Genomic DNA, 140501 nt, shown 5'->3' on the forward strand with positions numbered 1-140501 from the left:
TTGTGGGTTGATGGTCTGAGCTCAAGTTCTCAGGAGCCTGGCGGACTCGTTTGTTGGGCCCTGGCCAGGGTCATTGGCCAGAGGCGCTGAACAGGACCCAATGAATGGCTGCGGGACGGCTGAGAGGCTCCACATCCGCGTGCAGTGCCGCCCGAGAATTTGAAACCAAGAGTTTGAAACCAGGGCTACGAGTGTGGAGGCCAGAAAACCGTGCAGTGCTTCCCGCGTGGTCGAGGGGCGCCACCGCCGCAGGGCGCCTCATCCCTTCTCCCCCGCCCACGGTGACTCGGGGGCGCGCCCCACCCCACTCACCCAGCCCCGCGTGTCCCCGGGTGCGCTCCCCAGCCCCTCCCTCCGCCCCGCAGTGCCGGGGGCCGGGGGTGGGAGCCCGGCCCCCTCAGTTCCATCGCTCAGGGCCCGCCGGGGCTCAGGAAAGGGCCCGAGGCCTCGGCCCTCGCCCCGCCCCCTCCCTCCCTCCCGCGCTTATCACCTGCCGGCCAGGCGCGAGGGGAGCGCGCGCGCGTGCGCGCGCGGCCGGGCTCCGGGTCCCGGGAGGTGAAGCGCGGCGAGGATGGCGGCGCGGGACCGGCGGCTGTGGCCGCTGCTGCTCGCGCTCTCGGGGTTGCTGGCGCTGCCCGCGCCGGCGGCCAAGCTCAACATCCCCAAGGTGCTGCTGCCCTTCACGCGGGCCACGCGCGTGAACTTTACGCTGGAGGCCTCGGAGGGCTGCTACCGCTGGTGAGGCGCGGGGCCGGGGCGGGAGGCAGGCCTCGGGAGCGGGCGGCCGGGCGGGCGCGCTGCAGGTGCGCGGGCGCGGGGAGGAGGCCGCGGCCCCGGGCGGGTCCGGCGGGGCCTGCGGCGCGCGGCCTTCGGGCCCGGCCGGCGCCAGGAGGCCGGGAGCCGCGCGCCCCCAGCAGGCCCGCGCAGCAGGTGCGCCGGCGCGCGCTCGCCGGCGCCGGCTTGCCGGCCGGGCGGCCACTGGCCTGACGGCTGGTCGCGCGTGATCCGGCGGCGTGCGCCTGGGTCGCCCCTACTGCGCATGGCGGCGCCCAGGCCTCCGCGCGCTCTGGCGGGAAGGGGGCCCTCTGGGGAGGTGGTGCGGGCGGGAGACCTGCTGTCGGCGGGACTCACGGAGGGCGTGCGGCGGGCGCGGCGGAGGGCCCGCGAAGGCCTGCCCGGCCCGGGGCTGCCGGAGGGACCTCCTGCCGGAGGGAGAGGGTCGCACCGGCGCTGCTGGTCCCGGGATGCGCGTCCACGTGGTCGCACGCCTTTCTCGTCCAGGCTCCGGGAGAGGTGGTCAGGGCCCTATAGAGCCCTGGGCTGGGGACGCCGCTTTCCGTAGTTTGGTGACCGGGTCTCATGCCTGGCGCTGGACTGGTGTGGGAATTGGGCTTGTGGAGAAGTGGGGAAGGTGTGTGTGGGAGTGGAATCAGTCGTTCCGCGTCTTTGGGAGGAACGTAAACTTTTGATGAAAGGTCTTTCGGAGGAAACCCTAGGTGTTTAACAGATGATGCACCTGTTTTACAGATGAGAGAGGCAAGGGAATGGTTGGTTCACCCCAGGTTGCCCACAGAGCAGGGTTGCCTTGATCCCTAGCTTCCTGGGGGGACTCAGGAGTTCTGCACCTTTTGTGGGGGATGTGATCTGGGAACCGCAGGAACTAATGAAACTAGAGGTCCGCCCCACCTCACGGTAGCTGGGTGATGTGGTCCAGCCCTTCCATCCTTCAGATGGAGAAGCAGCAGCTTGAAGCGGCCTCGGGGCTCCACCCCGAGCAGGTTCATTCCTAGCAGGGTGAAGGCGGTGCTGGGTATGACCAAGGCCCTACCACACCTCCCCGCCACCTTGCTGGCGATGAAAAGGAGGGGGTGATCCCCACGCGCCACACCCTTGTTCCTCCCTTTGGTTCCCTGTTTCAAGGCTAGACAGTGTAACAGGGTGTGATCACAGTACAGAGTCCAACGTGTGTTAAGTCTGTTGGGATAGTCAATCATCCGTGCACATCCGCGAGCCTGGTGCCGGAGCTCAGGCTACCTTCTAGCTTATGTGCTTTACTAGTACCTATTTGTGTTCTGAAATTCACCTCCTGAAATAAGGACACGCCACGTCAGACAAATGCATTTTGGGTTTAGTGCCTGCCTCCTCTGGAGGGTCGTATTTCTGGCTTGATATCACATCTTCTCTTTAACTTTTCTTCATCCCTGTCCAGAGCCGTCTGGTGTGGGGAAATCACCTGTTAGTGCACACTTTGCAGGTGATCGTGCTCATTCTCTGGTAGAAGTTGTTCTCTTGATATGGGGACAAGAAAGGGGAAGCTGGCTATTAAAAACAGCTGGCTTCAAATGAATCCGTTTGGGTGTATTTGTATGCTACTTCCTCTGAGATTCTAGAGCTGTGTTTTTTGTTTCTGAAGTAACAACTTTTTTTTTTTTTCTAACTGCATTTTCTTTTCTGAGAAGAGCTGGTGGATTTTAATTTACTTGTATAGTTTCTGAGGAGGAAGGGAAAAAACCATTCCTAATCACTGATGCATCAGAGGGATGCTAAGTATCTTATAACTTGTTTTGAATCTGATCCATAGCTTTTATTGCAAATGTGTAACTGCTTACCTTAAGTGTCTTGGAGGTGTTTGGTGGTTGTGATTTTCCCCTTAACTTCACAGAAGCTTCTGTCAATCAAGCATTGGAAATGTTTTCCTTATTTTTAGTATGCGCTTCCTAGTTCAGTCAGGTATTGCTTTAGGTTTTGAAGAGTCCCCTCTGGAATTTTAAGAGTGGGCCTGAAGGCAAGCTTCCTATCTGCATTCATCTATACCTGGGAGGAAAATAGCCTCTTCACTCAAGGAGTTCATTGTGAAGTGTGTGAGGTGAAAAACAGAGAAAATGAAAACCTTCCTGGACCTTGGGGGAATTTTTGTTCATCCTTTGACTTTTCGGCCAAGCTCCCACTTTACTGGAATCACTGCGTGCCTGAGCCCCAGGGGCTTTAAGTCTACTTTTCCTGTTTCTTGATTTTATAGCATCAAATAATCAGGCAATTTTAAGGTCAGGGGAACTGTAGAGAGCATCAGGTTAAAACTGTTCACATTTCAGTCGGAGCCTCAGGGCAGTGCTCTGGGGGACGCGTGTAAGTGGTGACGGTCTTGAGTTTGGGACCGTGCCCCCGTTCCACCTCTTTCAGGGGTTTGCAGCCTCTGGCGAATTGGCCAGACCTGATTGAACCCCTCCAGTCACACCGAGGGATTGCTGGTTATGTGGCAAACTCCTGATTCTTTTTTGATATTTCATGTTATTGAAAGGGCTCCAAAGCATCTTTCACTAGCTTCTTTTTAAGGCATCCTTTATATAAATGACACGAGAGAGAAAGTTGGGAAAAGGGAGAAAAAGAGAAGTATCCCATAATCCTTTTTTTTTCTTTTTTCTTTTTTCTTTTTTTTTTTGTGGCCGAGTGGCATGTGGGATCTTAGTTCCCCGACCAGGGATCACACCCACGCCCCCTGCATTGGAAGCGCAGAATCTTGACCACTGGACCACCACGGAAGTCTCCCATAATCCTTTGACTGTAACACAGTCAGTCACCATTTTGTTTTCCTTTTGATCACTTATTTCCCCCCCACCCCGCCCCACGAAGCTCAAACCTGGTATTCAGGTCACTTGGGAAGTTTCTTCTCTACCAACCACCAGCAAATGTTAAAGCCCAGCTGTTTTTCAATGTTGCTTCATGATCTTAAGTTTTCAGTGTCTGAGCACCATGCCGCCGGGTAGATGTTCCATCATCCATTGATTCTTTTCCCTGCGGTTGAAGTTGGAAGTCCAGGGTGTTCTGGATTCTCCAGGGGGCTGCCCTGTCTTGGAGGAAGTCAGTGTCTTAGGTGGGCTTCCCAGAAGTAAAGCCTGAGACAGGGTTTGGTTTACTGAGAGAGCACTCTGCTGGGGAGCGAGGTCGGGGAGGGGAGAGAGCGAGGGTGTGGTCACAGGGAAAGTCCAGCCTTGTGCTGATCCTCGACCCTCTGGAGTTGAATTGCGCTGCAGGTTGTCCTCCCTTGAGGCCAGCCGGAGACCAAGCTTTTGCATTTTTTCACCCACTATAAGTCAGCCACTGGCTGCCCCGGGGAAGGGGGTATATGCAGCCTCCCAGGCCTCTGGGCAAAGCACCTATTGGCCAAGGGTGTTGGACTGAATAAGGTCGCAGGTGTAAACTGTGAGCTGCCCAGCCCGCCTCCAGCTGGGGCCGGGGTGGGTGGACCTGCCTGGTAAAGAGCATCTGGCAGGGTGTCCACAGCGCCCACTGTACTGAGCTGGGCCCGGATGCCTCGTCCTTTCCTGAGCACCTGGGAGCTGCCTGATGTGTTGGCCAGGCTTGGTCCGAGCCAAGGTGCACGCTATCACCACGGTCCACGGCCCAGGAACCTCTCAGACGAGGGCGGAAGTATTCTCTGGGAGGCCAGAGGGAGCCCTCTCTGCTGCCTGGGCCCTGTAGAGTGGGGCTCATCCGTGGAGCGTGCCGTGTGCCAGGCGGGTCAGGTGACCCTCGGAGAGGCGGTGGGCAGAAGGAGCCCCCAGCCTCTCTGTCCTTGCCCGCCCGTGACTGCGGGAGGCCTGAGGCCGTGCACGTCCCAGGGCCCCTCTGCTCACCCCCAGCAGGAGGCAGCCGTGGGTCACCCTGCAGCCCTTTGCCGGGGCAGTCGGGGAGGGGCGGGGGTGGCCTCCGGAAACCCCCCTGCCCGCCCAGGGAGCCAGGTTGGAACAGCATCCAGCCCCGCTGCCTTCTGCGCAGAGCCTGCGGGGCAGAGGCGGGCAGGTGCAGGAGGCTGGGCGGGTGGGGCTGTAGCACCCGAGGGAGAGTGCAGCGGCTCAGAAATGGACGTAAACAGTTTGCGGTGTGGAAGCCCTACCGAAAAAGTGGCTTTAATGTCACCAGAGGCCCATCATTTGGCCCTCCCTGACCCCGAAGCTGTCCTCTGTTCCTCTGGGTGTAGAGCGTTCGCCCTTTACAGCCTGTCTGCGGGCGCTGTGTCCCCTCACACCCCAGGATCACACCTCCTTCCTCTTTCCTCTGCGGGGGCCTTGGGACTGGAGACCTCTCAGCTGGGGCTCATATTTCTGGCGGTTTGAGGTTTGGGCAGAGATGCCAGAGCCACTGCAGTGCCCAGGACAGTGCTCACTGTGAAGGGCTGTCCCGCTGATGCCCGGGGACGAGCCCTGTTCAGCAGGGGTGGCTCACAGGTAAGGGCTGGGGACTCACCAGCTAAGTGATGGATATCTGTGACTTTTGCAATGAGCCGGGTCCTGGGGCTTGGATGGTGAACAAGCAGGTGAGGCCCTCCTTTCATGGCGTTTGTAGTTGATTGTGGGAGTTAAATAGTAAACCAAGATGAAGTCAGTGGCTGTGTTTCATATGATAGTAAGTCTGGGAGAATGGCCTGCTGCGGTGACCGCAGGGGTGGAGTGCCTTTCTGGACAGGGTGGACCGGAGACGGAAAGGGGGTTGTAGGGTCAGGAGTTGGGCAGGGTGGCCTGGGCCTGACTCTCCCTGCTGCACCAGGCCCACGGGCTGTTGCAGCCGTGGTTCCCCCAGGGCTGGTCACGTCCCCCCACCCAGACCCACAGAAGGAGGTGACAGCAAGTGTGTTTACTCAGTGGACCTGCTTCCGTGGGTGGTTTTCTTCGTGCTTCCCTTGTGGGTCCCCCCCCCAACCCAAGCCTGCTCGGCCCCTTGAGGTGGCTTCCGCCCTGCAGGCCCTGCCACTGTCATGGGGGCAGGGAAGGGTGGACCTGCAGGTGGGTGGAGGGAGGGCTGTGTCTTCCCCTGCTCCCACTCACTGCTTCTTGGCACAACCGTCACTTCTCCTTTTTCCACCGTGGCTTTCTGGCCTGACCCTCCCTGTCCTCGGGTTCCCCTGTCCCATTAGACACCCTCAAGATAAAAAATTCATTTCTGGTGCCAACATGTTGTTTCCATTTTTTCTTTTTAAAAAAAATTTGGTAAAATATACATACCGTAAAATTAACCATTTTTAAGTGTCCAGTTCAGTGGCATCAAGACATTCACACTGTTATATAACCATCACCACCATCATCTCCAGAGCTTTTTCAGCTTCCCAAACTGAAACTCTGTCCCCATTAAATGCTAACCCCTCCCCATCCCCCGGCCCCTACAACCACCTTCTGCTTTTCCTAATACCCTGTGATATCTGCCTGTTTCTTTTTTGGGGGTGACAGTGTCCCCCACCCCACCCCCAAATGCAGTAACATTGTTTCGATTCTTGTTTGTTTTTATGTTTACCTCAGATGGATGGCAAATGGTGTAGGCTTTCTATTTATACTAGTGATATGAAGTTTCCTTTTAAAGTATTGTTTCAGGACTTCCCTGGCGGTTCAGTGGTTAAGATGGGGCACTTCCACTGCAGGGGGCGCAGGTTCAATCCCGGGAACCAAGATCCCACATGCCGCGGGGCACAGCCAATAAATAAATAAATAAGTACGTTTTCAATAAGGAAGAATCAATTTAAAAGAAAAATGTAAGGGACTTCCCTGGTGGTCCAGTGGTTAAGACTTCACCCTTCCAATGCAGGGGGTGCGGGTTTGATCCCTGGTTGGGGAGCTAGGATCCCACATGCCTCGCAGCCAAAAAACCCAAACATAAAACAGAAGCAGTATTGTAACAGATTCAATAAAGACTTTAAAAAGGTCCACATAAAAAAAAATCTTAAAAAAATTAAAAAAACAAATAAAAGAAAATAAGAAAAAGATACGAAGGTTACTTGGATGTAACTGGATGGGGGGCCGGGAAGGGCGGAATGTGCAGGTGTCCAGGCAGCTGCCCCGGTGGGTGGCCAGAGACCCAAGTCCAGAGGCAGGGACTTTGAATGTTGCAGGTGAGGGTGGCAGAGGGAACCAAATAGCAGAACCAGTTTTTCTGCTAATTCCTTTGCATACTTGGCATGTTTTTCCCCACTTACAGGCAGAACCACATTCAAAACCAGGTCACAGACTCAGCTCAGTCCTGGGATACACAGGAAGTGTGCCAGACCTTCTCATCAATGGCTGTTTTACCCAGGTTCAGTAGCATTTTAGGGAAGTTGATGACACATTAAGAAGCAGTATTTAGGATGCATGTGGGGTAGGGGGTGATTGAGGAGGAGATGGAGCCATTTTTCACTGAGGTCTGGCAGCCTGGGCCCTCCCATGGGCAGCCCCAGGTAGGTGGAGGCCATTAGCTCTGTTTTGATCAATCTGGGTGCATTCACCACAAGGGGGAAGGTGGTGTCTGGACCAGGGGTCTAGAGCCAGGCCCGACTGAGGTGTTTTCCAGGAATGTAACCCTGGGCAGGTTACTCCACATCCATGCAGAGGTTTCCTTGTGTATCAAATGGGGGCTTTCAGAAGGACTGTTGGGAGGCAAATAAAACATTTGTGATATGTTTTATTCCGAGCCTGACACATAGTAAGCACATAATAAATGACAATTTGTTTTCTTTTTTTAAAAATATAGTACCAGTAGTTTGAATGTAATAAGGCAACAAGTCTTGAAGAATTCAGTCAGGGGATTTCATTTGTCTCAACTCTCCTGACTTTCCTGCATGTGACAGGAAACTCAAACCAAAATAGTTTAAATAAAGCAGGGACGTTGTTTTGGCAGAGTTTGTTTCAGGCTGCACACAGGGCTCAGTGATGTCAGCAGGGCCTGGTCTCGGGCCTCAGCTGGGTGCCCCCTGGGGTAGCAAGAGGACGGGTCCAGCCCTGCAGCCCTTGTTAAGCCTTGCACGCTGGGTCTGAACACCTCCATCCAGGGGGATGCACAGCCGATCAGCCAGGCCCCAGCCACCTGCCTCCCAGGGTCCAAGGAGCATGGGTGCCCTGGAGCCTCATGGTCTGAGGGTGGAGGAGAGCAGCACCCCCAGAAAAGCTGGGTGCTGTTACTGAGGAGGGGGAATGGAGTCTGGGCAGCCAAAACCCAACACGGGTCCCCTGCAGGAATGACACCCATGTGTGCACGTTTGCCTTGCTTCCTGTTTGCCCAGCTGTGTGTGTGTGTGCGCGCGTGCGCGCACACGCGCGCACTTGGGGGGGCAGTATATATACCCTGGGTTTGCTCACCTGGGGCCCTTGTCGGGAGCTGCTGTGATCTGGGAAGGGGTCTCTCTGGGATGTGGGTGAGCAATTCGAGGGGAGAGGAAGCGACATGCCCACCAACACTGAACCGCAGGCTCCGCACCTCCTGTGCAGGACTTGGGGACGGGTTCTCGGGCATAGAGCCCTTGGTGCCTCTCGGTCCACTTAGGACATTTGGTAAAATTAAGTTTATAATTACAGACCTTCTCATAAAGAAAACTCCAGGGCTACCCTGGTGGCGCAGTGGTTGAGAGTCCACCTGCTGATTCAGGGGACGCGGGTTCGTGCCCCGGTCCGGGAGGATCCCACATGCCGCGGAGCGGCTGGGCCCGTGAGCCGTGTTTGCTGAGCCTGCGCGTCCAGAGCCTGTGCTCCGCCACGGGAGAGGCCACAACAGTGAGAGGCCCGCGTACCGCAAGGAAAAAAGAAAAGAAAAGAAAACTCCAAGCCCAGGTGGCCTCACTTGTAAATTCTAGGAAACGTTTAAGGAGGAAATAGTACAAATCCTTCATAAACTCTTTCGGGAAAGGCAGGAAGAACAATCATTTCCTAGCTCCTTTTTATGAGGCCAACATTACACGGATTGCAAACCAGGCTCAAACGTTATAAGAAAAAGAAACTCACAGACGCAGAGTACAAAATTCCTGAACAAAATAGCAGCACATCAAATCCAGAAAAATATAAAAAGCGTATTGTAGTATGACCAACTGGGGTGGATCTCAGGAATGCAATGTTGGTTTAACGTGAACCAATCAATGTAATTGCTTGATCAACAATGAATAATTAATTCTTCTATCAACAAAATGAAGAAGAAAAGCCATATAATGGTCTCAATAGGTGCAGAGCATTCAGCAGTCATTCATGATAGAAATTTGCAGCAAGTTTGGCGTAGAAGAGAATCCGTAACCTGATAAGGGGCATCTACAAAAACTTGCACCACAGTCTTATGCTGGGTGCACTGAGGGCAAGAAATGAGCCCGCCACGGGCGCTGTCCTCACACTCAGTCTCCGAGGGGTCGGACAGGGAGAAGGATCATGCCAGCTGTGGTCTCGGGGCCTTCGCACTCGCCGATGCTTTTGCCCGAATGCCCTTCTCCCAGGTATTCAGGGATCCTGTGTCTGCCCCTCCTCCTCACGTGTCCCCTCTGAGGGAGGCTCCCTTCACCACCCAGTTGGAAACTGTAGCCTTTCCCTCCCCTGCCTTCTATTTGTCCGTAGCACTGTTGTCTGAGATCCCACGTTCACTGAGTCATTTTGTCTATTCTTGTTCTCCTCCCACTAAAACGTAAACTCTGTGAAGGTGGGAATTAATGTGTATTTTGTACTTCGTTGTGTCCCCAGCACCTAGAATGGTACCTGGAATATTGCACATCACCCAGTGAATATGGATTCAATGAATGAATGAATGAATGGGTGCATTAGGGACCCCAAGCTGTGGGAGCTGAGTGGAGGTTGAGGAGGATCAGGGATGGGTCCGTGGAAGAGGTACCATTTCCCATGAGCCCTCAAGGCCGGGCCGCACAAGAGCGGTGGGAGGGACACGAGGAGTGGAGGGCTCAGCAGCAGTGGAGGGTTGGGGGGGAAGCTGGGGGAGGGAGAACTTTGGAGCGGAGGTTAGGCTTGAAATCAGAGGCTTCAGGCTCTTGCCAGTGGTGGACCCTGCTTTGGGCCTGAATCTTTGCCTGTGGCTCTGAGGATGTCTGCGGTTGGGGTTGGGGCCCCACCAGCAGGGATCAGGGTTAGGCTTCATTCAGGGAAGGGGATGGACAGGTCACATGTGAATGATCACAATCTAGAAGGGCCCATGTTTTCTTACTTTTTTAAAAAGCAAAGTTCTATGGTCAGAATCTCGCTGACTATGTGTGACGCCCTGCAGTCAGAGCTTTACATCCGTCATCCTATCTAATCCGCCCCAACCCTTTGCAGCAGGTACCACTTTTATTGCCCTGTACAGCTGAGGAAACAGAGGCACAGAGAACTGAGGTGGAATTGTTTGCTCAGTGTCACATGTCACACAGCTGGCGGGTGGCAGCAACCTGCTGCCCTGGGCCTTAACCTTCTCAGCAGAGGGTGAGGCCATGTCACCCTCACTGCCTGCGCCAGGGGCCCGGGGAGGCCCCTGAAGCTCCTCCCGTGGGTCTCAAGGCGAGTGCATGAGTGGGGAGGGTGGGCAGGCGTGCTAACCACCAGCTGAGATGCACAGAATGACCAGGTGGGCGAGCTGGAGCAGCTTTCATCCTTTCTGAGCAGCGGCCGTTCGTTTAAACTGGAGACAGAGGAAGGCTGTTTCGGCAGAAAAGCCGTTGAGCCTGGACCTGCTTCCTTGGCAGAACGTGATGCTGTGTCCAAGTGACTCGGCCTTCGGAGCTGGTTTCTGGGTGGGCCTCTCAGCTGTCAGCTCTGTGCAGACCCCGCCTTCTCTGAGCCCTGCTCCCTGGAGCCGTCCTGCCGCCTGGGCCATGAGCCCAGAGCCCGCGAGGGTTAGGCTGAGGCAGCTGATGCGGCCCACGTGCTTTCTACCCCCTTCCCTCCGTTCCTCATGTGGGTCCTCCCCAACCAGTGTGGGGACAGGCTGGTCCTGAGAGCTCCAGCTCTCAGTGCGAGGGGCTGCTCTGTCCTTGTTTTATAGAAACACTGGAAAATGGCAGCTGATGGACAGACCCTGCGCCTCACAGCTGTCCTGGGGATGCTGTGTTTCCTTCCCAAATGCAGCCGCTTCATGACACTGTCAGACTGCTGCCATTTCAGTGTACCACGTACACAAAAACTTACTATTTTCTTCAAAATGACTCCATTTTTGAACATCGGACATCCTCTTCAGTATTAACATTTAGGAGCTCGTAAGTTTGATACATTTGTTTTTCCTGAAACAATTAAAAATGAATGTGTAGTAATTAAATGACCTATAGAGTCAATGTAAAGATACATCATCGGTGCCTCACTGCTGTCTGGTGTTGTGTGCTCCGTACCCTGGGGAAAGCACTCGGGTAGTGGGAGGATTGTCTGATCTGGAGTCACACAGACCTGGCTGTGATCACTGGCCCTGCCACGTACAGCTGTGTGGCTTTGGGGAATTACTCAACCTCTCTGAGCCTCGGTTTGGTTTTCCCATATAGGCCTACTGGAGGATTAAGTAATCTGATGGACAGAAGTATTTAGCTCTGGGCTTAACACGTGGTAGATAGTTTCTTTCGTTATCTTCTTTGCCCTCCCCGTATTGGTCAGGGTTCTCCAGAGAAACAATATGTGTGTATGTGTGTGTATACACACCTCTGTAGGCTGTCAGGCAGGAGGAACTCCCTCTCATTTGCAGATGGGTCCGCCTTTTTGTTCTATTCAGGCCTCAACTGATTGGGTGAGGCCCACCGACACTGGGGAAGGCAATCTCCTTTACCCAGTCTACTGGTTTAAATGTTAATCTCATCCCAAAACACCTTCAGACACACCCAGAATAATGTCTGACCAAGTAGCTGGGCACCTCATGGCCTGGCCAGGTTGACACGTAAAATTAACCACCACACTCCCCCGGCACATTTCTGTATTTTAATAACAGTCTGGGTGTCTCTGCGTTTGCCAGACGGGACCTGCCTCTGCCTGTCGTCCCCTCTCATGTCCGGCGCTCTCTGCCTGGCTCGGGGTGCAGGGTGATGAACCATTGTTTCTGTGAAGAATGACCCATCCTCCCTCCGGGGCGAAGGTGTTTAACCTGCCCTTCCACCCACCTTCCCTGTAACCTCGGCCCCGTGCGCTGGGCCTTGTGCCTGTTGCCAAGGTTCCCGTCGGTGAGCTCTGGGTTTGTAGGGCCTGTTGGGGATGGAGGTGACCGTCTGGGAGGCTGCCGTGTGCCAGGTCCTGCCTAGAGGTCAGCAGGTACCTGGCCTCTCCTCCTCCCCAGGGACCGTAGGCACTTTTCCCACCAATAGTTATTTCCAGTTCCTTGGAATAGTCCTGTCAGGTGACTGTTGACCATGGAGGTATTTTCCAGTGTCCCGAGCAGTGACTCTCTGCCTGTGTGATATGTTCAGGGCTGGGGTGGGGGTGAGGTGGGAGGGGAGGTCCATGCCCTCAGGATGTCCTACTCCTACTAGAGGGGCCTCGGCTGCCTGTCTCCTCTGGGTTTGAAGCTGGTGGAGCCTGGCCCCTCTATCCTGCGAGTCTGGGACAGATTGGGGGGGGGGGCTGCGGCTCTGGCTTCTGGTCCCAGCCTTGCCTCTCCAGTGGCTCCCGAGGGTGACTTCTCTGCTTCTTGCCCCAGGTCATCGACCCGGCCAGAGGTGGCCAGCATTGAGCCGCTGGGCCTGGACGAGCAGCAGTGCTCCCGGAAGGCAGTGGTGCAGGCCCGCCTGTCCCAGCCCGCCCGCCTGACGAGCATCATCTTCGCGGAGGACATCAGTAAGGCCCTCCAGTGCCCCGCGTGGCCCCCAGTGGGGATAGGGGCTCAGGGGCTGGAAACACCCTGCTGAGACCTTGGGCCACAGGGACTGAAGAGCCCATGGCCACGCTTTCCCTTCTCTTGTTGGGCCTGAGGACGCCCATGGAGCTGGGGGGACACTGCACAAGCAGCGTGAACCCTGGTACCTCCTGCCAGCACCTTGTCCTGCCTTCCCTCCCGTGGAGGCTGGCTTTCATTTCTAAGTTATTAGTTGTTACCAAAATAACTCTTAATGGGCGTTGATTCAAAATGAAGCAAGTTGTGCAATGTTTCACTTCCCCATATTTAATTTGCCACATTATGGTCATAAGATGCTTAGAAAACAATGAATTTTCTGTCATGCTTTTCCCCCACCTAACATGGTATGAAAAGTTTCCCACTTTATTATAGAACTGTTTTTAATGGCCGAATAATATTCTTAACCAGAGGTTGTGCTATAAGCATTCCCTTATATGAGGCATTCAGATTGTTTTCAGATGTTTGTTTCAGTGTTAAATAGGAAAATAAATAGTTTCATTCAGGGAACAATTTTGGGTTCTTTCAGGTTATTTCCTGCCAAGGATAGATTCCCAGCTTTGCTGGGTCACAGCCTATGAATATTTTTAAGGTTTTTGATAAATGGGGCTGAATGGCTTTCTCACAAAGTTAAGGGTGTACAAGTAGTTATATGGTGCCCGGAGAATGGTCAGAATGATTTTGTGTCACAGGCTGTTATTTTTTACATTAGAGGATTCTCCAGGTAATGCCATTTATGTGTCTTATTGATGGAGCAAGTAAAAAATCCGTGCAGATGGGCACGCTCTTTTTTTATACTATAGTGTAGTTGATAGTCTTATGCAAAAACTGCAGTGTAAACACAGACACACACAAATGCACAAATTCCGGGTGTAATTGCTAATCTCAGAGTAGGGACAGGCATTCAGAACAGCATCGTCCTTTTGGATGCTAACTTATCATACCAGAACCCTTGTCGTTCAACTCAGTGGTTACACTCCGAACAAAACTAGGAATTCTAGGAAGTGTTTTGCACACAGCTTTAAACGCTGGCGCTCGCGGTGGAAAAGTACAAGATGGGCAATGAAAATGTCTGGAAGGCCCTTACTTCCTGGATGTCCATGCTGACTCTCGGGCCTCGTGGGTCTCCTGAGCGTTGACTCGGTTCTTCCAGCCCCGTTTTTTTGGGGGTATTGTTGGTTTTCCTTGTGTTTGCCAAAGAATAAGACCACCCAACCTATGAGGCGCTGGAGGTGGGGTGGCTGCCCTCCGGCTGACCCTGTGTTCCCGCCCCTGCAGCCACCGGCCAGGTCCTGCGCTGCGACGCCATCGTGGACCTCATCCATGGCATTCAGATCGTCTCCACCACCCGCGAGCTCTACCTGGAGGACTCCCCGCTGGAGCTTAAGATCCAGGCCCTGGACTCGGAAGGTGAGGCCACTGGCCTGGCGGGCTCTGTTTCTTTCTCTCCTTGTGTGCGGCCCGCTCTCCCCCAAGGCGGGCTGCTCCGGCCAGGGGGGCAACGTGGAAGAGGTCAGGACCATCTCAAAGTGGACGCCAGGCCCACGGTGGCAGCGAGGCCACGGCCACTTCTCCGCAGGGCCTGGAGGCCAGCTCCGTGCCTGTGTACAGCTGGGAGGGGCTCACGGGGTCACTGCTGTGAACAGCAGAGGCTGTGGGGTCTGGGGCCGGCTTCCTGATCCAGACTGCAGCCTATGCATGCGCGCGCGTGTGCTTGTGGGTGTGGAAGAGAGCACGTCTATGCTGCCGGCCCCACGTACCATCCTTCACTTCGTAGCAGAACATTGGCTTGTTCTGGGCTGGGATTCTTTGTAGAAGGTCTGTTCTGCTGGTTGGCAGACTGTGTTGGCTGTAGCCTGACCTCTTGGTCAAGGAGCGAAGGGAAAATTTGTAGGTTAAGGTTCTTGTTGAAGAAAGTAGGTCAGGCAAAAGGCATCTTCCAGACGAAAGATCTTCTAAAACTTCAAGTCCAGGCCAGGACTCACCTTGTCTTTGAAATCTCCCCTGACCACTCTAGCCCCCCCTGCCCCGGCTTTTTAAAAACATTGTTATAGATCAGGGTTTCTCAGTCTAGGCAGGATTGACATTTGGGGTAGATAATTCTTTGTGGTGGGGACTGTCCAGTACATTTCAGGGTGTCTGGCAGCATCCCTGGCCTCTATGCACTGGATGCCAGTAGCACCCACTGAGTTGTGACAACCAAAAATCTCTCCAGCCATCGCCAAATGTCCCTTGGGGGCAGAATCAGTGTTCCGAAGCATCTGTCCGAGCCTTCCTTCCGCTCTGTATTCATTCATCGGATAAGCTGCCCAGCTTCTCTGAACCCCCCTCTGATTGGTGAAACTGACATAATGATGCTTACCTGGTCACGAGGACCTGGTGAGTGAGTGTGAAGGGTCAGCCCCGCCTGGTGTGTGGTGGGTGCTCAGTGCGCTGGGTGGCCATGGAGTGTGTTCTGCCTTCCGGGTCTGTCAGGTCCTGGGGTACTGCTGTGGTGGGGCGGGCGCACTGGGCCTCTGCCCCTAGCATCTCAGGCCAGGGGATCCACATGTAGATCAGGCCCCACATGCATCCTGGCAGCTGAGGTTTGTAATCATGTTGGGTGCAAAGTGTGAAGGGACCACTGGGTAGGGGAGCAACTCCAGGGGGCTTGGAGGTGGGGCGTGGAGGTCAGGGGTCAGAACAGTTTCTTAGAAGGCAGGATGTTTGACTGAGCCTCGAGGGATGTGGGGTCTGCCAGGCGGGGACCCCGTTTCATCCTTGAGACTGAAATTGGAGAGGCCAAGGGACGCAGGATATAAAGGGGCCTTGTGTCAGGTGTGGGATTTGCGCCTGGTCTTGAGGCAGAGGGCACCGAGGAGGGGTTTGTGCAGCGAGCTGACGGGAGCTCACCTGCCCGACGCGGTGGCGGGGGTCCTGTGCTGCTCACTGGAGCCAGGTGTCTCTGGGCGCCTCACCTGTCCTGACTCGTTTCACTTCCAGGAGCGGAGACTGAGAGAGAACACACGTGCACACACAGACCAGGCACACACACATGCTAGTCCTTCGTACGCAGCAGAGCCAGAATCTGAGCTCCGGCCTGGTTGGGTCCCGAGTTCACTCTCAGCCAGGAGTCAGCACATGTTTTCCGTGACGGGCTGGTTAGGAATTGTTTTAGGCTTTGCCGGCCAGACCGTCTCTGCAGCAACTACTCAGTTGTGTCAGCGTGGCTCTAAAACAGTCACAGACTGTGGAATGAATGAGCGTAGCTGTTCTAATAAAATTTTATTCACAAACACTGGTGGGCGCTAGATCTGGCCCAAGGGCCGTAGTGTGGCAACCCCTGCTCTTAACCTCTCTGGTCTACTTCCTGTCTTGTCACTTAAAAAAGAAAGTTTTGTTTATTTAAAAAAATTTTATTTTATATTGGAGTATAGTTGATTTACAATGCTGTGTTAGGTTCAGGTGTACAGCAAAGTGGTTCCGTTACACATGTATCTATTCTTTTTCAAATTCTTGCCCCATATAGGTTATTAGAGAGTATTGAGCAGAATTCCCTGTGCTATACAGTAGGTCCTTGTTGATTATCTATTTTATATATAGAAGTGTGTACATGTCACACTATCCCAAATCCCAAATATCCACACAAATCCCAAACTCCCAATCTATCCCTCCCCACGACCCAAGTTTTGTTTATTTTTATCGAGATTTATATACCATGAAATTTACCCAACTACAGTGTACAGTTCAGTGGTTTATTTTAAAAGTGTATTCACAAAGTTGTACAGCCATCACCACTGTCATATTTCAGAACATTTTCATCACTACACAATGGAACCCCACACCCATTAGCAGTCAGTTCTCGTGCTTTCCTCTTTCCGGCCCCTGGCAGCCACTCATCTACTCTGTGTGTATAGATTTCCCTATTCTGGACATTTCATATGAATGAATCATACAGTATGTGGTCTTTGGTGTCTGCCATCTTTCGCTGAGCATATTGTCAGGGTTCACCCATGTTGTAGCCCGTGGCGGCGCTTCATTCCTTTTCACGGCTGAGTGATGTTCCATTGTATGGATGGACCACATTTGTTTATCCATCCGTCAGTTGATGGACAGTTGGGTTGCTGACACCTTTGGGCTGTTGTGAGTAGTGCTGCTGTGAACATGGGTTCGAGTCTTTGTGTGGACATAGGCTTTCATTTCCCCTGGGTCTACACCCAGGAGTGGAATTGCTGAGTCAAAGGGCAACTCTATATGTACCTTCTGAGGAACAGCCAGAGAGTGTTTCCACAGTGGCTGTGCCGTTTCACATCCCTACCAGCAATGCATGAGTGTTCCAGTTTCTCCAAATCCTCACCAACACTTGTTATTCTCTGTCTTTTTTTTTTTTTTTTAATAGTTTATTCGTTTTTAAGTCACTTTGGTTTTTCCCCTTGGGCAGCTGGTGGATGTGTCAAGAATGGAAGGTGGCTGCCCAGCCTTCCTGTGTGGGACAGGTGCCCCGTGGCCCTGGGGGATCACGTTTCACAGTCCTCCCACTCCTAAGGTTTTGGTGGTGCATGTGGCCACTTCCGGGGGGAACCCTGGCTCACCCAGGCCTGCATACACTGGCCTTTCAGGAAGAGCCCAGATCAAGGCCCACCTTTGTGGCACCAGGTGGTTCACTCCCTGCCTCCCTGTTCACTAGGAGGGTGTCCCCACCCAGAAGCACTTGGACTAGTTCCTTAGAAATCCCCTCATCCTTCGTCCTGAGCCTGTATCCTCCCTCCTGGTCAGTCTCCTTTGTAAGGACGAACTTGAGCTTCATAACCTCAGAGGGCCCCACGGTCTCAGAAGGGATGAACCTTATCTAGGTCGGTGCCTGTTTGGTTTTTACCCTGCCTGTGGCTCAGCAGACATTGTTAGGAGCCCAGCCCTAAGTGTAGTCTCTTACCCCACGAGGGTGGGTGGTAATCATACATTAGTCCATTGTACAGACAAGGAAGCTGCGGCCTAGAGAGCTTCAGTGACTCACCCAGGGTCATGCAGCTCATGGGCGGCAGAGCAGGGGCTGGAACTCTTGGCCACTAGGCCACGCTGCCTGTCTCCAACTGCTGCGTGTTTCCTGGGCACCGTGGTCTGCACCAGGGGCTGGGGTCTACTTTATTGGCCTGAGGCCATCTGCAGGGTTCCTGCCTCGAGTTAATGTTTTCAGAGTTCTCTCCCAGCCCGCATGTACCTGGTGTCTGGGCAGTGCTGGGCGGCTCCAGTCCCCCAAATGCCCCGCCTCCCCTCCCACTCAGAGCACCTTCCACTCCCACTTCCGGATCTCTGCTTTCCGAAGCCCAGGCCCTCTGGGCATCCCCTCTAATATTTTCTCCTCCAGGGCTCTCCCAAGGTGGAGTTTGTCCCTCCTTGAAATCCCTCAGTGATTCGCAGGCCCAGCCTTGGGGCACGGGGCACTTTTTACTCGTTGTCAGGCTTCGCACTTGGGCAGAATTTAGATCACTTCATTCTTTGTTTGACACTGGACTTTGGGCCCAGCGGGCATCCAGCAAATGTTTGTTAAGTTGAATTGCTTAGTGTTTTCCGGCTGCCCTCCTGGGACCAGGACAGGGGGTGCAGCCTCCGGAGAGTGGGCCCTGGGATTTCCTTGTTAATATGAGCACTTGGCACACAGTCGGTCTAATAGCTGCTTTAAAAAACTTTTTTATTTTATATTGGAATATAGTTGATTAACAATGTTGTGTTAGTTTCAGGAGTACATAATAGCTGCTTTTCAAACAGACAAGGCAAAACTCTAGGCAGAAGCTTCTTGAACCGCCCCTACCTCCAAGCCTGCAAATTCCTGCTGAATGTGTGGGTCTTGGAGCCTGTTTTGCTGGAAGGTGCCCTTGCTCACTGTCCACTCTGGGAAGTTGTAGTCAGGTCACATGCCATCTCCTGTGGTTTTATTTTGTCACCCAGGCGTCAGGGCCAGCTTCACACAGGGTCTCGTGCTACGAAGGTCCCCAGGCTTGGCTTAATGCTCCACTGTTGCCGTCTTGAAATTTTAATAAATTTATTTTTGTACTCGTGTTTTGTGAGTGGGGTCTGATGGGACTTGGAGCCTCAGTGATTTGAGATCCTGCTTCCCTGCCACCTCCGTGCCTCCTGGGCTGGGTTCCTGGCCACCTGTGCCCTGTCCCCTGGTGTCCTGGGTCCTGCCTGTCCTCTCCCTCCCCAGCCTTGTCCTGTGACTACGGCCACCTTCCATCCCCAGCGGGGGCCTGGGATAGGCGCGTGTCTCCAGGGTATGTCGGGGTGGAGCGTGGCAGAGGCCATCCCTGTCCCAGGGCACGTCCATTCTAGAGGCTGCATTTTGGCCAGAGTGAGCCTCTCACCCACCCTCATCTGGTTTCCTAGCATATCCATGCACAGGCTACAGAGGCTTAGTTAGCGTGGGCATCAGCAGGGAGGGAAGGAGAGATGCCTGACTCAGTTTCCACAGAGCCTGCTCAGCTAGGACACAGTGTGTTGGTCCAGTGGCTGGCAGGAGGGGACCCCTGTAACTGCCACATCCATGTGTACCCCAAATTGCAGGGCAGGGCCTCTGGGTACCTCTAAGGGTCTGCACTCACCTTGAGTGTCCCTACTCGCCCAAGGGAGCACCCCCTCGGCCAGCCCTATGCCTGGGGCTTTCTCTGTCTCCTTCCAACTCTCCCAAGTCTGACCTGCCTCCTTCTGGTGCTTTCCCTGCCTTTGGAATGAGGAGCCCCAAGTTTTCATTGGCATAGAGCCCTGCAAATTAGGCAGCTGGTCCTGCATGTGCACCTGCCCATGTGGGTGAAACTTCTGGAAGCCCAAGGATGCTTTCTGCTCCAGGAATGATCCCACATTCATCCCTCCCCTCACATCCGAAGATGACAGAGATGCGGGGATTCTGAGTCTGAAAAACAGAGCTCCAAGCGTAACCACTGAAATGGATGAGCACAGGGTTTCCTGTCTCCATTTTCCAGGTTAAGAGACCCAAGGAGGCCTCCCCCAGCCTCGGTCTCCGCGTCCTCAGGAGGCCGTGGTGAACTGTACTTGCCCCTGAGCTGGCAGGCACCCCCCAGGCACCTCGCTGGGGGCACTTTCTCCTTTCGATCTTCTCAACAGCCCTGAGACCTCAGAGGTGGGGTGGGGCCTGACTCTAAATGCTCTGCGCTTTGCAGTGAAGGAAGAGCTTTCCTAGGCCCCAGATGCTCTGTATTGGGGGCTGGCCAGGCAGGAATGTAGATGATGGAGGTGGAGTGGGCGTGGGCGATAGGGTGTGGCGGGGAGTGGGGCAAACCAGCTGGAGAGGCTGAGCCAGCCTCTCATCACCAGAGGGAGCAGGGCCCAGGCAGCGGGGTCTTCAGACTTTTGAACTTGGAAGTTGGATATATAGTATACTGCATTTCTTAATTTGAAATGATGGGAGCCAATTAAAAAATGTAAAATCAACATCACCTGGGGAAAAAGCAAACCATAGTTCCCAGCAGATCAGGCCTTTGAGCCCCCAGTTTTCATCTCCCACCCTGTTCCCAGGTGTCTGCGTAGAACCAGGTGTTGCAGTTACCCTGAGAAGGTGTTTACAGAGGGTTTCAGACCCACCCTGAGTCCTGCTCCTCCGGGAACGGTCGCCCAGTCACGGGCCAGGCTCCACGTGTTCTGCCGTCTGGTCCAAGGCACGTGGACGGCAGCCAGGGCTTCAGAGCCGAGGCCGGCTGTGCGAGCGTCCACCTCCTCCACCCGGGACTTGGGGTCTCAGCATCTCGGCCGAGGGGCAAGGATGGGCACATGAAACCAGACGGCCTGGGTTCCTTTCCCAGCACAGGGAGGTGGTGAGGGGGGAGTGAGTGACAGTGTCGGGAGCCACCATCTAAACTGTAAAGCACTTAGCCACGTGAGGGGTGGTGGGTGCGCATAGGCAGGAGGTACAGCAGGAAGGACATGGCTCCCCCTGAGAGGCCAGGGCCTACTCACGCGGCTCAGCCCTCACGGTCACGTGACCCTGATCCTTTCAGCCTCGTTTCCCCTCCCTCCCTCCCTGCTGAATGGAGGCTGGAGGCTGCAGGCAGTACCGCCTGCTCTGCAGGGGCTGGTGCACCTCCCCTGCCCCTGGCCCCGGGGGGGTAACTCGGGTGCGCCCCTCTGCTCCTGCTCCTACAGGAAACACGTTCAGCACCCTGGCCGGGCTGGTCTTTGACTGGATGATTGTGAAGGACACAGAGGCCGACGGGTACTCAGACACCCACAACGCACTCCGGTAAGAGGCGCCTGCCTTGGAGGGGAGGCGGGAAGGGGGTTGTCGCCCGGCTCCGTGTGGGCTGGGGGCTTCCATCATCATCATCCCCGTCGGCTCACACGGTTGTGCAGGAACCTTGCTGCTTGTGCAGCCCACGGGGGTGTGTTCTGTGCGACATCGTCGAGGCAGCTGGGCTGTCCAGCTGTGGGGTGCGGCCCCACTGGGGGTGAGCTAACAGGGAGCCAGTCCCGGCTGGGGTGACCTTCCTGCAAAGACCTCTTCCAGGCGCAGGAGGCTGCCTTCCCCAGCACGGGGGTGGAGGTGGGCCTGCAGGCAGACTCCTTGTGAGACGGACTCGTTACCCATCTTGACTCAGCCAGTCCTCCCAACAGCCATGTGGCTTCCGTACCACTGTCCACGTGCCTTAGGTTGCTAAGGGGCGGAGCTAGAGCTTGAACCCAGATGTGTATAGATTCTCACAGTGCAGTGTGGTGGCCATGAACCCTATCCTGGCTGTTTAAATTTAAACTAGGTACAGTGGAAAATTCAGATCCTTGGTGCACTGGCCACATGTCAAGGGCTCGTTAGCTGTGTGGCTGGTGTTACCATACACTGGACAGGGCAGACGTGGAGCGTTTCGATCACAGAAGGTTCTGCTGGCCAGTGCTGGTGCAGACCCAAGGTCTGGGCTAATATCCCCTGCTATGCTGCATTGCCTCATGCTGTATTATAAAAATGTTAAAGAGTATAGTCCCTTTTGGGGGAGGAGGACTTATTTTAAAAAAAATTTTGCAGCACATTTTAGCCTACAGAAAAGTTGCAAGTGTAGTACAGAGAGTGGATTCCCCGAACCATCTGAGAGCAAGCTGCCACCCTGGGGCCCGTGACCCCCAGTTATTTTAATGTGCATTTACTACCTCTGAGGACGTTTTCCTGCACATCAACAAGACAGTCATCACAATTAGGGAATTAACACTGATGCCCGCAGTCACAAGACCTTGTTCAAGTTTTGCCAGTTTATCCCAGTTGTATCCTTTGTAGCAGAACATGCCCCCTAGGGTCACCTGCCGCGTGTTGTCCTGTCTCTCCTAGTCTCCGTCAGCGTGGAAGGGTTTCTCAGTCCTTCTTCGACTTTTGGGACGTTGCACTCATGAAGACTGTAGTCCAGTTATCTTACAGAGCCTCCCCCATTTCGGGTTTACCTGACGTTCCTCCTGATCAGACCCAGAGTTCTGCACCTTTGCAGGAACGTCACAGAGGCGAGATGCCGTATTGTCCTTGTGTCGTGTCGTGATTTTGTTGGTCCATCAGTGATTTTGTTCGCTGTCATCACTTGGGTAGGGTGGGGTCTGCCAGGTGCCCTGCTCTGATGTCACTTTCTTACTCCCTTGCAATTGATAAGTATTTTGTGGGGAGTCACAAGTCTGGCCTTTTGTTTACACCTTCAGAAGTCCAGCTCAGGGTTCCAGGACACATCCAGGCTCAGCTCACGGCCATTTCCACGGCAGGCACCCTCATGCCCTGACGCTGTGCAAGCCACGTTGCCCTCTTGGGTCAGAGCTCTTTGGGTGCTGGGCTGTCAGCCTCTGTCTCTGGTTGAGCACTGGAATTTCTGGGGTCTCCGTAAGCCAGGAATGTGGGCTTTAGGTCCAAGAGACCTGCATTCCGGTCCTGGCCTCGTGATGTCCTGCCTGTGGCCGTCATCAAGGACTGACCACCTGAGCACCATCTTCCTCCTGCAGCAGTTGGAGGTGTCACTGTGCCCACCTCGGAGGGTGGCAGGGTGGGCGAGCACATTGACGGGGGTGAGAGCCCCTCTCTGGGCCCGGCACATACTAGATGTTCAGGGGACGCTGGTTGCCTGCCCCGCTTCGCGCCACCAGGCTTGTTTCCTGCCCTGACGGCCCCCGGAGCTTCCAAGCACCCGGTATGTAAGTCGAATGCTGACCAAAGTCCAAGGTGCTAAGGGGTGCTAGAACCAGAGTGTCCTGGATTTTCATTAAATTCAGTGTGTGACACCTCGTAAAACTGGGCCAGGAAATAAATCACTGCATACTATAGCGCCCGGCAGATCTTGGGGAGAATGAAAGTGTGTCCGACTGACTGCTCTCATTCGGGTGGAACTGGGGGGCTTATCTGTAAATCGGGAGAGACTCAGGCTGGCCCTGCTTACCAGCCTGTGCTCTGAGGGTTCCACCCCATCCCGAATTCTCCCTCCCTTCTCCCCACAGCCTAACCCCAGGGAAGGTAGGATTCGATGTGATTCCCTATTCCTAACACTGGAGGGCGTGGTCGTTGAACCGTTTCCCAGATGGAGGAGCTGGCCAAGGAGGGAGGCTGGGACGCGTGGGGAGCCCTGAAGGACCCTGGCTGGGCCTGTGGTCCTGGGCCTGCTCTCAGCTTCCGTGAGCCTCACCTTTCATGTCTGTGAGACCAAAACATTTCAACTAAGCGGGCGGTCTTCAAATTTCAGTGCCTGCCTTTTATCACAATCACATTGGGATTTTTATAAAATGCAGATCCCCAGGCTTCGTGCAGACCAAGGGCCGGGCCGGGGCCGAGAATCTGCATGTTTCACAGGGACGTTGGCAGTTCTGATGTAGGACATTTCAGGGACAGGTTTCTAGGCAGCACCGACTAGGTCAGCAGCACTTACACGGGGTCTGGCACCCTGCAGAGGTGCTTCGGAGAGTGAGTGTGTGAGGTTCCTGGGTTCCACGCATCAGGTCTGACCGCACGTTCCTTTTCCAGCATCCTGACTTTTTTGGAGTCCACGTACATCCCTCCCTCCTACATCTCAGAGATGGAGAAGGCGGCCAAGCAGGGAGACACAATCTTGGTGTCCGGGATGAAGACGGGGAGCTCCAAGCTGAAGGCACGCATCCAGGAGGCCGTGTACAAGGTGGGTGCAGGGGGGCACCTGCTCTCCGGGGCGAGATCTGGACGACTGGTTCCCTCACATATTTAGTAGCAGAGAGGAGATGCCCTACCGGGAACCGTGTCTGGTGTGAGCCACGGCTTAGGAACAGGTGGCCGGGGCACCAGAGCCGCCACCTCTGCAGTCACAAGGCATCTTTTCTCCTCAATTTCCAGGGAGGTCCGGGAGCAGTGGGGTTGGCATCAACTAGCTTATCTTCAGTGAGCTCTCCTGTCCTGCTGTAGAGACACATCCGAGGCTTTGGAACTCCCAGGGTCCACCAGCCATTTCACCCTGTGCCCCACCTTGAGCCCTGACACTGGTTGCCTGGTCCCACGTGTGGAGGGCTCGGACTCCGACTCCCCCCTCCCCCTGTCGTCTGGCCTCACCAGCACCTGCTTCTCCATCAAGGCCCCATTTTGAGAGTGGAGGTGGGGCAGGGGCAGAAAGGACAGCGAGAAGTGGGTTTAACCAAGGCCTGGTTCCTCCCTGGTTCTTGTGGGCTCAGGTCTGCCCTGCCTGGGCCTCCTTTTGAGCTGCAGACCTGGGGTCTTCCTCTTTGTTTGCCTGGTTCCTGGAGCCCAAGCAGGAAGTTTGTGGTACATCTGCTGATTAATTTCTAAAGTGACAGATGAGAATTCACTCTCTTCAGCGGTTTAGCCGTAGTTTGGGAATCCTGGAGGGTTTTGGAAACATGAGGCAGCCACGTCCGGTGCAGTCCTGCAACATGCCTGGGATTGCAGTTAGTATTTGGGGAGTTTGTCTCCTTGTGTCCTGGGCCCCATGGGGGCACAGGGCTGGGCCGGGACCGGGCCCCCGCTGAGCTGCAAAGGCGGCCTTGTCCCGCCTGTGGAAAGCACCCATCTCAGAGCCCGGCCCAAGGTGGGTACTCTGTGTGGTTGTTTTTTCTTTTTAATGTATCAAAGATATTATTTAACTTATTGGGTTTTTTCTATTGAGGTGTAGTTGACATACAACATTATAGTAGTTTCAGGTGTACAACATGATTCGATATTTGTGTATATTGCAAAATGATCATAATAAGTTTAGTTAACATTTGTCACTATATGTAGTTACAGAGTGTATTTTTCTTGTGCTAGCAACTTTTAAGATCTATGCTGTGAGCAACTTTCAGATATGCAATACAGTATTGTTAATTATAGTCCCCATGCTATACAGGACATCCCAGGGCTTATTTATTTTATAACTGGAAGTTGGTACTTTTTGACCCTCTTCACCCATTTTGCCCACCCCCGTTTTGCCAACCACTAATCTGTTCTCTGTGTCTGTGAGCTTGGGTGTTTTGTTGTGTTTTTTAGATTCCACATGTAAGTGAGACCATATGTTATTTGTCTTTCTCTGTCCCTAAGGGGAGGACCTCAGTCAGTACCTAGATCCAGATCCAGACTGGTTAGAAGCCAAGCCTTCAGACAACAGCTTTTTTTTTTTTCTAATTTTTTTTTTTAGATTTTAACTTACTATTTATTTATTTATTTTGGGGTCGCATCGGGTTTTAGTTGCAGCGCACAGGCTTCTCTCTCATTGTGGCATGTGCGTTTTCTCTTCTCTAGTTGTGGCACGTGGGTTCCAGAGCACGTGGGCTCTGTACTTTGGGCACACAGGCTCTCTAGTTGAGGCACACGGGCTTAGTTGCCCTGCGGCATGTGGGATCTTAGTTCCCTGACCAGGGATCGAACCCGCGTCCCCTGCATTGGAAGGCGGATTCTTTACCACTGGACCACCAGGGAAGTCCCCAGACAACAGCTTTTAAAGGACACACATATGTACAGTCCTCTGGGGTTGTGAGCAGAGCCTCCCTGGCCCCCAGAGCCAGGGGATCTGGAGGTGTCTCCTGGGCGGCAGTCACAAGAATCGGGGCTCCGGACAAGGGTGCAGGCTCCGTTCTGGGAGATGCCATGAGCTGTAGTGAGGCAATGGGGGTACAAAGATAATGTCCCCAGCCTATGTTCCCCGAGAGCCCCTCTGTAGACCCTACATGTGACAACCCTGAAGCCTGCCCTCCAGGCCAAAGCCTCTTTCCAGCAGGTAGGCCTCTTCCACCTAATGACTGGGGGGGGGGTGTCAGTCAGCTGTGTGTGCAGTGTCGGGGGTCGTAGCCCAAGCACTGTCTCTGATTGATGGTCCTGTGGGGCCCAAGGGCCCCCAGGGCCAGGGGATCCAGGGGTATCCCCTGGGCGGCAGCCGCAAAACCCAGGGCACCAGGTGTAAGAGCTGGGGTCCTAGACACGTATAAGAGCCCCCCTCCTAGAGATGCTGGTGCTCTGGAGTGGGGCAGAGGGAGGGCATGAAGGTATGTCCCCCCCCAACCCCCAAGGCCTCAGGAAGGGTTTACTGTCAGCCCTTAGATGTGTGTTTAATTAGAAGCCGCCCCTCAGGTGCAGCCGTGATGATTAGCTAATGGGCCTCTTTCCAGAAAGATCGGGTTTCTCTGCTGTGCCCTGGGGCTGGTAGCTGATTAAGAACTCTTTCTCCGTCGGTTCCGGTCCTGCGGGACCCCAGAGCCCATGGCTGGGCACCAGAGACGGGCATGGAGACACGTTCTCTGGCAGCAGCTGCCAGAGTCAGGGCACCAGAGCGGGGGTATATACTCCTTTCTGTAAGAAACAGGCGCGCTCAAGTAAGGAGAGGGGCTGTGACGGTGCCCTCCTCGCCCCCGTCCCTGAGAGCCCTCTGTGGGCCCCTCTGCGCAGGCAGATAAGCCTCTTTCTCAGAAAGCCCGGTGTGTGTCGCTCTGCTGTCTGTGCAGTGCCCTAGGGGTGGTGTCCTGCCAAGAATAGTCTCTCCAATCGTCAGGGTCCTGTGGGGACGCAGGAGTACGGCCCCCAGCACGGGCCTTTGGGGCTTTTATAGGTGGAGCCCCTGGGCCCCTAGTGGCCTCTGTATCCATAGCCATCACCCCTGGCTCGGTATACTTTGGCAGTGACCTCTAAATGGCTGCCTGCTGTACCACAGGGCTTCCCTGGGGTTCTGGGGTGTCCAAAGGCGCTGCCTTGTGTTCTCACCCTAACCTCCCTGTGCCCACGTGAACAGACTGAACAGTTCTAAAGACGCTTTCTCTTGCTCACACGGACCCCTGCTCCGGGCTCACCTCGCCTCTTCTCTCTTCCTCATGCTAAGAACGTCCGCCCCGCGGAGGTCAGGCTGCTGATTTTGGAGAACATCCTTCTGAACCCAGCTTATGACGTCTACCTCATGGTGGGGACATCCATCCGCTACAAGGTGCAGAAGATCAGGCAAGGAAAGATGACAGGTGGGGCACCAGCTCAGCTTGGGACTCATGGCAACGGCGCCCTTTTGTTATCATGGTGAAATAGGCATAACATCAAATTTACCATTTTAACTTTTTTTTTTTTTTTTTTTTTTTTGCGGTACGCGGGCCTCTCACTGTTGTGGCCTCTCCCGTTGTGGAGCACAGGCTCAGCGGCCACGGCTCACGGGCCCAGCCGCTCCGCGGCACGTGGGATCCTCCCGGACCGGGGCACATACCCGTGTCCCCCACATCGTCAGGCGGACTCTCAACGACTGCGCCACCAGGGAAGCCCCCATTTTAACTATTTTTAAGTGTTCATTTTAGTGACGTTGATTACATTCACATTTTGTGCAACCATCACCACCATCCATCGCCAGAATTTTCTCGTGTTCCCAGACTGGAACCCTGTGCCCATTAAACACTGACTCCCCAACCCCCTTCCCTAGACCCTGACAACCACCCTTGGACTTTCTGTTCCTATGAATCTGACTGTTCTCGGGACCTCGTATAAGTGGAATCATGTAGTATTTGTCCTTTTGTGTCTGGCTTATTTCACTGAACTGAATGTCCTCGAGGTTCAACCGTGTTGTAGCAGGTGTCAGAATGTCCTTCCTTTTCATGGCCAGATAACATTCCATTGTCTGTATAGACCACGTTTTAGACACTCAGCCACTGATGGACACTTGCTTTGCTTCCACCTCTTGGCTGTTGTAAATAGTGCTACTATGAACATAGGTGTACAAATATCTCTTCGAGACCCTGCTTTCCATCTTTTTGGGTTTATATCCCTTTGTTTTAAGAATGTCCGAAGCCATGAGCTTCACGCTGGACTGGGTTTTGCCCGTGGGTCTACCACTGACTGCTGGGCAGCCTTGGCAAGACACCGCTACCTTTTGGGCCTCAGTTTCTCTCTTGGAGCCCTCAAAGCCTTTCTGCCTGTGCTGAGGGCAGAATGAATGAATGGACATGGATTTTTTTCTGGAAATTCTAAAGTGCCGTGTACATGTGATGCATTTTCAGTGATGAGTGTTCTTAATGCAGCACCAAGCCTCCTAAGAATTATTATCATTATCATCTTTTTGTTTAGTTTACACACATTTCTTGGTCAGAGCACAGGTCATCTAGTATCTCGGGTACAAGAGTGTTCCATTCTAGGCCCGAGCACTTGGACACATGTCTGGGCAGGTGCTTTCCCCAGGTTGCTGGCTGCTCTGTCTGTAATACAGGGCATCAGTTAAGAAGCGTGTAGATGCTTCAGCATCCGAGCAGCCTGGGCTTGGTCTATAGTTGGGTCTGAAAGTCTGAGGGCAGTGGGTCTGGTCAGTCATTACTGTGTGGCAGGGCGCTGCAGCCCTGGGGAGGCCTCAGAGCCGAGGACAGGCCCCTCCTGCCCCGAGGCCCGGTTCTCTCCCACACGGGGTGCCCTGCTGAAGGACAGTAGACTGGGGGTCCCAAGCGTCTCCGTGTGCCGGGCGTGGAGCGTCCAGCTCTTTAGCACCTGTCAACGTGCAGGCGAGTTGTGTACGAAGCTGGGCTGGGGGTCCTGGCCAGAGCCTGGCGTGCACCACAGACTTTAGGGAAGCAGAGTCTAAAAGCAAAGGGACGGACCTGGGTGTGGCTTTCTGAGACTCTTAAAAGGGGAGATGGCTCAGCAGTGGAGTTCTCAGGACCCTGCCCCTGCGTCCTCAGGGGGAACGCAGTGGAGACAAGTTAAAGGCCAGAGGGCACCCACAGGGGCTTCTCAGAAATACCGTCTCCACCGGAGCACTGTCTCGAACACATTGTGGCCTGATGGAGACAGTCTGGAACATCTGACCATCATGAGAGTTTCCTAGCTGTTGTGCTTTTCACATTATGACCCAACAGCTCTGTGAGGTGGGTTTCATTAATACCCTGTTTTACGGACGAAGAAACCGAGACACAGAATGCCTGATAGTCACCAAGCTGTCGGGTCCTTGGCCTTAATCACTCCTGCAGGGTCGAGTGGTGCTGGGTCCCAGAGGAGCCCAAGAAGGGCTTTCTGTTCTCCCAGAGCAGGGCGGGTGGCCCCTTTGTGAGGGCAGATGAGGGCGGGGAGCTGTGCCCCCACCAGGGAGGTTAAAGGGCATTTACTAAAGAGGGGTTCAGAGCTTACCCTTTGGTGCATGGCCCAGATGGACAGCACATCCCAAGACACCCAGAGAACTTTGGGGTTTGCTCAGTGACCTACGGTAGAAGTCAAAGAACGGGGCACATGAAAGATATCCCCAGACAGGAAGTAGTTAAGCTGCCTCTCTTGCATCTGTGTGGTAATGAGATGGAAAACGCCTCCAAAAATAAACACACCGCAGGGCTGGAGTGGATTCCAGACAGATGCTCTAGGGGAACAGATGGGGGAGGGGCCTGCAAAGGTCCACCAAGAACAAGACATCCGGGTGGAAGCTCACTGTCCATTCGTTTTGATGGGTTGTGTTGTTTTGTTTTTTAATTGAGATACAATTCACATCACTGTCATTTTTAACTGGCTGCTAGACAGGAAAGTCAGGGGATGACATCATGACAGGGAACATGAGTTTTGGCAAGCCCCTGTTTTGCACGGCATCCGTAGAAGGTTCAGAGAGTTACAGGTGAGAGGGCAGTTACCCCAAATTAGTTCTTCATATTTTCTTTCAGTCTTTCTTCCTTAAACATGTAATGTTCCTTCTTGCCTTCCGACGTCTGCCTGCCTTCCTTTCTCTCGGGCCCGTTTTCGGAGTCCCTACCCTGTACTGCGGGCACTGCTGTGGGGCTGCAGTGGTCAGGGGGCTGCCCGGATTCCTCCCGCCTGGAGTTCTAGCGATCACCTGCAGACACCCCCTCCCGTGGGGCAGGGGAGGGAAGAGAGGGGCCTGGAGGAGGAGTGTCTGTGAGGCCATGGGCAGCGTTCCCAGCACGGAGAGGGGACACAGACTTCTCCCTTTGCTGCTCAGTGCCTGGTGCTGGCGTTGCTGATGTGCCCGGCCCAGTAACCAACCTATTAGATAGAACAAGATGTGGGGAGGACAAGCTGGCTGAGGGAGTCGATGTCTGAAAAGAACTCGGGTGACGGGAATGCTGGAAATTACTGGGATAAATTGTGCTGAGGTTGGAAAAAGGACGGATGTGGGATGGGTTCCTGCGTCCAAGACTCAGCTGGTAAAGGACCCATCGCACCCTGAGCCGTGGCCTCGCAGAGCGAGTGCGTGCTGGGCTGCCTGATGGGCTGGGCTCGGAGGCAGGGCAGTGGGCTGCTTGTCCTTCTGGGCTTGGACCCACCGCCCCCGGAGCTCCATGGTCCTCCCCGGACCCTGCATGGGGTGGGAGTGGGGGGTTCTGGCAGAAGCACATCTTGGGGGGTCAGCCAGGGTCGGGAGGGCTCAGAGACCGGGTCTCCTAGGAGAATGTGGGCCTCCTGGCCATGGAAGGACAGCCTACAGGGTGACCCACTACCCTCAGCGGGTGATAGCAGGGCTGCGTTGGGGCCCCAGGAGCAGCCTTCCTCTGCCTGTGGACAGACGGGGACCTTTCACATCCGCAAAGGCTTCATTGTTCAGTGCCTCTGAGAAGTAGTGAGGTCTTGCAATACAGGAGGTGTTGAAGGGCTTCCCTGGTGGCGCAGTGGTTGAGAGTCCGCCTGCCGATGCAGGGGACACGGGTTCGTGCCCCGGTCCGGGAGGATCCCACATGCCGCGGAGCGGCTGGGCCCGTGAGCCATGGCCGCTGAGCCTGCGCGTCCGGAGCCTGTGCTCCGCAACGGGAGAGGCCACAACGGTGAGAGACCCGTGTACTGCAAAAAAAAAGAGGTGTTGAAGGGGTCCGCCAGACAAGCCCTCCTCTTCGTCGCCTTCGGGCTTTGTAAATAGGGTTACATCATGTGGTGCAAGATCGTCCAGAGTCGGTCTATTTATTTCCTAAAAAGACCCTTTTCATTTGCAGAATGTTAAACAAGGGAGGACACTAGTGATTCCTGAAGCAGCGCTGAGTAATGCTGCTCTCTGAGCAGTGGCATTACCTTATTATTTTATTATGACGTGTATCCTTGATGCACTGCTGCTGTGTTCTGATCACTGGGTACGTCGTCTATAAGAGTCTCAGCCCAGCATGGCTGGGCTTCCCCATTGGAGACCTGGAAGTGGGTTGTGTGGACTGGAAGGGCTTCTCAGTTCCAGCAAGTGTCAGAATCCCCTGCAGGGCCTGTGCAAATACAAAGTGCTGGCTGCCCCCACTACACCCCTCCTCCCCCATCCACCGAGTTTGGTTCAGCAGGTCTGGGATGGGGCCAGTTATTTGCGGTTTCCCAGGTGATGCTGATGGTCCAGGGAACACACTTTGAGAACCCTCTGTTCCAGGGCAAATTCTTGGGGACCTATTGGAACACACAACAGATACCCTAGCACAAGAGGTGGGCAAGTTGCCCCCCTTTCAGAATTCCTGGGAGTTTTTGAAGGATGTTCTAGCTGAAACTCCTCCAGGATCTTTGTCCTGGGCGCCTCCCATGGCAGCCCCTGCCTGGGACCCAGTGGTGAGCAGGGAAGCTGTGTGTGGTCCCTGCATCCTGTCCCTCTCTCGTGCAAGAGGGCTGGAACGGGGCCACAAACGCAGGCAGAGTGAGTGGGTTATTTGGAAACCCCCAAAGGACCCCTAGGTCCAGTGAGCCCCACCCTGGGCCCCTCGATGCAGAAGCAGAGTTCACTTGCTTCTGTGACGAACAGAAAAGGGTCTGATGTTGGTATCCTGCCAGCAGCTGGCAGTTTGAGTCACAGGCTGTGCTTAATTTTTTTTAAAAAAAAAGCTGCTCATGGCATCCACAAAAAAGTGATTGCCTCTGAAAATTCATGGAGAGTGTCAGCTTTGTCCACAGGCATGGAGAATAATATTAAAATTTAAAGCACTGAAAAAAAATTAAGCAAAAAAAAAAAAGAAAATCAAGCAGCTGTACTGACAGCAGGGTCCAGGGACTGGGGTGGGGGAAGGAGGTGACATTGATGTTTAACATCTCCTGTCTTTGCTCTCTCTCCCCTCTTTGTTCTTTGTTTCTGGGTGGCCAGAACTCTCAATGCCCTCCGATCAGTACGAGCTACAGCTTCAGAACAACGTCTGGGGCCCCGAGGGAGACCCGGGCCGGCCCGTGGCAGTCTTGGCCCAGGACACATCGTTGGTCACCGCAGTGCAGCTGGGACAGAGCAGCCTGGTCCTCGGTCACAGGAGTATCCTTTCCCCGGGCAGCGCGCACGCATCTGCGTGTCTTGCACGGGAGATGTGCTGTTTGGAAGTCAAGTCACTTTTCTCCCTGAAAGCTTGGCGAGGCTAAAAATAGCCCCGTTTTCTCTCAAGGTCTGAAAATCAGAAAGGACCAAAATCGTACCCCAGCTGAGTGGAATCGCTCACCTCTGGGGAGACTTGCTGGAGAGGTTTTGAGGTGAGGGGTGGTGGCTGGAGAGGAGCCCCAACCTCGCCTCCGGAACCTTCTCTGGTCTCATCTGAGGGGCCTGGCCGAGGCTGTTTCCACACCAGCGTGTGGGTTGTCATGTGTCCCCAACTTGTTTGCATGCCCCGGGTGGTCTCCAGGGTCCTTGCAGAGGGCCCCCTTTTGGAGTGGAGGAAGTGCCCTGTGGCCGCTGATTCTGGAAACGGCCTGAGCTGTGCGTGGCCTCGGGCCGGGACCTTCCCATCCCCTCTTCTCCCCACGTGATGTTGATGATAACGAAGCCGACGCCTGCCAGCTAGTTTATTTGTTCCTTAATTCAGAATCCAGGTATCCGCATGCAGGGCGCTTCCCGGTTACCCAATAGCACCATCTACGTGGTGGAACCCGGGTACCTGGGTGAGTGTGGGCATCCTGGGTCGTTTGTGATTACAGGAGTTAAAAAGTCAAATAAAAGTAACGGTCCCCCAGGAAACGCTTCCCTCTGGCCAGCTCTGCCAGCGGGGAGGCCCGGGACGTCAGTGCTACCCTGCCCTTCCCGGGGCTGCCCCCCCAGCCCTTCCCCTGTCTGTGCACAGAATAAGTGGAGGGTAGACCACGGTCGGCTGGTGGCCAGCTCTGCAGGGAGAGAAACAGGATAGGGTAGAGTGGGGGAGGGCTCTGTCTTCTGGTTTTATACCAGGGCTCTGCCCAGACCTCACCATGGCTATGGACGTTTGGAAGATGCCTTGGCGGAAGAGAGGGGGAGGCTTGAGGCCGAGAGAGGAGGGGAGGAGTCCACAGCCATGGAGGACCCGGACGGGCACAGCCAGGGCCCAGGAGCTGCTGTAGAGACGACTCCTGGAAAGACGTCTGGACACACGTGTTCCCTGGGCCTGAGCCGCCTCTCCCGTTGGGCGCCCTGAGGTGGTTCGGGTGAGAGAGCTGTTGGCTGGGGCCCAGCAGCCCCCTGGTCCTCCTGTTGGCTGCTGAGTGAGACTGCTGTTGGGGGAGACCCATGCTGACGTGTAGTGGCCTCGGGCGGGGTGGCCCTGTGTGTCTTGGGAGCGCCATCTGCTCAGAACCCTTGGTACCTTCCGTCTGCCTGGCACGTGCGGGGCACTGGAGTCCGGAGGAGGGAAGTGGGGGCCTTGTGCTTGGTTTTGCAGGGAGAGACCACTGCAAACAGGTGACAGGACAGTGGTAAAGAGTTAGTAAACGTGAGTGCAGTGGAAGGGCTTCTGGGAGATGGTGCTCGAGGCCGGCGTTTTCTCAGAAGCTGCTCTTGTGCGGGTTCGTCATCCTGGCAGAAGCACAGCTCAGGCGATGGTGTGGAGGTGGGAAGCACGTGGCGTTGCAGGGGTCAGCCAACAGCTGGCGGCATCGTGTGTGGGAACAGAGCTGGAGGCCTGGGAGGGCAGGGCCAGCTCACAGGGAGAGCGCTCAGAGTGTAGACCTACGGTGGATTCAGGGGGTAGACTCTCTGTGGATTCAGAGTATAGATTCACTGTGGGTTCAGGGTGTGGGCTCACGGTGGATTCAGGGTGTAGACCTACTGTGCACTCAGAGCGTAGACCTACTGTGGGTTCAGCGTGCAGACTCACTGTGGATTCAGAGCATAGATCTATAGATTCAGAGCACAGACTCACAATGGACTCAGAGTGTAGACCTACTGTGGGTTCAGAGTGTAGGCTTACTGTGGGTCAGAGCCACCATGGATAGGGTCAAGTTTGAATGGGCCCTGGAGCATCCGGTGGGGAATGTTTGGTCCTTGTGCATCTGAGGTCAGCTCAGGTTCTGAGCGCTCAGGCCTGATATGGGCATTAGGTCTCACCGTCACGCACAGCTGGTTCCTCCCCGGAGGAGTGCAGAGGAATGGCCTTGGGGCCTCGGTGCTGACCAGGCCTGGTGCCATCCTCTCCCTCAGCCACAGGCCCCTGTGGCCTCAACGCTGAGGCTCTGCGCCTGCCTGTTTTGTAGGGTTCACAGTCCACCCTGGTGGCAGGTGGGTGCTCGAGACCGGCCGCCTGTACGAAATCACCGTCGAAGTGCTTGACAAGTCCGGCAACAAGGTCTACCTGTCGGATGTGAGTCCCCCTCGGGCCTGATGGAGTTGGGGGGGTGGGGTGCCTCTCCTGGAGCAGCTGCCCAACGAGCAGCCCCCAAACACAGGGGGCCCTGAGCAGGCAGGCTGAGTTGGGGTGCTTCCTAGTGGTGCGGCTGGGTCCATGGAAGACACTGTCGTGGGACCCCTCGGGCGTCTCAAGAGCCTGTAGCCTGTGAGTCTGCACCAGGGGCCCCGCTTCCTACAGGGCTTCCTGCCCCTCCTCATTAGCCCGGGGACCTCACAGCACTGAGAATCCATCCTTCCCTACCGTGCAGAGCCTCAGGGCCAGGAATACCTGCAACCTGTCCAGAAGGCCCCTTGACTGAGGCCAAGCTCAGTAGCTTCCTGGCTCTGGAAAGAGCATCACAAATGGGCAGGTGGAGAGAAGTCTCGGCCGTGTTTGGTCCTTTGTGAGAAATTCCCAGGATGATGAGAATCTCCAGACCTTCCTTGTGGGGTCTGAGGTTTCAAGGAGGGGGCGAGGTTCCCCTTCAGCCTCTCTGCAGAAGCCACTGCCTTCCTTGCGTTACTAGACAAAGGCTCGGTCAATCACCATTTTGGGTGAAATTAGCTCTAAGGGCTTTTGATGTCCTTTTTTTTATTTGGTGGTTTTCTTGTTGGGACCGCAGGGTCTGAGAGTCAACAGTAGCCTTCCGGCTCGCGAGCGCCAGGTCCTCGGGTCACAAGGGGAGGGCAGCCTGGGAGGGGTCAGAGCTCAGATCCAGGGTTTCGTGTAGTTCATCCCCCTGGCCTGGCTGCTGTTTTGGGGCCACACGGCTTCTTTCCTGCGTCCCAACGTCCCTGAGTTGTCCCGGAAGCTCCTCTCACCTTCCTGCCTCACCTTCCAGAACATCCAGATCGAAACCATGCTCCCTGCGGAGTTCTTTGAGGTTCTGGCTTCTTCCCAGAACGGGTCGTACCATCATGTCAGGGCGACAAAGAGGGGCCAGACGGCCATCGAGGCCGCCCTCACCTCCGTGGTGGACCAGGCAAGTTGGCGCCTCCCTCGGCCCTCCCCACCCCCCCCCACCCCCGGGACCTGCGCAGATGGAAATGTCAAACCAGGCTGGACATGAGCCCAGGGCAGTTGGGACCCCAAGAGTGCACTGCTGTTGTGGGCACCACGGGGTTCCCTCCTGCTCTGGGCTCACAGTGGTGGTGTCTGGGGGTAGGGGGTTTGGCCTTTCCCTGTCCCCTGTCCCTGTGCTGGGCCAGAGCCCCTCTTCCTCTGCCCTTTGCTGGCCCCTGTAAAAGTGAGCCTGCATCTCTGGGGCTGGGGGTAGAATCCCTTGCTGGGAACAGTGTTGGGCCCGTGTGTCCAGCCGTGCACTGACCAGGACCCATGAGTATCTCTTTGGCTGTTTTGGCTGCTTGGATCCTTCAAAGTTTTTAAATTTCCCCCTGTATTTAAAAGGCCATTCGGTTTCGGTGGGAGCCGATGTTACTGATTGGAAGCTTGGCGCGGGTGTTCTTATCTTCCTACCCCACGCACACCTCTCCCAGACCTGGCAGCGGCAGAAATGGCCTGTGAACCAGGCCGAGATTCCTACCAAAGTGACCACTTCTGTGCTGGGGGTTTTGGGCGAGTTGCTTTCATGCCCCATGACTAGATTTCCCCATCCGTAGAGTGGGGATAAACCACATGCATCCTGTCAGGGGTGCTGTGAGGATGCAGTCAAGCAGCATTTATTTCAGCAGCTGTTGCAGAGCCACCAAAAGCCATCTCCATGGAGATGGAGAAGGCCGCAGGGTACCTGGCATCTTCCTTCCCACTCCCCCACAACTGAAAAATCTACCCTGGAGACCAGTCCCCAGGGAGGGACGGGGGCCTGCTTGAGTGCTGACCTGGTTGTCATGGTGGCATACGGCACCCTCACCCCCTTGCAGGACGGAGGGGTCCACACGTTGCGGGTGCCTGTGTGGAACCAGCAGGAGGTGGAAATCCATGTCCCCATCACCCTCTATCCAAGCATCTTGACGTTTCCCTGGCAACCAAAGACGGGCGCCTATCAGTACACGATAAAGGTAACCGTGAGACCCCGTCTGGGTGCATTCCTTTGGGTGTTTCCATGGGGTTGGGGCTTTACGTCCATTCTGTTTCTGTTATAATTACGTTCTAGTGGTCAGGAGAGAATTCAAAATCAGAGTCTTTATGCTTTCTGTATTTTCTGAGGTTTCTATCACAGCAGTGTATTTTGGTAATTAGGAAAAAACCTTGAAAAATAGTAAAGAAAGCATGATAAAGAAAGTCCTGAACACAGATTTAACTTCCACATGTGTTTCTTTTTGTAAAAAATTATTGTTTTCTGGAAACAGCGTAAAGATCTTTAGAGAAAAATTTGGAATTCGAGGGGAAGGTGTCTCCAACTCTGTCACATATAAGGTGTTCTTGGTCTTTGATGTTCACGTGCCCACCTGGCATTAGTGGCGGGGCCTGATGCCCGTCGGGGCTAGAGCCCATGTGGCCTGCCCCATCCCATCAGTCCTTGCTGTCTCACGGCAGTGAGGACAGGTGTCCTGTGTGTGTACTGGGACCCACTGCCTCTTCACTCAGGTGTGTCACCTTCTTGGCCCCTCTAGGGTCCTGGGATGGTGGCCCCTGGTCTGGAAGCCTCTGGGCTGTCCTTGACTTCACGGCAGATGACTCGGAGCGGGCAGGGGTCTATGTCAGGAGGGGGCAGGGAAGCCGAGTCCTGCACCCAGCTCTGGGGCGCGGGTCTTCCCATTCCAGCCTGAGGTGCCCCTGGGTCCGGGGGCCACTGTCATGGGCATATGCATACGCTTGTGTCTGCCACAAGGTCCCCAGAATATGAGGACCAGAAGGAGACAGGGTGGGGAGAGTGAGGGGCAGAGGCAGTGCCAGCCAGATGTTGGCTGATGCCACATGTCACCATGTGGTGGCGCGATGCCGACTGCGTGTGAGAGAGAGAGGGACCAAGGGACGGGCAGGTGGGCTGACCTGATCATGACTTCCCTCCCCAGGCCCATGGTGGGAGTGGGAACTTCAGCTGGTCTTCCTCGAGCTCTGTGGTTGCCACAGTCACCGTCAAGGGCGTGATGGCCACAGGCAGTGACACTGGCCTCAGTGTGATCCAGGCACATGATGTGCAGAACCCGCTACATTTCGGTGAGATGAAGGTGAGACCTTGGGCCAGGACGGCCGCGGGGAGGCTCGGGTGGTGGGCTGCAGCCACCGTCTTAACCAGCCTCAGGCTTAATTCAGAAACACCCTTTTGCCCTCGGTCTTGCACTTGGCTTTGGTGGTGGTGGTGAGAGCATCTAGTGTCAGGTCCAGCCCTGCCCCTGAGCTCACGGCCAATTCAGGAGATGGTCGTCCCATCCCACACCAGGCAGGGATGGAACCAGCCAGGTTTCTGGAAGGGAGACCAGAGGACACAGAGACACGAGGTATTCAAAGGAGTCATTCTAGAAGATTCCCCCAACCTGAAAGCTATGAATCTCCCAAGTTGGAAGGGCCACTGGGCATGGGTTGTAAATTCACAGTGAAGGGAAAGCCCCCAGACTCCAAGAGACTGGCCCCATTCCTTTCCTCTGACTCCTGTTCAGGTCCAAGTCGGGAGTCCCTGCACGGGGACCCTACACCTTGTGTTCGTCCCAAGTGACGTGGGACCAACTCAGCAAAGGCCGAAGGTGGGAGTGGCCACCTGCAGCCGAGCGTCTGCCAGCCCCACCTGGTGGCCTCCGGATCCCAACTCTTTCCTGAACGCCTGACCCTGATCTCGGCCTGTTTTATTACCTCATTTAGGGCTGAAATGAAAGCTCCACATGTAGTGCGTCCATCCCCAACCTTCTCCTACACTGTTTGGGACATTGACGTACACATTTTTCTCCTCTTTTTATTTCGATCCACACACACCTACCTAAAGATCCATCTAACTCGTGTAAGGAGGGTTGTAACTGAGACCCCTTAACTGCAGCACAATTGTCAAGTATTTGGATAATCTGTGACCAGGTTGCCCCCTCCCTTGCCCCCAAGCTTCTTTATCGTAGTAAATGTGCCCCTGTCACCTGGCTGCTCAGCCCAGAGCCTGAGGACAGTTCCTGAGCGTGTGTAGTGGTCAGAACCTGGCTTCCAGGGCCGCCTGGCTTCCAGGGCCGCCTGCCTGGTCCAGACACCACCGTGCTCCAGCCGGGCAGGCTCTTGACCTCCCGTGCCAGGTTCCTCATCAAGCAGACAGGTTGATAGTAGAACCTTGTTAACAAGGAGGCTGAGAGGATTGGATGGGTTCATTCTGTTCCTGGAACAGAGCCTGGCGTGTGGGAAGTTTTGTGCGGTTGAAGTATTAGTGTTGTCGCTGGTGATGCCTCTCTAACCCTGCACACTCACCTCCTTTATGTCCCTCCAACGCGCTGAGCCCTATGTGCCTCAGGACCTTGGCGCAGACTGTCTCGTCTTCCCAGACCTTTGTCAGGCTACCTCTGACGTGGCTACCAGGTCTGAGCTTCTACAGCACCTTCCCAGGGAGGCCTTCCCTGACGGCTCTGTCCTGAAGGTCTCCCCGCCCCCAGTACACACCATCGTGTCCCCCAGGCTCAGGCTTCTCACCGATGGGTCCTCAGTGCTCCTACACAGGGTATCAGGAAAGCCGAGCAGCAGCTGTTCCTCCTGTGAGGAACCTGCCGACCGTGCACGCCCCTGTCCTCCAGGTGTACGTGATCGAGCCCAGTGGCATGGCGTTCGCCCCGTGCCCAGTGGAGGCCAGCGTGGGCCAGAGCCTGGAGCTGCCCCTGAGGATCCATGGCCTCATGCCTGGTGGGGCTGACGAGGTGGTCACGCTGAGCGACTGCTCCCACTTCGACTTGGCGGTGGAGATGGAGAACCAGGGCGTGTTCCAGCTGCTCCCAGGTAAAGCAGCACTGTGAGTGGCCGCCGGACGGCAGGCTCGGGGCCGACGGCCTGGGTTCTCAGCGTGGGCTGCCCCAGATTCCTAATTCAGGGGCTGCACCAGCAGCAGGGTCATAGCCTGAGAAATGGCATTTGTCCCCTTGTCCACCATCAGCAGTGGTCTGGTCTGGATCTTACTGCCATGTGATTGCATGTCACTCGGCTTTCTGAGCCTCAGTTTCCACATCTCTAAAATGGGTGTCATCCGAAGTAGAGGCTCACGTCACCCTGCCCGTTGCAGTGCCTGGAATGTGACACGTGCTCAGAATACACTGTAAATAGGGGTTCTGACGGGTTACAGAATTATAACACCTTAGTGACTGCACGGTCCATCCCTCCAGGGCCATCGAAGCCAGGCACCCACTGCAGGGCCGGGCAGTGATATTGGTGTTGATGGTGGCAGCTATGCTCAGCCACCGTCTTACGGGGTGTCAACCCTGCTGGGCGTTGCGTGTGCACTTGGCATGCGTGACCTCACCAGGCGTCACAGCCACCGTGGGAAGAGGGGCTGTGCTTGGGTCACATGTCAGACGAAGAGACCGAGGCTGCGTTGCACTGCCCAAGGTCCCGTGAGGTTCCTGGGCCACGAGGGATATGGAGCTGGGTGTGTCTGACACTGACCCTGGAGTCTTAGTCCCCTGCTTCCCAGGGGAGTCAACCCAGGGAGTGCCCTCCGATTGCAGATGACGAAAACCGAGGACTGGCAGGGCTCTGGGCAGGGTTAGAGTGGGCGGGGAGCAGCGTTCGCGGGCACGCCCGTGGGATGTGTGTGTACACAGTGGCCTGGCGTGGCGGAACCTGTCGAATCTGGAATCACGGGGGGCTTCGGGGGGTGTGGACCTCAGGGGCCAGAAGTGGGGGCCACCGCTGGTTTTGGAGCAGAGGAATGACCACGTGGTGCTGGCAGAGTTCAGGAAGCTGACAGCAGAGGGGTTTGCAGGCTCGCCTGTGGGGCCGAGCGGCTTTCCACGCCGCCACCGCGGGTGTCGGCACTCACGGAGCCGTTTGAGCGTGACGCTGTCGGACGGCACAGAACGCCCCTGGACGTCATCGCATTCACATCCTTCCCTGGAGGTGCTGCTGCGTCCTCTCTGACTGTCCAGGAGAAACCGGGCTTCAAGGACTGTGTCCACAGTGACGCCACCGTTTAGGGTGGAAGCAAACATCAGTGTGGGGGAGAGAGGCCCACCAATGGCAGGAGATGCCCCTGGAGGGGCGTCCACAGGCTGCAGCCAGGAGGTCCCAGGAATAAAGGATAGTGAACAGGGTTTGGGTTCCACAGTCCCAGGTCCCAGCTCTGCCTTTGTCAGAATTCCTGGCGTGCCCTGCTCCAGATCTGTGCGTTTCTCCTGTAAATTTGACCTTAAGAGAAAAAGAACCCTAAAGAAATACTGACCTGCAGATAATTATGTGTGTGCGAAAGCGTTTAGGATGAAGTGTACTGATGCCTGCGGCTCATTTTTTTGTTTTTTCTTTAAGATTTTTTTGATGTGGACCATTTTTTAAAGTCTTTATTCAACTTGTTACAATATTGCTTCTGTTTTATGTTTTGGTTTTTTGCCCATGAGGCACGTGAGATCTTAGCTCGCCAACCAAGGATCGAACCCGCACCCCCTGAATTGGAAGGCGAAGTCTCAACCACTGGACTGCCAGGGAAGTCCCACGGCTCACTTTTCGAGGCATAAGAAAGTGGGATGGACTGATGGATGGGAAGGTGGTAGATAGATACGCAGCAGAGAAACAGAAACAAATGTTAGCTGCAGAATCTAGGGGACAGGCTTGCGGAGCTTCACAGCATGATTTCTTTCTAAATGTTTGGAAAGAAAACTATAAAATTCCACCAGAATGGCATTTTTTAAACAGGTGGAAAATACCAAGTATTGGCAGGGATGTAGTGCAGCTGTGAGTAGCAGTGTGACTCGACAGCCATTTTGGGAAGGAGAGTTGGCAAAAGTGACGAAAGCTGAACATAGGTGCTAAGGACCCGAGGTGAAATCCTGCACTCCTTGGGACACACCCGACAAAAATGCTGAAATATGCCCCCCAAAGAAACGCCACACGTGCTCAGAATAGCACGATGCATCCCTCATGGCCCCACGTGGCCCCAGGAGTGTCGCCAGGCTCCTGGCTCCGCGTCCTCTTGCTCTGCATTTAAATGCAGGGAGTGCGGTCTGCCCTTCCTCGGGCCTTCCAAAAGGGGTCACATTGGGATCACTTTGCTGTGACGCTTCTTGCCCGGCAGCCTGAAACGTAGATGCTTTCTGATAAAGTTCGAGAATCTCCTAGCCACCCGCTGCTGGTTCTGGCTGCCAGAGCACGAGGCTGGGGTCCCAGCGTCACGGTGCCCAGGAGGGTCCCGCCCTGGGGGCGTGTGGCTTTCTCTGAGGCTCCAGTGTGGCAGCTGGTGCTGTGGGTGGAGGGGAGGCCCCGGGCCCCGCCGCAGGGCTGGGCTGGAGGTGGTGGTCCTCGCCTCCAGGCTGGCTGGGGGACTGGCAGGCTCTCTGGCCTCTGCCCTGACTCCTGGCCCTCCTCAGGCCGCCCACTTGCTCCCCGTACAGCCGTGTGGGGACGCGAGGCTCCTCTGCCCGTGAACTCACGCTGGGGCCCAAGTCTGCAGCTGTCCTGTCCATCTCATCCTCAGACAGGAGGTATCCTGGCTCAGGTCCCAGTCTCGATCCCCTCCTGGTGGCCGTGCTGCAGGGCGGAGACCAGCTGCCCATGTGCCCCGGGCCTCTGTCTGTCCTGCGGCTGTGGTCCTGTAAATGGTCCAACAGGTCTCCTCCGGTCAGTGACCTCGGATAACTTTATGATGTTGGGTGTTTTAAAACCCTCATGCTGTGGACTTCATGGAAAAGTGCCTGGAGGCTGGAGGAGCTCTGCTGAGTTTCCTTAACGACCCTGATGGCCATCTGGGCCAATGTCACCTTGGCGAAGTTACCTCGGCCAGTGGTCCTGAGGAGCCTGGAACAGTCCATACGAGCCTCCTTGTCAGCAGGGAGGCCTCAGTGAGGCCCTGCACTAACTATACTGACAATGCTAGCAATGCTAACTAGTACTAACTAGTGATGCTAACGAAGCTATGCTTACTAACTATGGTAATAAATAGTAACTACACTAACTATGCTAGCTATACCAACAATTCTAACTATACTAAAATACTAAGAAAAAAATTTAAGATAAAATGAGAAAAAGAACAAAGAAAATTTTTAAAAAAGAAAAAGAGTAGAGGAAAAATGAAAAAAATAAACAAAATGGGGGGGGCGGTGAGTGGAACAAGCCAACTCTGGGTCCAAGGCCATCAGGTCACCAAAGGCAGCTTCCTGGGCTATAAGGACCAAAAACCTGGGTCCATCAGGGACTTCTATAGGTTTTCTGTAAATACATTACAGTGGCACCTTATGAGGTCAGAGCAAGAAACTGACCAGTCACAGATGGGGATAAACTACAGTGGTTTTCTCACTGATTGGTCTCAAGACCCCTTTACTCTTAAAATAAAAGGACGTAAAGAGCTTTTTGTTTATGTGGGTTATTAGAGATTGATATATACTTTATTCGAAATTTAAACTGTAGGATAATTCAGTGCCTTTTCATTTCTAGTTTGAAAATGTGTAATAATTTTGGCTTTTAAAGACCTTATAATATCAACACTTGAAATGTTGAATTCCTTTTCCTTAAACTCTGGTCTCAAAATAATACTACAACTCAACTGACATCACGACACTATAGGAAAATGCTCTGTTGCATAAGACACGATAAGTACCTTTATTATTTTTGTTATTATGTCGAATACATAGTATTTGAAAACCTGGGATGTTGAGAGGTGATTCCAGACTTCCCCTTGTGGAGCTCACAATCCAACTAACCCACACAGAGGAAACAATTAGAATAGAATTTAAATAGGAATTCATTGGCCCCAAGTTTTCCTTTGTGCTATGTGTTTTTTTGAAAGAGCCTTACTGGCACAAGGATAGAGGCAAGAAAATAACAGGAGGAATATTTAGTCTCTTTGGGAGTTAAAGCAAGCTACTATTAAAGGGCTTTTAAAACAACCCAAAGACACCTACTTACCTACAAAGAATTGATGTTCTAATTACAAATGATTATTATCTATTCCAGCGGCTCACCGAGCAGTCCAATAAGATAAAGTGAACCGTTTTGCTGGTCTGGAAAATACTGGAGTCTGGAAACAATTGATCTAGGGATTAAAAGAGGAAAACACAAATGCCTTCTGTTTGCCTAGCTCTCTGCGATGATTCCTATAACAAGTAACTCAGCAAGGACCGCTTGGCTTGAGCAAAGCTAGACCTGGAATCCAAGTGTTCTCTGTGTGGTCCTTCCGGCTACACCTGTGGGCCATCCCTGTGCAATTAAAGAGCGATTCTTCACCAAAAAAAAAACGGGGGGGAATGCATTTACTATCAATTCTAAGAACTGTCGGCTCCAGGAAGTAATGCATATGAAGAAACTGCATGGAAGATAAGTAGAGACCTGGCCTGGGTGTGGAGGTACATTGCTAGCATCTGTAGAGCTGAGAGGAAGTTAGTTTTCATCTGATTTTCTCCAGTAAGATCAGGAGATTTCTCATCAGAAACCTTGGAGTCAAGCGTGGGCTTGATGTATTCAAAGTGTTGAAGGAAAAAAGCTGTCAACCAAGAATCCTATATCTGACAAAACTGTCCTTCAAAACTGAGGGAGAAATTTAGACTTTCCCAGATGAACCAAAGCTGAGCAACCTTTACCACCAGACCTGGCTGCAACAAGGGGCATCCTTCAGGTTGAAATGAAGGACAAAGCCCCATGAAGAAATTAAGTAAATACACAGATGATTAGAAAAGCTGGTGCTACTGTAACTTCAGTTGGTAGCTCCACTTTTTGTTCTCTACTTGATTTAAGAGACTAATGTATTTTTAAAACACAGTCTGTTTTTGGACACACGATGCATAAAGGTGTAATTCTGTGACATCAGTAACTGAAAGGGGGTGGGGTCAGAGCTGTACAGGAGCAGAGTTTTTATATGTTATTGAAGTTAAGCTGGTATAACTTGGCATTAGACCATTATAACTTTAGGATGTTAAATGTAATCCTATGGTAACCAGAAAGAAAATAGCCATAGAATATACACAATAGGAAATGAGAAGGGCAGTAGAATGATTCACTACAAAAAATCAGCTAAGAGCAAAAGAAGATGGCCATGCAGGAAATGAGGGACAAAAGAGCCAAAAGGCATACAGAAAACAAACACCAGAGTAAAAGAAATGTCTTTAGTAATTATTTTAACTGTAAATGGATTAAATTCTCTGAACAAAAGGCAGATTAGTAGAATGGATAAAAATGTATGATCCCGCCATGCTATCTATAAGAGACTCATTTTAGTTCCAAAGACACAAAAAAGTTGGGACTTCCCTGGTGGCGCAGTGGTTAAGAATCCACCTGCCAATGCAGGGGACATGGGTTCCAGCCCTGGTCCGGGAAGATCCCACATGCCGCGGAGCAACTAAGCCCGTGTGCCACAACTAGTGAGCCTGTGCTCTACAGCTCGCGAGCCACAACTACTGAAGCCTGTACGCCTAGAGCCTGTGCTCCTCAACAAGAGAAACCACTGCAGTGAGAAGCTTGCGCACTGCAATGAAGAGTAGCCCTGCTCGCCACAACTAGAGAAAGCCCACGCACAGCAATGAACGCCCAATGCAGCCAAAAATAAAAAATAAATTTAAAAAAAGACAAAATTTGAACATGAAAGGATTGAAAAAGACAGTCCATGCCATGCAAACAGTAACCATAAGAGAGCATGGTGGTTATACTAACATCACACAAATAGACTTTAAATCAGAAATTGTTACAAGAGACAAAGAAAACACTGTATATTCAGTACAGCTGGAAAATAAAACTGTAAACATTTTCACCCCTAATGACAGATCATCAAGATACATGAAGCGAAAATGGGCATAACTGAGGGAGAAATAGCCAGTTCTACATAAGAGTTGGAGCCTTCAATACCCCACTCTCAGGGGTGGATAGAACAACCACAGAGAGGATAAGTGAGGAAGTAGAGGACTTGAACAACACAGTGAACCAACCAGATCTAAGACACACGTGACCCTGCCCACCAACACAACACACAAGTGCACGTGGGGCCTTCTCCAGGACAGACCACGCGTGAGAGTACAACTTATGTCTTAGCAGATTTTCAAAGATAGATGTCATACAAGGTATCTTCTCCAACCACAGTGGGAGGACGTTAGAAATGAGTAACAGAGGAAAAGTGGGAAATAAACAAATTTGTGGAAATTACACAACACACTCAAAAGAACCTTGTACCAAAGAATAAGTCACAAGGGAAACGAGAAAATACTTAGAGATGAAGGCAAATGAAACAGGACATACCAAACTTAGCAGTGCTAAGAGGGTAATTTATAGTTATAAATGCTTACACTAAAAAACAAGATCACAGATCAATAACCTAACTTTATACAACTTGGGGAACTAAAAAAATAAGAACAAATTAAACCCCAAGCTAGCAGAAGGAAGCTGACAATAAAGATTAGAGCGGAGATAAAATAGAGAATAGGAAAGCAATAGAGGAAATCAACAAAACCCAAAGTGGGTGCTTTGGAAAGATTAGCAAAGTTGGCAGACTGTTAGCTAGACTGACTAAGAAAAAAAGAGGAGATGAACTATTAAAATAGAAGTGAACGTGGAGATGTTATCGGTGACTGGAGAAATAAAAAGGATTATGAACAATTGTACCCTAACGAATTGGACAACCTGGATAATACGACAAATTCCTAGAAATACCAAACCTGCCTAGATCGAGTCACAAAGAAATAGAAAATCTGGATAGACTCATTACTAGCAAGGTGACTGGATCAGTAATCAAAAGCTTCCTGACAAAGAAAATCCTTGGACCTGATGGCTTCCCAGGTGAATTAAAGAACTAACACTTATCCTTCTTCTAAAAAATTGGAGGGAACACTTCCTAACTCATTCTGTGAAGCTAGCATTATCCTGATACCAAAGCCATACAAAGATACTACAGGAAAAGTACAGACCAATATCCCTTATGCACATGGATGGACAAATCCTCAACAAAATACTAGCAAACTGCATTCAGCAGCGTATTAAAAGGATTAAACACCATGTACAGGTGGTATTTATTCCTGGAATGCACTGTTTCAGTAGTCTGAAACTGATGTGATACACCACATTAACAGAATGTAGGAAGAAAACCGCATGATTATCTCAATTGATGCAGAAAAATCAGTTGACCAATCTCAAAACATTTTTATGGTAAAATCATCCTACAAATGGGGAATAGAAGGAAACTACATGAACATAATAAAAGCCATATAAGAAAAACCCACAGCTAACATCATGCTCCATGGTGAATGGCTGAAAGCTTTTATTTACCCTAAGATCAGGAACAAGACAAGGTTGCCTGCTATCACCACTTCAACATAATACTGGAAGTCTAGCCAGAGCTATTAAGCAAGAAAAGGAAATGAAAGACCCAAAATAGGAAAGGCAGATGTAAACTTATCTGTTTGTAAATAACATGATCTTATATGTGAAAACCCTCAAGATTCCACCAAAAAAACTCTTAGGTGTAAAATGAATTCAGAAAAATAGCATTCATATGGAATCTCAAAGGATCCGGAATAGCAAAAACAATGCTGAAAAAAGAACAGACTTGGAGATCTCACTCTTCCCATTTTCAGGACTTATTACAAGTTACAGCAATCAAAACAGAGTGGCATTTGCACAGACTTACAGTCCAATGGAATAGAATAGAGAGCCCAGAAAATACTCTGTGTGATACTATAATGACAGATATATGTCCTTACACATTTGTGAAAACCCACAGTATGCACACCACCAAGAGGGAGCCCTAATATGAACTGTGGACTTCCGGTGACTGTGGTGTGTCAGTGTAGGAGCGTCAGTCGTAACAAGTGTACCACTTTGGGAGAAGATGTTGATAATGGGGGAGGCTGTGTATATATGAGGGTAGGGAGTATGTAGGACATCTCTGTGCCTTTCTCTTAATTTTTCTGTGAACCGAAAACTGCTCTAAAAAAGTCTTAAAAATAAAAGGCAACCTATGGAATGGAGAAAATATTTGCAAATCATATGTCTGATATGGGGTTCATACCTAGAATATGTGGGATTTCCCTGGTGGCTCAGTGGTTAACAATCTGCCTGCGAATGCAGGGAACATGGGTTCAATCCCTGGTCTGGGAAGATCCCACATGCCGTGGAGCAGCTAAGCCCATGCGTCACAACTACTGAGCCTGCAGTCTAGAGCCCATGAGCCACAACTCCTGAGCCCGTGTTCCACAACTACTGAAGCCCAGGCATCTAGAGCCGGTGCTTCGCAACAAGAGAAGCCACCGCAAGAAGCCCGCACACCACAACGAAGAGTAGCCCCCACTCGCCGCAACTAGAGAAAGCCCATGCGCAGCAACGAAGACCCAATGCAGCCATAAATAAATAAATAAATAAATAAATAAATTTATAGAATATATAAATAACTCCTACAAGTTGACAATAATAAATAACCTAATGAAAAAAATGGATGAAGGACTTGAATAGACATTGCTCTAAAGATGATATACAAATGGCCAACCAGTATATGAAAAGATCATCTCTAATCATGATATAAATTCAGCATCTCTAATCATGATACAAATTCAAATTAACACCACAGTGAGATACCACCTAAACCCCTTTAGGATGGCTCCTACCAAAAAGACAGAAAAAAAAACAAGTGTTGGTGCGGATGTGGAGATAGTAAAACCCTTGTGCTCTGTTGGTGGGAATGTAAAATGGTGCAGTCACTGTAGAAAACAGTATGGAGGGTCATGAAAAAATTAAACATGGGGGACTTCCCTGGTGGTCCAGTGATAAAGAATCTGCCTTCCAACACAGGCAACGCGAGTTCGATCCCTGGTCGGGGAACTAAGATCCCACATGCCCTGGGGCAACTAAGCCTGTGTGCAATGACTACTGAGCTTGCGGGCCTCTATGAGAGAGCGCGCATGCCACAAACTACAGAGCCCATGTGCCCTGGAGCCTGGTGCCACAACTAGAGAGAGAAAACCCACGTGCCACAACTAGAGAGAAGCCTGCATGCCGCAATGAAAGATCCCACGTGCCTCAACGAAGATCCTGTGTGCCAAAACTAAGACCTGATGCAGCCAAGAAAATAAAGAAAAAAACAGTAAACATGGAACCACTATATGATCCAGCAATCCCATTTCTGGGCATATACCCAAAATAATTGCAAGCAGAATCTTGATGAAATACTTGTATGTCCATGTTTATAGCAGCATTAATTCATATAGACAGAGAGTTGAATGGTGGTTGCCAGGGGCTGGAGGGGGTGAGGGATGGGAAGTTACATTTAATGGGTTCAGAGTTTCAGTTTTGCGAGATGAGGAGTGGTCTAGAGATGGGTTGTGGTTCACAACAGTGTGAATGTACCTAATGCCACTGAACTGGAAACGTTGTTGTTACCATGGTAAAAGTTTATGTTAATGTGTATTTTACCAGATTTTTTTTTTTTTTTTGCGGTACGCGGGCCTCTCACTGTTGTGGCCTCTCCCGTTGTGGAGCACAGGCTCTGGACGCGCAGGCTCAGCGGCCATGGCTCACGGGCCCAGCCGCTCCGTGGCATGTGGGATCTTCCTGGACCGGGGCACAAACCTGTGTCCCCTGCATCGGCAGGTGGACTCTCAACCACTGCGCCACCAGGGAAGCCCCAGAATTTTTTTTAATTAATAAAAGATGGAAAATATTTACCAAGGATTGGCAGGGATGATTCACAGCCACTAGAGGCAGCGTAAGTCCATCAGCCATTTTGGGAAAGGTAATTGGCGATAATGAGGGAAGCTGAGCACACACTCCCATTATCTGCACTCCCACTCCTCGGGGTTCACCCCTCCGAAGAGGTGAATACGTCCGCAAAGAAACACGCACACGCGCACAGCAATGTGACTCGTCGCAGCCCTGCGTGGTCCCTGTAGCGTGGAGAAACCGCTGTTTGTTCACACAGCAGCATAACGCACAAATGGGAATGGAAGATCCACAGCGTGCGAAACATAAGGTGGAATCTCACCGCCAGTGTTGAGTTGAAGAGGGTAGGTACCAAGGCGGTTCCCTTCGTATGAGTCCAGAGCCAGCAGAATTCAGCTGTGCTCTTAGAAGTCAGTGAACAGTGGTTTTCCTCTGGGGCGGGGCTCCTGACCAGAAGGGTCCACAGGAGATTCCAGGGGTCGTGTGCAGGTCACACTGTTTCTTGATCCTGGTCCTGGAAACAGAGCGTGTTCAGCTTGTGGGGGAAAAATCGTGAGTTGTGTGCTTACCATGTGTCATGTGCTCTTTGGTATGGGAACTATACTTAAAATGGTAAGTTAAAAAGATTCGTTTCAAGCCCAGAATGGAAGAGGGCCGTCAGCCTGTCCTGTCTTTCCCGAGGCAAGGTCTCAGTGACCTCGTGGTTCTCTTCTTGCAGGGAGGCTGCGGCCGGGGCCTGAGCACTGCAGCGGTGTCACGGTGAGGGCAGAGGCCCAGGGCTATACCGCACTCCTCGTGAGCTACAAACACGGCCACATCCACCTGAGCGCCCGCGTCACCATTGCCGCCTACCTGCCCCTCAAGGTGAGCCCCAGGCCCTGCCCTCCCCACCTTCCCTGATGCAAATTATCCATCTGCTCTGGTGAATGTGTGTTAAAACACTGATGGTTCAGAATAGCTTTGGGGACAGCTACAGAGGTGATTGTCAAGCTGAAATCAGGAGTACGGAGCAGGGGCAGGGCCTCCCTGGTGGCAGACAGTGAGTGCCGACAGCCTTGGGGATGAAATGATTCCCACAGGGATCCGCACAGAGGGGCTCCTGGTCCAGTAGAGACTCACCCTGCAGGGTCTCCACAGAACCCTGGGGTGGGGACATTGGCCCTGGCACGTGGTGCAGATTCTGGGGCCTGGGTCAGGTCTGGATGTGCCACTCACCTGATGCCAGGTAACCATCAGCGTCTGGGTCCCCCGTGCGTATCCGTGCAGAAGGCATTTAGCGTCTTCCTACTCAGAGCATGCTGCCTTTGTTTGACACCAACTCCCGACTTTTAATCCAGGTCCAACACCAACTCTGTGACTTTGGCTGATGTAATTTCCCTGGGCCTCAGTTTCCCTGCCTGTAAATGGGGTTAATAGAGCACCTGCCTCCCAGGGTTGAGCTGAGCTAATGAACCAAGTGGGCTGAGAACCGTCCCTAGGAGGTATTGAGCGCTCAGGAAGGGTTAGCTGTTACTGTGTGAACAAGGAAGACCTGGCCCTTCCTCCAGGGTGCGGCCAGGCAGCCTCCCTCGGGAGGCCCGGGGAGCGTGGGCCTGCCCCTCCTGTGGGGTGGGCCTCCCAGGCTGGGCCAGTCAGCACTTGCATTTCCCGGGCACCAGTCCCAGCCACTAGGATAGCTCTGGTCCCCTTGATTTAGGATGCATTTTCTTCTCCCCCTCAGCCATTAGAAGCAAGCTCAGTGACGTAAGAATTCTTCATCGCTGCACCCCTAGCCCTGGGCATACTGCCTGATACAGAGCAGACCACAACCAAGGGTTGTTTTGGATTTTTTATTGAGATATAATTGACATATAACCTTGTGTTAGTTTCCTTAGTACAACAGAGTGATTCAATATTTGTATCTATTGTGAAATGACCACCACAGTAAGTCTAGTTAACATCCATCACCACGCATTGTTACAAATTGTGTGTGTGTGATGAGAACTTTTAAGATCTACCCTCTTAGCTTTCAAATATGCAGCACAGTGTTATTAGCTATAGTCACCGTGCTGTACCTCACATCCCCAGGACTTACTTATTTTGTAATTGGAAGTTTGTACTTTTTGACCACTTTCACCCGTTTTGCCCCCAATTCCTGCCTCTGGCAGCCACCAGTCTGTTCTCTGTTTCTATGAGTTTGTGGTTTTTGTTTTTTTGTTTCTAGATTCCATTTATAAGTGAGATCATAAGGTATTTGTCTTTGTCTTGGTTTATTTCACTTAGTGTGATACCCTCAAGGTCCATCCATGTTGCAAATGGCAGAATTTCCTTCTTTTTATGGGTGAATAATATTCTATTATATCTATATCTGTATATCTCTATATATATATGTCACATCTTCTTTATTCATTCATCCATTAATGGGCATTTAAGTTGTTTCCATATCTTGGCTATTGTAAATCACGCTGCTATGAACATGGGGTACAGATTTCCTTTAAAGTAAGTGTTTTTCTTTCCTTTGGATAAATGCCCATAAGTATTTATGGGAATTGCTGGGTCATATGGTAGTTCTGGTTTTAATTTTTTGAGAAGAGTTGTTTAATTTAGAAGGAATGAGTGGGGAAATGTGTCCAGGGTTACCTAGCTAGGGCTGAATCCAAGGTCTCCTGATCCCCCAAACCAAAATATATATGAATACCTACTCATAGGTGCCGGTCCCTGCTCTAAACGTTAGGGGTACAACAGTGCAAAAAACCACACAGAGATCCTTTTCCTCATGAGCTGACATTGTAGCAGAGACAGAGGTAGAGACAGACAGTAAGTAAACTAATAAGTGATGTATTTTGTATATGCCACGGAAAAAGTAAAGGTTGAAGGGGTGATAGGGAGGGCAGAGAAAGGAAAGATGGCAGCATAAACTTGAAAGGTCAAGATCGTCTCACTGACCAGGACCCTGGAGGTGAGAGGGCTCGGGGAGCAGGGCTGAGAGAAAACTAAAGTCCCTAAGATGGCAGCAGTCATCCTGGGGAGGCCCTGCCACAGCCAGCCGTGTGACGGAGCCTGGGTAGGAGGTTCTTCAGGACCCCTCCTGGGTGCTTGTCCAGATGACCACATGGTCTGATTATCTGGGTGTTTGGTGGAGCATCAGGGGCCAACCCCTGAGCTCACTGTCCCAAGCTGGGATGTAAGGATGAAGATAAAGTGGACATGTCCCCAATAAAGGTGGCTTCCTGACTGGAGGAATTATAGGGGAAAGAACAGGATATGTGTCTCTTCTCTCATCTTTCTTGTGCCTTGATATCTGTTAAGAGTAGGTGTATTTGCAAGTAACAAAACGCAAAATAACAGTGGCTTAGTGAATAGAGAGTTTATTCCTCTTTCACATGAGAGGTTTCACACAGGTCTAGTGTGGCAGCTCTGTAGTCATCAGGGACCCAGGTTTCTGTCTTTCTACTTCATCATCCTAATGTGTGGATTTCATCCTCCAAGTTGCCTCATGCTCTAAAGTGGCTGCTGGAGCTGCAGCTATCACATCTGCATTCCATATAGCCAGAAGGGGAAAGAGCTCATCTCTCGGCCGAGTTAGCTTCCTGTAGTAGCCTTGTCAGAAGTCTAAAAGAGCAGCTTCCACCTGCACCTCATTGGCCGGAACTTAATCTGCTGGCCACAGCTAGCTGTAAGAGACTGGGGAATCATTTCAGCTGGGCAATTTACCACCCTAATAAAATGGAAGTTCTTTCTCTGAGGAAGAGAGGAGTGTGGAAACTGGAAAGGCAGCTAACAGTTCTTGTCCAGCCTGTGCTTGCCAGTTCACTCTGCAGACAGTCCCTGGTGCTTTGTTAGTACAAGGCTCAGGGTGCGGACACAGATCTAGGGAAATATCTCACCCTCTGTGCCCTGGGAGGCTGCCCATCTGTGAGGAATGCAGACGTGCAGACAAACACAGTGAGTGTAGTAGAGGTAATGAAGAGTCCCGTGGGCACAGGTCACCTGTGAACGCAGAAGCAGGAGAGTGTGAAGGCAGGAAGCTCAGCTGGTGGGGCACCGGAAGGAGTGTGCGTATCCCGGGGTGAGGCATGAGACTGTGGAGGCTCCCTGGGTCAGGTCGAGCGAGGGTTTAGATGCGTTAGGAGCTGGATGTTCTCCTGCAGCAGTGGGCAGCGGGTGAGGTCAGGGAAGGACAGTCACACCCATGAGACCCCTGCTGCTGGCGGGGAGGGTGAGTGGCCATGTCTTGGAAGCACATTGTAAGGACGCCCCCCACTGGCAGAAGAAAGACCCTCCCCAGATCTTTCAGGTGCCACTCGCCAGCCCCCCACCCCACCCCCTGGCCTGACTTACCTGTAACCTCTTCTGTCTAATTGGCCCGCAGACAGAGGGGGGCTGTCTTGCCGGTTCTCTAACTCCCTTCACGGCCAACACACCACTTCCTCTTCAGCCTGGTTGGCTGCAGCAGTTTGGGATACATTGTCACCCTACCTGCAGGTTACCCTTTGGGGACCTGGAGTGCCAGGGTCTGGGGTCCTCGCCTGGCTCCTTCATCCCGGTGATGTCAGCGTGGACTGTGCACCCTGGAGCCTCTGGGTCAGCCAGGTGCCGGGGTGGCAGGGGGGACTGTCACCTCTGACTGCCCCTCCCCTCCCCTCTCCTTTTCTCTGGATCCTGGACTGAGGCAGGTAGTCCATCTCCTGGAAACGCAGACTGCTAGTGCTAAGGGCCTCTTGATGACCAGACGCCCTCCTGTTTTGCAAACCAGGAAACTGAGTCCCTGAGAGAGAAGGTCTCAACTGCGATACGGGGCCCCTCCTCTCCTGCTTGGCTTGTTCTGGTATCTGCGTGTTGACACCCCCAGTACGACTTATCAGTGTCCTTCATTAGCCATGCTGATTATTAACCTACCTCCCTGGCACACGGTTCGGTGACACTTGTATGCCTGGATGGGAAGAGAATTACACAGCCAGGTGATAATTGATCATTCTCCAGCTTTAATTATAGGACATGTGGTACTTTTGCACAGTCTTTCCTATTGGGCTGGTCAGGAAAAAATCCTCCTGCAAGGTTTACAGTGACCTGCTTTGTCCATAGCAGAGCTGTTCTGGTTGTGGTGACGAGACGGGTGAGAGCAGGGCATCTGGAGTCGGAACAGACCCGGGCCCGCCGGCTGGGTGAACTTGGACGAGTTGCTTCTGCTTGCTGGGCTTCACTCTTTCCGTCTGCAAAATGGGGGTGACAGTTGACAGTAGTGGGGGCCATTTACTGAGCATATGCTACATGTGTGTTCAGGGCTCCCATTCATGCCCCCTTGAATCTGCTATAACCCATGAGGCAGGGTTCTCATTGTACCCATTTTATAGGACGGGAGACTGAGCCTTATAGACATTAACCTGCTTAAGGTCACACAGCTGAGTGACAGCTTCATTCTAGCTTTGGGGACAGAGAAGCAAATGCACTTAAGAACACACAGCAAGTGATGGCAGGTGGTGAGAGGGGCGGTCCAGCTGGGCAGGGAGGTAACAGGTGACAGGAGGTCCTGCCTTGGACGGGGGAGCCAAGAAGGCCTCCCTGAGGAGGAGGTTTGCGCAGAGGCCTGAGTGAAGCACGGGAGCAGGCCGTGCAGCTGTCTCGAGGAGGGAAGGGTGGTCCAGGGAGGAAGGGCCAAAGGCCCTCGTCATGTGCAGGAAAAGGGCCCTGTTGATGGTTTCTTTGGTGGGCATGTAGCAAGATAGAGTCTGTGGGGGGGCTCCTTGGAATTGTGTGTGTGTACACACCTGGGCACACGTGTTCAGGGAGGGATGCCTGGAGAGCTAACTGACAGCAAATTCAGAAAATTATTCATATTGAAAAAAAAAAGTCAAAAGGACAGAATTCTCACTGACAAGTGATGCCCTTTCTTTACTAAGGGTTTAGCACCCAACCAAGGGGACCTGAGCCCCACAGGCCTCGGCAGATCATCACCTTGCCCCGACCTGCCTCCATCCTCAAGGGTATGTGACAGCTTAAGGCTGTCACGCAGTGACATTCCCTCTCCATACGGAGGTGCATCTGGCTGGGGCACTGCTCCAGGTCCAGGACTGCGGTGACAGCTGAGTGGCTATCAGTCTGTACCTGCGAGGGCTTCAGGCTGTTGGCAGTTGGGGGAAGCAGCCCCCATGGGGGTGAGAGCATGGAAAGAGCTGAGCGGAGCATCAGGGGTCTGATGAGCAGGTCAGCAGAGATGACCACAGCAGCGGGCTGGCAAACACAGTGGGCCAAAATGGAGGGAACAGGGGAGGATGGCACTGGCTGGGTAGGGGAGGCTTTGGCTCAGCCCAGGCTCATGACATCCCCACAGGGTCTCTGCTGCAGAGGGTCTGAGATGGGTCGTTGTGTGCCCTGATCTGCACGAACACTCACAGGGCTTTAAGGGGTCCAGGTGAGTAGGGCTTGGGGGAGCTGGGCCTGGAGGTAACTGTCAAGTATTCTGTGTGTTCTGGGCATTAAGCTGTCAAGGACTCCCTTGATGTGGGTTCCTGGTAACGTCCACGTGCCTAAGACACTGGCGATTCTGAACGAGAAGTCACTCTGCCTTTGTGGACTCGGGTCTCATGCAGGCACAGCTTCTGTGTGTGCCCGTCTGTGCCCACTGCAGACATTGCTAATCAATCCTGGCTGCCTTTATTGCCAAGCACTGATTCAGCCTCAGGAGCACAGATCCCCACCCCCATAGCCATTACCAGCCAATCAGAGTTGGACCTTGGAGCTAACAGGTGTTTGCAACTCTTGGCCTAGAAGATACTGGGAATCACAAGAGGTTAAGGTCAGTTAGTCCAGGAAGAGGGGATTGATGCAGGTTTGGTCTTCTCAGCATTGAGATGATCAACCTGTCACAGGTAGAATCATTTGTTTCCATTTCTTCTCAGTTTTAGGGTTTGCTTTTTTTTTTTTTTTTCCAGTACACGGGCCTCTCACTGTTGTGGCCTCTCCCGTTGCGGAGCACAGGCTCCGGACGTGCAGGCTCAGCGGCCATGGCTCACGGGCCCAGCTGCTCTGTGGCACGTGGGATCTTCCCGGACCGGGGCACGAACCCGTGTCCCCTGCATCGGCAGGTGGACTCTCAACCACTGTGCCACCAGGGAAGCCCTAGGGTTTGCTTTTTTTAACCTTATTTTTTGTCTAAGTTGTTTATGTGGTTCCCAAGTTAAACCTGTATTCAAAGTACACCCAGAAGCCTCACTTCCATCCCTTCCCTGCCTCTTGTCAAAAACTATTTTGATTAGTTTCCATTTTACAGTTTCAGTGTCTCTTTTTGCAAAAGTCAGCAAGAACTGTTATATGTTCTTATGCCCTGCCCGTTCCTCTCTTACTCAAAGGTAGTATGCTAGATATCCTGTTCTGCGCCTTGCTTCTTTGGAACATAAAGAAAATAACCTGTAAATCTCTCCACATCCACATGGGAAGATCTTTGTTTGACATTCCATCCTATGGATAGACCACAGTTTACCTAACTAGGCCCCTGCTGATGGGTGTTTGTGCTGTTTCCAAGCTTTTACTCTTAAAGATAATACTGTAATGCATAGCTCTGTGTGTATATTTTATATATTCGTGGAGGCATATCTTCGGAGTCCATTCCTAGAAGGAATGTTGCTTGGACAAGGGATAAATATGACTGTCATTTTAGTAGATATTGCTAAATTTCCCTCTGTTGGGGTTGTGCCATTTTCCTGCGGGATAGAACCCGTTTCTCAATAATACTGTTTTTGAAAATTGCTGAGAGAATAGATCTTAAAAGTTCTTATCGCAAGAAGAAAAAATTGTAACTTTGTGTGGGGACAGATGTTGACTAGACTTATCGTGGTGGTCATTTTGCAATATACACCAATATCAAAACACTATGTTGGGGCCTCCCTGGTGGCGCAAGTGGTTGAGAGTCCGCCTGCCGATGCAGGGGATACGGGTTCGTGCCCCGGTCTGGGAGGATCCCATGTGCCGCGGAGCGGCTGGGCCCGTGAGCCATGGCCGCTGAGCCTGCGCGTCCGGAGCCTGCACGTCCGGAGCCTGTGCTCCGCAACGGGGGAGGCCACAACAGTGAGAGGCCCGCATACCGCAAAAAAAAAAAAACAAAAAACACTATGTTGTACTAATGAAACTAATATAATGTTATATGTCAATTATATCTCAAAAAACAAGTTAATTAATTTTATAAAAGAGTACGTGTTTCCCTGCAGACTCACCAGTAGTGTGTGTGCTCAGACTGTTGGATTTTTGCTAATCAGATGGCAGAGAACTAGTATCACAGTGTAGTTGTAATTTACTCTTAAAAATATTTCAGTTTGTCTGTAAGGTCTTTCATTTCTCATGTGGTTGAGATCGCGCTGCAGATACAAGAGGAAACAGACATGCCTTTCCTTTAATGAGCCTGTAGGCCAGTTGGGGAGACAGACGCCCAAACAGATCATTTCCTGGCAGGACAACGAGCACCAAGTAAAGCAAGGACCAGAGAGTGAGCCACCCCAGCCCTGGCAGGCTCGCCTCTCCCAGGGAGACGTTGACTCTTCCCCTCTTTTCTCCCACAGGCTGTGGACCCCTCCTCTGTCGCCTTGGTGACCCTCGGCTCCTCAAAAGAGATGCTTTTCGAGGGGGGTCCCAGACCCTGGGTCCTGGAGCCTTCCAAGTTCTTCCGCAACGTCACCTCTGAGGACATGGACAGCGTCAGTCTGGCTCTCTTTGGGCCCCCTGCCTCCCGGAGTCACCAGCAACACTGGATCCTTGTGACCTGCCAGGTCTTGGGCGAGCAGGTGAGCAGGCGGCCACTCCCAGACCCACCTTGCCCAGAGCGAGGGATGGAAAGTCACGTCCCCCAAGCACCCCGCTGTGCCTCGCAGCATTATTTTATCTAACTCCTCGAGGCAACCCTGAGAGACAGCCGTGGCTGTTGTACCCATTTCACAGACAGGCAGACTGAGGATCAGGTTGGTGGGGTGATTGAGTGAGCACCATCTGGGCCTAGTGGGGTGCGGCAGTTGGGACCGCGCTACACGCTGGCAAGTCCTGCCTCTCTTTCCACACCTGGGGCGATCTCTTGCTCCAGGGCGTCAGCACTCCCCACTGTCAAGTCCGGGTGGGATGAGATCGGGCTGGCAAAGTCGGAGGCCTCCAGGGTCAGGCAAGTATCAATATTATAAATGAGTGAGACTGCAGACCCAGGGTGGGCAGATCTTTTCGGTGTTTCAGGATGAGCCGAGAATCCCAATATTTTTTTCTGTGAAATCTTTTTTTTAGATTGAAATATAGTTGATTTACAATAGTATATTAACTTCAGGTGTATGAAGCGTCTTGATTTTTTTTTTTTTTAAAGCTGAAAACCAAAAAAATTAGCCTGGGTGGACTGAGCACAATGCATCTGTGATCCCTGCAGGGCCGGCATCAGCTGGATAGGGCAGCAGCTCGCCCCTCCGTTCCCCTGTGCCTGGCAGTCCCGGGCTCAGTCCCAGGGTGTAACCCTCCATTCCCAGGGTGCCAGGAAACAGAAAGCAAGGGGTGAGGAGGCCAGCGTGAATCAAGAAAGATAGGAGAGAGCCCATTTCTTGGGGGAAGTGAAGAACACCTTTCTGTGTTTGTTTACTAGTACAAAGCATGTCAGTTGATGTTAACGCGCGCGCGCACACACACACACACCCACTCACCCACCCAGGCACCCTCATGAAGCCGGCCACACCGAGACTGGCTTGGTGTGAGCAGAAAAGATGCACAGTGAGAGGCCCAGTTCCACTGGCTTCATTGTTTTTTTTTTTTTTACAAAATCAATTGAAGAATAAGAAAAATAAAGACATAATAATAAATACCACAACAAGAATAAACTTAGTCAAAAATTAACGTAGAGAACTTTCTTATCCCTGGCTTGGCTCAGTCATAGGTATCCCCCTCAGACGGTAGGGGTTGGACCCTCAGCAGGGTCTCCCTGAGAGCCCCCTACCCTGGTGCTCTGGGGTTGCTTCCTGGGGTGTTGGGGGTCACCAAGGACACTGCCCTCTGTCCTGCCTCGTGGTCAGGAGGCTGAGGGGCTTCTGGACCGGACTGTTCTGGCGTGTGAAAGTGAGTGTCACTGAGAGGCCGGGGGCCGCTCCCTCAGGACCGGCCGTGAGCCGTGTTGCTCTTAAAACGCGGCCCGGGCTTGACTTCTGAGGTCCCAGCTCTGAAAGCAAACATAAATCTCCGTGTCTTTTCTTGCACCTTTAATTTCCGTCTTTGCAGCCTCCAACTGAGCTTCTCTAAGAGCCGAAAGGAGGGCAGGGCTGTGGCTCCAGCACCTGCTCACCGGCCCCGCCCTCTGTACCCCTTAGCTGGTCCCTCCCCAAGGGGCTCAGTCCATCAGACACACTCTCCAGCGCCTGCACCTTGATGTGATGGGTGTCTTCAAGTCACTATGGATTCCTCATTCAAAACGCACAAGCTTGTCAAGTTGCTCATCAGCCTTGGGGTCTTCGTAGGGTTCCGGGAAGCTGCACGGTGTTCCCCCGACCCACCTCTTCCTCGGGCCCAGGAGCAGGCAGTGGTTCTGTTCCGTTAGTAGAGGTCGCCAGGGCCCCTGTCGGAAGGTCTCTTGCGTGTTGAGGGAGCTCTCTCCTGGGCGTGTGTCGCTGGACCGTTGTAACCCGCTTGGGATGTGGGCATCACCACCATCCCAGTTCTGCAGAAGAGCACACTGAGGCCCAGGGGCTCCCAGTGGAGCAGGGACTCAGACTTGGGGTGTCTGACAGCTGCTTCTGCTCCTCCAGGTCATCGCCCTCACGGTGGGGAACAGGCCCAGCATCACGAACCCCTTCCCGGCGCTGGAGCCCGCTGTGGTGAAGTTCGTGTGTGCGCCGCCCTCCAGGCTCACCCTGGTGCCCGTCTACGCCAGCCCCCAGCTGGACCTGTCCTGCCCGCTGCTGCAGCAGAACAAGCAGGTGGTGAGTGGCCTTCTGGGGGGCGGCGTGGGTAGGCCAGGCGACGCCCGGTGCTGCCCCCTCAGCCCTACACTCTCCTTGTCCCGTGGGCACTTGTCTGCGTGCGACACGTGGGGCCCGGGACCTGGAGGGGTGGGGCATCCCCTGCGTCGCAGCTGCTGGTGGCAGCGCCCGGACTCTGCCGCCTGTCTGCGCGGGCACTTGGCGGTCGGTCTGTACAGATCTCTTCGCTTTCCTCTGTGGCTCGAGGCTGTTAAGGTGGGGCTCTTGTCTCGAGGCGGGAGCTGCAGAGGGAGTGGCTGGCTGTAGCCTTCTCCACAGTGCGGGGGCTGGCGCTGTGTTTCCAAGGTCACTGCGAGCAGAGGGAAGAAAGTCACTGGGGTCCCTGAGAGCAGGGATGGGAGGTGACAGCAGTCCAGCCTCCACCCCTGAGACCCTCGAGACCGGACAGCTGGACGTGGAGGATCTGGAGGCCCCCTGGTCAGGGTCAGGGTCAGGCATGCACACGCCCTGCTGCCGGCTGCGGCCCTTCTCGGAAGGGAGCCAGGCTTGTTTCTTCTCATCTCTCAGCATACGTTTGTTGGATCTCACCCCCTGTGCCGGGCACATGTCAGGTTCTGGAACGCAGAGTAGCCAGGGCAGGCGAGGCTTGGGCCTCGGAGCCGACAGGAGGCCCACAGCAGACGTGGTGGATGGGCGGGTGGGAAGCCCTGTGGAGACAGGGGACCTCAGACTATAGGGAAAGGCCCCTGTGAGGAGGGCACACAGGCTCACGCCCGTGCTCGGGGTGCCAGCCAAGAGGGGCCAAGCTCAGGGTGCCCCAGGCAGGTGAAACAGCAAGTGCAAAGGCCCCGGGGCCAGCCCAGGGTCTCTGCATCCCTGCTGCCCACACAGTGATCAGAGCCACTGTGTGTGTCTTGTTCCTCGTCCCTGAGGGCTGGACCCGCAGGCAGAACCTACGTCTGTCCAGCTCCAAGTCCCGTGCCTCCTCGGCAGCCCTGCAGATGCTTCTCTCCCAGCCCTAGCCTGCAGTCAGCCCTGGGGCGTGTCCAGCTGCCTGCCTGGGGCAGTGAGATTGGGAGTCGGTTCCTGCTGCTGTTTGGTCAAGTTGCATCCCTTTGAAGCTCTAGGGGAGGCGCCAGACTCCAGGGCCTGGGACCATCTGGCCCATGCCTCTGGGCCTCCTGTCCTTGTGAGCTTAGTTCAGCTTTTCTCCCGCTGCTCTGGCGATCGTGGGGGGCTTCACTGACCCCTCAGCTCTGAGGCATGTGAGCCCCTCCGCTGGTCCCGTGAGGACTGGGGCCTCGATGGCACTGGTTAAAGTGAGGAGTCTGTGTGTGCGGCTCAGGGCCCTCTCCCCTGCCCCGCGGACCTGCAGGGAGCATCCTCCTGCCGGAGGAGACCCGGGCCCAGGGCCCCTCCGCCGGCTCGTTGCCATGGTGCCGCATCCTCCCCGTCCCAGGCCTGGGTGTGCATGTCATGGAGCGGCTGATCGTCTTCCCTAAGGTGAGAATCTGTGTGTGTTCAGGAAAAGACGTTGGGGGCTATTGAGATGAATGTCCCGAAAGTTTTACAGTTTAAATCACTTTTATGTACTCAACAAATTAGCCCTTGTGGAAAGAAAGACATCATGTAAGTCTGGGTGCTTGGAAGACCCGGCTTGCTGGGTCCACCGTGCGTGTGCCGGGGAGCCGGATTCAGGCCCGGCCTGAATCCCACCCGCTGTGCAGCCGCCTCCTTTGAGCGATGACAGTGACATCCAGAGTTACTGTGGGGGATAGCGGGACTGGACGTAGGGAGTCAGAGCGGGACCCGCAGGCCCTGAGACCACCCGTCACCTTCCCCCCGCGATCAGTGCTCGGATGCTGGGACAGTCCCGCGTTCTGGCTTGCTGTCCCCTGGCTGGAATTGTTTCCCTCCCGAACCCGCAGCTCTTGATTCACACGTTACTTTCTCGGGGTGGGGGGCCTTCCTCAGCCTTAGACCTTACCTGAAGGTCCCCACTCAGCATTTCCTACACGGTTCCCTTCTCCCCCTCCCTGCCCCCAAGCACCTCCCATCAACTAATGCTGTAGAATTTACGCACAGGCAGACCTCGGAGACAGCGTGGGTTCGGTTCCAGACCCTGCAGTACAGTGCGACTATCGCAATAAAACAAGTCTCAGGAACTTTTTGGTTTCCCAGGGCATACAAAAGCTACATTTATATTATCCTATAGTCTATTAAGTGTGCAATAGTGTTATGGCTCAAGAAACAACGTACAGACCTTAATTAAAAAGGACTTTATAGCTAAAATACGCTAACCGACCTCTGAGCCTTCAGTGAGTCATGGCAGTAACTTCAAAGGTCCCCGATCACAGACACCCTAACAAGTACATGTATTGATGATGAAAACGTCTGAACTATTGCGAGAATTACCAGAACGTGACCCAGAGACATGAAGTGAACTAATGCTGTTGGGAAAATGGCACTGACCGAATCTCTCGACACACGGTTGCCACAAACCTTCAGGTTGTAAAAACGAGGGATCTGCGAAGCGCAACATCTCTGAGCTGTGCCTGTACTCATTTTCATCTTTGTGAGTCTCTCTCTCTCAGGGCCCAGCTCGTGGTGGGAGCTCAGTGCATGGTGGATGGATGAGTGATCCAGGGACCCCTCCCCAACCCCCCGCCCCCTGCCCTTATTCTGTAGACTCACGTGCCTGGTGCTGAGGACAGGGCGAGGGGGATGGTCAGGTCTGAACAGCGGGTGCTCCTCCAAAGCCCCCCTCAGCTCCAGCCTGTTCAACCCCAGGCTGGCCAAACCTTCTCAATTTCAAAGGAAAAAACAGTCAGATCCACGTGCCTCTTTCCTGCCCTTAAACATGGGCTACTGGCTGAAGGAGCGGAGTCTGGCCATCTGTCGGCTGTGACCTTCGGGGTCAGCCCAGGGTTGTCTCTTGGCTGAAAGATGTCGGTCCGGCAGTGAGTGCAGCTCTGCATTGGCTCTCATGTGTCGTAGATCTTTGCTCAAACACAGAATTGCCTTGTGATCCATCCGTGCTGGGATTCCAGAGCCGCAAGCCAGTCAGGCGTGGCCCCTGAGATTTATGGTCTTACCAGGGGACCCTGAGGAAGATATCTTTGCCACACATCCTGGTGCAAATCAGTTTCACTTTATATGTCTCCAAAGCCAGAGGCTGCCCAGGACATGTTTGCAGAGTTGGTCACTAGCGAGGCCAGGCACTAAAACGGGGTTGACCTGTCGGAGTGACAAAGTGGGACTGCACTCCGGCCTGACCCCAGTCCTCTGAGCTGGGCATCAGCCGTGCAGCTCACGGCCAGAAGGTGACAGGCTGGGGCTTGAATGGAGCTGCCTCCTGACTCGTGTGCTGGGGAGAGGCTGCACAGCGTCTGGCGAGGCCTGTGGGCTTTAAAATCAGACCGGAGAGTTCCACCCCTAAACCTGTGTGACCTTGGGCAAGCAACTTAACATCTCTGAGCCTCAGCCTCCCCGTTTGGGGATGATGCTCTTGCCATTGGCAGGACCAGTGAACCTGCAAGCATGATTGATGCTTTGTTCACGTCCCCCCCTACTCCCCACTCCGCCCCGGGGAGGAGGAGGAAGGGAAGAACGTTAGTTTTCCGCCCCGGGTCGCATCTGGGGGACACAGTGGGGCCTCTAGAATGCGCACCTTGTTCTCCCCGGCCACAGTCACAGCTCCCGGCTTGCGTCCACAGTGGTTGTAAACTCCTTTGCATTCCCCGGTGATTATGCTGACCTGCATTTAGAATTTGGGACCTGCTTTGGTCTAGAGTTGTCCGGGGGCGAGGGAGGTGGGAGTTGGCTGACTGCGTCGGGCGGGCCAGGTGGGCTCGGCGGCAGTACCGACCCCCCTGCACAGTAAGGGCTCACACCTTGCTCACGCAGTGTGCGCATCGCAGGGGGCTGGGGGCCCCACTTTGTCGTTACCTTCCTTCCAAGACTTGGGCGGTGGAGCGGCCCCCAAGTTGAATGCGGGCGGAGAAGCAGAGCTGGCAGATCATGTTCTGACCATTCAAGCTTCTGCCCCCGAACTGTCACGAGTCACTTGTCACATTTCACTGGCCAAAGCAAGTGATGCCCTCACTCCTGACTGCAAGGGCCAGAGAAGCCCAGTCCTTCCTCTTGGACCCGTGCCTGGTGAAGTATGGATACTGCTGAGCTCAGGTTCCTGCCTGAGTGACACGAGCCAGGCCCCTTAAAATGCTCTCACGCGACCCTTATTTAAAACAGAGCGCTGGAAGGAGGATCTCGTACAATTCCCACTTCACGTGGAGAAACTCCAGAAAGTGGGTGGCTTGCCTGGGCGGAGGTGGGCTTGAGTCCGCGCTGTGGGAGCCAGGCGTCCATTCGGGCTGGGAGGGCGGGGTGAACCACGGTCTGGGGGAATGAGGCCGCTCCCCCACGGGCCCTGGGGGGCAGAGCTGCTCAGCTGCGCGCAGCAGGAGGTGGGCTTTGGAGTGGAACCCGAGGGGCCTGCCGCTCAGCCGCCGAGGACCTCCGTCCCTTCCCGCCCCCGGGACCCGTCCTCACCCTCAGTGGGTGGGTGGCAGCCCCCATCACCAGGCTGGTCAAGGCCAGCTGAGAACTCGGCTCTGAAAGCTTTGCCATCCCAGCAGCTCTGGGACAGTTTGGGGTGTAATTGGCGTTCCTGTTGAACCACGAGGGGGGGCGTCCTGGAGGGGCTGAGGTGGGGCATGGGGCGGGGGGAGGTGGCAGGGTTTGGAGAGGGGAGGGCTGAGCGGAGCAGGGTCCCCCAGCCTCGGCACTGCTGACATTTGGGGCCAGGTCCTCCCTTCTTGGGGGGCTGCCCAGTGCACCCTGGGGTGTTGAGCAGCACCCCAACCTCTACGCACTAGATGCCAGTTGCTCCCCCTGCAGTGTGACAACCAAAAATGCTTCCAGACCCCGCCAAGGCCCCCGTTGAGGACCACGGACTGGAGCAGGAGGCCAGGTTGCATAGGGCTGGGGGGCACCTTGCTGGCTGGTAGTAGTGACCATCCGTTCGTGACTTGCCCCCCACTGGCTCACCGGGACCCCTACGAGCTTACAAGGCAGCCGGCAGGTCCGCTGCACCGTGTGGTCAGGGGCGGCCCCGCCCAGGACGGGGTGCAGCCTAGCGGGTGACCTCGGCTTCTTGCAGGTTCCGGTCTCCAGCCATCGCAACCCCCTGCTGGACCTGGCCGCCTATGACCAGCAGGGCCGCAGGTTCGACAATTTCAGCTCGCTGAGCGTCCAGTGGGAGTCCACCAGGCCATCGCTGGCCAGCATCGAGCTGGACCCGCCCTTACAGCTGGTGTCCCGGGACGATGGGAGCGGCCAAAAGAAGTTGCACGGTGAGCCGGGTGGTGAGCGGTGGCCCCAGACAGATGAGCCGCGTGCCAAGAGGGGCCGGCAGCTGTGGGTGGAGGGCTGGGACCCCCTCTGTCCGGGACTAAAGCTCAGGGAGCTTCGGGACTCTCCTTTAATCCTCACACGTCTGTGACGTAGGAATGGCCTGTCTGTGTGGGAGATGGGGAGACAGCTCGGGGACACAGCAGCTGAGTCTCAAACCCCAGGTTGTGCACAGACCGGCCTGGCACCAAGGCCCTGTGACGCTGCCATCACAGACCCCTCGACGGCCAGGAGCTGAGCCATCTCCTCCAGCTCCTCTAAGCTGCCCCGGGAACCTTGCTCAGGGCACGTTAACTCTTATGGTGCACACAGTGTAAACGAAGCCCATCACCTATTTTTAGGGCTGTGGGAGATTTAAAGCTACAAATTAGACAGAGGGAAGGAGGGGCCGCCTCACAGATGCAGCAGTGGGGCCCAAACCCGACGCCGCTTTCTCTCCCGCACTCAGGTTTGCAGGCCATTTCAGTTCACCAGGCCTCGGGCACCACGGCCATCTCTGCCACTGCCACTGGCTACCAGCAGTCCCACCTGGACATGGCCAGAGTGAAGCAGCCGGTACTGACCAGGGCCCTGGGGGGGCGGGGAGCCCTCCTGCTTCTCTTGTGCTGTGCCCGGCGTCCCAGGGTCCTGAGCCCCTCGCTGGGCTGCACCCTGGTCACCCACCACTCCCTGATCAGGGGTGCCTCCTCATCGGGCTTCCTGCCTCAGTCTCCCCCGCTGCACACCCTGCACGCAGGCAACAGGGGGATCCAGCTGAAAGGCAGAGGGGCCTCGCCACATGCCGTCTCTGGCGCACGCCTCGGGGGCCCTCAGGCCTTCGGGCCACAGCCTCTTCCCCGCCGCGGCCCAACTTACGGCCCCAGCTGAGTGTGCCCAGCTGGTTCAGCCCCATCCCCTAAGCCCGCAGCTCCCACTGCCTGCAACGCCGTCCCGCTTTCCTGGGGTGCGTGTGAGTCGTCCACCCCGGGAGCCTGGCAGGTGGGATGGGGCGCCCACCTGGGCATGACTCCGGGAGGCCTCGCAGGGCTGTGGTCTCAAAGCACGATGGGTGTTACTGGGCTCGTGTCCCCGCCATAACGAGGTTCCGGATGGGGGGGTGTGCCAGCCCCTGGGGCCACTCATCCTGCTCTTCGGGGGGAGGCCGTGGGCTGGCCTGAGGTGGCCCCCAGCCCCCCTGGGTCTGACAGTGCGGGCTTTGCCCCTTCAGCACCATCCCCTCATGCCCGTGTCGGCCTCCATCGAACTCATGCTGGTGGAGGACGTGAGGGTCAGTCCAGAAGAGGTGGCCATCTACAACCACCCGGGCGTGCAGGTACAGCCTCCCCCCTGCTCCAGTACCTGGGCGTGACCCCTGGGGGACCCCATGCCTCTGACACCAACCTGGCCCCTCCCAACAGGCAGAGCTGCATGTCCGAGAAGGCTCTGGCTACTTCTTCCTTAACACCAGCAGCGCAGATGTGGTCAAGGTGGCCTATCAGGAAGCCCTGGGCATTGCCACGGTGAGTGTGGGCCCTGCCCCTGCCTTCCTCTTCGTTTTAGTGAACAGATTGCTGTAGAAGCTGGCACTTAATCTCGGCTGGTGTGTTGAGCAGAGTCTTCAGATTCTCTGATTCACTGTGAAACTCACGAGCTACCTTTGTGGTTTGTATTCCATCTCCACAAACTACCCACACTGTAGTTACATAATAATAATAATAATTTAATTTAATGATTAATTAATTTTAATAATTATATAATTATTATTATTACCTAGTAACAATATTTTCATCTTAATTGGTTTCCTTTCAATTAAGATGAAAATATTATTACATAAGTGCCAGTATAAGAACCATAAGGAAATTGCCTTAAAAGATGTATCAGCTTTTTCTGTTTCTCCATGTTCCTTTCCTGACCCTCTCCCTAGCTGGGCCCATGGTGTGGAAGAATTGAGCATTCTGCTCTTTTCAGTGCTTTTATTCTAAGGGTTTTTTTCTCCGTGTTGCTATGTAGGCTGGCTGATTATTTTCTCACAGTCATTTGTACTCAGCCATTCTCTCCTTGTAGAGCATTTAGGGTGTTTAATTTTTTTTATTTTTAACGAATCGCCCTATAATTATGACAAAGAGTAAACGCAAACAGGCACCAACGTCCTAAATGTCTGCATATTGGCGCAGTGAGTTATTATTCTGTCGTGAAAACTGAACTTTCTTTAAAAGGAAACTCTGACCACTGAGTGTGAGTGTCAAACCACTGCTGTGAGTCGCAATTGCAGGCAGCCAAGAACCAACAGACCGTGACACCCATGCGGTGTCCTGAAATTGCAGCTCTGCTGTGGCCTTTGGGTTGCTCAGAGCCTAAGACATGCTTTCCCCTGGTGAAGGCTGGTTGCCAGGTGTTGGAGGAGTTTTCCAGTCATCCCAGCACCGAGCGAGACTTTGTCCTGGACTCGAGAGGCGGGGGCATTCCGTGCTTGATGCATGGTGGGGGTTCCTGTGGTGCAGCCAGGGAAGCCAGGGGAGAGCCATCTTGCCATCCTGCCGCCCGCACTTGCTTTCAGCACTGCCCGTCCGTGCGGGGGAGCCCTCACCACTGGCGAGAGCACAAAACACGCATTCCAGGGACTTAGCCTTCGCAGAGACCTGGTTCCACAGTCTCCTTTCAGAAATACAGCCCGGCTGCCTTGCCCATGGTTGTGCAATAAATGTGTGTCCTAGCCGGGAATCAGGAGTATGTCACCTCACTCTCTGCAGGGTTTCCAGCCATAACTCCCCACTGGTCCCTTTCTCTGACTTTTTGTTTTGCATCTGTTGACTGTCTGGATACAGTGGCCACAACATGAGTTGTCTCTGAAGTGGGACAGGTGTAGAGTAAGTGAGGCAAATGAGCGGGGTGTGAGGAACATACTGGGAAGAGCGGGGCTAACCGGCACCAGATGCTTAGCTTCAGCGTCGGAGGCTAATAGGGCGTGGTGGGGGCTGCGGTAAACTAGACGGCAGAGACTATAGCTAAGGGACAGCTGCCCCGCACCCTCGCCAACTTTTACTATTTTTAATATCAGTTTTATTGGGGTATCTTTCACATACCATACAATTCACCCATTTAATGTCACAATTCAGTGGTTTTTAGTATATTCATAGATGCAGGCAACCATCACCACAGTTAGTTTTAGGTTTTTTATCACCTCAAAAAAACCCCAAATACCTCAGTAATCACCTCCCTATTCTTACACACACACACATAGGAAAGGGTATTGGATTTTGTCAAATGCTTTTTCTGTGTCTCTTAAAATAATTTTTTTGTTTGTTTTTTATTCTATTGATATGATGTGTTACATTAATTGGCTTTCAGATATTAAACTAACTTTGCATTCTGGGATAAACCCTGCTTGATCATGATATATAATTCTTTTTACATGTAACTGGTTAAAGTTTGCTGGTGTTTTGTTGAGTTTATGTTCAAATTCCTGAGAGATTTTGGTTTGTGATTTTCTTTTTTGTGATGTCCTTGTCTGGTTTGGGTATCAGGGTGATAGCACCCTCATAGAATGACTTAGAAATGTTCCCTCTTCTAATTTTTGGAAGAGTCTGGGTAGAATTGGTAACAGTAACTCTTGAAAGTTTGGTAGAATTAACCAGTGGAGCCACCTGGTCATGGGCTTTCCTCATAGGTAGTTTTTTTTTTGTTTTTTTGTTTTTTGTTTTGTTTTGTTTTTGCGATATGTGGGCCTTTCACTGTTGCGGCCTCTCCCGTTGTGGAGCACAACCTCTGGACACGCAGGCTCAGCGGCCATGGCTCACGGGCCCAGCTGCTCCGCGGCATGTGGGATCCTCCCGGACTGGGGCACGAACCCGTGTTCCCTGCATCAGCAGGCGGATTCTCAACCACTGCGCCACCAGGGAAGCCCCTCATAGGTAGTTTTTGATATGAATTGAAACACTTCACTTCTTACATGTCTATCCAGATTGTTTATTTCTTTTTGAGTCAGTTTTGTAGCATGTGTCTTTCTAGGATGATCTAGTTTTTTTGTTATTTTGTTTTCCTAACATTTTCTTACCTTCCTCCAGTGGGCGACTTTGGTCGTTAGCTGTCTTGTTGGAAGGATGCTTTCTCACAGTGCAGCCCCTCGGTGAAGGGCGAGGAAGCACGTCATAACGTTCCTGTTTTTCTCAGAGGCAGATGTTTGCCCAGAAAGTATCCTGGAGGCGCCTTGGCCGCCAGGGTCTCTGCTTCCCCCCACCTCAGGCCTGTGCAAAGACCACTGCGGCTCCAGGTGGAATCGGGTTCTGGTTCCCTTTGCCTCTTCTGTAAAGTGCGGGAGGGATTTTTCATGGAGTGTTGACAGCCGATGACAGCTCCTCGCAGCTTCTCGGAGGGCTGTTTCTGAAGGACGTTTACACGTTTCTGTGGCATTTTCCAGCTGCTAATTAGCAGCATTCTCATTTCCCTTAATCACAGAGACAAGGAAGCCCACAACATTTCTTCAGTTAGCTCAGAGAGAATTGTTTCTTTCTTTCCTATGGATACCCGTTTGGAGGCAGGAATGGCTGGTGGGTGTGTGTCAGCTTCCAAGCGTCTCTGGAAGGCAGTCTGGCGCTCACGCACCGCACCGGGGCTGTGGTGGGGTGATTATGCCCACACCACGCACCCAGGGCTGTGCAGGCTCACACAGACCCAAACCCTCTGCAAGGCACCTCTCTTTCCTTCTTGGCTAGTTTACACATGGGAGTGTTTACCTGATTTAAACTCAGGGTTTCTTTCTTCTCACCAGTTCTTTACATTTCAAAATAAGCCCTCCATGCAGAAGCTGGGTGATTATAAGGACGGCGGCTGGGAAGTAACCTAGCGTGTGCTGAACCCTCATTCCTTTCATTAACGCATTCACCCTGCAAAGGTGGGTGCCCATCACGTGCCAGGCCTGGTCCAGGCTCCAGGGATTCAGCGGGGAGCAGTCAGACAGGGCCTCTCTGGGTCCTGGGATGTGCAGCTGGTCACAGTGACATTGTACCTCTGAGGAGGTGCATCAGAAGGGGGTCCTTCCTTGGGTCGGGGCAGGTGGTAAGTGGTAGCAGTGGGGCGTGAACTCGGGTGTGTCCCGTCTGCGGTGTGTTCGCCTGCGGGAAGCCTCTGGGCTGGCTGGGGCCCTTGGATGAAGTTTCTCATCTCAGTGTGAGCCTGGTCATCCCCCACCAGCCTCAAGGGCATCCATGTCTGCCGGGGGCATGGATCCCCACCCTCTCGCATGGCACGGCCTGGCCACCACAAGACGTCGACGGGCACGCATGGGAAACGGAAGCGGGTGGTGCCAGCGATGTTCAGAAGTATCCTCAGGGTCCTTGCTCTTCTGTAGATGCCACCTGTCAAGGGACAAGTGTGAAGTGTGATGGGCCCTGGGAAGCGGGGGGCCGTGATGACGTGGCGGCCCCTCGGGGCCTGGCGGGCGCAGGTGGACGGCGCGAGCAGAGCGGCCCCTGACGCCACACATAGCATCTTAATGCACAGTAACGCCTTCCTGTCTCCAAAGAGATGACAGGACTTCTCCTGGGCTCTCAGTGGGAACCGTTACCCCTTGGGAACAAGAATTCATGCTGGGCGTGGGTTTACCCACCTCCCCTCCTGCACATGCGTCCCCCCACGTCCATCAGGAAGCAGGTGGGTCTGGAGCCTGGAGAAGGGGGTGGTGACACATACATGGTCGGGGGGGACAGGATCCCTCCCCCGCCACCCCCACCCCTGTGCCATCTGCTGGCCGGCATGTCCCCTCCCTTCCTCCAGTGGTTTGTCTCTGGAGTGACAGGTCAGCACGCCCTTAAAGCGCTGTTCATCGTTCAGTGGGCTGGCAGGAGCTGATGAGCGGACGGGCCACGCGGCCCTTTGGTGGGTGGCAGCCTGACGCCGTCCTCCGCTCCATCATCCAGAAGGCGCCTGGACGCCCAGCTGCTGGGAAATCAAGCGGAAAAGGAATCGATTTCCCCACCATCATTTATGTCTTCGTTTAAAATGCGCAAAGTGGCTCTTTCGAAGGAGAGAAAAAGAAAAAGAGAGAACGCCTCCGTGCGCCCCTTGTGCGGGTCTGGCCACATTGGTACAGCGAGCGCGTCATTTCTCTGCATCATGAAGGACGTGCCGCTCCTGACAGCGGCAACTTTTGCAGGAGGATCAGATTAGAGCTCTCGCTTCTCCCTGTGATTTTTATTTTATTTTTTTATTTATTTATTTATTTTTTTTTTTATTTTTTTATTTTTTATTTTTTTAAATTTTTTTTTAGATGTTGGGGGTAGGAGTTTATTAATTTATTTTATTTATTTTTGCTGTGTTGGGTCTTCGTTTCTGTGCGAGGGCTTTCTCTAGTTGTGGCAAGCAGGGGCCACTCTTCATCGCGGTGCGCAGGCCTCTCACTATTGCGGCCTCTCTTGTTGCGGAGCACAGGCTCCAGATGCGCAGGCTCAGTAGTTGTGGCTCACGGGCCTAGTTGCTCTGCGGCATGTGGGATCTTCCCAGACCAGGGCTCCAACCCATGTCCCCTGCATTGGCAGGCGGATTCTCAACCACTGCGCCACCAGGGAAGCCCCTCCCTGTGATTTTTAAATGGGTTCTCTCTGGGGGATGTGTAATAAGCCAAGTGAATCGTCCTCCGCAAAACTGGAGCCCTGTGGCCTCCAGCCCCCAGTCCTCAGTGTATTTGATACCAGGCTAGCGTGGACCTGGGTCAAACTACACAGCCGTTGTTCAGAGCACCAGCGTGATTTCCACTCTGGAATCTTTATTAAGCGACTTGAGTCCTTGTGTGAAATACCCTGGGCCCCCTTCATCTGTGGATGTGCCTGTGAGCCCAGTGCTGCTGGCAGAGTTCTCAAGCTGCCAGCCCCTGCCGCCTCCCCTGCCTGACGGTTCCTTTCTGGCTGCTGGTGGCATCCAGCTCTGGGAAGTGGCTGAGCGTGGGAGAAGAAGCCCTAAACTGGGGGCTCGGGCACCGTGTTCCCTCCCCAGTGCCGCCCCTTCAAGGCTGGGTTCCCACACTGGGTGGGCCTGTCTCCCCATGTGTTCACTGAAGGATGTGGACCAGAATCAGCACTTCCCAAAGAGATGACAGTACCTGGGGTTTGCAGACCCCTTTTTTCAAAAATTCCCAAGTGTTGACAAAGCCAGGACTGAAGCTGAGCTGGTGGAAGTGCAGGACTCCTTACGTTAACCAGCGACTTGGAGCTGTGACCCTGGATCTCAGTATACTCGACACGCTGGGCGGGGGTCTCGGCCAGGTGTGAGGCTCGGTCCTGAGGCTGCATTAGGGGAGAAGACAGCCTGGGGGGAGGATGCACAGGGAAGTCTACATCGAGTTGGAGTGAAGAGTGGTACAGCTGCAGCAGGAGAAGAGAACAGAGGGGCAAAGGTCCCAACCTTCCGGATCAGGGGAGACTTTACCAAGGAGGGACACTTGAATGGGACTGAGGGTGAGTGGGAGCCAGCAGGTGGACACGGGGAGGACAAGCCCCCAGACCTCTAAGGTGGACTGTGCAGCCCTGAGGCGGGTAGACAGGCGCCAGCTGGCTGGAGTGTGATGGCCATGGGGGAGGGTGTTTTGCAGTGAAACCAGAGCCCTGGGCAGGGGCCAGATCGTGCCAGGTTGTTATAGGATGTGTTAAGGATGTGGGCTCACTCTGGTCAGCCTTGAAGGCTTCTAACCTGGGTGCAGTGGGATAGTATTTGGTTGTCTCCTGACGTTTTTCCCCCACAGGTTCTTGACATTGAAACTGTAGCTTTGCCAACACTGAGCAGTTCACTGTACCCACCGCCCATCTCCCACCCCCAGTGAATATAAAACCACAAATCTCAGGCAGCAAACCCAGGGCCAGGTAGAGATGGGAGGCAGCCGTGGGGCCCACCCACTAGCTCTATGACATGCGTCCACCTGCCCAGCCCCCAAGACCACTCAGTTGAGATGCAAGCCTAAGCAATATGACAAATTACTGTGAGTCCATCCCCAACATGAGAGAGTGGTGATGATGCAGCTTGTCTGGGGAGAGACTCTTCTGAAGGTGGGATCCCTGGAAGGAGGTAGAGAGAGAAGAAGACTTAAAGGGGGCCTTTGGCAGTGAAAGCGTGGAAAACAGGAGCTTAGATGAATTCCTGCACTCCAAACATTTTATGAGGGCTCTACTGCAAACACAGCAGAGGTAGAGGTGAATGTGGGGATGGTCAAGATTCAGAGAGCTCGCACTGAAGACTTGATGGCCTCCTCGGCCCATTCCCAGGTTCTGAGAGTCTGTGGGTTCAGATTAGGATTTCCCAGTGAGAGCTTCATTTGGAAAGCAGTGGTCTCACACTCTACCAGCCCTTGACTTGCAGTTTCACAGGAGACCCCATGGGATGCTCTTCTCTTATGGGAGCTGCAGGGGCAGGTGGCCTGGACAGGAGATACGGAACCCTGGGTGTGAGTCCTCACTCTGCCAAGCTCTGACCACCCCCACCTTGAAGCAGCTTCCATTTTCTTCTCTGTAAATTGTGCAAAGTTAAAATAAATGCTCTCTGAAATCTATCCTGGCACTAACATTTTACATCCCAAGCCCCTCCCCTGGCTGGCAGTGGGTGCTCATGCTGAGGGGTGGGGTTTTCCAAGCCCTGGTCCACAGTCTCTGGGAGACAGTGTCCCACGGGCGATAGGCTGCTGCCGTGAGCAGCTGTGTAACCACACCCACCTCTGACCTTGCAGGTGCACCCTTTGCTCCCGGGCACCTCAACCATCATGATCCACGACTTGTGCTTAGCCTTCCCGGCCCCGGCAAAGGCTGACGTTTATGTCTCGGACATTCAGGAGCTGTACATCCGCGTGGTGGACAAGGTCAGTGTCAACTTCCCGTTATGGCTCCCTCCCTGCGGAGGCCTGGAGAGCGATGGGGGTTCAGGGGGTGCTTTCCTCCTGTCCACCTGCAGCTCGCAGTGCTGTTTCACGTAGCATTCTGGGCTCAGTGCAGAGCGGCCTCCGAGGGTATCCGTCTCATCTCAGTTGACACCTGTAAAACCTGGCTGTAAATCCCGGTGGAAGTTGTCCCCACGTTAGCTGCAGCTTGGGAATTCCTGTCCTCTGACTGGTGCAAGTTACTAACCAGCCCGGTACATGCACTGCTGAATGTGAATTTTCTCCCCAGTATGTACATTTTGGATTCTCAGAAATTTCAGTGGCAAGTGAATAAGATGTACTAATGCCAAGTGCTTTTGCAAAATGAATACATAATAGATCTAGGCTTTTCTTTAATGTGAAGAGGGATTTTATATTACTCCAAATACCTGAAGTAACTGCAGTGAGGCTTAAAGAGGGATGCTGTCAGAGTCCTATCTTCCTGGGGGGAGAGAATAGTTGGTAATTAAAGGGGGACATTCAAGCAACTTGGACTTCTTAAGAGTCAGTATTCTCTTAGCCTCAGGTAGTCCTCCTCTGATCTCATTTCCTCTGGTGATTTGCTTCCAGACTTGAGTTCTTTCACTAAACATTTCTGACTCATGTTTCCCAGAGCTTTCACCATGTGTATTATGTGCCAGATATGAACTGTTGGGTCAATGAGCACTTATTAAACCCCCACTGTATGCCTGTTGCTATTCTAAGCTATGGATTATCTCTCTAACTAGATTGTTAATTCTTTCTTTTTATTGGAGTATAGTTGATTTACAATGTTGTGTTCGTTTCTGGTGTACAGCAAAGTGATTCAGTTATACATATATATATTCTTTTTCAGATTCTTTTCCATTATAGGTTATTATAAGATATTGAATATAGCCCCTGTGCTATACAGTAAATCCAGTTATCTACTTTATACATAGTAGTGTGTATCTGTTAATCCCATACTTCTAATTTATCCCCCCCAAGATTGTTAGTTCTCCAGAGTGGGATGTGTCATTTATTCATCGAAGTATCCCCGAGGCCCCTTGACTACAGAAAGCACGTAACCGATTTTCATTTGTTGATGGGCTGATAGTCTGAAGGTCATCTTGGGTCTGTAGGTTTGAAGTTGTTGATGCTTTTGCAGAGAGCCGTAGGGTACCACAGGTGGTGGCATTGGTCACTCGAAGACCACCCCTGAGTCTCTGTCCCCCTTGATGTAGGTGGAGATTGGGAAGACGGTCAAGGCATATGTTCGCGTGCTGGACTTCCACAAGAAGCCTTTCCTGGCCAAGTACTTGGCCTTCATGGACCTGAAGCTCCGGGCAGCCTCCCAGATCGTCACGTTGGTGTGAGTCCTTGCAGGATCAGGGCTCAGAGGAGAGCATCTCAGGGCATTGCCGACAGGTCTGTTGGGGGAAGAAGTCCCAGCTTCTCCCTCTGTTCCAGGGCCCTCGACGAGGCCCCAGACGACTACACCGCCGTGTTCCGCGTCCACGGCGTGGCCATTGGCCAGACCAGTCTCACCGCAACCGTGACCGATAAGGCTGGACAGAGAATCAACTCAGCCCCACAGCAGATTGAGGTAAAGCTGTTCCCCTCATGCTTCATGGCCTCGGCCCAGCCCCTGTTGCATGTTGGGGCTTTTTTGTGATAGGCTGGGCGTTTTAAGGGCAGCCCAGGAAGCCACGTGGAGGGGCTGTATTAAACTGCCCCACTGTGTCCTCTGATGAAAACGGGGCCTTCACTGGTCCCGGGGACCTGGGGCCACAGGAGGGAGGGGGCTGGGTTACTTCACTGTCTCCGGAACGGAGTGGGCGTGGCGTGGCTCAGGGGAGGGGAGCTACTGCCGCACAGCAAGGGGGTGGCTGGGGAGGTGTGCGGACAGGTCTGGGCTCGTGTGCAGAGGTGCCCATTGACAGTTGGGCCCTTAGAGGCGGTGCACTCCTCGAGGGAACTCCGGGAGCAGCAGTTCTGGGTGAGGGAGCTCCAGGGCCCCGACACCGTCTCAGCTATGACGGGAGCGCCACAGCCGCCAGGGCCAGGAAGTTGTGTCCAAGTTTATTCTTCGGCAGCACTAAACCGGTCCTGCCCCCTCCTCCACCGTCTCGGCCACATAGGGCCGGTGGGCTTGGTGTTGGCGGATGCGGTTGGTGCTTCTAGATGGCAGTGCACCTTTCTTCTCCTGCTGAGAAGAAAGTCCTGTCTGCCTACAAATGACGCAGCCACACGGAGACCACTCCTCACGCACAAAGCAGCCCCGGGCCGACTGGCACAGCTTACGGCACAGCAGGGGTTGTAGGGGTACAGGAGGAGGACCTGGGGGCTTTGCCCTGCTGCAGAGACGGGGGCATCCTCGTCCCTGCCCCTCGAGTCCTGCTTTCCTCCTCTGGCAAATGTTGAGGCCGTTGACGTAGAGGGCTCTTCTAAGGCAATGAGTAGAAATCTGGAGACATTTAGTGGAAGAGACACCTTCCAAAGAGGAGTTGGCGAAATCTCGAAAGCAGTGGGTTGGAAGCTTGGACATGTGTTAGATCTTGTGGGGACTTGTTGAAACACATTGCAGGACCCCACCTCTGACTGGCAGGTCCGGGGCAGGCCGGGGAGCGGGCATTCCTACAGTTCCCAGGTGGCTTCCACAGGAGCAGAACACGGCCCCGAGAACCGCAGATGCTCAGGCCCAGGGGTGGGAGGAGGTCTTGTGGGGACTGCTCGGGCCTGGCTCCCCCAGGGTTGGCCGGGATCCCATGCACTTGCCGGCGCCCCCTGCAAAGGAGTGACGTCTGTGCACCGTGCTTCTCTGGGATTGAATGGAAGGGACGGTGTCCGGCCACAGGAGCTTGGAACACAACGGGCCCCTTTCTCCCTTGTGTCTCCACACCCAGGTCTTTCCCCCGTTTAGGTTGATACCCAGGAAGGTGACGCTGATTATCGGGGCCATGATGCAGGTAGGAACCAAAGACCACGCCCCTGCCCCACCCCCACCCACGACCGGGCTCTGGCTGTGTCCCCTGCCTGGGGCTTCAGGACGGGCTGTGGAGAGTGCTGGGGTGTTGGCACCCTTGCCCCGAGGGTGAGGCGTGGGCCGCCGGGGGACGGGCTGACGGGCGCGGCTCTTCTCCCTCCAGATCACGTCCGAGGGCGGCCCCCAGCCTCAGTCCAACATCCTCTTCTCCATCAGCAATGAGACCGTGGCGCTGGTGGGCGGCGCCGGGCTTGTGCGAGGCCTCTCCGTGGGCCACGGCACCGTGTCGGGGGTCGTGCAGGCCGTGGATGCCGAGAGCGGCAGGCTCGTCGTCGTGTCACAGGTAAGGGCGTGGGCTGCACCGCGGCGGGCACCTTCCAAATCCGCCCTGGACACAGCCTCTGGGGTGAGGCTCACCACTCCCCAGGCAGCTGGCGGGGTTGGTGACCCGGGCTGGGAGGAAGCCCTGCTGCTGGGCTGGGGCTCTTGCCAAGGGCCACCCTCTCCCAGGGTCTTGCTTCTGCCCTCTGAGCCCAAGCCCCTGCCTGTCACCTACCCCTACCAGGGCCAGCCCTGCACTCATACCCCTGAGGTTGCCCTCCTCCAGACTGAGGCTCCCTGGCTGCTCCTTAAGGGGCAGGGTCCCCAAGCCCCACGCCCTGGGGACATTCCAGTGCAGGCTGGCAGTAGCCGTCGTGACAGCAGACTCTGCTTTACGTGCCTCCCCAAGTCCTCTCCGGACCCTCTGCTCTGCCCCCGAGGGACAAGCTAGTGACCCACGGCCACCACACGGCTGCTCTAGGACCCGACCTAGTATTGCCAGCATCAGAGCCCTCCCGCCTTCAGGTCTTCTTTTCCAGCTGGGCTTGGAGATGTTCTCCTAGCAGAGTTGGGCTGCTCTAGGCTCTGACACACTTGCTGGGTTATGGTGTATGTTTTTGGAGGCATGTGCTGACTTGGCTGCTGTACATGAGGGTAACTGGACACCAGTAGTGTTTCAGACCTGGATTTATATTTCCAGGAGAAAAAGAAAGCCTGAGTCATCCGCCAGTGTCTTTGCTCAGCTAGAAGTAAAGTCATCTCCCCTGCCTCCTCGCTGGAGTGGGGGACATTTCCTGACCAGTTTCCTGGGTCAGCAGAGATGCTGGAGGCCGACTCAGGGGAAGCCTCACCCAGGAGGGTCCCCCTGTCCCATATCGGTGGCACTGACTCTAAGCAGGTGAAAGCGGGTGTCTATAAGTCTGATCGTTTCTGTCTTTCCCAGGGGCAGGCACTTCCGTGGGCCTCTGGGAAGGACAGGGCAGAGCATGTCCCCCTCCTGAGAAGAGCTCAGGGTGCTTGGATTCTGCCCTGTGTCCTTGGCCTGCTGTGACCCGCAGGAGCGTCGGCTTGGTGGTCAGGCCACGCTGGAACCCCGGCTCGAAGAGGGCGTTTTGTCCTGGGTGGTGTGGCTGTGGACAGGAACTGGGCTCCTGACAGCGGTCCAGGAACACCGCTGAGTTAGGAGCACCTGAGCACACAGCTCTGGGCGCTGGGACCCCCTGGAGGGGGTGGGGCTGACTTTGACCCGACACTGAGTGCATCGATTTACTCCTTTCCCAGCAGTTCCACTCTCTCTCCAAGTATCCCGCTTACGCCGCAGTCCTTTTGAATCACTGGGTGGATACTCCAAGTTTACCTATCTATTTTATAAAGACGAGAAACCACTGGGCATGTGAGAGTAAAATTAAGGACCAAGGAGGCCCTGCTTTGTTTCTCTCTAAAGAAAGGGTTGCAGCCTCAAGAACAGGCTTGTTTTTCTCCTCCTGGGGGCCCGCGTGGCTGACACAGCAACTGGCTGGAGATTGGTCCAGAGGACACAAGGCCATGCAGTCCCTCCTGGCCACCCTCCTCTCTAGGCTGACCTCACTGGGCCACCTCTCTATGTCTCCCATCTGGCAGGCTGGGGGAGGGGCTGGAGGAAGGCCCCGGTGCCCCTTGGTAGATGGAAAGCCTGCACCACCAGCTCCATCTGAAAGGCGTCTCCTTGAGCCCAGGCAGGTGGGGGCTCAGCCTGAGGCCCAGAGGTCCGCGTGTCCCAGAAGGGTATGTGACTCTGGTCAGAAGCTCACGGTTCCATCTGTGCAATTCAGGTCACCCTAAGAATCAGCTCCCAAAGCCGAGGAGTAGTCCAGGACTAGCAGGGGAAGACAGCAGTGAGAAGGATGAAGGGAAGGAAGGGAAGGGATGCTAGCTGGGCACCTACTATGTGCCGGGAGTTAGCCCAGATCACAAGGCACAGGAGATGGGCTCACGTGAGTGTATGTAAAAAGGGCTTAAGGGTTTTAGTAGCCTGGGTTCAGCATGTGTCAGCAGCACTACAAAGAAGCCAGTAAAGTTAGTCTTTGGCCAAATTAACAGGAGTATAGACTTCAGAATGAAGGAGGATGTGGTCTCTTCTAATCACACTCTGCCTGTGGCCCCTGCGTTTGTCCCGGTACTCTGCTCAGAGACAGACAGGCTGGATTTGGGGTTGGGAGGTCTGGAGACCTGTCCTGTGAGGGCTGCCTGGCCTAGAGAGGAGCAGTCCCTGGTCAGTGTCCCCAGGTCTCTGCGGTGCTGACCTGGAGCATCTGGAGTGGACAGGTCTGTAGGCTCAGAGGACCAGGCTGGCACCCCCAGGGGCAGGCAAGAGGCAGCAGCCAGGTCCAGGTGGGGCGAGCCACCCACAAAGCCAGGCCTCCTAGGGAAGAGGAACGTCATGGGTGCCTTCTGGCCACGTGGCTCTGAGCTGGCCTTGGCAGGAGCCTCCTTCCTTGGGGAGGGTGTCCCTTCCTGAAATTCCCGTCACTAGCACACAGCGCCTACGCACAGTCAGCCTGAGCCCCAAAGCCCTTTTCCTAGGATCTCGTGGAGGTGGAGGTGTTGCTGCTCCAGGCTGTGAGGATCCGTGCCCCCATCACTCGGATGAGGACGGGGACCCAGGTGAGGCGGGAACCTCTCCAGGCCCTCCTGTCGGACCTCTCGGAGCGGCCTCTTGGCCAGGGTCAGGCCCTGAGCTCTGCTTCAGGATGAGCTTGGGGCTGCTGGCCGGACGCCGTTCCCTCTGCTGGGACAGTTCTCCATGCCCTTCACCTGCTGGACCCCGTTTCCCCGGGGGTCCGGCTTCACTCCCCTGCCTTTCCTGCTGCAGCCCAAGGGCTCCCTGCCATTGTCCCCAATGGCGCCATCTCCTCTCACACACGGCGCTTAGGCCTGTCGCCCCGTGTGGGTGCCGTTAGCAGGTGGTGCCTGTGTCTCCACCAGTCTGTTGCCCTCCCACACCTAGAATAGCACCTGGCACCTCGCAGGAGCCGGTGTTTGCACGGTGCATACCTTTCTCGGTGCTTTCTGTGTATTAGTCCACATGGTGCACATAACAGCCCCGAGAGGTAGCTCCGGGGTCATGTCCATGTCACAGAGGAGGAGGTGCGCACGTGGCAGGCTTAGGGTGTCTGCGCAGCTGGTAGGCGGCGGGACGGGGCGCCGACCCACATCCTGACTCAGGTCCGTCCCTGCCTTTTGTTGCGTCACCTCCACGTGCTCCCTCTGGTCGGCGCTCGGTCAATTCAGATTGTCAGAGACTGAGTCCACCCCTTGTGAGCAGGGACCCCCGCTAGACTGAGAAAGAGGGGAGCAGGGTAAGCTGTGCGGCAGGGGCTGGGGGAGCTGCAGGTGCCCAGGGCTAGAGGCGGTCGTTTAGGAATCGGGTCTCCCGGCCGAGCTGCGACAGCCCGCGGCCCAAGAAGGACGGGAGGGGCGGGGCTGGCGCTGTGTTCCGCTCGGTCCTTTGCTGTTTCGTCAGGCCTCCCGGGACCTATGCTGTGCCTGCCACTGCTTAGGGAGGAATTGGGTGTGGCTCCCGTTGCCCCGCGGAGACGAGGAAGTGCCCCAAGCGTCCGGGGGGTGGGGCTGCGGCCGCTGGACCCTGGCGGTCATGGGCCTGGCTTCTCCCCGCAGATGCCTGTCTACGTCACCGGGATCACCAACAACCAGAACCCTTTCTCCTTCGGCAATGCCGTGCCGGGCCTGACCTTCCACTGGTCTGTTACCAAGCGAGACATCTTGGACGTCCGGGGGCGGCACCACGAGGTACCTGCCCCCCCAAAGTCCCCCGACTCCATCCCGGACAGTGTTGGGGTGGGAGGGTTCTCACCACGTGTCTTGCGCTTCACGCCCTCTCGCGGCTCCCCGACTCCTTCTCCCAAGGCTGCAGCCACACTGTCCCTCCCCGGTGTCCCTGCCGGCCTCTCAGTCTTGCTCATGTCCAGGATCCCGGCCGCCCAGCTCCCCCCTCGCGGTTCCCAGGACAGTCCGCAGCCTTTTCATTTTAAGCTCATTCTTGCCGACCACTGCGCTGCACAGGGGCTTAGTGACCTGTTAGCGGAAGGCAGCAAAAACGATAGCCTGGTGGGGACGTCACAGAAGTTCCAAAACATCTCGGGGTCCTTGTTGGGGTCCCCAGTCTGTAGCTTCTGACCCCCTTTCCGAGATGATGCCTGGCAGCCCTGGGGTTTTCTCCAGGTTTATCCCAGGACCCCACCCCTGTCCCCTTAGGCCTCCCTAGGGGGTCCCCGGCCCCTCCCTAAGTCTCAGCTGGAGAGAACGTGCTGCCCCCGTTTGTATGAGCTGGAGCCCATGCGTGAGGAGGGGGGACGCGCCCAGGGTCGCCCAGCCAGTGGGCTATGGGCCGGGTGCCGGCCCTGGTGACTACAGGCTGCCACCCCGGGTGGGCCTTGGTCACCCAGGACCCGAGTGGGGTTGCTGCCGGGGGTTTCTTCTTGTCTTATCCGTGGACGGGGGGGAGGGGGCCAGGCATGGGATGGGGGTCTCCTGGAGGCTGCCTGAAGCTCATCTAGTGCAGGACGAGGGCCTCCCCCCGACCCTATGGGACCAGAGTCCTGTCCCCAGACTGTTCCCGTGGTACCCGGACGTGTGACTTTTTCACAGATAGCCCACGACGGGGGCTCTGGGGGGGAACACCCCAAGTCTAACATCTTCTCGGTGATTCGCCTGACCTCCCGCACAGTCGAGGCCCTGAGAAGTCCTGTGTGAGAACGCTGGTTGGCCTAGCCTCTTCCACAGGCTGCTGTGAACATGTGCATCGCAGCATGGGGTGCCCTGCGCTCGTGCTGGGGTGGGTGGCCACGGGCTGCAGCCCCCAGTTAGCAGGCCCTGACGGGGCTAGAAGGCAGCAGGATGAGAGCAGGCAGGCAGTGCGGGGAGTCTGGGGCTCCTGTCCAGCTCTGCCCTTTGGTGACACTTTTGACATCTGTCGCAGGCATCACTCCGGTTGCCGTCGCAGTACAACTTTGCCATGAACGTGCACGGCCGGGTGAAGGGCCGCACCGGGCTGAGGGTGGTGGTCAAGGCCCTGGACCCCACAGCCGGGCAGCTTCTGGGCCTCGCCAAAGAGCTCTCTGACGAGATCCAAATCCAGGTAAAGGACAAGTGGGCAGAAGCCACCGTTAGCGGGAGAGCAAAGGCCAACCCAGCAGCCCTGCTCCTCCCAGGGGCCATGTGGGCACGTGTCAGGGGGCTGGGGGTTGGGGCTGGGGGTATGAGGTGCTGTGGGAACCCAGAGATGGGGTGACCCAGGGCTTCACGGATGTGGGACGTTTCAGGCTTGGGGGGCCTGGCATGTGCACAGGGCTGAAGGTCTGAAGTAGCTTGATGTGCTCCCAGAATAGCAGATAATTCTGAGCTCAGAGTCTGGGGTGCCTTCTTGGGGGAAAAGCCTGGAAAATTGTCTGAGCCGGGCATTCATTTAGTTGTCTGTATATTTCACAAACATGTGGCACACTTAGCAGAAGCAGACACACTCTCCCCACTGCCCAGGCCGGCTCCTACAGAGCCTGCGGGGCAGGAGCTGCAGGTGTGGCTGCCCTAGATGAGCCCGCAGCCCCGGGGGTGAAGTGCCCCTGCGGGTCCCAGGGAGCGGGCAGCAGAGGGTCCTGAACGGCCTCGAGGGATGTGCCCTGGAAGACAGAGGGTGCGACCCATCGTTCACTGATGGAAACCGAGCCTCAGGACGGGAGGTGGCCTGCACAGAGCCCCTCGAGGGGGCACCCAGCAGGACTCGGACCAGGCAGGACCGGAGCCCAGCCACCCCTGTCCAGCCCAGGGCTCAACCCACGTCTCTCTCTACCACCCCTGCCCGCTCTGGGCCCCTCTGTAAAAACAACGAAGAGCACTTTTAGCTTCAGGGACCCCATTCTGCTAATCTGGGACTCAGTAATGTCTGGGTTCCCCTAAACTGAAAAGAAAAACTGATAGCAGCCCCTAAGTATCATGAGAAAAGAAATGGGTTCAAGCCCCCTCTTCAGGAAGGAGCAAACCATTTCTAAACCAGGCACGTACCTCATTAGGGGCAAAGAAGCAGATTTCAAAGAGAGAAACGCCTGTCTGCCAACCCCCCTCACCCCTGCCTACACAGGCACACACACAGATACACAGATACGCACACGTACACACGCAGGCACACACAGGCACACAGACACACAAACACAGACACGCACACATACACACACAGACAAATACACACATAGAAACACACACAGACAAATATACACATGGAAACACACAAATACATGCTTCTCCTAGCTGAAAACAAAACGAAGCAAGTTCTGAGACCTATCCTGAAATTAAAGACAGGGCTTTGCAGCTGCCAAATTCTGTGACCTCAGTCAGGTCATCTAACCTCTCTGCACCTCAGTGTCCCTGGCTGACGGCAGATGGGTTTTGAGTACATCAGAAACTTAGAGACGCTGCGTCCAGCCCACAGAGGTGTTAAATTTGGCTCATTCAGTGCTTTGAAACAATTTTTATTTGTTGCCAACATTTAAAAATAGGAAGATTTTGTCTAAATGCCCAATATGAATACATGGCATGATGCCACACGGCAAAACCAGCAAGAGATAAGGGCCAGCCTCCCACTGATAGAGACGTGCCCCCCAGTATCACAGGCCCCCCAGTCCCCATCGTCTCCCTGGCACCGAGGCCGTTCACCATGGTACTGGCAATGGTGCTTTTCTGCCGGTCACATAACAGGAGAGGAAGGTCTCCCTTGTACCTTCATCTCCATCTCAAGAGGGACCACAGAGGTCCATGCCTAAGAAAAGTGGGAGGGGACTCGTGTGTGCGTGTATTTCCTGCGAGATATGTAGTCAGTGAGGCAGCTTCACTCTGGATGCCACCTGCCTGGCAGAAGTGTTCACGTGGCTCCAGAACCCGGTCTGGCTCCCAAGGCCATGCTCCGTGCCCTGTCAGGAAGCACTGCTACTCCATCGTGCCTCACGAATCCCCCAGCTCTGTGCGACAAGCGTGTCAAGGATGATTACTTCTAGACCCTTTTTACAGATGAGGAAATCGAGGTTGCGTGTATGGTCCGAACATGGCAGTGCGCAGAGGGCGGGGAGTCAGGCCAGTTTCCTCTTGGAAAATCATCCATCAGTTCAGATGACTTTAGACACAGGCCCTTAGGAGCGTCCAGCTGGTCTGATCGACGCAGAAGCCAGCGGGGAGCCAAAGCTGTGCTTGGCATCTAGGCTCGGATGCCAAGCACACCAGCAGCCCTGAGGGTCCCTGGAGATAGGTCCCTGAAGGGTGCTGGGCGCGTCAGGCTGCGTGCAGAGAGGGGTCTGGAGCCCCGTGGCAGGATTAGAGTCCATCTGACATCATCGGGTGTATCGGCTGCTGGCCTGAGGTCACCAGGCACCCCGTACCAGGTCTGTGCGGATCCTGCTGGAGCCTGGCTGGATAGAGGGTGAGAGGCAGGGCTGAGGGGGTGCATCTCGGAGGGGCACGTAAGGAGCGGCATGTCTCTCTGAGAGGCGAATTGAGAGCTTTCTCCAGGCTCCGTCCTGGCAGCATCAGCGAGCAGGACCTTAGACCCTGTCACTCTGCTGCTTTCCACACACATATGTCCCGAGAGCTCAGGGGAGGCCCGTGCTTCTGTGAAGCAGCCCCAGGGGCTTCACCAGCGCAGGGTGAAGGAGGAGGATGCCCCTCCTCACCATGCCTTCGGCCTCTTAAAGCTCAGCCCTTACCACCGCATCACCAGCTGCATGACAGGTTCTGGCACCGGGCTCTCTCACCCCTGGGAGACAAGCAGACCCTGGACGTGGTTCCGGGGGTCACAGGAAACAAAACTCCCCCTCTCTTCCAGGTGTTTGAAAAGCTGCGGCTGCTGAACCCTGAAATAGAAGCAGAACACGTGTTAATGTCGCCCAACTCATTTGTCAAGCTCCAGACAAACAGGTACCTGACTCAACACGGCTTCATCCAGGTTGAGAAGCTGTGCTCACATCCGACGGCTCATTTGTCGAAGTCGTCAGGAGCCGTGGGTGCCTCGGGCGAGCTGCACCTCCCTCCTGGTGTCGTGCCGGAAGCGGGTGCGACCTCTGCCCTCCTCCCCCGTCACTGTGGACGTCCCCTGCTCGTCTGCAGCATCTCCCCATGGGCCCCTCTTCTCCCTGTGGCCCAGAACCTGTCACGCTTTCTGCGGACATCCACTGCTTCAGAGGGGGAAACGTGCCAGCTTGGAGGTGTTCAGTTTCTCGAATGCCCCTGTGTCTTCGAGACTTGCTGTTCCGTGTAGTCTAGGAGCCGGGGCGTCACCTGGGGGTTCGTGAAAATGTGGATCTCGGCCCCTGCTGGGTGGTGGGGACATGCATGAACGCAGAGAAGCGGGGTTTTGAAACCCGCCTGCAAACCTGCCTCCTGCCCGGCATTCTGAGACGATGCTTTGGGTCGTGATGCCTTGCGTGTGAACTGCGGGTGCAGAGTTGGGCATTGTAAGGGCCACTGGAGAAACACACAGACGGGGGGGTGCACAGCCAAAAGTGTCTCCTCCCGGCTCCGTGCAGGGCTCTAGGTCAGAGGTGGGTGACAGCCGTGCCCTTGAGTCCAGGGGGCAAGAGGGCAGTGTAGAGAGAGAAGGGCTGTAATGAAGCGAGGTACAGTGTTGAAGCCACAGCCCAAAGGAAGGCCTTCCATGCGGGGATCTGGGGAGGCACGCCCCCAGTGGACATGCTGGAGCTGGGACTTAAAGGATGCATAGGAGGTTAAGAGGCTGGGGTTGATGAGGGAGAAGTTTGAGGCAGAAGCAATGACATTTGCTTAAAGTCATCCGCAGAGGGTTTGTGGGGCTGCGGCACAGAGAGAGGGTGAGCGGGGGCCAGGCCTGGGAGGCTTTTCCTTCCTTTCTTTCCTTATAACGTCAATGAATATGTAAAAGAGCATAAAATACTGCATAATCTGTCTTCTCCCCAGTGCATATTATCAGTACTTTTCCAAACCACGTTCTTAGCAAGTGGCCTTATCCAGTTACTGGCCCTTGGAAATAGGACAGGGCAGGGCCATAACGCCCATTTCACAGCTGAGGAAGCCGAGGCCGAGAGAGGGGACACATGTGCCTAAAGATGCACAGTTGTCAGCGGGCTGTTGGGTCTGCCTTTGGGCTCCATCCAGCTCAGAGCCCCATCCTCTTCCCGCTGCACCAGGCTGCCTTATTTCAGCAAACTGAAGACAGTTGACCACGGAAGGGTCTTTGACAGCAAGCGTCTGTGCTGCTGAGGGGACCCTCAGCTCCCGCATCCTTCCCTCCCACTGACCAGCTCGTGGAAGGTGCCGCTCTCCTTGGAACCCTTGTTTTTACAAATTAGGTATCCCGTTGGCAACTGACGAGCTGCAGCAGGCTGTGCACAGGGTCCTGGTGCACGGCAGGGCTGAGGTTGGGCCTCTTCTCGCGGGAGCAGCGGGACTCCCAAACCCCGGGCCCCTTGCTGTGACACTCCTGCTGTCTGCGAACACGGGTCTGGTTTGTTTTCCGAAGGGATGGCGCCGCCTCTCTGAGCTATCATGTCCTGGACGGTCCCGAGAAGGTTCCCATCGTGCACGTTGATGAGAAAGGCTTCCTGGTGTCGGGGTCCATGATCGGGACATCCACGGTCGAAGTGACCGCCCAAGAGGCCTTTGGGGCCAACCAGACCATCATCGTGGCTGTCAAGGTAGGATCACGTCCGCCTCCTTTTTGGAGTGATAAAGTCAGCAGTGCTGTTTTCCCCTCGCAGGTGTGTAAGTGAATATACTCACCTTCCAGCCAAGAAATTGTCTGGAAGAGTTTATTAAAGGTCCTAGGTGAGAAGCTGCAGCATCTTCTGGATGTTGGAGCCGAAGATCCTTGGAGATGATTGATGGCAATGACCTCGTCTCATAGATGGGGAAACTGAGGCCCAGAGAGGCCCGTGGTTTTCTGGGACTGGCCCTCCAGTGTCCTGACCAGTCAGCAGTGAATGTGTGCTGGCTCTTGACCCAGAAACCATTACATTACAGACGGCACCTCGTAGGATGAGGTGACCTGTCATACAGGCAAGGAGACCAAGACTCAAGAGTGTCGCACAGTAATTGAGAGTCAGGCTCTGGGTTCTAGCCCACGTCGGCCTGGCCTGGTCGGTGTCCTCCAGTCCCGGCCAGCGCTCCTGTGTCCCCTTGCCATTCTGTGCTCCTCAGAGACAGGACTTTCTCCTTGGGCGTCCCTGGGTCGGGTCCTGGGGTTTATCCTGGACAGAGTTTTCTTTGCACAACTGATCCTCAGTGACAGAGAAAACACACGACCACTGTAATATTTAGATTTTGCTTGGGTCGTGGGCCTATTTCCTTCCTGACATCTTTTTGTTTCAAGATGGGTGTCTAGCAGGGAACCCTCCACCCTAGTTTCGAGTAAGTGAAAGTGACTGACCACCCATCCTGTGTCCACAAATAGTATTGAGCGCCAGCTCTGTGCCGGTCACTGCACCCCTGATCTTTGTCAAAGAAATTGGGTTTTTTGGGGGCTGGCTTTTTGGCCAGGATGGATTTTACCTGGAGTCAGAGAACCACGTCTGCTCTCTCAAGAGCTTGCGCTCTAGGGCTCCCGAAACCCATCGTCCCCTCCTTTTCCCGTCTCCCCTTCAAATGGGGCATCTGCTCCTGGCAGCTCTGTAGCGTACGGAGGTCCCCAGGCAACGCTGCCCCTGCAGTCCGAGCGGGCATTGTTTCTACTTTAAACGCCCGGAGAGCCAGGTCCTCCAAAGAAGCTGAGCAGTCAAAGCCCAGAGGATATTTTTGCAACATGAATAATGATCTAATTTTTCACAGTCATGGTTTTTGACTCTTGTGGGTCGGGTTTCCTGAGAGCGAGACCGGCCGCCAGGCAAGGAGGTGCCGACGTCGCGGGCTGAGCCGGTCTCTCCATGACCCCAAGTTGGTCCAGCCCCCATGCCTCCTGAGACGGCGACTGGCTAGGGCCAGGTGTTCTCGGGAGGGGGCTCTTCAGAGAGGTGTTCCTGGCGCAGTTGTCACTGCCCTTGCTCACTGTCCCCAGGTGTCCCCTGTTTCCTACCTGAGGATCTCCATGAGCCCTGCCCTGCACACCCAGAACAAGGAGGCTCTGGCAGCCCTGCCCCTGGGAGTGACCGTGACCTTCACCGTCCACTTCCACGACAGCTCCGGAGATATCTTCCATGCTCACAACTCTGTCCTCAACTTTGCAACTAACAGGTAGAGGGTGGGCCCCCCTCGTTCCCCACATGAAGTCACGTCTCGATCAGACCCAGATCTGATTCACACAGGGGACTGATGACCATACGGAGAGGCCAGCGCCACCGAGGGGAGAGTTTGTTAGTCACGGTTCGCAAGAGCAGGGGGTGCGCCTTGCTCGCAGGGCCACGGGGGAAGCACCAGGCTCGGCCAGGCATCAGGAGCAAGGAGAGGCGTGGCTGAGAGTCTTCATTACCAGAAGGACTGCAGTCATTCAGCAGAGGTGTCCTCCCAGTGGGCAGGAAGCAAAACCCAGATGTTGGGGTTTGTCATAAGATCTTGTGCAGACGTGAAGGCTGGGCTGCAGGGGAGGTGCATACAGCCCTGGTCGCTGGCCTGGCCCTGTGGTCAGTGGATGGAGAATACCAGTTATACCTGCTACAAAAGCTGGTCAGAGGGCTTCCCTGGTGGCGAAGTGGTGGAGAGTCCGCCTGCCGATGCAGGGGACACGGGTTCGTGCCCCGGTCCGGGAAGATCCCGCGTGCCGCGGAGCGGCTGGGCCCGTGAGCCACGGCCGCTGAGCCTGCGCGTCCGGAGCCTGTGCTCCGCAACGGGAGAGGCCACAACAGTGAGAGGCCCGCGTACCTCAAAAAAAAAAAAAAAAAAAAAAAAAGCTGGTCAGAGACGTCACACACCTTCCAACGCTCAGGCCCTTCTGCGTGCCGTCTCGCCGACTCCTCGCTGTCACCCGTTCATAGAGGCCCAAGAGGTCAAGCCACTTGTGCAGGGCCACACAGCCAGGAAGTGGGGTTTGAATACCACGTCCCATTGGGCTCCAAGGGCAGTTCTTTTTGGCTGATGCTTCTGAGATACAAATGCAGCCTCAGGCCTAATGTGAGGAGAGAGGGTGTGGTCTCCAGGAGAGAGAGCTGTGGCCTCAGGCTAGACCTGCCCACATGTCTGAGTCTACTGGAGCATCGGTTCTCAAAAGTGTGCTCCCCAGACCAGCATCATTACCACCGCCTGGGACACTTAAAAATGCACATTCTCAGGGCCCAACCATCTGGGCTGTAACGAGGCCTTCAGGTGATTCTAAAGGTTAGGAACTGTTGTCCTGGGGGACGCAGACCAAGCTAAGAGCAGGAGAGAGGAGCCCCAGACCTAGGAGGAAGGAGTAGCGCTCCAGAGAGTCCTCTCTGGGCGCAGAAGGTCATGTCCCGGTGTTGGTGACCATTGCAGCTTGGGCTTCCCGTGGGCCCTGGAGCAGATGTGTCCCCTGTGGCTGAACACACCCAGGCCCGGGCCCTGGGAGAGCGGGGTTTGGAGTTGGGCCCTGTTCAAGCCGGGCTTGGCCCTTTATGGGGCCCGTGAGCTTGGGCGGGTCACCCTTCCAGGCCGCTGTGTCCACACCTGTCACGTGGAGAACGTGACCTAGTCCCCGGGGCCACCAACTGAGGCTGTGGTTGCCAGGGCCTCTGGCATGCCATGGCGCTCTGTGCACACAGCAGGGCATCTGCCGGTCTGGGGAGAAGGCTGCCCTGGAGGGAACAGAGCCCCATGTCCAGCCCCCCTGCTCCCCTGCAGATGTCACACGGGCCTTCTGTGGCAGGGAACATCCGTCTCCAAGAGAGTGGTCAGGGCTTGGGGGTGTGGGGAGGAAGGCAGTGGAGCAGAGACCCTGACCCTCCCCCTGCCCAGCCAGCCGTCCATCCAGCCCTGCGGGGGCTGCCGTCACTGAGTGCCCCCCGTGTGCCCATGTGCCGGCTGCTGGCCTAAGCCCTTTCCAGCTGCTGACCGGGTTTGCGGCTCACGTCAAGCCTGTGACGTGGGTACATTGTCAGCCCCACTCGGCAGATGAGGAAGTGGGCAGGGGCGATGTTACTGGTCCCAGTAACACGGCAGAAGGCAGCCTGTGCCTCCCCGAGTGTCCTGGTTCCCTACTGGGAAGGGATGGGAGCACAGGGTACATCACTTTCCTCTGGGGGGATGGTGACGCTGGCCATCCTGTCTGGGCTGTGGGTCCCCCTGCCGCACCCGGGTGGTGGGTGAATCAGGTCGGTGTGGCCTGTGGGTCCCTCACCCGGGTGACATCAGGGTACAGTGGGCAGGTGTGGGGGCCCTTCGCTGGCTCCTCCCTCAGAGCTGGGGCCTCTCCCGAGACTGAGAGCCATGTCTCCTGTGCCCAGGGACGAGTTTGTGCAGATCGGGAAGGGCGCCACCAACAACACCTGCGTGGTCCGTGCGGTCAGCGTGGGCCTGACACTGCTCAGAGCGTGGGACGCAGCGCACGGCGGCCTCTCCGACTTTGTCCCGCTGCCTGTCCTGCAGGCCATCTCCCCCGAGCTGTCCGGAGCAGTGGTGGTGGGGGACGTCCTCTGTCTGGCCACGGTTCTGGTCAGCCTGGAAGGTACGAGAGATTCTGGCCGAGGGAGCCATCTCTGTGGTTGGGAGGTGGGACGGGGCTGTCAGCCTGCTGTGACAGGTGTGCACATGGAGCTCGGTGACGTTCTAGAACGGGCCTCGGAAAACTGCTGCCCCGGCCACAGCCAGCCTGCCGTCTCTTTCTGCAACAGGCTGTTACTGGTGCTCGGCCACACCCCTCCATCTCCGTGTCATCAGTGGCCGTTTTCACGCTGCATCTGCTGGGCCGAGTGGTGGCATCAGAGACCCTCGGGCCCACACAGCCCCAAAGACTTACAGTCTGGGCCTCTACAGAGAAGCTTGCCCCCCCCGCTATAAGGGTTTTCCACCCTTGTGGAAACCGTCTACCCCCATAGCCACGAGCCACGGGACCCTGGAAACGTGGCTGGTGCAGCTGAGGAGCTGACTGTTCTGTGTTTTGTTTGGTTGTGGTTGTGGCCGTGCTGCATGGCACGTGGGATCATAGTGGCCCTGGTCCTGTGCCCCCTGCGGTGGAAGTGCAGTGTCTTAACTGCTGGACCACCAGGGAAGTCCCTGACTGTTCGGTGTTGATGAGCTTCTTGGCGGGGCTGCTACACGGGCAGGTGCCTCTAGGAGGGAACCTCAGCCAAGGAAGCCGCTAGGCAGTGGGGCGACTGTCCGCACCACCCGTGCATCCACGAGCCACACATGGAGTCATTTACTTAATTTTTTTCCTAATTGGCTCCCTTGTTTTAAACCTAATTAAACTCATTGTAAAAGGAAGTTACACGCTGCCTTTAAAGAAAAGCACGTATTATTTGCCACAAGTAGAATGTGGTTGTTGAATCCTTTCATTGCATTTATCACGTGATGAGATTGGCTCTTCACTGAGGACCGCCGTCTAGTGACAGCTCAGAGCCTGCCACCGTCTTGTTTGTTCAAAGGGGATTGCTGAGCAGGGTGGGCGGGCAGGGGCGGTGCAGTGGGGAGGCATGCAGTGGGCCGGTCCTGGGGGGCCAGCGCCCGGGTCACCCCAGGGTGGGAAATGACCAAGAGATTCCCAGCAGGGAGGCACTGTGGCCGCACACAGGAGCCGAGCGGTGGGGCAGTGGAGCATGGGGCTGGGGGCGGCGAGGACACTGCCCAGGTGACCCAGGTGAGACGCGGTGGCTGGAGTGTCAGTCATGGGACAGAGGGGTCACGTGCAGCTTCCCCTCCCAGGCATCCCCGGGACCTGGAGCTCATCAGCCCGCAGCATCCTCCATGTCGACCCCAAGACGGGCGTGGCCGTGGCCCGGGAAGCGGGATCTGTGACCGTTTACTACGAGCTCGCCGGGCACCTGAAGACCTACAAGGAGGTGGGGTTTGGGGGCCTACGTGGCCGAGCCTTTCGGGGTGGAACCCTCAGATTCTGTACTGAGTGATTCCCGTTTGTTAGGGAGAAGGACGCTCCAGCACCTCAGGAGGCAGGCGGATGGGGATTCGTGAGCCTGGTCGGGGCAGGTTCCCCCACCCAGGCTGCCGGCTCCCTTGTCCACAGTGGTGGGAGGACGGAGGCAGCCTCCTGGGGGTGATCCCCGCGCCCACACGCTTCGGCTGAGCCCTGGGGGCAGGATTGTCTGCCTGGGCGTCCCCCGGGAGTCGCGGCCGTAGGTGGTCCCACTTAGCAATTTGGCGTCACCGGCAAAGTTAAACTCTCCCAGCAAGTCACCTTTTGAGTCTTTCTGGAGGTGAACAGAACCGCTCTCTCTTCTGTTTATCTCCAGCTGAGAATGAATCGATGAGCAGAATCTGGCTGCGTTCCACGCGTCTCATTTTTAGAGCAGCGTGTGCCCTGTGGAATCTAGCACTTTAACTTAATAGCGGGTGTGTTTAGTGCTGCGACCCTGCAGTGCGGATGAGCCCAGTGCAGATAGAGGCACCTTGAGACGAATAAAGCAGTGCCCCCCCCGACCCCCCAAAAAGCTCCAGAGGGTGGTCGGGCAGGGCTGAGGGAGCTGGCAGAGGAGGGCACTGCACGGGAAAGGCGAGCAGGGTTTGAGAGCCAGCCCTGGGACTGGAACCCGGGGTGTGTGGAAACGGAGGCTAGCTTTGCGATCAGATCATGACAGTGGTTAAGCTCTAGGGCCAGGCTGCCTGGGTTCAAATCCCAGCTGGGCCACTGAGAGGCTGTGTGACCTTGGGTAAGTTACTTGACCTCTCTGTGCCTCGGTTTTCTTACTGGTAAAATGGGGCTAACACTGTTGTGTGGATTAAATGAATCATTAATGTGTGCGAAGCCCTTAGCATGGTGCTCAGCACAGAGCACGTGCTCCGTGGGTATGAGCTGCTGCTGCTGCTGTTCGGGGTAAAGATGTTGAAACTGACGCCAGACACAGTTGGGATTCATCAGAGACTTTTTTAAGGCAAAGAGTGATACAGATCAGAAGTATGTTTGGAAAGATTGCCTGGTGCCTGGCTGAGTCTAAGAGCCTGAGGGAGGGGCCATAGCTGCAGGGTGGCAGTCGGGAGACAGAGGAGGGGCCCTCACTGGCACCCCTGGGGAGGCTGAAACTAAGGGTGGGTTTGGAGAGACTCAGGAGGGAGGGTCACCAGAGCTTGGTGACCGCTTGGAAGTGGGGCTTGGGAGAGGGAGGCCTTGGGGATGAGTCTCCAGGTCTGGCTGGGGCGACGAGGGGGAGGATGGCCCTTTGCAGAGAGGGGAGCACAGAAGGAGGCGCCAGCGTGGGGGGAGGATGATGGGGAGTTTGAGGTGTTCGTAGCTCCTCCAGGTGGGGCTGGTGGTGACGCAGCTGGGCCGGCGCGTCTGGAGCTCAAAGCTGGAGACAGCGGAGGGTGGGGTGCCTGCAGCACAGACGTGGGTCTGAAGCCCTGGGGGTGGCGGGAACACACAGGGCCTACCGGAGCAGGAGGGAGCGGGGCCATGCCTGGGGCCCTCTGCCCGGCGTGGAGGAGGACGACGGGGCAGGAGACTGCAGAGCGGAAGCCAGGAGCAGAGGAGGCGGGGGCAGCGGGAAGGACCCGGGCGGGGGCGCAGGTGACTGCGGTCAGTGTGGAGGGTGACGGGCCGGCCGGCCAGCTCAGCGTCGGCCACGGCTGCGGGGTCTGCGGGAGCTTGGGGAGGAGTGAGATCCCGTCCCTGCTCTCGAGGGACTCACGTGCTGGTGGAAGCAGGCCCGTGGGGGCCAGGAAGTGCTCGGCGCCTGCCCAGAGCCGGAGACGGCCTTCCACCGGGAGGCGGTGGCCCGCAGCTGGGCCTGCGCAGCGGAGTGTTGGCCCTGCAGGAGGGTGGAAGGGGTACCCGGCCTAGGAAGGCTCGTCCTGCCTCAGGAAGGTGCTCAGTGGTTAGATGGCAGGGGTGAGCCAGGAGATAACTTGGCGAGATGAGCCTCGGCCGCCACTACTGGGCCGTGTGGGTCTGCATTTTGGTCAGGCTGATTCATTCTGAATAAATGGCAGTGAAGTAAAATGGATCCTTCTCTCTTTGCTGAAAGATTAAGTAACCCAACTGATGTGCAGAGACGCAATCATAACTGACAGGCGAGCCAAAGTCTGCAGCCCGCCCCGACTGCTGCTTCCATTCAGGCCTGGTGTCGCCCTGCCCCGCTGCTGGGGCAGCCGGCTCCAGGGAGAGTCAGGCCAGCCTGGGGTCTAGTCCGGCTCTGCCCCGTCAGAGCAGGTCACGTAGCCCCGGAGCCTCAGTCCTGTCCCCTGTACCGGAGGGAGGGCAGTGCCTGCGTCCCAGGCGCCGGGCCTGTGCGGTCAGCGCTCAAGGGCCTGCCTCGACTTCCCCCCCCAGATAGTGGTCAGCGTCCCTCAGAGGATCATGGCCCGGTACACCCATCCCATCCAGACCAGCTTCCAGGAGGTTGCGGCCTCCAAAGTGATGGTCACCGTGGGAGACCGGAGCTCTAACCTGAGAGGTAAGGAGTGAGGGGTCGTGTGTCCCGCGTGGGCCCTGCCAGGCTCACGGCCTCGGGCCCTTCTGATGGGGTTTTGCTGCTTTTCCCACTCAAACTCGCTGACTCCGAGGAGGGCATTTAACCCCCGCTGGCCCACCCCTTCCAGCTGTTTAGAAATTCGAGTCCTCCACAGGCAGAAGCAGTGAAGGGATCTTCCTGAAAGCCCAGTGCCGCGAAACTGCCTGTTTCTGGGCTGGAGATGCAGTGTCAGCCCGAGGGCACCCAAGTAGAGAAAGCCACTATCCATCCCAGAGAATGTGGCTCAGCAGAGGCCTCGCCGCCGATTTTGATTTTCGTAATTACCTCTCCCAAGTCATGCATAGAACGTTCGACCTCATCCCCTGCCTGTGACCGCCCTGGACAGCAGCTGCCAGAAATAAACGCATCAATACAGGCTGTTTTTTAAAAACCACTTAACCGGTAGAATTCACTACCACTGTCGTCGTTCTGACGCACCTCTACTGCCTCGGGGTCACCTCTCTCCCTGCTCCAGTGCAAGTGGACAGCACTGTGCCATTGCCCAAACGCTGCTCAGGGTATTCGTGGGGAACTAGTGCCCTCCTGACGTCCAGGGATAAATCGCCCGTTTTCCCTGCTGACGGGAGCAGGCGACACGCACTACCGGGCCTGACCTGCTGCCGTGCCCCTGGATGTGGGCTCTGAAAACATGCTGAAATGGCCCATGCTACAGGATGCCCCCCATTCCCACATAATGAGTAATTTGTCCTCGGCTTTTATAAACTGCGGCATCATCAGGAGGAATGTGGGCACGGGTCCGGGTCTCGGGCCGGCCAGCCTCCACGTGGCCTGCTCTCATGTCCTCGTGCTGGGGCTCTGCAGGTGGGGGCCTCGGGGGCCGGGGTGTGCGGCCTTCTCACCCCCTCCCTTCTCTAGGTGAGTGCTCCCCCAGCCAGGTGGAAAGCATCGCAGCCCTGCACCCAGAATCCCTCCTTGGCTGCCAGCTACAGTTCAAGCAAGACATCTTCGACTTCCCAGCCCGTGAGGTTTTCACTGTAGAACCGGAGTTTGACGCTGCCCTGGGTGAGTCTGCGGGGTTTGGAAGTGAACACTGACCTACGTGGCAGGTTTGCCTGCGGTTCATTCGGCTCACGATGGCCGTCTGTCCAGGGGGCAGCATCTGTCAGGAGCCCGGCCTGGGGACTGATGCCGTCACCCCAGCCTCTGGTTCCCTGCAGCCGCCGGGAGGGGTTGGCATTCCCAGCTGCTCTCAGCAGCCACCTACACCTGGCGGAAAGGACTCGGTTCAGAGTTGGGAACCTGGTTCCAGGCCTTTCCTGCTCTTCTTGGCTCAGAGCCTGCAGGCGAGGAGGCTGCTTCCCTCGTGAAATGGGAGGGGTGGTGCCCTGCTCTGCTGGCGTGACGGGGCTCTGAGAGGGATGGAAAGGCCTTTATTCAACTGGTAGTTGAGGGCATGGGCATCTGTGGAGTGTAACTGCTCCACGGAACTGGTAACCGGAGCCGTGGAACTGGCAGTCAGCACCACGGGCTGGAGCGGCGTGCTGGCCCCATACGTGCTGGCCGAGTGGAGTGACCTGAGTGTCACCAGGTCACTCTAAGAGGAGGGCCACCCCTCACAGGATGCCATGAGTGCTCAGGACAGTCCCTGGGATGAGCTGGCACGTGCCGAGACGCTGAGTCCCATGCTCGTGCAGCGAGACTGTCCGGTGTTGTCGTGAGAGGGTCTGGGGATGACCGTTTGGCATGTTGCTCAGTTCTTTCTAAGAATCCGCTGCCACCAGCCTGCAGCTCCCAGGGGCCAGGCGAGGCCCTCCTCTCCCTGGTTCACTCTGCGTCTCTGTCCCTCTGGCAGCAGCACAAAAGCATCCTCAGCACCCAGGCTGCCGTGTGGGATACAGGCGGTGTATCCTGAGGGCACAGTGGGTGCAAGACCTGAGCTTGGGGCTTAGCACAGAGTAGGCACTTGGTGGTCCCAGGCCCTGTGGATTCACCAGCACAGCCCCACAAGGGGTGCGATGTTACCCCCACTTGACAAGGGAAACAGAGTCAGCAAGGAAGCCGACTCACCTGGGGGCTCCTGGCTGGTGGTGGGGAGAGAGGAGGAATGGAAGGGACTCACCTAGAGGCACCTGGCTAGTGGGAGCACAGGAGGGACCCCAACCCAGGTATCCTGATTCCTGGATCTGGCGCTTTCCGAGGCACCACTCAGCAGTGTTGATTCGGCTCTTTTACCCACTGTGGGTCAGGCACGGACCCTGAATAGTCCCAACCAGGCCTCCACAGAACTTGCTGCCGCACCTGGGGCGTCAGCAGTACTGGGGCTCAGCCCCACTCACGTACGGCCAGTGTTGGGTCCTGGTATCTGTTCACCATTCCCTCACCGCTGTTCTGAGCCAGACTGGCCAGGCCCTGAAATGCAGAGCTGGACCAGGCATTCCTGCCCTGGGGGAATCCATGAACAGAGGATTCTGAGACAGAGAGGGGGAGAGCCGGTCACAGAAAGGGTGTCCAAGGTGGGGGGGGCACTGAAGAGGGACTTCCCAGGAGGCCCCTGGAGGAGGGCATGCCTCACCCGGGCTCTGCAGGGTGGGTAGGAGTCCTCCAGGGAGCATGATTAGCCTCAGGGCCTAGGTGGAGCGGAGACGAGGTGGAATAACGCCCTCGTCTCCACAGGCCAGTACCTCTGCTCGGTGACGATGCTCAGGCTTACGGACAAGCAGCTGAAGCACCTGAGCCTGAAGAGGACAGCACTGCTGGTCACTCCCTCCCTCCCAGGCAGCCACTTCTCTGGAGAGCAGGTCGGGGCTGAGGTGCCCTTCAGCCCAGGGCTTTACACTGACCAAGCTGAAATCCTTTTGAGCAACCACTACACCAGCTCCGAGGTCAAGGTCTTTGGTGCCATGGAAGTTCTGGAGAACCTGGAGGTGAGTGGTGACCAGGCAGGAGCCAAGGCCTCAGAGGGGACCAAGAGGCAGGGAGGACCAGCTGGGGTGTGGAAATCCTGGACCACCTCTCTTGAAAATTAAAAATTTTAAGGGAATTCTCTGGTGGTCCAGTGGTTAGGACTCCTCACTTTCACTGCTGAGGGCACTCGTTCAGTCCCTCGTCAGGGAACTGAGGTCCTGCAAGCTGCATGGCGCAAAATTAAAGAACTAAAAATTTTTTTTAATGAAGTCCCTTTACCCTTTTCCCCATAGCACTGCTGCTGTCTGTCAGCCCGTAGAATCGTGTGAATGGTCGTGATTGCCCCCGGTCTTCCCCAGCTGGAAGTGACGTATGGGGGGAGGCACTGAGTGCAGGGCCTGCCTGATACATGGCATCTGCTCAGCGAACGTGTCACGTGCCCACGAATGAATTCAGGGCAGGAGGGCACGCTGACGAGGGGCAGGAAGAAAAGCTCTAACCTCTAACCTATCACTGATCCACTGATGCCGCACACCTGGGGACGATGGTGTCCCCATCTCTGGGCCTGGGTTTCCCCCTCCGTTGAGTGGCGGGCAGGACACCGGTCCTGCGGCCCGGCAGGCCGGGAGGAGGTCAGGGTGATGTGTGAAGGGCTCACTGGCGTCTCCGCCGGCTCCTTCTCTGGTCTCGCTGCGGCAAATGTAGCTGAATGTCCTCACAGTGACAAGGGGATGACGTCACTGTTGGTGGTGGAGCGCCTGCTGGGCCCCAGGCTGGGCTGCTGGCCACGGGCCACAGACAGAGCTCCTGGCTGCTCCCTTGGGAAGCTGGAGTTTGGTGATCGCTCACGCAGTGCAGCATTTTTGTTAAGGAGCTCTTGATTAGAATTCCATGATATTGATTTGTCCTTTCCCTAGAAATGCCCCAGCATAGACAGCGTGCTTCCCTGAGTTTGCGGATTGCACGCCTGTCAGTTAGAAGTGCCCAGGCCTCCTCACCTGCCTGGGAAGTGGGAACTGGTAGGGTCTGCGCCATCGGCCCGCGGGCCCAGGAGGGCACCTCACATGTATCAGGCAGACATGGGGTGTGGCCCTCAGCCCTGATGTCTCTCCCAGGTGAAGTCGGGGTCCCCGGCTGTTCTGGCCTTCGTGAAGGAGAAGTCTCTGGGGCTGCCCAGCTTCGTCACCTACACAGTCGGCATCTCGGACCCCACGGCTGGCAGCCAGGGGCCTCTGTCCACCACCCTGACCGTCTCCAGCCCCACCACTAACCAGGCCATCACCATCCCCGTCACCGTGGCCTTCATGATGGATCGCCGGGGACCTGGTGCTCGTGCGTTACGGGACGGGACACCCGCTGGGAGGGACTTGGCAGCAGGGACGGGCAGAGTGCTCCAGGTGGGAGTGGAGCCGCGAGTCGGAAGGCTGCAGGAGCAGAAATGCAGGATGTCTCTCACCCGGGGCCCCTCACCCTCTGAGCACGCACACGCCGTGAGGGGCTCCGCGGACGGTTTGGTAACTCTCTTTCCTTGGACCACAGACGGCGCCGGCCTCTTCCAGCACGTCCTGGACTCCTACCAGGTCATGTTCTTCACGCTGTTTGCCCTGATGGCTGGGACCGCGGTCACGATCATAGGTGAGGCGGGCGTGCCGTGTCCCCACCCCCGATTGCTCCCCCGTCCCTACCCCCACTCTAACCACCTGTGCGTCTCGCAGCCTACCACGCGGTCTGCACACCCCGGGAGCCCACCGCACCACCAGCCCTCTCCCCGCGAGCCAGCCCTCGGCACAGCCCGCACTGTGAGTAGCCACCCTGAGGAGTGGGCGGCGGGGGAGGGTCCCCAGGTCTCAGAAGGCCTGGCCCTGGGCACGAGCTGCAGCTGGGGTGTGAGGCCCAGAGGGCAGGCCTGGGAGCTGGTGGGGGAATGGGAGCTGGCGGATGCTGGTTCCGGAGGGGCTGGTGCCAGGGAGCCCTGTGTCTGCGGGTGTGCGTGTGGGGCCGGGGTCCCACCCGCTGGGGCTACCGCGAAGGGCTCTCAGCTGGGGCTGGACGGGCTGACTCAGAGATGAGGGTTCTGGGAGGTCCCAATGAGGTGTTTCTCGGATGGAGAAGAATCACTGGACTCATTTCTGTTAATGGTCCACCTGCCTCTGGTGGTTCTGAAGCCCTGGTGACCCTGCACAACCCCAGGGTCTCCTCTCTCTGTGAGTGGTGTCCCCTGAGGCTGTGCAGTACCCAACCTGCACAGCTGTACGTGGCAGCCCTGTGTCTCCGGATTCCCATTCAAGGGTTCTCTCCCTCCACAAGGAATCCTTGAGGGGGTGTCTACTGACCTATGGGGCCATGGCCTGGCTTCAAGGGCTCCATGGGTTTTTTGAAAGAGGACACAACTGTGTATATAGATTGGTGTTCCTGGGGTGACAAGATCCTACATGCATCCTGGACCCCTAGAATCACAGCCTTCTCTCAGGCCTGTGACGCCCAGGGAAAGCCGTGAACTGCTCAGCAGCTCGCTTCCCCATGTCGACTCCGATTCATCATCCAGCTGTCCTTGCAGTGGGCGCTCGTCTTGCTAACTGCGTCCCCCAGCACGCCCCTCCCCGGTTTGTTGGAGCCACGCCGGGGACTTCGCGTTGACCCCTGAGCACTCCAGACCCTTCGCACACGTTGGAGTCTGTTTGTGCAGCTTTCTCTGCCCAGATGGACAGGCCCGCTCCCCGTGTGCCCCGTGGATGGGACACGGCTGTGGGATCCTGGGACCTGGCAGGCTGTGCGTGCCGGGAGGTCAGGGTCACGGTCCAGGCCGCTGCATGCGCAGCTCAGCAGGCCCCCGTGGGCCTCGTGCGCTGGCCCGGGAGCCAGGGGCATAGCTAGGCAGCAGCCCCTCGGAGCCATTGTCTGGCGTAGGCCCTGCGGGGTGTGAGGAAGGTAGAGGTCTCCCTCTGGCTCCTTGCTCACCGGGGCTCTCTTCCCACACTAGATGTTCCTGCCTCATCGCCAACGCCTTTCAACGCGCTGCTTCCTGCTCGCAGAGCCAGCCCTCCCTCGGGGCTGTGGAGCCGGGTGTACCCCTCCCACTAGTCAGGAGGGCCAGGACCCTGTGCCTCCACCACCCCGGGGCCGGGCCTGCTGGGTCCAGTCTGGAGCAAGCCCCGCCGCCGCCGCCAACCCTCTTCCTGTAACTGTAGTTTAGGCCGTGCTCACGAGCTTGTTCTTATAAGTAGGAGTTTAAGTTTGTTGTCTGGGGGCTTTTGTTGTTGTTGTCTTGTTCTGCTGAGAGTCTCGCAAAGGCAAAGACCTTGACTCATTCCTCAACCCGGCTGTCTGGGGTTTCGGGACGATGTACACTTTGGCTTTTAGTTTCTTGGTCTCTAAAATCGCTCCCTTCTCAGGACCTGGAGCCGGTGGGAGTCTGTGGAGAAGGGGTCTGTAGATGCTGTGATAGCAGTGGTCTCAGGGAAAGGACTTTTTATTGGATTTTTTACTTGTGTGGGTTCTTCTCTCTCTGGAAACTGGACTCTCCCCCTCGTCGGGCTGCTGCTGGGAAATGATTGCAGCGAACAGACACGAGTGACAGGAGCCGCCCCATCCCTGCACAAGTAGCCACAGGACCGGGGCCAGGGCGCCCGGCTCAGCCTCGGGAGCGCCTGAGACGCCGGGGAGCTGGGAGCTGGGCCTCCTGCCCCCCTCGGGCCACTGTGAGTGGATGGCCATCCTCTGTGGTGCTTTGTTTCCCGAGCGGTGTACTTGGCCTCGGCCCTGGGGCGTCCGGTTCATCCTCCCTCTCCTGGCTTCGCTATCAGCACAGGGACTTCGGAATCGGAGCTGGGAAGTGTCCTTGGCCTGGAGACAGGGACTTTCCTTGTGTTCCACTGTTGTGCCCACGCACAGACCCGTGTTCTCTGCCCCTCCCTCTGTACAACGCACCTCGCGGATCTGAGCCTCTGCCGCCCCTCGGGACGGCCTCCCTCCGGGCAGCTCCCAGGACGGGCTGGGGAGGGGGCGACTCGGAAAACGGCCTCCTTCCCAGCCCTCGTCCACACAGCAGCTGAGACCTCCAGGACGCGGCTCCTCCTGAGGCCGGGGTGCCATGCCGCCCCCAGGAAGGGCGGAGCCCGGCAGGCGTGGACCCCGAGCTGCACATGTGAATCTGCCTCAGCCCTTTGGGACTGGGCCGCGCAATTTATTTTTTTAAAGCTGGAGACAGGAAGAATTGTGCCTTGCATATTACTTGAGCTCAAACTGGCAACTTGGATGTAAATAGGCGCATTTCTACTTGGTTTATTTAATAAAGCTCTATATAATTTCTTAAGATGAGCGTGATTATTGCCAGAATCACATGCGTGCTGCCCAGAAGTGACCCAGGCCTGGTGACATTGCTTGCCGTTGTGTGCATCTGGGGAGCGGGTCTGTGTCCTGCCGGCCTCTCTTCTCTGGCTGGACAGCCCAGCCTCCCTCCCACCCCTGAGGGGCCAGCAGGCACCAGGGCGGGGTGCCGTGGTGTCTGCCCACAGCTGCCTGCTCCAGGCCCCCACACAGGCCTTCCCTGTCGGAGGACGCGGCAGCCCTGCCCACACATCGCTGGGGTCACCTAGATGGCCTCTCAGCTCCCCTCCCTCTCCAGCCGTCCCCTTCTCTCTGCAGCTCTGGCTGCACCACCCCACCCCCTGAGACCATCTCCCCGGGTCACCAGCGCTCTGCCTGGCCTCTACAGCCGGACACCGGCCCCATTAGTTAACTGGCGCTGCCTTGCTGGCAGCCCCTCCTCTGTGTCCCCCGGCCCCTCACCCTTTGGCCCTCCCAGCCCCAGGCCCTGCCTGCGGCCTTCACGGGGCACTCGTGTGGGGTCATCCTGAGTGTCCCGTGGGGCAGGGCCTGGCATCACGTGTCACGGGTGGGAATGGAGGCTTAGAGACAGGTAGCCACCCAAGGTCGCAGGCCACCCAGAGGTGCTGCTGGTGGAGACCAGTTGTCCCTGACGTCACTTGCCGGCCTCCTCAGAGTCTGAGCCCCTGACGAGGAGCTGGGCAAAGAGCAGCCAGAATTTCAATGCAAAATTTGCATTTCCCAGCCCCTTGTGCTGCTAGAAGCCAACATGTGACTACATTTGGGGCCAGAACAGAGCGGCTGTGTCCCAGGCAGCTGGTGAAACGGTGCCCTGAAGGGATAGGTGCCCTGTTCACCTCCCGTCCCATCATCGCCAGCTCAGCAGACCCGGTGGGGCTCTGCCTGGCAAGGACGGTCGGGCCACCAGAGTCGCTGGGCCGTCCTTGTGTCCAGCCTGCACCCCAACCCGGGACAGCCTCCCCTGACGCCCAGGCATACGGGCAAGAGTTCTGGGCTTTCTTCTCCCCAGACGTCACCGTCATCTTAAAGCATGTGCTGCTAGAAACAACCAGACCCGGCCAGAGGCGAGGGCGTTCACAAAACCCAGTGACGTGCTTCAGCTTTCTGTTCCCAAACTAACCAAGCAACTTTCACTCTCTAAAGGGTGCCAAAAAATGCTTTTAGCACCATTTAGCGCTAAAATTATAGTATTGCATATAGATTTTTTTTTTCCTCCAGAATTCCTAAGTTTGGCCAGAAAATAACTCTGTGTCTCTCTCTCTGTCTCCCCGTTTTTCTGTGTGTGTGTTGGTGTGGGGGGCATACTGGAAATGTTACATCCCGAGGTCTGAAATACCAGCTACGAGACAGCCCAGAACCTGGGCATCCAGGTGGGTGGGAAAGGCATGGAGTTTAGAGATGAGGTGGCCAGGGGTGCAGGCCCCCCGTCTGGGGCTAGAGCGGAATTGTGTTCCCTCCCTGCGCTGCAGTGTTCCCCTGTCTGCATCTGGCCTGCCTGCCACCCCGAGTGGCTCTGGGGGAAGAGGTGGTAGGTGGGCTGCATGCTCTTCCCAGCCCTCAGCCTCCCAGTGCCTCCCCCAGAGGCTGATTGCATTCCCCCCGTGGAGGGGGCGCCATGGTCACGTGACTTGCTTTGGCCAACGGAAAGTGGGTGGAAGTGACCACATGTCAGTTCAGAGCCTGCGCTTAAAGAGGCCTCACCAGTTTCTGCTCACCCTCCTTGTCCTTCTGCCGTTGACAGAATAACAGGGAAACCCAGGTAGCTGCTGGCCCCAGGAGGAGGAGAGACATCTAAGAGGGACCTGAGACAAATCTGCCCATCCCAGACCAACTGACCTGCAGACTTGTGACCCTGAGAGTAAATGATGATAGTTACAAACCACTGACTTTGGGGACAGTTTGTTAGGCAGTGTTGTTGCAGCAGTAGGTGACTGATACAAAGCGTGGCATGGATTCTCTTCTGGCTGAGCCCATCAGGGCAGGTTTCTGCCACTTGTCACAGAGTCTGATTGACATGGTTGCAGCCTTGTGGCCCCTTCCCTTCAGTCTGTTCTCTCCTGGGCCCTGCCCGGGGCTGCCCCTTTGGCCCATCCCGCTGGACAGGGCTTTCCAGTGGCCCTGGCAGAGGCTGGAAGGGTGCCTGGCGCTCAGAGCCTGGGCCAGGCACTCAGGCAGGCACCTCAGAGGCCCCGGTTTCCTCCCTCTTGAGAGGGACCCAGTCAACCTCACCCTCGGGCTGCTGTTCTCATCCTGTTGTCACCCCAATGGGCTGGGTGAGACACGTCCTGCTCATGGCGACAACCCGGAGCAAGAGAGCGGGAGGGAACACCCCCCCAACCCAGGGGCTGGGCTGGGACGGGCCTGCTGGCCTGTGCTCTCCAGTCCCTTGAACAAAACCAGTCACGAGTCTGAATCTAGAATCAAGGCTCAGGAATAGTCTACCTTGGCTGGGAGGAGCTGCAAAGCCACAGATGTGAACGGAGGGGTCAAAAGTCAAGGTCATTAAATACATAAATAAATGTATTTAACAAAAGAGTCAAGGTCATTAACACAAAGCAATCATGGGTTGTCTTTTTTCTTATTGTTCAACTCCCTCATCATACATCATACAGACGGGAAAACTGAGGCCCAGAGACAGGAAGGGACTAGCAGGGGCCACCCCTGAGTAGCACACCAGGCCCCGGCCCTGAAGGTCAAGGTCGTCCCCCCACCACCACCCCCGCCTCCCCAGAGCAGTGACACAGGTCATGAGGACGCATTAGTCAATGGCGTGGGCCTTTCACCCTATGATTAATTCTCAAGGATCCTGTCTAGATCCACAATTTCAACATCACATAAAGTGAGCAATCTCAGTTAAAGAGAGAAAGGAAGAAAACAAAGCCCGGGACCTTGGGTTTTGTGATTGTCTATTATTTTGTTTTATGTTGTATGTAATTAGCACATAAACTTCCGTGGAAGATTTCATTAGCAGACTCATCAGGTGACCACTTTCATGTGGGGAGTATTTACTGAAGGCAAATAAAGACAATTTATAAGAACCAGGAAAGTGGAATCCCATTTTCCCATTGCTCCACAGCTGCAAGGTGTAATGGCTCCAGGGCAGTGCCGGCTCCCTTTCTGGGCCCTTCTCCACAGAGGGGTACATCGGGAGGCCCAGGGCAGCAGCCCAAAGCCTCGTGGACAAGGCCCAGGCACCGGGTAGATCTCCTGCCTGTGCCAGTAACCATCCAGGGGACCTTGACCTTGAGTACTTCCTGTCACCTCTCTGAGCCTCAGTTTCCCCGTCTGCAGAGTGGTAATTATCACACTACCTCCTCCGTAGGTGTGCCGTGTGGACTGAATGAGCTCCTGTATTAAAACCCCCAGCACGGTGGTGAGCAAACATTTGGTGCTCGGTAAATATGAACTTTTCTGCCTTCTTCTCCCTGGTGATTAGAGACAGTTGTCCTCACTCTCTTGGGGGCCATGACACATTCCCCAGGAGTCCCTGTCACTGCTCACCCGGCCAACTGAAGCAAATCAACAGTCAGGTCCAGGCTCACAAATGTGGATGATGGGCCAGGCAGGCAGCCCCCGAATGCAAGGGGCTGGAGGTGGACGCTGGCAACCTGAGTGCCTGGCCTCACCCACTGACCTCTAGCTGCCAGGTGGGGACAAAGCCCAGTGGGGCCCATTCTTCTAGCTTTCTAGAGACTCCAAAAGTCCTTTGGGGGGTAGTAAAACCTTCCACCTTATAAATAATGGTAATAAAATTAAAGTTTAAAAAATATTAAAAAAAAAAAACTTGTGTGGGCCAAAGAAACCTGCCCTCAGGCCACCAGTTTTCAATCTCTGAATTTCTTCATAACTGGTAAAATTCTGGCTCGTGTGTTTCCCCAGTCCCTTCCTGTGGCCCCGGCAGACATTACTAATTGCTCCCAGCACTCTTTCCTGCTCAAGCGGGACTCTGCCTCAGATTCCCTACAATCCAGCATCCGGGCAGCCACAGCCAGTCAGCTGGTGTTGACAGAGGAGAGGAGTCCCATCGTCCTCCCTAATCTACTCCAAGCCCCTCATTTTAGAGGCAGGAAAGGACTAGTTTTAGCTCACCTATAACCAAAGATGCGAAGGTATCATCTTTTCTCTGGCAACCAGACACAGAGGGAGTGGCTAAAAGATGCTGTGTATGTTAGAATGTGTCTTTTTTTTCCTTCAGAAGTATTGATTTGGGACTGAAGCATCTTAAAATGCAGAAGAAGTAGGCAAATGTTGCAGCCCCAGCTACCTGCCCCTACTGCCCACAGGGTCCAGGGGTCCAGGGTGAGGAGATGGATGGGCAGAGGTAGGAAGTTTAAGTGTATAACTGTAATCAGTTTGTTAAGTTTTCAGGAACCACTGAAATGACATTCACCATCCATGTGGGGAGGGGAATGGGCGCTCATGGTCTAAATCAAAGGAAAATGATCAAGGGCTGTTTCTTGGGCACCCCAGTCGGAGACAGATTTGTGTCGGCTGTCAAGTCGATAATTTTGTTCCCTACGCCAGGAAGGTTGAGATGCTGTTACCACCTCGGGGGGCTGTTGGCAGCCTTTATCAACGCCCTGCTTCCCAAGGAGCTGGCAGGGCAGAAGGCAGAGTGATGAGTCAGATGGAGCTTCTCTGTGGAGGGGCAGAGGGACAGACAAGGCTCAGAGCACCTTCTACAGGTGGGGAAAGGGACCTTGGTGGGTTGGAGGGTTGGAAGAGGCTCCTGGGAGGAGGCGAGTCAGAACCAGGGCGGGAACAATGGGTGTCTAGGCGGAGGGGCCGGTTTGAGCCTAAGGTCAGACACTTCTAGCCTCCTGTGGGGAGGAACAGATAGTGGCCTGGGTTCCAGTCCTCACCCATTTGGGATAGAGTTATGGCATGTTGTTCTGGGTATAAAAAGCTCTTGGCTCCCAAGCTAGGGGATGTGGGGAAATACTGATTTGGGGTGACCGGGGTCAGTATATTCAAACCAGGCTTCCTGTCCACCCCCACCCCCACCCCCGGTCCTGTAACATTCCCCAGGGGCACACGTGACTGGGTTGAGATGTTCTGAGTTCAGGACACCCAGAGGGGAGAAGTCAGCAAAGTTAATTCTTCACAATCTAACTGGACTTTCTTTTAGGTTTTTCGACCTACATTAAAACTCATTTTCAGTAAAATTTCACAAAACTTCAGATTTGGAGTAGGTTATTTAATTTGATAATTAAAACCTATTTTATCAAGTCTTGTCATAAAATATTCTAATTATGGTTAATCCTCATTGTATTTCATCCTGTAAATTGTTTCATATGTTCTACTTCCTACAGATAAAAGTATACAACAGATGTCAACTTAGAAAGGGTGGTGGGGGATAGAGTTTTTCCCAAATTCTATGAGGGAGCACACAAAAAGCTGTGAAACTTCCCCTGTAAGCAGTGGGGAGCCATGGAGGGTGCCAGAGCAGGAGTGTGCCATGGCCAGAGACTGGCTCAGAGGGTCACTCTAGCGGTAGGTGTCTGTGTGAGTGGAATCCCTTCAGGGCAGCCAATAGGATGACTGCTCGTCCAATGCGAGCTGACAGGCTCTATTTGGGGAAAACACGTGCACTCACCTCACCTCTGCCCCTTGGTCCTTTCACCAGGCTCCCCCAGGCTTCTGCTTCCGGCCCTGACTGTCCAGCCAGTCCCCTCCCCTCTCTGGGTCTCAGCTTCCCCTTGGTTCTGATCAGGTGCCCCAGCTCCAAAAGGCTGTGGGTCCAGGAAGGGAGCAGATCCAACACCCGGCCCCACCTACCCACCTACCCACACCTTGGATCCACAGCCTCTGGGAGCACAGCTGCTGCCCCCGGGGGCTGCCCTGCTCTTGGCAGGAGAGAGACTAAACCTCAGAGGCCACAGCTGAGTGGGGCTGGGCGGCCCGATTTAACCAGCACGCCGCTGTGAGGCTCTGAAGGGCAGGACACTCAGGCCCTGCTTTCCTGACTGATTCGGAACACCTGAGCCTCATTGGCTCCTCCCACCCCAGGTCCGCTGGGGCCTTGGGGATGCTCCCGTCAGCCCCTGGGCCGGTCTGCCCTTCTGTTTGTCTCTTCTCCCTTCTCCCCCTGCCTGGCTCCCCCCTCAGGGCAGAAGTCTCACCTCTTCTGCAATTTCTCTTCTTCCTCTTGCCTCCTGCACCCCTCCCCCTCCCCTCCCTCTTTCACTCTCCCTTCCCCCTCCCCCTCCGACTCCCTCTTCTAACATCCTACAGCCACGCTACTCAAACTCTGGTCCTCCTCGGATCAACCGTGTGGGCGCCACCCGGGAGCCTGTTAGAAATGCAGACTCTCAGGCCCCACCCCAGACCTGCTGGATCAGGACCTGCATTTCAGCAAGACCCCCAGGTGACTTGTGTGCACTTTTCTAATTACAGAGTAATCTGAGTTAATTGAAGTAGAAAATATAGACAAGAAAAGAAACATCACCTGTAGCCCCTCTGCTGATTGCCAGCTCCGTTTTCAATTTGCTGTTCTTTCTTCCCAAGAGTTTTTCTTAATTTTTATTTTATATTGGAGTATAGTTGATTTACAATGTTGTATAAGTTTCAGGTGTACAGCAAAGTGATTCAGTTATACATATCTATTCTTTTTCAGATTCTTTTCCCATATAGGTTATTGCAGAATGTTGAGTAGAGTTCCCTGTGCTGAACAGCAGGTCCTTGTTGGTTCTCTATTTTATATATAGTAGTGTGTGTATGTTGATCCCAACCTCCTAATTTATCCCTCCCTTCCCATACTGCCCCTTTGGTAACCACAAGTTTGCTTTCTAACCCTGTGAGTCTGTTTTTGTTTTGTAAATAAGTTCATTTGTCTCATTTTTTTTAGATTCCACAGAAGTGATATCATATGATATCTGTCTTTCTCTATCCGACTTACTTCACTTAGTATGATGATTTCTAGATCCACCCATGTTGCTGCAAATGGCCTTACGTGCTTTTCTCTGGGTGGGTTGGAAGAGTTGTTGAGCCAAAATCCCAACCGGGATTTAATTTCTGGAAGCCCCTCCCTGAACCAGCCGCCCTGACTGTGGCCATCTCTGTCCCAGTGGAGTTCATTCCAGTCGGCCTGGCACAGCCAGGGATGGGGACCAAAGTCCTGCTGAGGACAGAAACGACAAAAGCAGTTGAGGTTCCCTGCTGATGGGAGGGATGGTCCTCGCAATCCTGAACTTCACTCACCCTCTAAGCCCAGCCTGCACTGGCCGCAGGGCCCCAGGAGGCTTCCGACCCCTCCCTGCACTCCCGGACCTCATGTCCCATGCGGAGACAGCCCAGGCTTAGACCAGGGCCAGAGGGGGAGCAGTCCTGAGGGAGCTCGGAGGAGGCCCAGCCAAGTGTAGGGGAGGGGATGGTCAGGGAGGGCTGCCTGGAAGAGGGGACACTTGCTCAGGCATCTTGGTGGAATAGTGACAGCTTTTTCTGGTGGACAAGAGAAAGAGGGAAGGGTTCCCAAGAAGAGAGAGCAGCACTTGCAAAGATGACCAGGGAGAGGACAAGGAGTTGTGTGTGTGTGTGTGTGTGTGTGTGTGTGTGTGTGTGTGTGTGTGTGCTGGGCGGGCAGTTTCAGTAGCATGGCAGTGTGTAGCAGAGGTCAGGAGAATGTTGAGGTTATGTGTCTGGGGCAGGGTTTCTGCAGGTCTGTTGTAAACACTTAAGCAAGTGAAGTTAAGGGCTGGACCAGGCCACTGTTTTCTATGTGCAGGCTCTGGAGCCAGGAGGCCTGGGTTCAAATTCTGACTCTGCTTCTCATGTGCTGTGTGACCGTGAGTTAGTTGATGAACCTCTCTGTGCCTCAGTTTCCTTACCTGGGAAATGGAGGCAATGATGGTGCTTCCATCATTTGGGCTGATGTGAGATTAAATGAGTTAATTAAGGGAAAGTACTGGGAAGAGTGCTTGGCATATAAAGGGCCAGCCAGAGACCAAGGGTGGGTGGTCCACTGCTCCGATCCTCAACTTCCTCAGTTGCACTGTGGGCAGTGTGAAACCTCTCCTGCAGGGGTGTTTGTAAATATTCAGCAACATCCAATAGGCATGCATGTGCCTGGCCTTCTGCCTGGCAGGCTCGGCTTCTCTCATGGAGCTGGCACTGTAGTGGGGGACACGGAAAAAGTATAAATAGATAACCCGGTTGCAGAGATAGTGCTAAGTGCCATGAGAAGCAAGATGGTAGGAGAGAGGATGATGGCATGGTGGAGGGGACCCTGAATCAGTTTGCTGGTCGGGGAAGACTTTTCTGCAGTGATATTTGAGCTGAGATCTCAGAGCCAAGGAATCAACAAAGATGGGGCAGGAGGAGCATGCCAGGCCAAAGGAACAGCGTGTGCAAAGGCCCTGAGGTGGGAGTGCTTTGGGTCTGACTGTGGAACAGCATGGGGGCAATGTGGCTGGAGAAGGGTGGCCAGGTTTTAGCAAATAAAAATAATAGGGCACCCAGTTAAGTGTCTGCAATTAGAATTTCAGGTAAACAGCAGAGGATTTTTTTAGTATAAGTATGTCCCAAACGATGCATGGGACATACTTATACTAAAAAAAATCATTTGTTGTTTATTTGAAATTCCAGTTTAACTGGGAACCTCTATTTTATCTGGCAATCCTAGGCTGGGGGGGGAAGTTGGGGGAGATGAGTCAGCAAGCAGGCGGGGCTTGGCCGACCTGGGGAGGTGGCTGGATTTCATTCTCAGGGTCATGGTTAACAGGGCCGTGGCCTCCAGCTTCCATTCCTGCTCCAGGTGCTAAATGGGTGGGCATTTTAGCTTAATGGGGGAAGTGTCTGTCAGGGACCCCGGAACAAGTGGTTCAAGCCACCCACGTCATGGAGAATTCTCCAAAAGATGACTCATCCCAAGTAACAGACAAGAGAGCTGGGGCTGCATCGCGCTCCCGGGAGGTGAAAACCTCCCTCACAGGAATGACAGGGAGGGGAGGCGGTCGAGGTAGTAGGGAGTGATGTTAAAATTAGAACAATCCTGTTCTCCTAATCAGAGATGCAGCCAGTGCCCCACGAATCTGTAATGGGCTTCCTTGCAGACTTCTGGAAGGGGGAGGCCAGGGTCAGCTGTGTAAATATTCATGGGGTGCTGGGAGAGGGTCCGGGGGGAGGCGGGCCTGCCTGCTCCCCGCAGAGGCTCAGCGGGAGGTCTGGGTGCTTATCCTGCCCTGCGGCTAACTGGATGAATTGTGACGTCAGGCCTGCCCTGCTCCCTCTGAGCCTTGGGGGGACGGATGGAGAATCAAGTTCGGGACTGGATCCCAGAGGGAGAATCAGGGCCCCTCACTTGGCCTCTGCTGGCCCCGCAGACTCTGTGCTTGCTGAAAGAAAGAATGAATGAGTGAATGAATGAATGAGGGCTCTTTGGCAGCTCCCTCCTTTTCCTGGCAGGGCTATTTTAAGCCTCCTGCTAGGCCCTGTGTGGGCTCATCCACACCGTGTCACGGCAGACAGATTAAAAAGCACCCACATGCCTCATTAAATAGAATTTATATATAACTATATGGCGCTGAGTCAAGATGCAATTGACTAGTTGACTGATGTTCTGTGCTGTGGACATTTAATTAAACATTTATTCATTTTGACATGTCAGTGTGTCTTTTTCCTCCCTCCTCTACCCCATCTCGAACACATTCCTGGGCCCCTGACAGGCTCCTGGCTGCCGAAGCTCTGCCCCAGCGGCTAAAGGGGCGGCCTTGTCTCAGGGCTGCAGGCGCCCCGTCTGTAAAAGGGGAAGGTTGGATGAGGTGACCCCCACTGGGCATGTTCCTCCCATGAGGAGGACTGTTAGAGCCCCCCACCCCCATTCCTACAGAGACTGCGGAGTGATAATAACTGCAGTCCCTCAGAGGGACGTTGAATTCCACAGCCTCCAACATTGACAGATGTTCTTATCCCCATTTTACAGATGAAAAGGCAGAGGCTGGGACGTCAGGACAACGCTGTGGGGCCCTGGTACACCTGAGACAAAGTCCCCGAGGCTGTTTGAGGAGATGTGGGCCCAAGAGCATTAAACATCATGGGATGACAGGGCAGAGAGGCCCATTTCCCTTCAGTCCTGATTATAGGAAGGAGAAGCACTTGGCCACCTGCTGCTGGGTCTTCAACGCCCCTCCAGCACTTGCTAATCGAGAAAGAACAGGTCCCACACTCACAGTGTAGAAGGACAACAATTTCTAGCTAGAAATTAACGTTTTTTTCCATTCTACTTTACTTTATGGATGACCTCATAATTATGGCAACAGATACAAAGTTTCATTTCAGACTAAATATATTTGATAAGAAAACTTAAACTAAAAATATTTTTGTTTAACAAAGTAAAGTAAAAATCAAATACATGTTTAGCGTGTACTCAGGGCAAAATTCATGAAGGCAGCATTTTTAGTTGATTCACAGTGTTATGTTAATTTCTGCTGTACAGCAAAGTGATTCAGTTATACATATACATATTCTTTTCCACAGGATATAGTTGAATATAGTTCCCTGTGCTACACAGTAGGACCCTGTTGTTTATCCATTCTATATATAATAGTTTGCATCTGCTAATCCCAAACTCCCAATCTTTTCCTCCCCTCCCCACCTTGGCAACCGTAAGTTTGTTCTTTATGTGTCTGAGTCTGTTTCTGTTTCGTAGATATGTTCATTTGTGTTGTATTTTAGATTCCATATATAAGTGATATCATATAGTATTTGTCTTTCTCTTTCTGACTTACTTCGCTTAGTATGATAATCTCTAGGTCCATCTGTGTTGCTGCCGATGGCATTATTTAATTCCTTTTTATGGCTGAGTAATATTCCATTGTATATATGTACCAAACCTTCTTTATCCACTCATCTGGTGCTGGACATTTAGGTTGTTTCCATGTCTTGGCTACTGTGAATAGTGCTGCTATGAAATAGGAATGCATGTATATTTTTGAATTATAGTTTTGTCTGGATATATGCCCAGGAGTGGGATTGCTAGATCATATGGCAACTCTATTTTTAGTTTTTTGAAGAACCATCATACTGTTTTCCATAGTGGCTGCACCAATTTACATTCCCACCAGCAGTGCAAGAGGGTTCCCTTTTCTCCACACCCTCTCCAGCACTTATTATTTGTAGACTTTTTAATGATGGCCATCACGAAGGCAGCATTTGAATGACCAAACTTGGGGTTCCGTTGGGGTGGACTGCAATTAACATGCTGTGCGTCCTCAGACAAATCAGTCCCCCTCTCTGGGCCTTCCCATTTGTAGTAAGGATTGCTAACCCAGACAAGCTCCAGTGCTAAGGATCTAACTCTGAAGATTCCTTATTCTGATAGTCTTCTGCTTCTTTCAAGCGTAGGTCAACGTCTTCCCTATAGGTCCAGCAGAGAGTGGACCAAAGGCACTTAGAACAGGCCTGAATCCTGATGTTATGTTCTGTGCACATAAGCTCCAGGAGCCTGGCACTGCAGATGAGAGAGGTGGTGAGCACTTCAGTTCTGTGGTGGGTTGTGTGCAGCTGCTCTGAGAGTCACTGAAAGCAACAGTGTTGTAGGACCAGTTTAGGACCAGTTACCTGCTCCTAAAACGTGGGACAATTGAGGAATGAGAACCTTCCTGATTTGCAGAAACAAGGTGATTGATAAGGTGACTGCAATCACCAACCAGCCTTAGCTAGCGTGCCCACAAAGTGCTCCTCAGCCATCCAGAGAGAGAAGGGCCTGATGGCCAGCTCTGAGAATTAGCAGTGTGGAGCATCAGGACAGGTGAGGTGGGTGGGAGGTGGCCAGCATGGACTCCAACCCCCAGGGAGCTCTCGAGATGCCTTAACTCTCCTAAACACGTGCCTCTCGGCATTATGAGAATCCTGTCTGCGTCTCTGCCTTTTGATAGGAGAGTGGGAGACATTAACCTTTATTGTACTGTTGATCTGTTTAGACTTACTTGGCCATCTTATTTTAATTTTAATTCATCATAATTTCATTGTGTTTCATTTTAAAATTGACCAAATTATCTTTATTCCATTCCCCCCCTACTGCTTTGAAAACTATGCCTTCTATCTCTGTTTTTCTAGTGACTAATTTTATATTTTTAACACACATAGTTCATTTTCTAATAATGTTTATTGTTTAACAGTGTCTGTGTTCCAACTTGGTCTTTGTGAATGCTGATAAATCCCTGAGGCAAGGATCAGGGAGTCGGGGAAAGGTAGGATGAGGTCATATACACCTACCCCGTGCCAGGCACTTTCTCCATGTTTCCATATATGACCTTAATTTATCCTTAGAGCAGCCTGGAAAGGAGGATTAGTCTTTCCATTTACATAAAACTTAAGTGAAGCTCAAGAGCTGAAGATGGTGGTCCAGGGCTTATTAGCAAGTTGGTGGCCAAGCAGGATTTCTAAGTCCTGGCTCTTTCCACCATTTTTTGTCTGTCTTTCGGAACTTTCCACCACTTGTCTGCACTTCCTCAACAAAGATCTGGGTGAGCTGGAGCGTGAAGACAGAGGTAGAGGTGAGCATGTGCAGGGGGAGGGGAAAGCCCCCCATTGTTGTCTGGCCCCTGCTTCCTACCAGTGAGGGTTCAGGGTGCCTGGGAGCCCCACAGAGCCCTGGGTGGGCACCTTCCTGCCCACAGGCTCTGGGGAGGACAGCTGTGCTGATTCTGGGGGTGGGGGGTCTGCCCAACTCAGTCACTCATTCCTCAGATGCTTCCTGAGCCCTTCTTGATGGCAGTTCATGGGAGTGGAGGTTCAGGGATCAATCAGAATCCAGGCGAGGTGAGAGGGAGACGTGCAAAGAGAATAGGACACCTGGAGATTATTTGTTCCCTTTCAATGCACTTATTATTATGGCTCTATTTTGAAAAGGTAATACATACATGAAAAGGAAAACAATATCTGAACTTTATAAAAGGCTTTAGAGTCAGTCTTCTTTCCACCCCTAGGATATTGTTATTATATAAAAGGTAAACATACATGAGGAAGTATAAAAATCCAGAGGCACCCACCTTTAGCATTATCTGGAGCACATCCTTCTGGAAATAGTTGGTACAAATTCAAGCACACAATTCTGCATGTTCCTTCATATTTTCACACTGCTAGGAGCAGCGCACAGCTTCTGTTCTGTGCCTGACTTTCATCACTTCCTTTTCCCTGAGGATCACCCTTGTCGGTCCATAAAGGCCAACATCTGCTAAGGCTGCAGATTTCCACAGGCTGGATTTTCCACGATTCCTGTGAACCAGTGAGTGGGTTTGTCGTGGAATAAATTCCTACACTTGGAATTGTCGGGTCAAAGGGTGGTGTGTGAAACCTGGAGGACAGTTCAATTCCCCACTTGTCTTCTGAGGAGCATGTGCCATTGTCACCTCAGCTGTGACTGAAAGTTAGTGCTTGTTTTTCCACAGCCCCACCAAACTGAAGACCATCTTTTTTTTTTTTTTTTTTTTTTTTGAAGACCATCTTTTTTTTTTTTTTTTTTTTTTTGCGGTACGCGGGCCTCTCACTGTTGTGGCCTCTCCCGTTGCGGAGCACAGGCTCCGGATGCGCAGGCTCAGCGGCCATGGCTCACGGGCCCAGCTGCTCCGTGGCATGTGGGATCTTCCCAGACAGGGGCACGAACCCGTGTCCCCTGCATCGGCAGGCGGACTCTCAACCACTGCGCCACCAGGGAAGCCCCTGAAGACCATCTTTTAAACACAGCAGGAAGAGGAGCCTCGGGAGCTAAAAGGAGCCCCCAAGTGGGCTGGGGGAGTCAGGGAGGGCTCCTGGAGGGAGGTGCCACTTGGATTGGGTTTTGAAGGATGCATAGGAGTTTGTCAGTCTGGGGAATGTGGGGAAGGAGTGTCTGGAAGAAGGAACAGCATGTACAAAAGTGCAGAGGTGTGGGAGCATGTGGTGTGTCCAAGGGAAGAAAGTACAGAGAGGGGTGGAGTGGAGAGGCGGGGACCCAGATGCCCAGGATGAGGGGCCATGCGGCTGTGCCTCCACCCCTTTCTCCTCTGCACGCTCTCTGATAGGGTATGAACACAGCCTTCATTTCAGGGTGAGGCTTTGTGGAATAATCAGTAAACCATTGGAAGTGGGGCAGGGTGGGGAGAAGCCACACACAGAGCCTGGAATTCAAGGTCACAGTTACTCCTTCAACAAGACCACAGGGACCTTGACTCCTCTGGGCCAGGCCTTTGTCTGGAGGTTACAGACAGGAGCACTGAGGTGAGAGGCAGGCAAGGCTTCCCCGGCAGTTACGTGGAGGCCCAGCCAGTCAGGAGCTCCTGGGTGGGCTGCGTGCTTAGCCTGAAGAAGGTGGTTACCCACCTCCTCGCCTCCTAGCCACTTCAGATGAGCCCCAGTGGAGACATGGGAAGAATGGTCAGACTTCTTAACTGAAGCCATTCTAGCAGATACGGTGTGTGTATTTTCTTTCTTTGAATAGCTTCAGTGAGATATAATTAACATACTACACAATTCTCCCTTTAAAAGTGTACGGTTCAATGATTTTCAGTACATTCACAGTGTTTTACAATCAATTTCAGAACATTTTCATTACTCCATAAAGAAATCTTCACCTACCTACTACTCACCCACCCCCGGCCCTAGGCTACCACTAATCTACTTTCTGTCTCTATAGATTTGCCTATTCTGGACATTTCATGTAAATGGAATCCTACAATATGTGGTCTTTTGTGACTGATTTATTCCTCTTAGCATGTTTTCAAGTTTCATCCATGTTGTGGCAGGTGTCAGCATTTTATTCTTTTTTATTACCAAAGAATATTCATTGCGTGCATAGACCACATTGTATCTATCTATTGATCAACTGATGGGCATTGGGTTGTTTCCTTTTGTTAGCTCTTATAAATAATGCTCTTACGACATTTGTGTGCAAGTTTTTGTGAGGCTGTATGTTTTCAGTTCTCTTGGCTATATACCTAGGGCTGGAATTTCTGGGTCATATGGTATAAATGCTTAAATGTTTGAGGTACTGCCAGACTATTTTCCAAAGCAGCTGCACCACTTTAGGTTCCCACCGGCAATGTATGAGTGTCCCATTTCTCTACATCCTCGCCAACACTTATTATTTTCTGTATTTTTAGCTAACCTAGTGGGTGTAAAGTGGTATCTCATTTTGGTTTTGATTTGTATTTCCCTGATCACTAATGGTGTCAAGCATTTTTTCATGTACTTATATTTTTTTGAGAAATGTCTATTCAGATCCTTTGCCCATTTTACATTGGGTTGTCATTTTAAATTATTGAGTTGTAAAAGTTCTTTTTGTATTCTAGAAACAAGGATCTCATCAAATGTATGATTCAGAAAAATTTTCTCCTGTTCTGAGGGTTGTCATTTCAGTTTCTTGATTGATGTCCTTTGAAGCACAAAAATTTTTCGTTTCACCTATGTCTAGTTTATCTCGTTTTTCTTTTGTTCCTTATGGTTTTGGTTTCATGTGTAAATCATTGTGATTTTGATTTGCATTTCCCTAATGACTAATGATGTTGAGCATCTTTTTGTGTGCTTATTTGCCATTTATATATCTTCTTTGGTAAAATGTCTGTTCAAATCTTTTGCCCATTTTTAATTGGGTTGTTTGTCATAAGAGTTTTTATATAGTCTATACACAAGTTAGTTGTTGAATGTACATATTGCAAATATTTTCTCCCATACTGTGGCTTGTCTTTTCTATTTCTTAACAGTGACATTTGAAGAGCAAGGTTTTTTGTTATTGTTGTGATGAAGTCCAGTTTATTGATGTTTTTTTCTTTCAGAGTTCGTGCTTTTGGTGTCATACTTAAGAAGTCTTTGCCAAACTCAAGGCCATTAAGATTTTCTCCTGTGGTTTTTTTCCCTAGAAGTTTTATATATTTAGCTCTCACATTTAGGTATACACTGTATTCCAAGTTAATTTTTGTACATTCAGACAGGTATGAGTTTTCATTCTTTCACATTGTGCCAGCAACATTTGTTGAAAGACTATCCTTTCCCCCATTAGGCTGCCTTGGTATCTTTGTTAAAATCAATTGACCACGTACGTGTGGGTCTATTTCTGCACTCTATTCTATTGATCTTTTTGTGTAGCTTTACACCAGGACCACTTGCTTTGATTACTCCTGCTTTATAATAAGTCTTGAAATCATGTAGTGTGAGCCCTCCAGCTTTGTTCTTCTTTTTGGCAATTTGAGCGGGGCAGCTTTTATTAGATGGGACTTCCCTGCATTAAATACCAGGCCCCTGCCCATTGAATACCACACTGTCCTCAGTCATTGTGATGATCAAAAATGCCCCTCACCATATTTCCAAAAGTCCTGACTGGATGCAGTACCTCCCCCCGCAAGAGAACCTCTTCCTCAAAGGAACAAGAATCAGATTAGCATCAGCAGCACTAAATGATAGAGGAAAATGGTGCAAACCCTTCCAGGTTCTGAGGAAATTGATTTTTAACCTAGAATTCTATACCCAGCAAAACTGTCAGTTGAGTGTAAGGGTAAAATAAATCATTTCAGACACACAAGGACTCAAAGACCTTCCCCCGGGCCGTCTCTGGGAGAATTGGTAGAGGATGTACACAGCAAAATAGAAAATGAATCCAAGAAAGATAATACATAAGATCCAAGAGAGCATGGACCCATTCCAGAAGAGTAATGCCAGGAAATCGCCGATGACAGCTGCATAGCAGGCCAAGGAAGTGCCAGGCCAAATTACAACAGTAAGTCAGAGAGCTCTCAGAGGAAGGTTTTTAAGGAGAAAAATGAATGTTCTTCAACAAATGGTAATATTAAGAAGATAGATGGTCTTACTGAGCAGCTGAATGTGGATAATAATAATAAAAATTAATAGATGATCATAATATGCCTCCCCTTCCCCTCTCTCCTCCTCCAAATTTTTGTTACCTTTATTTTCTTTAGAGTACATAGTTACATCTTTTTTCCTGCAGTGCAGTGTAAACTCCTTGGCCTTGTATTCATGTAATGATAATATTGGAAAAGCCTATTACTGGTTTTTCAGGTTTAAAATCTCTCTCCATACAAAGCACGGAGATTTTCACTAGAGTTGCTGGACAGCATATAAATCCCATAAATCATCACAAGGTCCAAGTAGTGGGTGACACAGTCGGGAGAGGAGGGGAAAGGAGGTTTGGTGCAGGAGGCTTGCTGGCGGAACTCTCAGGACCAGCACCAGCAGGGGTGTGAAGGAGCACTGCTGGGCAGGGGTAGGGCTGGCCTGGGTCTGATCCCAGAAGAGGCCTCAGAGGGTCCTATCAGGGGCTCTGGAGCTGGGATGACCCTGCATGGTTGCCCAAGTTTGGACAGGGCACCAAGCTCTTGTACCCCTGCATGGACCAGTCACTGTCTGGCCTCAGGGAAGTGGGGACATAACCTTGGGTGAGGCAGATTCCATGAGCACAGGGCAATTTCCCAAGAGGGATGTGGCTGTGAGCCGTTAGATGCCAACATGTCTGGCTGGTGGGGGATGAGAGCCTCGTCCTGGAATGGGGGTCCGGTTGGCCACCACAGTGTCCATTGCACAGTTCTCCTTTGTTGTATCCTGTGGGAATTAAGATGAGAGGCAGTGTCTAAACTGGACAGCCTGCATGTGTTTTCACTGCTTTGTTTTGCAGGTGTGTTAAAGCACCCTGGATTACCCCTCCTTGTCCACTTCTGCCACCCTGCCCATCAATGCTCTTATGTCATGGGCTTATGTGGGGAGACTGTAAGGGACATCTGGGAGGCTGAGAGTCCAGAGTCTAGTCTTTCATTCGGGGTGGGTGTCAATCAGCTCATTGCATCTGGGGGCTTGGGGGAGAGGCAGCACGGAGATGGAAATGTAAGGTCAGCTTCAACCCAGAACTGCTGGAAGCGGGTTGCAGGGTGAGGGTGGGGGACAGGCAAATGGGGTTGGGGTGGGGGGAGGGGGAAGCTGCTCCTCCCCCCAATCATCTTCTCCCCCCACGATCTTCACTCACATGCCCTAGGATTTAGATCTGAATTTCCTTCATTCCCAAATTGGCAGAGACCCCATGTGTGACTCCAGGGTCAGGTCTCTCAAATAAGTCAAGAGCGCCAAGGCCATATCCCTTTTGGGAAGGCTCCTGATATCTTTATAAAATGAGGAAATATTAAAAGAGGATTGCAAAGATTTTGGTATATTTTCAATGTATAAACTGAAATGATAAACACAGTTTACACACACAAGCAGGATGTAATATAATTGTGCCCTTCACAAAATAATAATAGGATTTATAAAAATAATATTAATATCTAGAACATCACAAGTAGCCTAGTGAAAGTGCTTGGTGAATTTGAGGACCTCTAAATAGCCCCACTGCCATTCTCTCCCTCTCCATAGGCCATGCCCAGGGGCCACCCAAGGAGGCCTTAGGGCCCTGGAGGGTCCAGGGTCTCTCCATGCAGGGCTCATCCTCTCCTGGAGATAAAGGGGTATCAATAAACATGGGTATAGGATACTAGGTTTTATCAAAGCCAGTGTGATGCCAGCCTTAACAAAGAGACACTGTACCATCAAAATGTACATTATAACAAAGTTTTAGAAACTTATGAGATGTAGCTAAAGCTTTACCCAGAGGTAAATTTATAGCCTTAAATGCATTTGCTATAAAACAAGAAACCATGGAAATAGCTGAACTCTTCAAGAATATAGAAAAATAATAAGCTTAGCCCTAAGGAAATTTAGACTATGGAAATGATAAAGGTTTTAAAAAGTCAAGAAATAGAAAATACTATTGCTGGGGAACCTGAGGTTCAGGGGCAAAAATAAACTGCTCAAAGTCTCCGTGGCATTTTTGAGGTGGGTGTTTGGCCTACAGGCCCATCACACCAGACCCTGGGTGTGAGTGGAAGGTGCCTGCCTGGGCCTTGGTGGCTGGTCCACATCCACATCGTGGAGGCCTCAGTGCCACCAACTGCCTAGAACGGTCTAGGAAAGGAACAGTCTAGGAAACTTGTCTTGCTTGTGCAACAAAATGAACCGCGCGATTTATCAGACTTAGAAAAAATGTCAAAGTGCTTATGAGTTCCTTATTCTCCTATTCACAGCTCAGTCGTCGGCTGACAATATGTAGTAGGAAGGTCTGTTTTGCTGAATTCCTACTTTGTGAAATTTGTACATCAGAGCGGCCCAGGCGGCAGTGCGGAGGCGCGAGTCGCACCCCGGCGGCAGGCGCGGGGCGTGGGGCGCGGGGCCGGCAGGCGGCGCCCTCCCTCCGCCGCCGCCCGCTCCTCCCGCCCGCTCCTCCCGCGCCGGCCGTCAGGTTCCGGCTCCCGCTCCCCTAGCGCCGCAGCCGGCACTTTGCAAACTCCTCGCCCGCCCGCGGCGGCCGCAGCTCCACGCACTGTCCGGCCCGGCGCGTCCGCGGAGCCGCGGGCGGCGCGGAGGCGCCGGGGGCGGGCGCGGGAGGAGGCGGGAACAGGGCGCCAAGGCGGGGCCGCGTCGGCCCCGCGCGCCGCGCCCCCCGGGCCGAGCCCCGCGCCGCGCCGCGCGGAGCCGCCGTCACAGCCGCGCAGCCATGGCCGCGCCGCCGCCGCTCCGCCGCCCGCGCGCCTGAGGCGGGTACCATGGCGAGCGCCGCCGAGCCCCCCGGCCAGGCGGCCGAGTACCTGGAGGAGCTGACCCGGATCGTCGCGGCGCAGCAGGAGCTGCTGGCGCGGCGGCGGCGGCGCATCGAGGAGCTGGAGCGCCAAGTGGCGCGGCTGAGCCGCGAGAACGCCGGCCTGCTGGAGCGGCACCGGCGGCACCTGGCCGCGTGCGCCCACCGCCCCGACCCCGGCCCCGGCCCCGGCCCGCAGCCGCTCGGCGCCATCCCGGAGCTCGGAGGCCGCCGCGACAAGTAAGTGGGGACCGGGGGCGGCGAGCGTGTCGGGGGCGCGCGAACTTCTTGGGGGGCCCCGCTCCCCTCGGGGCCGGGCGTAGAGGGTGTCGGCTGTGGGGGGGGCCGGGGTACCCCCGGCGGGGTCGCGGCCCGACCTGGGGCTCGGGCCCGGCGAGACCGAGCTCCCAGGGAAAGGGGCTCCGGGGCGCTGCCCGGCGCTCCCGCCCGCCCGGCTCTCCGCGGCCGGCCGGCTCGGGACTCGGGCTCCAGCGACCCAGGAGCTCGGGAGCTTGGATGCGGGGTCGGCCTCGCCACAGGGGGCCGTCCGGGCGCAGCCCCGGGGCTCTGGGTGGCGGGACCAGAACTCCTGACTCGGAGACTCTAGACTCGGAGGGCAGGGGGCACGTCAGGCGCAGATCCCGCCGTCGAGCGGGCCTGGGTCACTTGCGGGTCGCACCCCTCCTGAAGGGACTCTGTGCTGCCTCCAGCCCGGGACGCGCCGTTCCCTCCTCCCTCTGGACTCCTCCGTCTCTTCCTTCGCGGCTCCGGGTTAATACCCCGCCCGCCTCGCCCCGGGATTACCCGGGGTTATGTCGGAGCAAGGATTAAGCGGGGGACAGGATGGGGCGGGACTGCCCGGCCGCGCTGGACACAGCTTCCTGGCCGCGCGTTTGCCTCCCGTGGGGTCCGAAGTCGCGTGCGCGGCCCGGCTCCGCAGAAGTCCCGGCGCCCATCTCGGCGAGGCAGAGGAGAGAGAGAGAGAGAGAGAGAGAGAGAGAGTGTGTGTGTGTGTGTGTGTGTGAGTGTGTGTGTGTGTGTGTGTGTGTGAGTGTGTGTGTGTGTGAGTGTGTGTTGCGAGGGTGGAGTGGTGGTGGTCCGCAGCTTCAGGACAGGTTTCAGGGGAGGCTGGGGGTGGGCAGAAGTGATGGGGGAGGAGTTAACCCTGACTCCAAAATCCTGCGGGGGAGGGGCTCCTGATTCCCAGGACTCCAGGTATGGTTATCTGGTCCTCTGGTCACCGGAGACCCTGTGTCCCTGCTGCCCCAGGCCGAGCTGTGCAGGCTGTGTGTGCAGGCCTGCTTCTTGCATGGTTCTGGGCGGTGCTCCTGGGCTCTGGGGGGCCCTGGAAGAGGAAAGTTGTAGGGTGGGGTCAGGGCGTGGGTGAGCCTGGTGGCTCTGGTGGCAGGCCAGTGGCACACTTCCTCACTCTGTTTATGCTGGAAGGGAGGAGGGAGGCATGGAATCGCTCCTAGCTGGCGGCACTCAGAGAAAGAACAGACCCCCACTGCCTCCGTAGCTCTGCCCCCGGCTCTCTGGTGTCTCCAAGACCCCCTTTGTCACTCGGTCTCTTCTGCGGTCACCTGGTGCTAGTTGCAGGGCCTGAGCCCTCACCCCCCAGGCAAGGACTTAAGGAAGAGCCAGGGGCCCAGTGAAGTTGTCAGTCGCTCGGGGAGGCAACGCACCAGGGCTGGGACACACGCCCCGCTTTCCTAGGGTACATGGACACTCGGCAGGTGCCTCACAGCACCGTCCTGGGGATGGATTCCTTCTTTCCCTTCACAGTCGCCTCTGGTGACCGGGTATCGGTGGGAAGATGCTGAGAGGTCTGTGTGGGGACTCCCCCAGCGCTGGTTGGGTGGCAGCCTTGGAGGGAGCTCGGGGTGCCGAGGCAGGACTTGTTTCGTGAGTCCCCAGCTCTGTCAGCCTGGCTTCAGAGCCTATGATAGTAACCCTTTCCAGAGAAACGGTGGCAACACGGGCCGTGGCCCACGTTCTAGGTGGACGGGAGCTTCTCAAACTTGAATGTGCACACAGGTGCCTGGGGATCGTGCTGAAACGCAGACTCTGATCAGTGGGTCTGGGGCGGGCTGGAGGGCCTGCGTTTCTAACAAGCTCCTGGAAGTGGAGGTGCTGCGGCTTTGGGGCCACACGCGAGGAGTGAGGCGTGGGGCTGGGAGGCTCCAGTGTATTGAACAGAACTGGGGGTCCCCTCAAGACAGCACTCCGGGCCCACTTTCCCCACTCTGCGTCTTTGCCCAGTCTTTGGGCAGGGAGGGTGCTGGAGCCACCCGCCTTCCACAGAGCCCCTGCATGGGGCTGGTGGGTCACATCCGTGGGTTTCCGGCCCCTGCAGTGTGAGGGGAGTGAGCTGGATTTGGGGGGCCCCTGCCCATCCATGGAGAAAATGATTTATGCCTAAGGAGCATGTGGTAACCAACCCCCGAGAGCAACCAGCTTTTTTTTTTTTTGCTGTACGCGGGCCTCTCACTGCTGTGGCCTCTCCCGCCGCGGAGCACAGGCTCCGGACACACAGGCTCCGCGGCCACGGCTCGCGGGCCCAGCCGCTCCGCGGCATGTGGGATCCTCCGGGACCGGGGCACGAACCCGTGTCCCCTGCATCGGCAGGCGAACCCTCAACCACTGCGCCACCAGGGAAGCCCGCAACCAGCTTTTATTAAGCACCTACTGTATGCATAGCCATTAGTGATGTGCTGGAGACCAAAAGGGAGAGAGGGGAAGCCAGGCAGGGAATACACAGCCCCGCATGGGGAAGGGGACGTGGGCAGGTGGACGGGCCCCAGGGCTGGCTCTGCACTGGCCCCGGGGGCTGTGGGACAAGTCACCTCTCTTAGCCTCGGGGCGTCTAATGCACGGAAATGGGGATGAGCATAGCTGTCTCCCATGCTCTTTCTGAGGATTAAGTGAAGAGAACGGGAGTGGAGGAAACAGTACACGGTAGGTGCTTAATGCACGTTCTTCCCTTGTCGGGCAGGTTCTCATTTTGGGGCGGGGGCCCGTTGAGCACAGGTAGGAGGCAAGTGCACTTCCTGAGAAGCTGGGTGAGACCTCTGGGGGCCCAGCGTCCACGCAGAGGATGTGGAGTTGGGGGCGTGACAACCTGGAGGAGACGGCCCAGAAGCTGGGCTGGGGCAGGGGTTGGCCCCCTGCAGTCGAGACTAGAACCTCTGTGCGTGGGCGTCCCGAGGCGACAGTTCAAGCCGGAGCTGGCACCATTGGGATTACTTCCTGCTGGGGGACTCCGCTCCGCTTTCCCCGGTGCTGGTGCTCCCAGCATCTCCCAGGCCCCCCCGCCTGCACACAGGGGCCCCTGTGGGTGAGGGTCTTGCGAGCATGCAGGCTAGGCCAGGCCTGGCTTCCCCTTTCCTAAACAGCCTCCTGCTGCTCCAGCTTGAGTCAGGAGCCCCTGGCCCCCTGGCCACTGGACAGGGTGCCCCTGCATGCCCGGCAGGCACAGTGTCCTGCTGGGGGATGTACAGATAGATGCCATGGGACAGGCTCGCATTGGGACTGCAGCAGTCTCTGTACCACCTCCCCCAGGCAGTCCTCAGGAGGGCTCCTGGGCGTGGGGGAAACCCTTAAGCCCAGAGACCTTTAAACCCTTTCTCAGGAAGTCCTCTTGACCAGAGCTGAAGAATGTCATCATGAGTTTCTCAGCTCTGGGGAAAACAGGGTTATAACAAGGAAAGAAATAGGATGCCTTTGGTTATGCTGAGTATTTAACTATTTTTGTTCTGACCTCAGAATTCACATCCAGTGTTTAGTTAGCTACATTCTAATGATGTTTCTAGAACTGCCCCCTCCCATCCCTCTAGAGATTCGGGCACATCATAGGTGCTCAGTAGATATTGTTGAGTGGATGAAGGCACAGGGGATTGATTAGGATCCCTGTGTTTTCCATTAGAAAGTCAGCTTGGGCTTTAGCAGATACAGCTGGTGCCAGTGAGCGCCCAGAGCCAGATGCACAGGAGGCAGGTGCGTGCGTTCCGGCTCCATCCTCGAGGGCGCCCTGTGTGCCCGGCACCGCTCCAGGTCTTTGCATTTACCAGCTCATTTCATGGTCCCAGCCCTCCCATGCGGGAGGAATGGTTGCCTCTCCCATTTTATGGATGTGGAGACTGAATCTCAGAGAGGTCCAAAGACCGGCTCCAGCCCTCTCATCTGGCCCGTAGTGGAGCCGGGACTGGGGCTCGGGGGTCTGGTCCCAGGCCCTCTGCTCTCACCCGTCTCCCACCTGCCCTTCGTGCTGCCCAGTGATCAGACCTCCCGGGATCCTGCGGGACTCCCAGCCTCCAGTGCTGGAGGAAGCCCAGCACCTGTGGTCCTTGTCCTGCCTCGTGGGCCCTTGTCACCGAGGCCGGGTCCTCGGCATCACCTGAGGTTGCCGTGCGGAGGGGACCAGGATGGAAAGAGGCGCTCCCTCCCAGCCTCTCCTCCTCCAGGGTTTCCCGGCAGAAGTAAACATTGGCCCGAAGAGGTTGGAGAGGCCTGTGGAGCTGCCTGTCTCGTGCTCTCGTCCCCTCCAGCCCTTGAGTACTGTCTCATCAGTGGAGAGAACGTTTCTCTGAAGCTCCAAGCTGGTGACTCACTCTGGGGGAGGTTTCCAGTGGCATTCAGTCTCTGTTGACTTTCCAAACAAGCGCTCCTCTGGTCTGTGCTGACATTAACCACGACGGGGGTGCATCAGCTGGCAGGGAAGCTCGAGGGTGGCCAGTGATGAGGGTGTGGACGGACTAGGGACACGAGCTGCTGTCCTGGGGCGGGTCCTGGCCAGGAGCCTCTGAAAGCGCGTTCATCTTCAGAGCAGCCGCGGAACCCCAGGCCCGGGCCACAGGGTCTGAGGTTCTGGCCGCTTCTGTTCCATTTCCTCTTCCCCTGGGAGCAGAGAGCGGGGGCCAAGAGAGGCTGAGCGGGCTTCTGTGATCTGCGAGTCGGAGGGGGTGGCAGAGGGAGATACTGCGTTCACGTTCTCGTTCAGTGATTCTCTTGTTCTCCCAGTTGAGATAGAGCTGAGTAGCCAGTGCTGGGGAGGACGTCCCCCAGCTGGCAACAGGCTGCAGCGTGTTGGCGCGGCCTGGTCCCTGCTGGACAACATGTGTTCAAGTCCAAGGGAGCGGGGCGAGCTGTTCTTTCTCCAGCAGATGGTAGAGTCCACAGAGGGCAAGGAGATGCTTCCCTGAAGCTCTCTCCCGGCCGTCTGACAACCTAGGCAAATGATTCTTTTACAACCTGGAGGGTAAATCATGAGATGCATCTTTATTTAGCTCAGGTTGAGACAGATGGGACGGCGCGGTGTGTGAAGTGGAGACCTGCTCTTGTTTTCGCCTCCGCTGTCCGGGTGCGGGCCTCCGCGCCTGCAGAGACCTCAGGGCTGTGCCCTGTGAGCATTTGGACTCCGGGATGAAGAGTCCCGGATTTGGGAGTTTGGGGCATCAGCATTTTTGGTCAGCTGGGTGGCTGTTTGTCAGCTGTTTTGTCGATGACATTATTTTGACAGCTGATCTCATTTTTTTGTTCTTGGCTTTCTGTTTCTGTAAGAAAGAGCCACGCTTTGCCCAACTTAGGGAGGGCACTGTTCTGAGCTTGTCAGGGTGTCATCCGTGTAATTGCCACAGAGCAGCAGAAAAAAACAAACTGACCGGCCGGGCGCTGGGCAGGAACTGGAAGGAGGGACATAAACGGACCTCACTAAAATGGAGCAGCAGCTACAGACGAGGCCACGAGGCAGCCCGGGGCCATGCCCGTGGCCTGGAAATTCGGGGGGCCTCCAATTTACCACCCCCTACCCCATGTAGCCGCAGGCCAGGCTGCAGTGGAAATTGCCCCGACTGCGAACCAAGCTTCACACAGTGACGGCCTGACATGTTGGCAGGAGATGCCAGACAAGTTATGACAAATGCTAAGTGCTTATCTTTTATTGAGTAGGGTGCTGCAGCCTGGAGGTTTTCAAATGCCTCCCCCAGCCTCGTGGGGCCCCTCCGTGATGACACCTGAGCAGCTAAGCCCTGTTTGGGTCTGCAGGACCCCGTCAGCCTCAGCCCCCTCCCAACAGGAGGACCGTCCAAGTAAGGCAGGCTTTGCCCCGGGTGCCCAGAGGCCAGTCCCCATGTAAGATAGGGAGGTGGCCCTGTTCCAGGAGATCCAGGTGGAGGGATTGCGGGGCGCCTGGAGCTGCAGCACGCGTGAACACTGGCTCGGGGGAGGAATAGGATATTGAGAGCGCCCTTGAGGATTGTTTTTCCCTAGCGTTTTCTTATGAACATTTTCAAACCTATGGAAAAGTTGAAAGAACTGTACCAGGCAGAACACCTCCCAGATGCTATATAGTGAAGGTTGTGCAGTATTTGTTTATTACGTGCCTGGCCATCCGGGAGGGCATCTGGAACCGCACACGCAGGAGCACCAAGGACGGCGGGGGGGCGCGTGTCGTGTTTCAGGCAGGGAGGTGCTGTCAGTGGTTTTGCCAGGCCTGGGAGCGGGGACGGCGGGCCACACGAGGCCCAGGTGGGCGTGGACAGCCCAGGGCGCTTGCTCAGAACCCAGACTTCAGCCTTGTGGGGTTGGGGAGGTGAGGTGGTGAACAAGCCTGGCTCACCCCCGGCCAAGCTGTGCTCTGTGTGAGCCTCGATGTGAAATGCTCAGCCTTCCTTGGAGGAGGCAAGATTCACAGAGGAACAGCACAGAAATCCCGTGTTCTGGGCACCTAGACTTAGAACGCTTCAATTATAATTAAACCACGGAAATAACCAAGCCGTTCTGGTGCCGCATGCCAACCACCTTCTCCTTGGGATCTCTGCGGATGCCCCAACCCTGTGACACGTGTGCACTGCTGCCATCCCATTTTACAGGTGTGAACACTGAGGCTCAGAGAGGGTAAGCAGTTGCCCACGGTTACCCAGCGACAGAGGCGGATTTGCACCGAGGTCTGTCTGCTTCCAGAGCCCGTGCAGTTTGCCACCGCACTGTGGCTCCACAGCAATTCGCTGCGTGGTGTCCGTGTTTGGAGAGACGTTTGGGGCCGTTTCAGGATGTGCGTGGTCAGCTCACCCAGGCTTTTGGTTCCAGGAACCAAAACTGCCCCCAGCGCCACTGCCTACCCAGGGACAGCCCTGGCTTTTCCCTTTGTATGTTGGGTTTGGCCTCTCCCTCACCGTGGTCACCTTGGGGAAGTTATTTTACCACCAGGAGCCTGAGTCCCCTTTTGGCAAAAATGATGGCGGTGGCCCCCGCCAGCGGGGTGGTGGTGGGCAGGAGGTGACACGTGCAAGGAAGGGACTCCTAAGCTGTCAGGCACCAGCCAGCTGTGCAGTTCACTTTGAATTGGCCCATTTCCCCACCCCACGTGTGCATTTGCTGGCCTGCTGGTGAGGCAACCCCGGGCCTTTCTGTGCACGTTAGTTCCTCAGGGCACACGGGCGCTTGGTTGAATGGGAGGATTGGTGTTTGTGCCCCCTCCCGACTCTACCCCCCCATCTTGTTGGTTTCAATGGCCTGTTTTCTCAGCACGTAGAGTGTCAGACATTGTGGAGCCTCAAGGCTCCTGGGCCTGGCCCTTGCCTCTGAACCGCAGGGAATAGGGCTCACTGCCGCCAGAAGGCGGGGCTTCCATGGAGGGTATCCTGGGTGGCAGATCTGGCGGGGCTGTCAAGGTAGGTCGCGCCTGTGAAGTGTCCAGCGGGGCAAGGCTGGCATGAGGTGCCCATGAAAGCCCACTGTCCTCCCGGATGGCCTCAGTGCTTGAGTGACAAGTCCTCAGCCCTTGTCCAGTGGTACCAGGGACCCTCACAGAGGTGAGCACATGTGTGGATGAGATTTGGGGACCGACTGAGGGGGCCCCCGACGGCCTGAAGTCGGACATCAGCGGGCGGGTGGCCCGTGTGGTCAGCCAGGGTTGAGACCCCGCCTGGGGCCCTGGTCTGGAGGCCCAGGTCTTCCTGCTTCCCTTGGCACGTGGAAGGAACCTCTTGGGGCTCTGGCGTCAGTGTCTCTGGTGGGGACAGTAGCGAATGGGTCTCCCTTTGGGGTTGCCTGAGAGGGAAATGTGCCTGGCATGGTCCATTCACAGCGAGGAGACTGGCGTGTCTGCAGCAGAGTGACCGAGGGGACAGCAAAGGAGAGGAGGGAGAGGGGACCCGCAGGTGGGGCTGGGGAGGCCCCGAGGGACATTGGGAGGAGACAGGAGTCCCTGGGGGGTGCTGCCCAGGGGAGGCACTTAGGTGTGGGCGGGACACCTGGCTCTGGGTGGAGGCGGGGACCAGTGAGCAGGGGCTGCAGGAGATGCTGCAGGACTTGGGGTGCTGGGGGTGAGCAGGAGCGCATGGGTTTTGGATAGAAGGAATGAGCCCCATCCTGTCTTACCCCCAACAACTGCCTGTCCAGATAGGAGGGAGAGATCATTGCTTAAGCAGAAGGAAAGGATCCAGATGTTGGCCTTGGTCTTCTGCAGTGTTTCTTGGACTCGTGAGTGAGTGGGAGGTGGCTTGGGGTTATAGACAGTTCCTGGTCGGGGTACCCATGTAGTATGTGGACAGAGCAATAGTCAGCACATGCACTTGGGGTCAGGCCACTCCCTCTGCCATGTCCTGGCTGTGCCTCACCTGTAAAATGGGGTTATAAAGCATCACCTTCCTCCTAGAGGGGTTGAGCATTAAATCCTTAATATGTGTCCATGCAGAGTACTCCTCATTCTTGCAACTTTAATCACTGTTGTTCCCTCTTTCTAAGTAGAGAAGAAATTGGATGTTAGAGAAGAGTCATGGGATTTAGAATCAGATGACTTGGGTTTTGGCATTTGTTTCTCTTTTATCCACCCACCTTCTGCACATCTAATGTAGCTGATTTTGAATCCACCCCTTTGTAAGATGTGCCATCACAATCCCTTTAGCCCTCAGTTACAGCCTCTTCACATGTATTAAAGTTGTGGGGACTTAATGCTATTAAAATAGATCGAGGGCTCCCTACAGCAAAGCAGAGGCTTCTGGAGTGTCCCCCACCCTACCCTGGCAACCCATTGCCTATGCACAGCTCTGTCGAGACTTCTTAGAGGCTTTACTGTCACCCAGCTCAGCAGTCCTCAAACTTCCAGGTGTGTAAAAATCCTCCACCTGAAAGGGATGTCGGGGGTCACCCTGACCACCCCATTCAGTTCCCACCCAGAGGCTGACCTGCATCCTCCCTGGCACCTGTTGTGAGCCAGGTAAGGAGGTAAGGAGGGGGGGATGTCATGGTTTGAGCAACGATCAGCCACGCACATCCCCATGAGAGCTGTCATCTAGACATTTTAGGGGACCCTTTAAATCCCAGTCCATTGTTTTCAGAGAACATGCTTTATGTGGTATGTTTCTTTTTAATGTATTGGGCCTCACTGTAAGGTCTAAGATATGGTCTGTCCTGGAGAATGTTGCATGCACTTGCGAAGAATGCGTATTCTGCTGTTGTTGGGAGGAGTGTTCTGTACGTGTCTGTTAGATCTAGTTGGTTTACAGTGTTGTTCATATCTTCTGTTGCCTTGTTGATCTTCTGCCTAGTTGTTCTACCATTATTGAAAGTGGGGTATTGACGTCTCCAACTGTTATTGTTGAATTGTCTGTTTCTCCATTTATTTCTGTCAGTTTTTGCTTTGTGTATTTTGGGGTTCTGTTGTTTGGTACATATATGTTTACAATTATTATGTCTTCTTGATGGATTGACCCTTTTATTGTAATAAGGTAACCTTCCTTGTCTTTAGTAGCTTTTTGTCATAAAGTCTACTTTGTCTGGTAGGAGTATAGCCACTCTAGTTCTCTTTTGGTTACTGTTTGCATGGAATATCTTTTTCCATCCTTTTATTTTCAACCTATTTGTGTCTTAAATCTAAAGTGAATCTCTTGTAGACACCATATGGTTGGATAACATGTTTTTTTAAAATCCATTTTGATAGTCTCTGCCTTTTGATTAGTGTTTAACCTACATACACTTAATATAATTGTTGATAAGGTAGGATTTACACCTGCAGCTTTATTATTTTCTTTTTCCTATTTTTTAAAATAAATTTATTCTTACTTATTTATTTTTGGCTGTGTTGGGTCTTCGTTGCTACGTGTGGGCTTTCTCTAGTTGTGGTGAGTGGGGGCTACTCTTTGTTGTGGTATGCAGGCTTCCCGTTGCGGTGGCTTCTCTTGTTGCGGAGCACAGGCTCTAGGTGCATGGGCTTCAGTAGTTGTGGCGTGTGGGCTTTAGTAGTTGTGGTGCATGGGCTTAGTTGCTCCGTGGCATGTGGGATATTCCTGGACCAGGGCTCGAACCTGTGTCCCCTGCACTGGCAGGCGGATTCTTAACCACTGCACCACTAGGGAAGTCCCAACTTTATTGCTTTCTGGATGTTTTATGTCTTTTTTTCCTCCTCTACTTCTCCCTTACTACCTTCCTTTGTGATAGATACTTAGTGCACCATTTTCATTCTCTTGTTTCTTTTAGTATCTAGGGGACCTTTTAGAGTAAAATAAAACCTGTTGGAGAGGCAGACCATCCCGTGTATCTCTCCTCACCCAGAGAGAATGAAGGCAGGGGCCGGCACTGGACAGGGGAGTGTTGGCAGTGAGTCCAGAAGTGATGGGCCTGGGAGAGAAAGCTGCCAAACTGGGAGATGGGTACGTGGGTGTGGACCCAGACAAACTGGGTGGGCTCTGAGGAACCAGCCCAGAAGCTCCCCTCGGGACAGGGAGAATGAATTATCTGTCTCTGCTGTGTTTGTAGGGGCCCTGCCTCAGGGTAGGTTTTAATGAATGTGTGTTGCGCGAATGAATGAGTGAGTGAGTGAATGAATGAATGTTCTAGTTATCTGTGGCCGAGTAACAAATTATTCTAAAATCTAGAGGCTTAAAACAAGCCCCCTGTTGTTATAGCTCAGATTCTGTGGGGCAGGGGTTGGCAGGGCTCGGCTGGTTGGGTCTTCTGTTCCCTGGGTTATTAGTGGAAGTTCCTCAGTGGTATTCACATAGTGGATGGACTAGTCTGGAGGGTCCAAAACACCTTCACTCACGTATCAGGGAACTTGTGGAGACACCTGGAAGGCTGGCCCTGTGGACCAGAGTGTCTGCACGTGGCACCCCAAGCACGGGGGCTCAGGGATCCCACAACCAGTGTTCCAAGGCCTGGTGGGAGATGTGAGGCTTCTCGTGGCTTGACCTTGGGAGTACCGCGAGGTCACTTCTGCCACGTGCTGTTGGTCAAGCCAGGTTCCAGGGGAGGGGCTTGGACTGCACCCTCAGTGGGAGGAGAAGCAAGGATTCGCAGCCATCTTCACGCCCCACCTGCGGGGTGCCCAGGCCTTGTGCTGTCACTTCCACCTCTTAAGGCTGCTGAAGGGTTTCTCCTCTCTCTGCGTGGCGGGTGACAGCCTGTCCTGCCCCTGGGGTGTCTCCCTCTGCGGTGCTGTGTGTCTGAAGGGCGCTGTCCTGCCACAGGCCACCAGGAGCTGGGCACCTCGGCTGAGAGCGCTTCCCAGGCCCCGCCGGACCCGATCCGCACCCCGCTGCTCAGGTAGCCTGCCCACTCCGTCTGCAGCCCCCTCACTCTGAGCTGTATTTTTAACTCCTGCCATATGGCGAAGCAGCCAAAACATCCAGGGAAGGGAACGGGGGTCTGGAGGAAGTCATCACCGCGAATGCGTTTTTGATCACTGCGGTAATTAGGAGCGCGGCGCCCTCATTCCCGCCCCCTCCCCCGGCATCGTGGGTGCTTGGAGCAGCGTCACTCCTGCGTGGGGGGCAGCCCTCCCGAGGGGTTGCGGGATCCCACAGACTCGCTCCTGCCTGCGGGGGCAGGGCCATCACATGGCTGGTGGCTCGTGCACGGTGGGGAGGATGGGGCATGGAGTGTGCCGAGACCCTGCTTGCCAGAGATGCGCGTCCCTCCTCCTTCCTCTCTGTTTCTCCCCTTCCCGGGGCATCTTGGCACAGACGCGGCGTTTCCCTGAAGGCTCCTTCTTGCTCAGAAACCTGCCCTGGGTGGGGCGGCCGGTGGCACAGTGCATTTTCACACTCCGTGCCTTTGGTCATGCTGGTCTCTCTGCCTTAGACACCCTTCCCACACCTCCATTCCTGCCTCTAGAAACCCCACGTGTCTGGTAGGGACCGGCTCCCACCTTGGAACTTTCTGTGGTTTTGAGCCTTTTCTTTATATCTGTGCTGTAGCCCTGGGCCCCCTGGGGCATCCCGTCTGACTTACTTTGACTGTGCCCTGCTGGGGTGCTTGCCTCTAGGCTCCATCCCGCAGGCAGCGCCAGATCACGCTTCCGTTAGGATGCAAACTGCTTATATTAAAGACGAGATGTTTAAGATCAGTCCACCGTTGTCACGTGCGCAAGTCCAGGGTCTGCAAAATGGAGTGTGTGCACCCCTGGGGGCAAATGATACCATCCTTTGAGCTGCAGGGAAAAATGTGGGGACTTCTGTTTCCATTGGTCCTTAAATTCATCCTTCACTGTTTTCTTGGATTCTTTTGCGACACGAATGACATTAGCGCAGTTGTGCCTGCACGTGATTAATAAATATATACAGATACGGTTATTGCGTGGATGTGCGCCCACACTCTCTTCGGGCAGGGAAGACTCATCAAAAGTCTAGTGGCTGATGTCTTTACCTGCAGCTGGGTTTTCACTGCTTTTCTTCTTGAGGCAGTTACTTTCCTGGTACGGGGGTCTCCACTGTGAGATGCGCTGAAGTAGGCGTTTATTGAGCACCTGCTGTGTGCTAGCTATGTGGCCCCACTTTACAGACGAGGAAAGTGAGGCTCAGAGTGGTGATGTGCCTTGCTGGGGGTTGCACAGCTAGTGAGTGGCAGGGCCGGACCTGACCGGGCCTGGGTGACTCCCAAACCTGTGTTCTTTACGTTCTGCTCTGTGTCTGTGGTCCTGAGACATGGCTGGCTGAGCTCTGAGGCCCTGCCCATGGCTGGGCCGTGGTGGTGATGGGAGCTGGCCTCCTCCATGTTTCCGTGGCCTCTGGCGGGGATGGTCCTGCTAGCAGTGGTCTGGACAAGGCATGCAAAGGCCCCTTCCCCATGGGTAGGACTCAGTTAAGCCCCTTCTCTCTCGTCCCCTAGAAACCTGAAAGCCCCAGACCAGGAGGAGAGGACAGTGGCCGAGCAGGACCGGCATCCGTGGGGCATGGGCTTCTTATTAAGAAACCTGCTGACTCTGGTCCCCGAGGGTGAGAGCGGCTTGTGGAGGGTGGGGGAGCTGATTCATCACCATCTTCCCAGATTTTCATTCACCAGATGCCAAAAGTCCTGTCCCCCTCAGCGGGAAGAGACCAGGGGGTGGGAAAGGCGACTTCTATTTTGTCCGCACGTCAGCCGCCGCCCCTGCGTGGGCTGTTTTTTTTTGTTGCAGAGGTGGGTCTTTTATCTCTCCACTGAACTTCACTCCAGGTCCCATTCAGCAAGTGTTTACAAGCCTCCTTATGTGCAGACGTGTGTGGGGTTGGGAGGGTAAGGGCACAGGGAAGCAGATGCCCCTCGGCCTCCCCCCCGTGCAGGGGGCGAGGGCGGTTGTCGGGGGGCGGACAGCGAGCCCCGGGTGAGCGCACACCCCCTCTCACGCTGCTCTCGGGGGCTCCACATCCTGCTTCTGCCATGTCCCTCTAGGGAGGGGTTGGCTTTTGATGTCTCTCAAGGTGACAGCTTCAGCCAGAGCTCACAGTTTTTTCTCCCTGAATGGCTCTCCTTTGCTTTCATTTGATTGAAGCAGACTGCGCCCTCCCTCGCCTGCAAGCTGGTGGGGGCCTCTCTGTGCACCCAGTTGGGGCGCCCTGAGCCCCTGGTTTAATGAGAAGGACCTCGGCCAGGGTCTGGGCCTCCAGGGCCTGCAGGCTCAGCCCAGTCCGGCCATATCACAGGCAGAGCTTGGCTTTCTGTCTGTGAAAGGCCAGCTTTGGTGTAGTCAGACCTGCACAGTGTACTGGTGCACTTTCCACAGTTGAGACGCCTCTAGGGCAGGTGTTTCTCAGGCTGCTCCATCCCGCGGGGAGGTCAAGGGCTGTGGACCTCTCATGCCCCAACTTGCCAAGGGCAGTTTGATTAATAAAAATTGCTGAGCTGGGAGCACCCGGGTCTGGGTTTGGGTTCTGGCCCCGTCCTAGCAGGCTGGGCGGGTTTCCTCACCTGCAAGTGGGCATAAGAATGGAGACACAGCCCTCCTCATGGGACAGAGCCGGTCAGCACAGCACGGGTGAGGAGGAGGAGAGCTCACCCTGCGGGAGTTCTCAGTCATAATCACTTAGCAGGTTATGGGGAAGATAGTAAAAGGGGTCTTGGAGGTGGAAAGGGGGTGATCCCTGACCTAGATGGGGAGGATGTATGGTCCAAATAGCTGCCTCCCAATATCTACTTTCCCTTTTTCTTTAGCATTAAAGCGTTTTAGCATTTAGCGTTTTTGGTGTGTTTTTGTGTCTTAATCTGGCCACGATGCCAACCAGAATAAAGACTGCCTTCCCCAGCCTCCCTGCTTGTTAGATACGGCCATGTGACTGCTCTGGCCAATAAGAGGTAAGCAGAAGCGTGGTGTGCAGCTTCCAGGAAATGTCTTTAAAAGGAAGAGGTGGGTCCTTTGCCCGTTGTTCCTCCTTCCTGTTGGCTGGGATGAGAATGTGATGGCTGGGGCTCAGGCAGCCATTTTGGATTGTGAGGATAGTGGCTGCACTGTAGGGATGGCAGGGCAGTGAGCTGGAAGAAGGCTGGGCCCCTGACAACCTGGAGGGAAGTGCCCAACACAGCCTGGACTACCCACCTCTAGACTCTTACATGAGAGAATAAAACCATGTGCTTAAGTCCATGTTAATGTACAGCTGACCCTTGCACAATGTGGGGGTTAGGGATGCCGACCCTCCGTGCAGTTGAAAATCTGTGTCTAAGTTAAGTCAGCCCTCCATATCTGCAGTTGTACATCCATGGATTCAACCAACTGTGGATCGTGTAGTACTGTAGTATTTACTGTAGGAAAAAATCTGCCTATAAGTGGACTTGTGCAGTTCTAACTTGTGTTGTTCAAAGGCCAACTGTATTTACTTTTGATCCCTCTTTGTCAGTCCTAAGGTTACAAAGAGTGTGGTTTTACGGCTGTGATTTGAAGATGTTTGACCACATCTCTGGGAGCCCGAGGCCTCAGCATTGGAGCCAGTGGGGGTGGAGGTGGGTCCCCCCAGGATCCTAGTGTTGGGATAGTCGCTGACTTTAATCACTCAGCAGATGAGGGCTAGTTACTTCACACAGTGTGAGATACAGAGGTGGAGAGACAGCCAAGTCCCCTGGTCCCTGACCCTCAGGGGATGGTGGGTGTCTGATGACAGGGCACTGCCTGGGGTGGTGGGAGAAGAGCAGAGACAGAGGAGGAGACAGACAGACAGACTGAGAGATTGCGGGCAGCTACGTGTATCTGACCCTCTTCTCTCCCCCGTGTGTTGAATTAGCCATAGATTCGTCATTTACCCATTGGGAACCAGCACTTGCCAAGCCTCGTAAGTGCCAGCCTGCGGCTGGGGGACACTGGAGCAGAGTCGCCACGGTCAGCGCCCCCCCCCCGGGGGTGCAGTTCTGTTGGGAGGGAGATGGGGAAGGGAAGGGTGTGCTGTGTCCCCGTCGGAAAATGCCTCTGCCACGTGTTTTGAAGGTGCTGTATCTGCAGGTTGATTTTGAGACTGATGCGATCCATCATGGGAATTGGGAGAAAGCAAGACTGGGCCCCAGGCTGGGGTCACAGACCAGGGGGCATGTTCTTACAGTTTTGCTTCCGGCTCTGCCCCTCCCCCCACACCCCAGGTGTCCTCATCCAGGTGTGCCCCACCCAGGTGTGCCCCCCTGTCTCTTGGTTCCTTGAGTCCTTACACAGCAAACCAGGGGAGGGGCCTGCTGATGATTCTGCCCTGGTTTAAGAACCAGTTGGAGTTTGGAAAGAGAAGCTGTGACAGGCAACAAGATGGGGTGGAGCACAGGGCCTGAACTTGAGGCCTGGAGAGCCCACGAGGATGTAGCTCTGCTGCAGGGCCTGCGGGGCGGCCGCTCCCTGAAGGTGGGCTTGGAGCCCGGCTTGCTGGGTCCCCTCGGCCGTCAGGCCCGCAATGCTGGCTCAGCAGCCGAGGCCGGGAGCTTTGGGCTATTTATATCCACTCCAGCAAATCTTCTGATCTCAAGGATCCTGCTCAAAGGCCGCGTTGCGCTGGCCTCTTGCACGCTGGCCTCCCCGGCTGGCAGTTCAGGGCCGAGGACCGAGTGCAGGGAAGGGCTGGGCTGCAGGGCCTCCTCGTCCACCCCTGGCTCCGAGGCTGAGAGCTCGGCCCCGGGCCCTGTGCCCCTGCGCTGGGCAGTTGTTTCTCTGTCCTTAGGGTGAGGAGGAGGCTGGCAGGAAACAAGTGTTACTTGAGCACCTACTGTGTACGGAAGTACTTATTTTTTTTCCTAAGGAGGTTTGTTTATCTTATTTTTAAAAATTGTGGTAAACGTATGTAACATAAAATGTACCATTTTAACCATGTTTACGTGTACAGTTCAGTGGCAGTAAGTACATTCACACTCTTGGGAAACCATCACCCTCATCTCCAGAACCTTTTCTTCTTCCCAAACTGAAATTCTGTGCCCGTTAACCACTAACTCCCATCCCCTTCCCCCAGCCCCTGGCACCTACGATTCTACTTTCTGTCACTACGAATCTGACTCTAGGACCCTCATATAAGTGGGATCATACAGTACATGTCGTTTGTGACCGGCTTATGTCACTGAGCCTGATGTCCTCAAGGTTCATTCATGTTGCAGCAGGTGTCAGAATTTCCTTTGTTTTTAAGGCTGAATGATATTCCATTGTACGGATGGGCCACACTTTGTCTACCCATCCATCCGTCGGGGACCCTGGGGTTGCTTCCTCCTCTTGGCTACTGTCAGTAATGCTGTTGTGAACATGGGTGTGCAAATGTCTCTTTGAGACCCTGCTTCCCGTCCTTTTGGGTGTGTCCCCAGAAGCGGCAGTGCTTCAGTGGATTGTATACTGATGTGCCAGAGACTTTAGACACAGGAACGCAGCCTCCCCACGACCGGCCAAGGTAGGTGTTGGTGTCTGTGTTGTGCAGAGGACGCGGGGGAAGAGAGGGCTGATTGCAGGGCGGCCGCACGACCCCCTCTTCCCCGTGTGCTGGCTCTGAGCCCGAGAGGCATGTGGCCGGCCTCCTGTCATCCTCTAGGGGGGGCCCCTGAGATGCCAGCGCCCCCCGCCAGGCCCTTCCCTCCGCCCTGCTCCCCTGCTCAGCGCACCCCTGCGCAGCACGTCCTGGGTGTTTGCTCGTCACCTGCTGCCCCCAGCGCGTGGGCTGCACGAGGGCCGGTTCCTTCAGTCGGCTCCTTCTTGAAGCCCGCGTGGTCAGCACACAGTGGGCCCTCGGGAAGTACCTGTGAGCGACCGGTGGCGTGTGGCTGGGCGTTCTCTCCCTTCCCTGCTGGTTCTGGGTACCCCGACCTCACCTGCACCACCCCGGGCCCAGCCTGCCCCCCACAGAGGGTGTCCCGTCTCTTCATGCGGAGCGGGTGCCCTCGGCCACCTGGCCCTCCACCGCTCCGGTTATTACCTCCGCTTCTGAGGGCTCTCACAGCTCCAGACTCAGGGCTGCTGTTTGGGTTGGGAGCTCCTCGGGGTCAATGACCCTGCTGTCGGGTGCAGGTGTCCCCCCCGCTGCACGGTGCACAGCGCACAGCCTCCCTCTCCTGTTCTGGCCTCCGCGCAGGGCTGGGGAGGTGAGTTCATCACACCCGGGCTGGCCTGGTGCGGTTATCACTGCTACCAGCCAAGGCCTCTCTCCGGCTCTGCCTGTTCATCTCCCCGGCCCCGAGTCCCTCCTGGTCCTCCCCCAGTATCATGGCCACCCTCCTCTGCCTTTCGGGGCCCCTGTCTCTCTGTGTCCTTCCTCGGGGTGCACAGCACACAGGGTTCCTGTGGACACATCCCTTTGCCACCAGCCACTGCCATGGGGGTGCGGCTGGCCTTCTCCGGAGAGATGCCTTGGCTGTTGGGGTCCTCACCCGGGGAGCCCCCCAGACCTCACACCCCCATCTGGGCTCCAGTGACCCACGATGGGGCCACAAAAGCTGTTGGTCCCGCCCCAAGGCAGGACACCTCTAGTGCATCCACTGTCCAGACCCCGTGGATCAGGCCGCGCAGACCCCCGTGAGCCCCTGCTCTTCCCCCGCTTCTCAGGTTCCCCTGAGAGCAGCCCTCTGCTGCCGGAAACCGGCCCTGAGGCACTTCAGTGTCCTTGCTTGTGCACCCAGCTGGTCGCTTCTCCCTGATCAGAATCCTCTGGGGCTGGGGAGTGGGAGTCCACTGCACCCCACCACCCACTCCTGAGGGATGGACACCCAGGCTGCCTCTGCTCCAAGGGATGCTTGGTGAGCGGCATCCTCCTGTGTGGCGCCCAGGGACCCACGTGAGCATTTCCCTCGGGTGGACGCACGCCCAGGAGTGGAG

General features: G+C 54.8%; 1 protein-coding gene across 1 annotated transcript; it reads left to right on the forward strand.

Annotated features, from left to right (window-relative positions):
* Window positions 1–571: 571 nt before the first annotated feature.
* NUP210 (nucleoporin 210) lies at window positions 572–101145 on the forward strand. Its single transcript, XM_060110319.1, has 40 exons — window positions 572–738; window positions 12370–12506; window positions 13840–13971; window positions 20695–20791; window positions 23522–23672; window positions 26826–26958; window positions 32004–32162; window positions 32711–32779; window positions 34340–34446; window positions 35315–35455; window positions 36354–36491; window positions 37449–37604; window positions 39135–39333; window positions 49883–50028; window positions 57696–57917; window positions 59898–60071; window positions 65233–65425; window positions 65932–66038; window positions 66691–66795; window positions 66881–66982; window positions 74170–74298; window positions 75558–75685; window positions 75784–75919; window positions 77220–77282; window positions 77463–77642; window positions 80183–80263; window positions 81278–81409; window positions 82599–82757; window positions 85485–85576; window positions 87153–87327; window positions 88683–88858; window positions 91024–91244; window positions 92441–92577; window positions 95019–95142; window positions 96076–96222; window positions 97834–98084; window positions 99180–99396; window positions 99604–99699; window positions 99780–99863; window positions 101045–101145. Exons 1-40 carry the CDS (start codon window positions 572–574, stop codon window positions 101143–101145), a joined length of 5664 nt encoding a protein of 1887 aa, XP_059966302.1.
* The last annotated feature ends 39356 nt before the right edge of the window (window positions 101146–140501 follow it).

The sequence above is a fragment of the Mesoplodon densirostris genome, chromosome 10 (assembly GCF_025265405.1).
Source record: "Mesoplodon densirostris isolate mMesDen1 chromosome 10, mMesDen1 primary haplotype, whole genome shotgun sequence".
NCBI classification, from domain to species: Eukaryota; Metazoa; Chordata; class Mammalia; order Artiodactyla; family Ziphiidae; genus Mesoplodon; species Mesoplodon densirostris.

What these genes read in the sequence shown, in the direction of transcription:
- NUP210 (XM_060110319.1), top strand. Translation starts at nt 572, where the DNA reads ATGGCGGCGCGGGACCGGCGGCTGTGGCCGCTGCTGCTCGCGCTCTCG. An exon ending in CCGCCTACCTGCCCCTCAAG is followed by an intron (nt 50,029 to 57,695) that starts GTGAGCCCCAGG and finishes TTTCTCCCACAG; the next exon opens with GCTGTGGACCCCTCCTCTGT. An exon ending in GTCAAGCTCCAGACAAACAG is followed by an intron (nt 85,577 to 87,152) that starts GTACCTGACTCA and finishes TGTTTTCCGAAG; the next exon opens with GGATGGCGCCGCCTCTCTGA.